Here is a 144179-nt window from a genome sequence, read left to right as displayed (position 1 = left end):
ACCCTCCCACTCTGTCTGCCGAATTCTTTCTCTTTGCTCTTGTTTTCCTTAATAGGATGTCGGTGGGCGGAGCCGGGAGGGTAGTCAGCGACATGGGACACACCTGGGCCCGGGTGTGTCCCAGGATAAATGCACCTCTTCCCCATTCATTGGGGAGACTCTCTCCATGCAGACACCTTTATAGATTTTGTTGTGGTATTTTTGCGGCCTTTTGGTTGTTTGCTTTGGCACCTTTCAACACCCTGCATTATCACATTTATGCATGCAAAACACTAAATTACACTACTGATTACACATACCATTGTTAATTGTATTTAGTTCACTTTATTTAATAAATATGTTTAGTTTTTCCTTGTCTCCATGTTGTCTCCCTTTTGTTATGAACTTCAAGCCGGTTCGTGACAAAGTAAGGATACCTTAATAGAAAATCACTAAAGTGAAAGTAACCCAGTGAACTATTACTTGAGTCAAAGTATTTGGTATTAAATATACTTAAGTGTCAAAAGTAAAAGTGTAAATAATTTCAAAATAAGCCAATGAGACGGCACCATTTTCTTTTTTCTTTTGTTTAAGGATAGATCTCCAATACTCAGGCATCATTTGCAAATGAAGCATGTGTGTTTAGTGAGTTCGCCAGATCAGAGGCAGTAGGGATGACCACTGATTTTGTCTTGATATGTGGGTGAATTGGACCATTTCCTGTCCTGCTAAGCATTCAAAATGTAACGAGTAGTTTTGGGTGACAGGGAAATGTATGGAGTAAAAAGTACATTGTTTTCTTTAGGAATGTAGTGAAGTAAAACAAACATTTGTCAAACTATAAATAGTTAAGTACAGATGCCCCCAAAAAACAACTTAAGTAGTACTGTTTTTAGTTAAGTACTTTACATCACTGGCATAATATGGTTCAATCAAGCCACGTCAACAAACCTTTTCCCTTGTCAGCGCATTTTCACAACACATTGGACAAAATCATTGCATATGGCCATGCAAAATGTCAGAATTACCACAGCAAAATCTGTTCGACCACAAATATCACAAAAAAATCCTTGAGGGACTGATAAACTATATGTAACATGAAGTCCCTCTTTAGTGTCAAATGTTTTAGTACTATTGGTAGGGTGTAGGCTTAGGTTTCTGTGTGTGGAGAAAATACAACAGTGGTGTGTGAATTTCCAGGAATGGTGAATACATTTAGAGAACAATTGCAATGCCCCTGGCTTCTCTGCTAGGACAGAATCATAATCAGATTGTTCATGTATTAACCATTAGGAATGAACAATGAATCAATGTTGATAAGCATCATACAGAGGTTTTACTGTATCAAGTCTAAACAGAGGTTATCTGGCCTGGCTGAAAGGACTGTCTGCAGTCTGGGATAGACTTCATCATGATCAGACACTAACAGGTGTGAGGCAGGACAATTCCCTTCGGAGGAAAAAGATAACACGTATGTTATGGTTGATAACAATAACATAACTGTACAATTCATGATCAATCACCCTAACATTCAGGTGAAGTGAATACATTAAGAGGTTACTTGGACAGAGACGGTATAATGGTGTAGGTCTAAAGCTGTCCTGTCAGTCTGGTGTGTCTCATGATAGCATGGAAGCCTTCTAAGGATCTGGATAGTTTACAACAGCTGCATATTCACAGTGATAGAGAAAAGCCCTGTCTGGAAAGTACATCTATCTGACTGACTGTTAGCAGGACTCTGGTTCACTATGGACGACAGAGTGCCAAGAGCTTACAAGGCTCAGTACATAACAAGGCTGCTGACCAAGTGGCAGTCTCAGTTCCTATTTCTCTTGGTCTTACATAGTGCCACAGAACACACACACATACACCAATGATGCCCAATCAGATCTGTGTGTTATACATATAGGAGCAGGCCTAAAAACATCATCCAAAAAGCTATGTTTATTGGTTAAACAACATATATTTAGATTTCTGTGTGGTTCTGGGGATAGATAAGGATGTTACAGTAAATGATATGGAACAAACCTGAGCTTAACCTCCAACAGCAGAGCCAAGGCAACTTGGAGCGGCGGTGGTAAAATGTAAATGTCCCTATCCCAGTTCATGTAATCTCTGTGTAGACAGACATGGGGCAATGTGAATCCTTGTGGTTGTGTAACTCAGGTAGACTCACAGTGAAATATTCATGGCAGATGATAAATTCATGTGGAGAAAGAACAGGCTGAGAACAGCGACCCTCAGAGCTCTGCTAAACCTGCCAGTCAGAGAACAGGAATCCTATAGGCTATTCCCTACTGACGGGTAGGCTTACTGTATAGTATATCACTTTACTGGAATGTATTGAATCATAGAGTGAAGGTCTATATGTGTTTTAGTTTACTAATCCTGCAGAGTAAGGGTGGGACTTCCACCAGGGATTTAGTGGCTAGAATGTTAAACGCTGGTTTAGATAACTGGCAGAGAGTAATGTAAACTCTAATGCTACCAATGCTAATTTAGCTTAAGCGTTTGTAACAGGTTCATAAACAGCATTTATGTGTTTTATGCTCCATTACATCCCAGTCTGCATGGACAGATAGGGTGGATAGGGTGGGGCTAAATGGATGTCGAGGACAGAACACTGTCCCTAGTTTTTGTTTTATAAATACTACATGGACTAATCTGTCTATTTAATACACGACTTTCAGATCCAGAGCCATGGTATTTCTGCCCATTCACCACCCCCAAAGCTTCCGTTTCATCGTGATAGGCAACTCAATATCCGTGGAAATGGGAGAGACTGTGTCTCTATTTCATATGTGTCACGCCCTGATCTGTTTCACCTGTCTTTGTGATTGTCTCCACCCCCATCCAGGTGTCGCCCATCTTCCCCATTATCCCCTGTGTATTTACACCTGTGTTCGCTGTTTGTCTGTTGCCAGTTCGTCTTGTTTGTCAAGTCAACCAGCGTTGTTGTGTCTCAGCTCCTGCTTTTCCCAGTCTCTCTTTTTTCAGACTCCAGACTTTGACCCTTGCCTGTCCTGACTCTGAGCCCACCTGCCTGACCACTCTGCCTGACCCTGACACTGCCTGCCGACCTGTACCGTTGCCCCACCTCTGGTTTACTGACCCCTGCCTGCCTTGACCTGTCTATTGCCTGCCACTGTTGGATTATTAAACCATTGTTAATACGACGTTGTCTGCATCTGGGTCTTACCTTCATACCTGATAGTACGAACTGCCCATGACTGACCCAGCAGACCAGGGCCAGCTGCGCAACGCCATCTCCTTCCAAGGAGCCTCCATTGGTAGGCACGAGGAACTTATTTGTGGTCTTATGGAGGGGGTCCAAAGTTTGTGGAACCAGGAAGCACTGTTCGACATGTTCCTGCATGGCATCTCAGAGGAGGTTAAGGACGAGCTTGCTGCTCGGGAGTTACACATGGATCTTGACTCCCTCATCGCTTTGACCATCCGCAACGATGGGTAATTGCGGGAACGACGGATGAAGAGGAAATTTGCTATTGCTCGCACGTCCAGGGATTCCACCTCACCTTCGTGTCATCCCAGAAGTCCCCGGCGGTCCCGTTGGCAAGAGCACACAAGGGTTCCTGACCTTCCTCGAGAGTCACCGAAGACGGCCGAGGCACTGTTTCCCGAGCCTATGCAACTAGGCAGAGCTGGCCTGTCGGCCAGTGGAACGGCAACACAGGATCCACACAAGGAGCTGTCTGTATTGCGGGACTTTTTGTCATTTTGTGTCCTCTTGCCCGGTAAAAGACCAGGCTCACCGGTAGGAGCGAGTACTCTGGTGGGCCATATGGAGAAGTTCTCTGCTTCCCTTTCTCACACACCTTTTCATGTTATTCTGCTGTGGGGAAACAAGTCCAAATGTCTTTGGGTCCTTATTGACTCAGGGGTCGATGAGAGCTTTTTGGACACCACACTGGCTTCCGAGCTGAACATACCCACTCAGCCCCTCTCCATTCCCATGGATATTAGCGTGCTGGATGGGCGCTTTATAGGTCGGGCCACCCATAACACCACTCCCATCAACCTACGTGTGTCAGGGAATCACAGCGAGACTATTCAATTCCTGCTCATCAAGTCCACCCAGATTCCCATGGTTTTGAGATTCTCCTGGCTCCAGCGATACAATCCCCTCAACAACTGGTCTACGGGTGCTATCATGGGTTGGAGTCCGTTCTGCCATGCCCATTGTCTGAAGTCGGTGCAACCTGTCCCGGGACATCTTTATGGGGCTCGGAAGTTGCCCCGGACCTCTCTGCCATTCCCGCAGAGTACCAGGACCTCCAGGAGGTGTTCAGCAATTCGCTTCCGCCGCACCACCACTATGACTGCGGGATTGCCTTTCTCCCTAGCACCACGCTGCCCCGGGGACATCTGTACTCTCTGTCTGGACCAGAAACCAAGGCTATGGAGACCTACATTGGTGACTCTCTAGCTACAGGATTTATCTGCCCCTCTTCCTCTCTCGCTGGCGCAGGTTTCTCCTTGTGGAGAAAAAGGACAAGACCATGCATTGACTATCGGGGACTCAATGACATTACTGTGAAGAACCGTTATCCGCTACCACTCATTTCCTCGTCTTTCGAGCCGCTCCATGCGGCCACTGTTTTCTCCAAGTTGGATCTACAAAATGCCTACCACCTGGTGCGGATACGAGAAGGGGGCGAGTGAAAGAACGCCTTCAAAATGGCCAGCGGTCACTACGAATATCTGGTCATGCCCTTTGGCCTCAACAATGCCCTTGCCGTGTTCCAGGCTCTGGTGAATGATGTTCTCCACGACATGCTGACCGGTTTGTCTTTGTCTACATTGATGACATCCTCGTCTTCTCCCGCTACCCCGATGAACACGTGCTCCACGTCTGACAGGTTTTGCAATGCCTTCTGGATAACAAGTTGTTTGTTAAGGCAGAAAAGTGTGAGTTCCATTGCTCCACCATTCCCTTTCTGGGCCACATCACCTCTGCTGGGAGTGTCCAGATTGATCTCGAGAAGGTGAGAGCGGTGGTGGATTGGCCTCAGCCTACGTCCAGGGTTAAGCTGCATCCCTGCGCCTTCTTCTCCCACCGCCTCAGCACCACGGAGAGGAACTACGATGTTGGGAATCAAGTGCTTCTCACGGTGAAGATGGCGTTGTAGGAATGGAGGCACTGGCTAGAAGTGGCGTAACATACATTCATTGTGTGGACCGACCACAAAATCCTGGAGTATCTCCCCAGCACCAAGCTCCTCAACTCCAGGTAAGCGAGATGGGCCCTGCTGTTTACCCAGTTCAACTTTTCCCTCTCCTACCGGTCGGTGTCCAAGAACGTCAAGCCGGATGCCCTATCTCGCCGCTACAACCCCACGGTTACCACCCCGGACACCGAGACCAACCTTCCCACCTCATGCCTGGTGAAGGCACTCAGCTGGGGTATAAGGAAACAGGTCTGGGAGGCGCAGCGGTCACAGCCAAACCCTAGCGGGGCCCAGATAACCGAATGTTTGTGCCTGTCACTGTCTGCTCTGTGGTCCTGGAGTGGCCCGTTCCTCCAGACTTGCCTGTCACCCGGGCTCTCGTCAGACCCTGGCCTTCGTGCGACAACACTTTTGGTGGCCTACTATGCTTCCGGATGTTGCCATGTTTCTCGTCGCATGTACGGTCTGCGCACAGAACAAGACTCCTCGGCAAGCTCTGGTCTTTCCCAACCACTGCCTGTTCCTCACCATCCCTGGTCCCATATATCCCTGCATTTCATCACGGGTCTCCCCCCATCTGAGGGCAACACTGCCATCCTGACTGTGGTTGACCGGTTTTCGAAAGCCGCCCAGTTCATTTCTCTCCCCAAACTACCCTCGGCTAAGGAGATGGCCCAGTTTACGGTGCAGCACGTCTTCCGGATCCACGGGCTCCCGGTGGACATGGTCTCCGACCGGGGTCCGCAGTTCTCGTCCCGGTTCTGGAAGGTGTTCCGCACGCTCATTGGGTCATCAGCCAGCCTGTCCTGCGGATTCCACCCCCAGTCCAACGGCCAGTCAGAGCAAGCCAACCAGGACTTAGACACGACTCTTCGCTGCCTAGTCTCCGCCAACCCTACCACCTGGAGTCAGCAACTGGTATGGGTTGAGTACGCTCGCAACACCCTTCCTTGCTCTGCCACGTGTTTCTCGCCCTTTGAGTGTTCCCTGATATAACAGCCTCCGCTCTTTCCCCAAGCAAGAATATGAAGTCAGCAATCCCTCCGCCCAGATGTCCTTCCGCCGCTGTCGCCATACCTGGAAGAGAGCCTGGGCCGCTCTGTTGAAGACCACTTCCAGGTATAGGCGACAAGCGGATCGCCACCGTACCCCTGCTCTACGCTATCGGCTCGGGCAGAAGATATGGCTCTCCACCCGGGACCTGCCCCTCCACGTGAAGTCCCGTAAACTTTTCCCCCATTTCATCGGCCTGTTCCCCGTCTCTAGAGTCATTCGCCCCACTGCTGTTTGTCCTCCGTATTCTTCCTACTTTCCATGTGTCTGGGATTAAGCCTGTGTCTCACAGCCCTTTGTCTTCTGTTTCCAGGCCCAGCCCTCCTGCCTGTGTCATCGATGGCCATCTGGCGTACATGGTGAGACACCTCCTGAGTGTTCGACCACGGGGCAGCAGTTTCCAGTGCCTGGTTGCCTGGGAGGGTTTTGGCCCGGAGGATATCCCCGCTAGAGAGCTGTTGAATTATTAATACATTGTTACCTTACCTTCATACCTGATAATATGTTTCTTCTCAGGTATATCACACACACACACACACACACACACACACATATACACACACACAATCTCATCTCCAATCAAATGTTATTCAGATGTATTTCAATTAATTCAAGGATCTGTCATTAATTCTGCTAAACCTGCCAGTTAGACAACAGGAATCCGGTAGACATCAGAAACGGAAGGCTTCCCTGACAAATCACAGATGAATCCACGGGTTCAATCTCATTGCTAGGCACTCATTTTTATTATTTTGGTTTTAACACTATCCCAAACCTTTAACCAATTGGAATTAATGTCAAACTGAGATTTGACATTGAAATTACTAAATCCAAATTGAAACTGTGTAAAAATGACCTACAGTATATTTATAGTCTCTTCACTCTGTCCAGCTTGCTGACAGTGATAAAAATGAATGCTACACAGTCAGGGAGCATCGAAAAGTAGAAAATGGATGGATATGGGACTATGTTATTAAACATTTTGACGGCAAGGAAATATAATACATTTTAAGTGCACCACACCAGACCTCCATGAAAACCGAATGCGGGGCAAAATTTGTTTGACATCCTTGGCCTAAACTTAACCTTTGAGTTGTTTCTGTTTTAACTCTATCCCAAACCTTAACCCTTAAGTTAACCAATCGGAATGAATGCCTAAAACTCAATGTTTATCCACCCTGGACAAACGTGTATATTGAAGTCAGACCGTGTCAGGCCATGAGATCTTGTTGCCCACCCCTGTGGAGTGGAGAGAGAACAGAGGGAGGGGAGAGAGAGTGGAGCGGAGGAAAAAGAAGAGTGGAAGAGAGGAGAGAAAGGGTGAGGTAAGGGGGGAAAGCCTATTCTGAGTCAGATGGGGTAACAGGGCAGGTCTGGATGGGGGTCAGGTCTTAAGTGGAGTGGGGGAAGAGAGATCTGAGAGTTAGGAATGCATGTGTGGACATGAGGTGGGGCGATGGAGGTGGTATTGTTTGAAAAGGCCTGAGTGAGCTCTGATGGGGTTATCCGGACTCCCAGTGGGTATCAACAGAACCTCTCCACTAACACCCAATCCCTAACAATACCACAATCACTCCACTGCATAATAAACTCAAACCCTTCCCCCTCTCACTCCAGAAATATGAGTTTTAAGCTCTTCAGTCCTTTGAGGTCGTCAGACCACTTCAAGTCCTCTCTGAATTAACACCATTATTTAGTGGATGTGACAGATTATATTTTGCCTCATTGAAACAGAGTAGCTCTCTGATATCCCACAAACCCACAGGATACTGTCTGAATACCGAAAGACAAACTGGACTAATCTAATCCAGTGTGTTTCTGAACAGTGGAGGAGCTAAAATGAAAGGCAGAGAAGGCTAATATTCTGGGGTTTACAAGGCTGTAAAGATGAAATCAGACACTGTGACCGAGAGAAGGAGAGAGCGAAGGAGAGAGGGGAGAGAGAGTGAAAATTTGTGTCAGATTCAGCAGAGGAATGGAGAGAAAAGTGAAGAGAGGGGTAATGGAACAGGATAGAGAGAGGGAGATCGAGAGGAGTGGAGGGGTGATGGGTGGGTGAGGAGTAGAGAGAGGGTGAAAGATACGAGGGGGAGAGTTAAGACATGAGGACGAGAGGTGTAGAAAAGGGATGAAATGAGATGAGTGGAGATATGGTTTGAGAGATGGAGAAGAGTTGAAGAGGTGACGAGAGTGGGAGAGTGAGGAGTGGAGGACTCTTAAGTTGTGCTAAATACATTCCCTAACAGGATGGAATGGTCAATGATAGCAGGGAAGGATTTCAAACACAACCATTTTTTCCCCTCTGTAGCTTTCTGAAGCTCATTTATCACGCTATCACCCATCACTACTTTTCTAACAAACTGATAAACTTCCATTAGATGGAATTACATTTCAATCCCACTTTGTCAATCTCAAGTGGGCATCTACCTCAACAATAGTACTGTCTGGCTTCATAACCTGGTCTCAGAGCATTTCATATTATTATGTAAGTAAATTCGCAACTCTCCATTTAGTATGATATGCTACTTTTTGTGTAGTATGTATTAATTTGTAGATGTCCATCACCAATTTCATGTGATATGTTATGAATTACAATTTTTTATATATGTTATGAATTTGTAAAACGTGCAATGTTACGAATTTCCAAAACGTACTATATGTTACAAACTTGCAAAACGTATGATAGGTTACAAATTATATCTAGGTGGGTATGTGGCTAACGTTAGCTAACTGGCTAATGTTATCTAGGCTAGGGGTTAGGGGCTAGAGGTTAGGGTTAAGTTAAGGAGTTAGGTTAAAGGGTTAGGGGAAGGGTTAGCTAAAAGGGTTAGGGTTAGGGGATGGGTTAGCTAACATGCAAAGTAGTTAATATGTAATAAGTAGTTCAAAAGTTGCTAATGAGCTAAAATTCTAAAGTTGTTGTGATGAGATTCGAACTTCAATCCTCAGGTTGTTTTTGTCATAAATAATCAATAATATTTCAACCGGACAAAAGCTTCGTCAATAGAAAAGGAGAAACAAGAAAGGCGCGCTCCCGATCACACGCTTGGCTCATGTTTGGAAATGTCCACTGTCCACTCATTGAACGTGGTGTATCTCCCTCATTTTTCAGATTAAAGGCCTGAAACAATGCCTAAAGATTGGCGACATGTAGAGGAAGCCATGGATATCGTGAACCGAAGTCTTTGTATGGTGGATAGGCTTTCAATGGAAAAACAGCCTTTCAAAATAATACTACCTCCTGGTTGGATTTTCCTCAGGTTTTTGCCTGCCATATCAGTTATGTTATACTCACAGACATTATTTTAACAGTTTTGAAAACGTTAGAGTGTTTTCTATCCACATCTACTAATTATATGCATATCCTAGCTTATGGGCCTGAGTAGCAGGCAGTTTAATTTGGGCACGCTTTTCATCCGGAGGTGAAAATACTGCCCCCTACCCAAGAGAGGTTTTAAGGCTTTAATCTTTGAATTGTGATAATATCAAATTGATTGTGTCTGGTAGCTTTTGGTATGGAATATGTATATCTCATGTAACCGTTATAGCAGTGTACATGGACCAAACAGTGATTCTGTCCATTTGACCTGGGTTCAAAAGGTCATGTGAACAGCTCAGTGAGCTCTTATAACAACAACAGTGTTCTAGATGACGTCTTTGAACGTCCTAGTGTGACTGTGAGTGTGGGAATATATGTCAGACAGAGAGAGATATGGAGAGCATGGTATATTTCTCTATGTGATCAGGCGCCAAGTGTCTGAGGAGTATACCCTACTGTAGTGGAAACTTTCCCAGAAATTCATTTCATATGTACTGTATACACCTATTACATTTTTCATTGTGATGGAGCCAATCACTCACACAATATACACATACAGTATGTGTCTGTCTAAGCATGAACCATGATTCATCAATTTCATAATGTTGTTTAAACCTGTGATCTTTGATGTCCTGATAAGCACAATGAAACACACAAATAGCACAGTTGAGGAGTAGGACATTGCGCATTGATGACTTGCTGGATATAAAATCTCCTATGAAACCTGGATAGGAGAGTCCTTCAACACCCCCCCGAGTTCTCAGAAAAACACCGAACGTAAGTTTAGTTGTCACACAGTCAGCTGACTGCTTTGGGCACCGATGAGATTGTGTAACCACGATGCCACCGAGTCTTGATGAAAGATAGGTTATTAGATATTCATGTCGGCTTGAATGCAAAGTAAACATTATGTTGCTCTAGCCAGAACGTGCACCGTTTGACCTGCGCTGAACTCAAGAGAAACTGAGAAATCTACAAAGAAATGTCTGGTACTTCAAAGCAGTCAACCACACACATAATAATTTCCTGGTAGCATAAAGGTCCTTAATTTAAGTAATATCAGGGTAAGTTAGAGTTTAATGCTGCATTTATGAAAATATATTATTTGTCAAGAACATACATATCTATCATTGTGTGACACTCTAGGTTCTAGGTACCACAAATACAAAAACTTCACAGCAGTGGATCACGGTGCTTAGTAATTTATCACCATCTCAAACCAACTCTACAATCATATACCAGTACTTGTACATTTATAACAGCTTGAACTTTTACCTTAAGATTTCATTTTTTTGTCAAAATAAAGTTTTAACTAACCATTACAGATTGACTCTAGGTACAGTACAGTAAGCATTGGCAGCAGATTATAGCAAGCCCTGCCAAGTGATCTCAGTATGATTAATATCAATTATAATGTCTGACTGTAGGGAGAGGGACCTCGCAGAGATGGAGAGAGAGAAACCGATTTAGAACTGCTGCAGGGAGAAATGTGAAAAGGTGGAAGAGGGGGGGATAGGGATCGAGAGGTGGAAGAGAAAAGACTGACAACCGCTGATGGAGGGAAGGGAGGAGGGAGAAAGGAAGGAGGGAGGATGAGATAGAGGGAGGGAGAGATAGAGGAATGACAGGTGAAGGGTTTAGAGATGGAAAGGAAAGTAGAGGTGTGAGACAGGTCAGAACAGATGTGGACACATTAGACATGTCAGGACCCGCTGACCCTATAGAGTGACTCTAGAGCTGGTTTCACAAGTCAAAAAGTTTCTCATTGGATTTAGCTTAACATTATTTGATTTTGTCTTCTTTCTAGTGTCTCTCTGTTTATAATTATTGTACATAGATCTAGAAGGTATACTGTACATAAAAATGGGTAAATAGTGGATAGATCACATGTTAGTTGGGATATTGAGCAATGATCAGTGGTGTAATGTACTGAAGTAAAAATACTTCAAAGTACTACTTAAGTAGTTGTTTTGGGTATCTGTACTTTACTATTTATATTTTTGACAAATTTTACTTTTACTTTACTACATTCCAAAAGGAAATAATGTTATTTTTAATCTATACATTATCCCTGACACCCAAAAGTACTCATTACATTTCGAATGCTTATCAGGGCAGGAAAATGTTCCTATTCATAAACTTCTCAAAGAACATCCCTGGTCATCCCTACTGCCTCTGATCTGGTGGACTGACTAAACACAAATGCTTTGATTGTAAATCAGTTTTGGAGTGTGCCCCTGGGTATCCGTAAATTTAAAAAACAAGAAAATTGTGGTGTCTGGTTTGCTTAATGTAAGGAATGTGAAATAATATATACTTTTACTTTTGATACATAAGTATATTTTAGCAATTACATTTACTTTTGATACCTAAGTATATTTAAAGCCAAATACTTTCAACGTTTACTCACGTAGTATTTTACTGGGTGACTTTCACTTTTACTTGAGTAATTTCCTATTAAGGTGTCTTTACTTTTACTCAAGTATGATGATCGGGTAATTTTTCCACCACTGGCTATGATCGACCAGGTCAGATTAGAAGACTGGCGTAGGGGCGTGGCTTTCATCCGTGAGAGTAATTGTCATTCCGTTTAATTTGTTCTGATGTATTGCCAAACAAATAAAGTTTAAGCACTGACATGTTTTTAGCTTATTGAGGTTTCCTTCCACCTGTATTTGTGGACTTTCCCCCATTCTTCCCTGCAGATCCTCTAAAGCTCTGTCAGGCTGTATGGGGAGCGTCGCTGCACAGCTATTTTCAGGACTCTCCAGAGATTTTTAAATTACGGGCTAGGGCTGGGCCACTCAAGGACAATCAGAGAATTGTCCCGAGGCCACTCCTGCGTTGTCTTGGCTGTGTGCGTAGGGTTGTTGTCCTGTTGGAAGGTGAACATTCGCTCTGGAGCAGGTTTTCATCAAGGATCTCTCTGTACTTTGCTCTGTTCATCTTTCCTTTGATCCTGCCGCTGAAAAACATCCCCACAACATGATGCTAACACCACCATGCTTCACCGTAGGGATGGTGCCAGGTTTACTCCGGACGTGATGCCTGGCATTCAGGCCAAAGAGTTCAATCTTGGTTTCATCAGACCAGAGAGTTTTGTTTCTCATGGTCTGAGAGTCCTTTAGGTCCATTTTGGCAAAATCCAATTGGACTGTCATGTGCCTTATACTGAGGAGTGGCTTCCGTCAGGCCACTCAACCACAAAGGCCTGATTGGTGGAGTACTGCAGAGATGGTTGTCCTTCTGGAAGTTTCTCCCATCTCCACAGAGGAGCTCTGGAGCTCTGTCAGAGTGACCATCGGGATCTTGGTCACCTCCCTGACCAAGGCCCTTCTCCCCCTATTGCTCAGTTTGGTCGGGCGACCAGTTCTAGGAAGTCTTGGTGGTTCCAAACTTCTTCCATTTAAGAATGATGAACGCCACCATGTTCTTGGAGACTTTCAATGCTGCAGAACTGTTTTGGTACCCTTCTCCAGATCTGTGCCTCAACGTAATCCTGTCTCGGAGCTCCATGGGCAATTCCTTCAACCTCATGGATTGATTTTGCTCTGACATGCACTGTCAACTGTGTGACCTTATATAGACAGGTGTGTGCCTTTCAACATGATGTCCAATCAATAGATTCTACCACAGGTGAACTCCAATCAAGCTGTAGAAACATCTCAAGGATGATTAATGGAAACAGGCTGCACCTGAGCTCAATTTCGAGTCTCATAGCAAAGGGGCTGAAAATGTTTTTATAAAAAAATAATATTTTCACTGTCATTATGGAGTAGATTGATGAGGGGGAAAAAATAGGTAAATCCATTTTAGAATAAGGCTGTAACGTAACAAAATGTGGACAACGGGAAGGGGTCTGAATACTTTCCAAATGAGCTGTATATCACTATATGAAGTTACCCATTGACAGTACTGCTTTGTAATATCAATAAACAAATCCTACACACAACAAAGAGTAAAACGTAAATAAGTAGAAATATTTGTATCCCCTAATCTGAAACATGTTTTAAGGGATAAATGGTTGATTAAAGCCAGATAAGGCCTGAGCTTTATTCTAATGGTAATGTTTTCACAGGACAGTAATCTAATGCTGAGTCCATTCTCCGAGCTTCTGGCCTACAGCCCACTGCAACTACCGTAGCAATCTGTCCTTATTACAATAGCATTAGCTACCTCTCTCGCTCTTTCAGGGACAGTGAAGTCCTTGGCCCTGTTTTGCAAGGCTGACCAGTAAATTGTGTGTTTGGCTGTGAAACAGTAACAGTGGTGTGTCCAGCTAGCCAGGCCTGTAGAGGCTGTATGGGACTCATTCAGGTGGTTATTGTGGAGCATTGAGACTGTTGACTGATCTGGAAAGGACATGTCTACTATTCATTATACCAGTGACCTAATGTCCTGGTAGTGGTACTGATAGAGTCCTGCTGTCAAAGATATATCAAGATAGGGTAGGTCTCCCCAGGTAGAACCGAGCATTGGGAGAAGGAGAGTAGCAGAGGTCAAGCGTAGAGGAATAGAGCAATCTGAGGTTAAACAGTAGAGCTCATTGTAGAAAATAAACAGTCACAACCTCTCTGTTACAGCATTCAATTACAGCACAGCATTCAATTTAAGCACTTCTCTCTACCATTCTCTATGCTTTCCTGCTCCTCTCTACTATTCTCTATGCTTTCCATCTCCTCTCTTACTCAATCTGCCCTCCTTCTTTCCCTCTCTCTTTCTCTCTCCCTCCTCTCTCTTTCACTCTCGCATTTATCTCGCTCTCTCACACTTTCCCGTGCTCTACCCGCCTCCCCCCTCTGGCTGTGCTGGCTCCCTCAGCTGCTTTCAGTTGCCCTGTGTGCAGTGTGCAGTGTGGACAGGGCTAGGCTGAGTTGGGCTGTGTTGAGGACATATAGTGGATCTGTGTAGTGAATTTGTGAGAACTACAGAAGGAGTGTCTCAGTACAGACTCTGTTTCCCAAACTAATTGGATTAGGACTGGAACATACTGGACCTGTTTTTCTACACTAACTTAAGACAGAGCTTTAAGCGAGGGGAGGCTGGAAGAGAGAAAATAGAAAACCATACAAGGGGTCAACACTGGAGAACTGCTGGAGCAGAGACCCACGCCCACGTCAAGGCTGATCTCTAGCCCAGCTCCCCTCACTCTCCCTGGGATCGGTATGGTGGGATTCCTCCTGCCTCTGACCTCCAACACTGGGGTGATGTGAGTCTGCTGTGTGGTTCCTGTTAAGCTCAGTTCAGTCCCAGTTAGTTAAGTTTGGCTCAGTTCTGTTTGACTTCCTTAGGCTGGCCCTTTATGACACTGACCCATACCCCTGCTCCATTTGCAGGTTCTGTGTCTCTGGAACCCCTGACCCCTAACCCCTGAACCTAGGACAGATTCTGGTAAGGTTTTGTGAATTACTGTCTTCTGGAGGACTGGTGCTTCAGGGACCTGTCTGGCCTCTTTCTCACTTGGATCATGGCCTCTCTCTGTGGCACGGTGGTGCTGCTGTGTGGGGTGGTTTCTCTCTTTGGAGCCCAGCAGAAAAAGAGCAATGTTCCACGGCTAAAACTCTCTTACAAAGGTCAGTCCACCTTACTCTGACATGTACTATACCATGTTCCTTTCCTATTTCTACTATTACTCTACAAGAATAATCCTCTATGCTTACTGTCTTCTCACCAACTGCTCTCTACGTTTACTTGTCTGTATGCATGTCTGGCAGGGACAACAGTTTCTGTGGCTGTTTGTATTAAGAAAGAGCAGAAGCAGAATTGATATGATGTTGTTGTTTCTATTTGAGACCTATGTAGGCTATAGGTTGAAATATAGCAGGACTCATGTCTAATATGTGTGTCAAGATAAAGTGCAACCCTTATTTCAGTGATGTTGTTTGGTTGCTTTTAGATAGTGTATAGTAGTGGCTTTATAAAGCACATTTTGAGCACAACCATTATCTAGTTGCAATAACTTAATTTTTTCCTAAAAATGAGAGATGCATGTTTGGTATGATCATTGGATTGAATAGAACATTCCATGTATAGCCTATGCACTCTGCACCATATGTATGTATGTATCTCCCAGCTCTGCCGTGATATCCACCTCTAGAAAACGTTTCCACTGTGTGGTATAAGTCAGGTGGAACTGAAAGATCTATTTCATAGAATACTTTATCAGAGCATCCACATAATCAGCTATGTGTATGAGTGTACAGTACTATCTTCTCTCTATTGTTGTCAGTTTGTTAATAATCAGAGATGATAGAGTCTGACTTGACAGTGGTTCAGTGAAGTATCACTCATCTATCTATCCTTCTCTCCCTCTTGTTTTCGTGGTTGTCGTTTTTCTGCTCTGTCGTTCCCTGCATGGTAATTATGGTGAGGACGAACGGTGTAAGTCTGTCTCAACAGATGGCTCTCCCAAACAGAGACGTTTCTCTCTCAGCACCACCACACTCATAATTACGCATACTCACTCACTCACACACACACACACACACACACACACACACACACACACACACACACACACACACACACACACACACACACACACACACACACACACACAGAGAGAGATACACACACTCACACATACATTCATACTCTCTCTCTCTCTCTCTCTCTCTCTCTCTCTCTCTCTCTCGCTCTCTCTCTCTCTCTCTCTCGCTCTCTCTCTCACATACACACACGTACAAACACACATGCATGCGCGCTCACATGCACCTTGGCCATCTGTAGATAATGATACCTGTGTGTGTATGTATCAGTCATCTCTAAATCACATGCCTTCTGGGATTTCTCTATTATACCACAGCACTGCACAGAACTACACAAACACAACATGGCGAGATTTTGCAGAGCCACATACGCACAGCAGCACAGACCTGCACAGAGTTCAGGGTAGAATGTCAGTCTTTGATATGGTTCCGTTCATACTGACTGTTTAATTATGATTATAGGATTAAACGCTGCTGTGGATTAAAGCTAAATTACTTTATTTTGCTAAACATTTGTGGGGTGAGATGTGAGGTGTGTATGTCTGTAAATGTGGCTTCTGAGTGTGTGTGTGTGTGTGTGTGTGTGTGTGTGTGTGTGTGTGTGTGTGTGTGTGTGTGTGTGTGTGTGTGTGTGTGTGTGTGTGTGTGTGTGTGTGTGTGTGTGTGTGTGTGTGTGTGTGTGTGTGTGTGTGTGTGTGTGTGTGTGTGTGTGTGATTGGTCTTCTCTGTGAACCACAGGTTCCGGGGCGTGTAGAAACCCTGACCCCTACAGGTGGCACTCAGCACACACACACACACACACACACACACACACACACACACACACACACACACACACACACACACACACACACACACACACACACACACACACACACACACACACCACACCACACCCCCAACCTTAACTCTAACTGCAGAGGGCAATAGGACAGGGGGTCAGCGAAGGTGCGAGAAGCATGGTGGAAGTATAGCAATAGCCTCCGTACCTTCACATGATCCTACCAGGTCCAACTGTAACAACAGCAGGCCAGCAGGACTATAAGACTGCAGGGCAGCAGAGGGACAGGGTAGAGAAAGATATATCACCGGTCGCCTAAGGCGAGGTTTTAATGGATTTCTGTACAGTGGCAGGGACATAGGAACTTAAGCTTAGCTGTACAGTATGTCATACATGTGTCCTAGCCAGGATAAGTGGAGGGCATATTGTTAAGTGTCTGGGAAATAGAGGAAGACAAAAGGAGAGTTTGAAGGAGAAGAAATGCGAGGGAAGGAGAGTGAAAGAGAGGGTACTTTAGTTTCATGGCCAGTGAGGGGACTTCCAGGAGCTCTGTCTCTGTCAGACCTATCCACCCCTTTGATACCCACAGCCAAGACACACGCAGATACACAGACACACACACACACACACACACACACACACACACACACACACACACACACACACACACACATACACACACACACACACACACACACACACACACACACACACACACACTAAAACTCTCTCTCCCGTCCCCTTTCTCCCATGTTTCTCTATCCTTCTCTCTCTCCTCCTGAGGTCATGTACATCTTAGTAGTAATTTTATCCACTGGTTTGTCTGGGTCTGAATAGACTTTTAATCACAGCATGGAATGAGGGAGGTTCATTTCAAATGTTTAATATATAAGTATGTTTATTTGTCTATGCTTTACCCATCAGCATCCCACAGAGACAGATGACCGCTGGAATATGCTTGTGTGAAGCCTGGTATTATGGACACTGACTAGGAACATACAGAGAAGGAACTGCCAGATGAGTCATAATAGCCTGGAAGTAAAGCAGCATTGAGAGCCAAATTTGAAATGGAATACATTGAATACATGGAGCATTAAAACATGATTTAAATGTATTTACGAAAGGGCTGTGGTCACCATTCATGTAATACATTAAATCTATACATCTCTTCGTAGTCGGGAGCTATTTTATAGTTTTCTCAAGGATATATTATTTTCACATTTTAATTGTATAGCAACCCTATGCTTGACGTGACTGTTAAGGGAAGAGTAGACCATACGATATGCCTAATTATATGAAAGCTGTAATAAATATGTAAGAGGACCAGTGCTTCTATATTGATACTAATCTCACATCAGTGTAGTCTGCCAGCGATGTTGTTAGGCTACATTGTATCGTTGTTTCCTCTTCAGATGATACATTTTACATGTACATTTGATTGTTTTCGCAGACGCCCTTATCCAGAGCGACTTACAGTTAGTGCATTCATCTTAAAATAGCTAGGTGCTACTCATTTTGCTTGGCCGTGAGAATCACGCGTTCTTTCAAGTTTTGCATTGTATGTTCTGAAAGTTTGCATTAAAATAAAGTGTATAGGTTATTAAACATCAGTGGAGGAGCCTATAGGCCTACTGTAAAAAACATCTAAGTGAACTGATTGGATCCCCCTCACCTACTGAACGAACGTAGTATACAGCACAATACACGCCACATGATCTCCAGTCCAGACCATCAGGTCAGAGAAAACAGACAATTAAATGGAGGACATTCATCCCAGGGGCTATCACTATTATGAACAATTCCCCATGTGGGCAGGTGTGGGGTGGGGTAGGAGGGTAGAAGGGTAGGAAAGGGATCTGCCTGACTGTTCCTATTGTTTGTTTCCTGTTGTGTTTTCTATATGTGTTGTTAAGGCCTATGTGATGTGTTAGAGGTGGTATGATTTCCTCTTGTAGGACAAAAGTGAATCTGAATCGGAATTGGTTTTACTTTTCCATCACATGAACGTCATGATGCAAATGCATTGATAAAGTTTTATTCAATCAATGAATCAAAGTTTAATGCTGGAAAGAGGTTCTCCTTCATGGCATGAGGAGTGATAGCTCATGAACTGAAGAGAATTTAGGCCTATTCCATAAGATTGATTGCCTTCCTTCTCTCGTTGATACATTTCACACCTTCCCAATTCAGACCCAAACACACATTTGAGTTACACACACGGGGACTTCATTAACATAATGTGGGATGTGATGGGGATATGGTCTTTAAAGTTAGGAAACAAGACTCTCAACCTACAGTGGGCAAATGCTTTGGCATAAATATAAATAAGCACCAACAGCTTTATAAAAAGTGTATAACGTGCATGTGAAGATGAATTACAATATTAGTGGGAATATGTCCATGATAAAGACAATGGGATATAATTAAATAAATTATAAAAAATATTATTTGAGATGCAGCCACAATTTGACTGTGGGTCGCTATTTCTAAAATCAATATGGACAGCGCCCGGTGCTGAAAGTTGAGTAGACAAATTAGCAAGAGAGTTTTGTTGGATCACTAAGAAATAAGAGGTATAGGCTTAGCTGTTTGACAGAATATTACGCAATTATGTTATCCATATATATGTCGATATAGCTATTTCCTCCAATACTGTCACCATGCACTCCTTAAAGAGGCCTACCTCCTTTCTGCCTCGGACTCGGGCCTCATGTCTGCGGTGGTAAAATTACGATGCTTAGATTCATAATGACATCTCAGATGTAATTATTTGCGCACAGATACAGTAGATTTGCAAACAAGACACACTGGTTTGGCATTGGAAAAATAAGGCAAGATTAATATATTTTAATAGAGTAAGTAGGCCTATTCATGAATACATAGGTGGTTTTAACAATGTAATCAGATCAAAATTAATATGTTATTGTCAATGAATTGATTAGCCCACTAACCACGTGTTAAATGTGTAGTGTAGTGCTTTGAATTGGGCAGCTAGTAGGCTATTTGTTAATAGGTTAATTATGTTCTGGCGCACCGACTAGCTACAAACTCAGGAACAAATTGGCTGGAGGCCAAACCTAGTTGCCATCCCCGTTATATATTTAAGTAAAGGGCACGAGGTGGTGTGGTATATGGCCAATACACCACAGCTAAGGGCTGTTCTTATGCATGACACTACGCGGAGTACTTTTGTACAGCCGTTAGCCAAGGTATATTGGCCATATACCACAAACCTTTGAGGTGCCTTAATGCTATTATAAACTTATTATTAAAAAATCTAATCAAATCAAACTTTATTTGTCACATGCGCCGAATACAATAAGTGTAGACCTTACCGTGAAATGCTTACTTACAAGCCCTTAACCAACAGAAAATATTGACCAAATAAACAAAAGTAAAAAAAATATAAAAAGTAATAATAACAAGGCTATATACAGGGGGTACCGGTACCGAGTCAGTGTGCGGGGGTACAGGTTAGTTGAGGTAATTTGTACATGTAGGTAGGGGTGAAATGACTATGCATAGATAATAAACAGCGAGTAGCAGCAGTTTACAAAACAACTTGGGGCAGGTCAATGTTATTAGTCTGGTGGCCATTTGATTAATTGCTCAGGAGTCTTATGGCTTGGGGGTAGAAGCTGTTAAGGAGCCTTTTGGTCCTAGACTTGGCGCTCCGGTACCGTTTTCTGTGTGGTAGCAGAGAAACAGTCTATTACTGGGTGACTGGAGTCTATGAGAATTTGATGGACTTTCCTCTGACACAGCCAATTATATAGGTCCAGGATGGCAGGAAGCTTGGCCCCAGTGATGTACTGGGCCGTACGCACTACCCTCTGTAGCGCCTTACGGTCAGATGCCGAGCAGTTTCCATACCAGGCGGTGATGCAACCGATCAGGATGCTCTCGATGGTGCAGCTGTAGAACTTTTGATCTGGGGACCCATGCCAAATCTTTTCAGTCTCCTGAGGGGGAAAAGGTTTTGTCGTGCCCTCCTCATGACTGTCTTGGTGTGTTTAAACCATAATAATTTGTTGGCGATGTGGACACCAAGGAACTTGAAACTCTCGACCCGCTCAACTACAGCCCTGTTGATGTTAATGGGGGCCTGTTCGGCCTGCCTTTTCCTGTAGTCCACGATCAGCTCCTTTGTCTTGCTCACATTGCGGGAGAGGTTGTTGTCCTGGCACCACATGGACAGTTCTCGGACCTCCTCCCTATAGCCTGTCTCATCGTTGTCGGTGATCAGGCCTACAACTGTTGTGTCATCAGCAAACTTAATGATGGTGTTGGAGTCGTGTTTGGCCACGCAGTCGTGGGTGAACAGGGAGTACAGGAGGGGAGTAAGTACACAACCTTGAGGGGCCACCATGTTGAAGATCAGCGAGGCAAACGTGTTGCTGCCTTTCCTTACCACCTGAGGGCGGCCCGCCAGGAAGTCCAGGGTCCAGTTGCAAAGGGAGGTGTTTAGTCCCAGGGTCCTGAGCTTAATGATGAGCTTCATGGGCACTATGGTGTTGAATGCTGAGCTGTAGTCAATGAAAAGCATTCTCACATAGGTGTTCCTTTTGTCCAGGTGGGAAAGGGCGGTGTGGTGTGCGATTGAGATTGTGTCATCTGTGGATCTGTTGGAGCGGTATGCAAATGAGAGTGGGTCAAGGGTATCCGGGAGGATGCTGTTGATGTGAGCCATGACCTGCGTTTCAAAGCACTTGGTTATTGACGCGAGTGCTACGGGGCGGTAATCCATTACCTTTGCTTCCTTGGGCACAGGGACTACAGTATGGTGGTCTGCTTGAAACATGTAGGTATTACAGACTCGGCCAGGGAGAGGTTGAACATTTCAGTGAAGAAACTTGCCAGTTGTTCCATGCAAGCTTTTTGTACACATCCTGGTAATCCGTCTGGCCCCACGGCTTTGTGAATGTTGCCCTGTTTAAAGTTCTTGCTCACAGCCTCGCCACATCCGATGAGTGTCAACGCCAGTGTAGTAGGATTCAATCTTAATCCTGTGTTGACGCTTTGCTTGTTTGATGGTTCGTCTGAGGGCATAGCAGGATTTCTAATCAGTGTTGGAATTAGTGTCCCGCTACTTGAAAACGGCAGCTCTAGCCTTTAGCTCGATGCAGATGTTGCCTGTAATCCATGGCTTCTGGTTGGGATATGTACGTACGGTTACTGTGGGGACGACGACGTCAATGCACTTATTGATGAAGCCGATGACTGAGATGGCATAGTCCTCAATGCCATTGGATGAATCCCAGAACATATTCCAGTCTGTGCTATCAAAACAGTCCTGTAGCGTAGCATCCGCGTCATCTGACCACTTCCGTATTGTGGGAGTCACTGGTACTTCCTGTTTTAGTTTTTGCTTGTAAGCAGGAATCAGGAGGATAGAATTATGGTCAGATTTGCCAAATGCAGGGCGGGGGAAAGCTTTGTATGCATCTCTGTGTGTGGAGCAAAGATGGTAAAGAGTTTTTCCCATCTGGTTGCACATGTGACATGCTGGTAAAAATTATGGTATAACTGATTTAAGGTTCCCTGCATTAAAGTCCCCGGCCACTAGGAGTGCCGGTTCTGGACGAGCATTTTCTTGTTTGCTTAAAGGCCTTATAGAGTTGGTTGAGTGCGGTCTTAGTGCCAGCATTTGTCTGTGGTGGTAAATGGACGGCTACGAATAATATATATGATAACTCTCTTGGTAGGTAGTGTGGTCTACAGCTTATCATAAGGTACCTCAGGTGAGCAATACCTTGAGACATTGGTAAATAGCTTCTTCTCTGTTCTGCCGGTGCATGGAAAATCCCGCTAGCTCTATTTTATCCGTGTCATCGTTCAGCCACGACTCAGTGAAACGTAAGATTTTAAACATTTTAAGGCACTAAGGCACTGCATCTCAGTGCTAGAGGCATCACTACAGACCCTGGTTCAATTCCAGGCTGTGTCACATCCGGCCGTGATTGGGAGTCCCATCTGGCTGTGCACAGTTGGCCCAGCGTTGTCCGGGTTAGGCTTTGGAGTCTCTGTGTTGACATGATCAGGAGATGCTTTATCTGCTGTTACCGAGCAGACATGGGCCGGGTTAGGCTTTGGAGTCTCTGTGTTGACATGATCAGGAGATGCTTTATCTGCTGTTACCGAGCAGACACACACTGCCAGCCATGTGGATGTCAGCTGATCTATAACAACAAGGCCTTGAGATATAGGGCACCATACCATACAATACTGGCTTATATGTTTTATTGCTTAGATGTGCTTCTGATATTTTCTATCGCAGCACTTAACTCTCCATATGCCCTCCAGCCCAGAGACAAACAAAGAAAGAGAGAGACAGAGAGAGAGAATAAGAGAATGTAGGATCAAATAATTAATTTATATAGGCCTCACAAAATAAAGCTGTGTCTTAACTGAGAGTGTGAGACAGAGAGGGAGGAAGGTGGAGGATGAAAAGAGAGGTGAAGAGAAGTGACTGGAGAACAGAAAGGCAGAGATGGAAAGAGAGAAAAGAGAGAGGCAAAAATAGATAGTTTGGGTGAGGGGTGACATGGAGAGTGCATTGAAATAAAATAGAGTGGGGAGGGTGGAGCATATTGCATCTGAGAGAGGGGGAAAGTTGAATGGAGAGTGTGGGAAAGGAGGAAACATGAAGAGTGGGGATAGGGAAAGGTTAACAGCTGACATCTTGTGACCCCACTTCCCATGTAATTGTCTGTCTGGCCACCTGTTGTCCACCTGTCCGTCTGTCTTTCCAAATGGGCCCCTATGCAGAACGCAAATGAGTAGTAGGGCTAGGAGTTGTTTCTGACCAGGAGGATACAGATAAGAGTTGTTGTGTGGATCCACATATTCTTTATCATGCATGTGTGTGTCTGTATGTCAGCAGTTGTCCCTGTTACTTTTTTTATAATCTCACTATACTCTGGTGAATGGTTTTCATGGATGCTAGTCCTACACAAACACACCCACTCACCTGAGCTGTGTGTGGTGTGTGTTAAAATGGTGATTCCCGGACTGGCTCTCTACATGTCTGACACGCCACTGTTTATACAACAAGCAGGCTGGGATCAATGCAATTAGCTGCTTACTTTTCACACAGTGGATAGCATATACAGTAGGATTACAGTAACTCACACCTCTGTATCTTTGTTTGGTCAAGTGTGTATATATATGTGTGTGTGTGTGTGTGTGTGTGTGTGTGTGTGTGTGTGTGTGTGTGTGTGTGTGTGTGTGTGTGTGTGTGTGTGTGTGTGTGTGTGTGTGTGTGTGTGTGTGTGTGTGTGTGTGTGTGTGTTTGGGGGGGGGTGGGGTAATGCTGGGGTGTGTGTAGGAGAGGAGTGCTTTCAATGAAAAGGGATGTGTGTTTGTGACAGAGCAGATGAAGGGCACTTGAGGGAATATGTTTCTACCTAGAAGCAGGCGGTCTCTCTCTCCCCTTTCTCTTTATCTCTCACCCTCCCTCTTATTCTGTCACTCTCGTCTTTCTACTTCCTTTGCACATTTTCCTTTACATTGCCTTTTTCTTAAACTGCATGCATATCCATCTCTCTCTTCTTTTACTTTGTCCACTTCTCTCCTCTTTCCCATGTCCTTTCCCTTCTCCCCTCTCGCTCCTTCCTCTCAGGGGTTCTGACATATAAACACACTTCAGATAGGGGGCATTCTCCCTGCTGAAACATTCATGATGTACACATTTATTTATTCCCAGAGACAGAGAGACAGAGAGACAGGGAGAAAGATAAAGATATAGATACTGCCCTGCCAATAGTTGAAGTTTCAATAGTTTCTGAAAATTCCACTTCCTGAGGTACATTTTCAAATATGTAAAACGAAATACAGCCTGTGACAATCAGAACCGAGTCACTAATAAAAGTTTCAATGTATTACAAAGCAATACACCCTCAGCTAACAACCAACTGCACAATAAGGTGTTGATTCAGCATATAGCACTCTGAAACCTATCATCAGCTAAAGTGTTCATTATCACACATAGTAATACATCTACTACCATACATCTACTACCAATCCCACATTTAGAATATGATCTAGCAACTGGCTGTAGAGGGCTTTCAGGTGGGTCGTAGAGAGGTTTCATGTTGGTTATAGATCATTGGTTGGTGTAACACAGAGCTGAAAACATACACAGTGTAATGTGTGACTGTGGTGTGACCTGGACTACGACAACAGGACATTCCCATTAGTCTAGCGAGCTATGCCTCTACCCACACATAGTGATATTAAACACATGGCCATAATGAACATTACTAATGTTTCTCAAGAGAACACTCACAAATGGCTGTCACTATTTCAGGAAAAACACTACTTGACGAAAACATTTCAGGGAAAATACTCTTGTTCTACCAAGCTCAGGAGTCCAATCCTCTGGAGAGCTGTCCAACCATCTTATGTATTCTGATAGATGAGACCAATGGTAATACATGGTAGCTAGGTAGCTAGTAGTTCATATGTGTTAAGAAATGTGCTTCTAAGATGAGACACAGATCTTGAACCAACAGATATTCCACCTAGCTTTCTAGCCATAAGTGAGGAGGGAGTATGCCACTACTGCCTACGTCAAACCACATTGGTCTGTGGGGAGACAGAGAGAGAGGGAGAGAGAGAGAGAAGAGAAATATAAATGGAAGAGTGTAGGGACTAAGGCGCCCAGAATTACAGGGTGTTACAGACACTCATCTCAACAGTTCCTCAGAGACTTTACGCTGTGGTTACTTCATTATTGCCACTTATCTCACACACACACACACCCAATCTCTTCCCCTCTCTCTCTGTCCTTCACTCTCTCCCTGTCTCTTCCCCTCTCTCCCTGTCCCTCCCTCTCTCCCTGTCTCTTCCCCTCTCTCCCTGTCCTTCACTCTCTCCCTGTCTCTTCCCCTCTCTCCCTGTCTCTTCCCCTCTCTCCCTGTCCTTCACTCTCTCCCTGTCTCTTCCCCTCTCTCCCTGTCTCTTCCCCTCTCTCCCTGTCCTTCACTCTCTCCCTGTCTCTTCCCCTCTCTCCCTGTCCTTCACTATCTCCCTGTCTCTTCCCCTCTCTCCCTGTCCCTCCCTCTCTCTCTCTCCTCCTGACTTTCGCTTATTCACAAGATTCACAATACCTCTCCATCATTTTATATTTTTCCTCCCTTCTCTCTTTCCCTCTCTCCCTCCCACACACAAATGTATGGGTGGTCAGCTGGTGTGGGCGATGGGTGTTGGTGGGTTCATTGGGTGAGGAGAGAGTGTGAGAAGGAATGGTGTGTGCATACGTGGGTGGGTACGTGTGTGTGTGTGTGTGTGTGTGTGTGTGTGTGTGTGTGTGTGTGTGTGTGTGTGTGTGTGTGTGTGTGTGTGTGTGTGTGTGTGTGTGTGTGTGTGTGTGTGTGTGTGTGTGTGTGTGTGTGTGTGTGTGTGTGTGTGTGTGTGTGCGTGGTGTTAGAGATGGAGTGTGAGAGAGGTTTAGGTGTGAGAACATTTTGGCAGCGGGTAAAGGTTACAGTTTCATCTTGAAAGGCGATCAAAATAACACCCCTCAGGTTGCAAATATTGTATTGTACAATACTGGGCTGTTTTTGACACTGACCTAATGGTTGTTGTGGTTTGAAGTGGTTCACCAGAGCCTACAGGAAGACTAAAACTAAAATTGTTTCCCAGATCATTCGTTAGGTCACTGCAAATGTTCTCATAAAACAAAACCTGTCCAGTCGTGGTGATGATTATGGAACGTTTGTATAAAACATTCACCTGATATTGCAAGAAAGTTCCTAGAATACATTTAATCTGTTCTTTTAAAAATCCCAGAATATTTCATTAGGTTGTGGGAACGTTGTGTGAGATTCCAAAAAGAGTTTCCAAACACAACTGTCCAGTTGTGCTAATTACTGCAATCTTTCTATTAGGTTGCAAAAAACTGTTGCCTGATGTTGCAAGAAAATTCCCAGAACACGTTTTATTTTCTTAAAAATGTCCTAACACATTTATTTACATTGTGGGGATATGACAAGATACATATTAGCGAGAAATATTATTGTGTGGACAGTTTTGTGTGGAATCAGGTGAATATTTTTTGCACCCTAAAAAAAACATTGTAGACTCATCCGTACAATTGGATTTTGGGAACATATATTTTGTGATGTCCCCACAATGTTCTCACCAGACTGTTCCCACATCCTAATGAAATATTCTGGGAACCTTAAATAATAGATTAAGGAATCTATGCAATCTGTAATGATTCAGCTTTACAGATTCCGCAATATAAATTTAAAGGTAACATCCGATTGAGCCGACATATGCAGCCTTTACCGTGAATGCAGTCTCTGCTAAAGCGGGAACATTGCCTTTAAATTTCATTCGTAACGCTGAACTTCCCTAAATGTTTTATTTTGTAGGAAAGTTCCTGCAACATCCGCCGATTGTTTTATACAAACATTCTATAATCATCACCACAAATGGACAGTTCTTGTGTTATGAGAAAATTTGCAGCGACCTAACGAATGTTCTGGGAACGTTCACTGAACCAATGATGGTTTGCTGGGAAAACATTACTGGTACATATACATTGTGTTATTAGATTAGCTGGAAACCTAATGAGAACTTTTGTGGAATGTTCAATGGTGGTTGTTACAGATGTTGTGCACATTTTCATACAACAATTTGCAGTCATTTCGCCAGTGTCTACTCTGAGACAGGCTGGTAATTCTGTATGGAGAATTGTCTGTTTTCTGCTGTGAGTTTGTTCTGTGGTCCAGTTCTGCTTGGCTGGCCAGTCAAGGTCAGTTCCCCCAGCCAGACCATTTGGTCATTGCCTCCATTTGGTCATTGCATCTGATTCATAGAATACATTTTTTTGGACACAAACTAGTGTGGGGATGAGGGTGTGAGGGAAAATGTGTGATTGGGCAAGAGAGAACACACTACCATTTTTTTAATTAAATCTCAGCCAAAGCACCCTCTCTTTCTGGTACCTCCCTAGGCTTTTGGAGCTGAGATCCTGTCCCTGCTGCTCTTAGGAAAATGGTTCCAAAAGGGTTATTCAGCTGTCCCCATAGGATAACCCTTTTTGGTTCCAATTAGATACCTTTTTTGTTGCAGGTAGAACCCTGTGGAACATTACATTTTTTTACAGGAACCAAAAAGGGTTCTTCAAAGGGTTCTGCTATGGGGAGAGTGTAGGATGTGTCTTCACGTGGGGATGGGATGTTTCCCCTCTGACATTATGACTATACTGAGGAGACAGGTCAACATGTGTTCTATAAGATGCTGTTCTATTAGATGCTGTATGCTAAGACTTCACTAATTCCCTTTTTCAAACTATCTATATTTCTCTCTAGTCTAATATTACCTGAGTATATCAGATACCATAGGAAGTAATGTTACTAATTGTTAATGCTCTCTCTCTCTCGCTCTCTCTGTTCTCCTCTCCAGAGATGTTGGAGTCCAATAACTTGGTGACGTTTGAGGGCCAGGTGAATAGCTCTGCCTACCACACGTTCCTATTGGACGAGGAGAAGGGTCGTCTGGTGGTGGGAGCCAAGGACCACATCTTCTCCTTCAACCTAGTCAACATCAGCAGAGATATGGCACAGGTAACAGTTACAATACACTTATAACGCATTATAATCAATACACTTGCATATATACACCATAGTCTGCTTGTAGTCTGTCTGACTATACAGATGTAGGATCTTCATTCGAGCCAGTTTGCTACAGAAGGAAAATAATCCTGCAGCAAAAGGAAATGTGAATTATAATGTGGATTATAGTTAATGAACAATTTTGTAGGGGTTGATACATTTTTCGTAAGGGAAAATCATGTCTGAAATTTCAAAGTGGAAATTACAAACTTCAGAAACCTTTTAAAACCTCAAATACACTACAAGTTTAACATTTCCTGCATTTCAGGAAAATTATCCTGCAACAGGGTGATCAAATTAAGATCTTACATCTGTAGCTACCTCACCCCTGTCAGTCTTAGCCAGTTTCAGCCAGGGACTCTGTTTCTACCATAGAGACAGATAGAGGACTCATCTTTGTATCTGTGCCATTATAACGTCTGTGACAGCATAGGCAGTGCTATTGAGGCAATCTCCATTTTTAAGAATTACATTTTCTTCTTTACAATTGGCTGATCCTTCCTGATGACCCATTTGAAGATGACTCTAACAGGGTCACCAGGAGGGATAGGCCAATAACGTTGGAAGTCCCACCAAGGTGACTACATTAAAATGGTGGAAGCTCTCAATGGCGCTGCCCATGCTAATACAGCCTTTTGGCACATAGATGCCTCTATCATTCTCCATGGTTTCTACAGAGAAGTGGCTGATGATTAATTCAGATCTGAGCTGTCGTGCAGGATCTCACACTGGCATGTTAGCCACGCCACGCACACCTGGATGAATAATGCGTAATCGAAAACAAAGTGGAGAACAAATCGCATTGGGACTCCACTACCCCCACCACACACATATACACATGTGAACATACACAGGCTCGCAAGCAGACACATACACATCAATGAAATCTCATAAAATATGAGCTTCCTCCTACAAAAGTACATTTTGCAGTAACATTGCTGGCAGAACCACCTCAGCTAAATTAAGGCCTGTTAGCTGACCAGCTGCTTGGGTGAGGGTTTAGGGTTAGGGACTGGTTGAAGTTAGGATTGCTCGTGGCTGATTAAGGTTATTGTATCTATGTGTATTGTGTAGTGAAGTATCCTTATCTCTCTGTGTCTGTGTAGATCCCGTGGCCTGCCTCCACCTCCAGAAGAGACGAGTGTAAATGGGCAGGAAAGGACCTAATGGTGAGTAGTTACCTCATCTCACACTATCTCTCCCTCCCGAAGTATTACTTTTTACACTACAGTGGGTTTATGTCATCTGTGTGTTGACACATGAACAGGAAGCTCGGAATCTGATCATAATCTCCTTGCCAAGATAGAGACATTACATGAACTTAATCAACTAGAGTCCAATCAACTGAAGTCACCCTATTGTTTCCTATGAGAATGCCCAGTGGCACATTTGAAGATCAGGAAGTGTCATATCAACATGTCACCATCTTGCTACATGTTTTTGGAAATATTGCATGAAGAGTGTGAGCTACTCTACGAAGTGACGTTGCAGGCTAGCTCAGTGTATCTTAAGTTAAAAGCCGACTGGGGTACTGCAGACTACCAATAGCAACTAAATGATCCTTTGTCTGTGTGTGATTTTAAAGTAATCAGTTCAAGGACATACATCAGGTGAAATAGAAACAATTGTTGGTACCATGATTGTATTGAATTTTTATATATATAGCCACCAATATTGACCACAAAGATTGTCATTTTCCGATTCACTATAATGGGGTATCCTGTGTTCTGGAAACAATGCCTGCAGTACTGCAGTCAGCCTTCAACTTGAAATTCTCAATGCGAGGGGACAGTCGTTCTCCCCTGGTCTAACAATAGAACAGTTGGCCTAACCACTGGGATACGGGGCTAACAGTGGACAGCCAATGGGCTTACAATCACTGCTTTCAACACAGGAGCAGTGTCCTACTGTAACATCAGCTATGGCTGTGTAGAGACATGGGTATTTGTTATATAGAGCATGGTCTCTGTCTACACAGTCATATGGCATTAGAAATTCCCACTGCTATATTAAGATCATTTAGGTGTGTGTTTTCCTCAGTCTAAGAAGAGTGATGTCGATACCAGCAGCACCTCTATGCTACATATGTCCTCCTTGCATGACTAGCTCAGTCGTGTATATTTGTCCTGTATATCTGTCTGAATGCAAGCAGTACATTGTGTAAAGACTCAGAGAGAGAGTTCCATCTCTCTCCTTCTGACTTCCCTCTCAGACACAGCCTGGGGCCATGTGTTGCCTGCAACATAAAATCATAGCTCCGCTGCGTCTGCCTCACTGAGTTCACAGGCACAAGGTCAAGCTATGCTGAGTTTGTATGGGGTTGATTTGAAGGGCCATCAGGTCTTTTGTGTGTGTGTTTTCTGTAAACATTCTGGAAGGGATGAGCGGGGAGCCCTGAAGGATGGTCTTTGTGTGTGAAGGGCAGAGGAGACAGGGAGGAGAGGAAGAAAAAGAGGGCAGAGGGGAGAAGGAGAGAGGTAGCAGGACTACAGATGCCCTTTGATGAACTTGAACAAAGGCACTTGTGAACATGCCGCAGGGAAGACCGTGAAAGAGAGATGAGAGAGAGAAAATAATAGAAGCAGACATTTCTAATTTACTCTACATCTATGAAGAAAGGAGGGTGATACACAGAGCCAGGGACAAAATAATGAAATCTGCACATCTGCACAACCAGCTAAATCACCCTGAAATGTCAGACAGCTCTTTGGAGGACAACAAAGGCATACCCAATCAACAGAGCTGCTTCCTGTTGATAAAGTCAGATCAATTTAGTCATGCATTATTTGTGGTTCTGTTTTCTCTTTTTTCCCATCAGTGTGATGACATTAATTTTCATTTGAGGTCAGGCCTGTTGCCTGCTCAGGCATGTGCTGACAGATCACGGGAAACAGGCTTTACAGCATGGAGACAGACACCCTACACTCACTACACTAAACAGTAAACTTAGATGAGGTTACAGTATGTAATGCTCATAACATTTTATTGTTGTGGGAAGGTTGCTGGTGCGTTGCAGGCTAGTTGCAGGGACGTTTCTGCATTAAAAAGTCTCACTGTTGATGTCCATCATAAAATCCCAGCTGTTTCAATACTCATCACATGTCCCTGAGCCTTTCTGATCAGGAGTCAGGATAGGAGAGAGGTCATTCAGTGTATATGGGGAGGGGGAGATGGAGATAGAAATATAGGAAAGAGATATAGAGATCATTAAATAAAGAGAGAAAAACTGAGAATTACAGATTACTGGCCTCAATCTGAACAGCGAGTTGTTGCGTTATTACACAGCACAACAGTCTGGATTATCTCTGAAACAGCAGAAACAGCACTCACTCAGCTGGCCTGGGCATGATGTCATTGGTACAGTATAACCAATCAGGGCTGTTCCTTTCCCCAACATTGTTATTCACATGTAGTTGAAGTAGTTCCCTGCATATTCTTGTAATATTATTAACTTCTTTGGGCTGCAAGCCCGAAGCCGGGCACAATATGACAACAGCCACTTCAAGTGCAGGGCGCGAAATTCAAAATATATTTTTTTGAAATATTTAACTTTCACACATTAACAAGTCCAATACAGCATATGAAAGATAAACATCTTGTGAATCCAGCCAACATGTGCGATTTTTTAAATGTTTTACAGCGAAAACACCACATATATTTATGTTAGCTCACCACCAAATACAAAAAAGGACAGACATTTTTCACAGCACAGGTAGCATGCACAAAGCCAACCTAACTAACCAAGAACCAACCAAACTAACCAAGAAACAACTTCATCAGATGACAGTCTTATAACATGTTATACAATAAATCTATGATTTGTTTGAAAAATGTGCATATTTGAGGTATAAATCAGTTTTACATTGCAGCTACCATCACAGCTACCGTCACAAATAGGACCGAAGCAGCCAGAGTAATTACAGACACCAACGTCAAATACCTAAACACTCATCATAAAACAGCGAAAACACAATATAGCATTATATTAGCTTACTACAATAGCCTACCCCACTACCGCATTCATTCATCAAGGCACGTTAGCGATAGCAATAGGCACTTTAGCGATAGCGAATAAACCAGCAAAAGATATATAATTTTTGACTAACCTTGATAAGCTTCATCAGATGACAGTCCTATAACATCAGGTTATACATACACTTATGTTTTGTTCGAAAATGTGCATATTTAGAGCTGAAATCAGTGGTTATACATTGTGCTAACGTAGCATCTTTTTCCCAGAATGTGCAGAATTTTTTATGGCACTAAACTATTCTGACCAAATAACTATACATAAACGTTACTAAAAAATACATGTTGTATAGGAAATGATAGATACACTAGTTCTTAATGCAATCGATGTGTTAGAATTCTAAAAATAACTTCATTACGACATCCAGCTTAGGTATAGCGAGAGAGTACCCAAAATCTGGTCGCAAACAACTATTTCACATGTTCGACAGATATATGAAATAGCATCATAAAATGGGTACTACTTTTGACGATCTTTCATCAGAATGTTGTACAATGGGTCCTTTGTCGGGAACAATCGTTGTTTGGATTTAGAATGTCCTCTTCTCCGGTCAATTAGCACGGAAAGCTAGCAAAGTGGCGCGAAGCTCTCCTTCCTGAACAAAGGCACACAACCCAACACGCCTAACGTCCCGCAACAATTTCAATAATCTAATAAAACTATATTGAAAAACATACTTTACGATGATATTGTCACATGTATCAAATAAAATCAAAGCTGGAGATATTAGTCGTCTATAACGACAGCTGTACAGAAGGCAAAACCAGGTCCCTTCACGCGCTCTCCAGAAAACAGGAAACTGGTGACACGACATACAAAGAGCTTTTGTTCGACCCCAGATCAAGTTACACACTTCATTTCTCCTCTCACTGCCTGTCGACATCTAGTGGAAAACGTATGAAGTGCATGTATACTGATATATATCAAGTACATTTATAGGCAGGCCCTAGAACAGAGCATCGATTTCAGATTTTCCACTTCCTGTCAGGAAGTTTGCTGCAAAATGAGTTCTGTTTTACTCACAGATATAATTCAAACGGTTTTAGAAACTAGAGAGTTTTTTCTATCCAATAGTAATAATAATATGCATATTGTATGAGCAAGACTTGAGTACGAGGCCGTTTGAAATGGGCACCTTTTATCCGGCTACTCAATACTGCCCCTGCAGCCCAAACAGGTTAATAGATTATTCAGACAGGACAACCCTTTCATTCTGATATCAGATGCCCTTTATTCCCTCAACCTAAATCTTTGTTTTCCAGCATAGCTCTACTGTATGTGATGTTGTGTTAAGTCCAGAGAGGGTTAACACTTTTCTCTGTCCAGTGGATCAGCTCTGGATAGGAGTGCTTACTTCTGATGGACAAACTGGGTTTTGACCCAAATCAACAGGACATGATTTTTCCCCAACAGCTTCAGAAAGCTTTATTCTCTGTGTATGATAGTTGTTTTCATAGTCTGTTTATCTCCTGCGTACCCATGATATGCAGTGGTGCAGCGGTCTAAGGCACTGCATCTCAGTGCAAGAGGCATCACTAAAGTCCCTTGTTTGAACCCAGGCTGAATCACATCCGGCCGTGATTGGGAGTTCAATAGGGCGGCGCACAATTGGCCCGGCGTCTGGCCGGTGTAGGCCGTCATTGTCAATAAGAATTTGTTCTTAACTGAATTGCCTAGTGAAATGAAGGTTAAAAAATATATACAAAATATCTCTCTTTTTCTATCTCCAGAGTGAATGCTCTAATTTCATCAAGGTGTTACAGCCATTTAACCAGACCCATCTGTATGTATGTGGAACCGGAGCCTTCCACCCTGTCTGTGCCTACCTGGAGGTGGGGAAGAAACTAGAGGTATACCAACCTGCATTGTAACTATTCACACATGTTTTCATCTTTCTGCCCACCCATCAGTCTGCTTACTCTCTAGTATTCGACTATTTACTGACCATTATGACAACACAAGCCATGGAAGAGGGAATGTCATGGTTTTTGCTGTCTGATTCAAGCATTATATGAGCTGCAGCCAGATTACAGTATTAACAAAAACTCTACACTATAATGTGTGATTATGGTTTTGGCTTTCGATTTAAAATCATAAACCGTGGCGGTATTCTCTGAATCATAATGATTCACTGATGGCCTGAAGAAAAATGGTTTTATTCGTTAAGTAAATGAGGTGGAAAATTCCATCGTCCAAAACATCCTCAATTCATTACTTTACAAATGAAACGCTGTGTGTTTGCGTGTGTTCTATGTCTCCTCTTCGTAATGTCAGTGAGTCAGGCTTATAAATGTGTTTCCTATTCATTAGACTGCAGAGAATTAGAGAGGGAGAATGTCTCTGAGAATAGTCGTCCCCGCTCTTAACTGCCCGGCTGGGCCCACTTGTTAAAGTGACTCTATGACAGGGGTGACCAACCCTGTTCCTGGAGAGCTAACTTCCTGTATGTTTTCAGTCAAACCTCAGTTGTAACTAACCTGGTTCAGCTTATCAACCAGCTAATTATTAGAACCAGGTGTGCTAGATTGGGGTTGGAGTGAAAACCTACAGGATGGTAGCTCTCCAGGAACAGAGTTGGAGAGCCCAGCTCTATGAGAATGTAAAATATCAAAATCTGCAAAAATAGAGATTTTCCAAGACGCCAACATCATGCATTGATGTCAATCGGACTTTGCGGTAAAATCAGAGTTCTAAATGCTCTATATTTGGAACTATTTCTTATGTAAACAGGACAGTGTGTTCAGGCTGGAGCCCCAGATAGAGAACGGTCGAGGGAAGAGCCCTTATGACCCCAAGCTGCTCACAGCATCCATGCTCATTGGTGAGTGACCCAAAACAAACTCACACACTCAACTTTCTTTATCAAGGCACCAATTTACCCCAGAACTTTTCACACACATAAAGAGGAGGATAAACTTCTTCTCTCATCGCCACTCATTCATTATGCATATTTACAGTTAAGAGGAAGTGGATAAATGACAGGGCTGGATATATGCAGTATAGCAGGGCTGCCCAACCCTTTTCCTGGAGATCTACCGTCCTGTGGGTTTTCAGTCCAACCCTAATTTAACACACCTGATTCTACTAATTAGCTGCTCAACAAGACCTTAACTAGCTGAATCAGATATGCTAAATTAGGGATGGACTGAAAACCTACAGGACAGTAGATCTCCAGGAAGAGGGTTGGGCAGCCCTGCAGTATAGTGTTCATCATTCGTAGTGCTCTACAGTGGACACACTCTAATTTCCAAGCCTGTAAGAGTGGTAGATGTGTATGTGCAAACCTGTGTGTGTCAGCTTTATTTCTTCACCATGTTCATCACCAGAACCAGTTATACTATATGACATCACATCACCCCAACCAAAAGATGGTCATTTGCCAGCTCATGAACCCTTTGTTGCTCTCTCCTCTTTCTTCTCTCACCCGTCTCCCTCCTTTTCTCTCTCTCCTTTCTCCTCTCACCCCTGTCTCCCTCCTCCTCTCTCTCTCCTCGTTCTCCTCACCCCTGTCTCCCTCCTTCTCTCTTTCTCTCTCCTCTTTCCTCTCTCCTTCTCTCACTCGCTCCTCTTTCTCGTGTCTCCCCTCCTCTCTCTCTCCCCCCTCCCTCCTTTCATGCAGCCAGCTACCTGGCCCTGAGTCTCTTCCTCGTTCTGGTTCGTTATCTGGTAGATTAAAGTGTTCCTTGTGACAACACATTCTACCTGTATTGTTAAGCCTGCAGGCACCATAATGTACCTGCCAGACTAATACAGACACTTGACACCTGTACATGAAAGGTTATGAGACACACACACACATCTGATATTGTCATCCTCCTCTGTCCTTCAGATGGCGAACTCTATTCTGGGACGTCAGCTGACTTCATGGGGAGAGACTTTGCCATTTTTCGTACGCTGGGACAGCATCACCCAATCAGAACAGAGCAACACGACTCTCGCTGGCTGAATGGTGAGATGGAGATAAAGAACATTCTCAGTTCTGATGTTCTCAGTTCATTGAACTATGCTTGCCTGATGAGTTACCTTGCTTGATTCTTGAAGACTTGTGTTAGCTCCCCAAGCGGATGCCTAGGCTTTAGCTCAGCTAGCTAACATTCTGTTGGCATGCAGACGAGACGGATTAAAACCATCTTAATTTGAGGTAGAAAGTGTCTCAATGACAGAATCTAAAAAGACAAACAGACAGAAGCTGAGACAGAAAGTTGTTCTCAGAGTAAGATAACAGAGAAGACAGTGGAGAGCGAGTGTTAAATCCTCTGTGTTATTGACATGACTGCAGAGAGGGAGTGGTAGCAGACACAGTATGTTAAAGTTTTTACTGGGGAAGAAGTCATGGATTCCCTATTTCATTATTTGTTAAATTATATATATTTTTGTGTAGACCCCAGGTTTGTGAGTGTCCACATGATACCAGAGAGTGACAACCAAGAGGATGACAAGATCTACCTGTTCTTCAGAGAGAATGCTATGGATGGGGAACACGCAGGGAAGGCTACTCAAGCACGCATCGGACAGCTCTGCAAGGTACACACACAAACACACTCAGACACCTCAGACTTCAACAGCTTCCTCTATCTCTAACAGAGTAAATGAGTGACAGCGTGTTTTCCGTAACGGATGCTTTCATAACCAGGTATTTCTCTCCTCTCAGGTTATGTTTAGCTGTGAAGTGTGTTGTGTTTGGTGTGGCTCTCTTCTTACTGAGGGAAACCTGAGAGGGAAAGGTGGTTAATACATGACACTGGAGCCAGAGAGACTACAGAGAGACTACGTAACAATGGTGGTACTGTTAGGATAATGGCTAGTATTGGCACAGACTAGTGTCTCCTCAGCCACCGAGTAGCGTGCACAACCTCCCAGCCTGATTTCTCAGTATGTGAGAAATCTGCTCTTCTCTACTCAACACAATCCATTCATTATACAGCGTGTCAGCCTTAATAGAGCGTAATAAATCACTGTGGATCTGGGTGTGGATGTGTTTCTTTTCTCACACTGGGAGCCTGTATTGTGTCGACGTGTGCAGAAAAACAAACACGCAAACGCAGACTCAAGACACTTTTGTCTTGATAAAGTAATAGAAGAATCTGTAAGACTGCATTAAGCCGTTGTTGTCTGTTCGGGTGTCAATCATAGTTCTAAAATGCAGCATTGTAGTGTTGTTTTATAGGCGGGATGTAGTAAATGTTTGAGAGGTTCATTCTGGACTCTGGTGTGTTTCCCTCTATCAGAATGACTTTGGAGGCCACAGGAGTCTAGTGAATAAGTGGACCACGTTCCTGAAGGCCAGACTGGTCTGTTCTGTACCTGGACTCAACGGCATAGACACTCACTTTGACGAACTACGTGAGTGTTTAACTACCACTGCACATGTGTTGTGTTCTATGTCATGTGTCTGTGCCTGTGTGGGTATGAAGAGGGGCTGTAGTGTGTGTGGATATGTTATGGGGAAACAAAATCATCTGCAGTATATTTCTAATGCTACTGTCTTGTGATTTGTTCTCGATACTAACACTTCAACGTTGCTTTTGTTCTCAGAGGATGCGTTTCTGATGAGCTCTAAGGATCCCAAGAACCCCATTATCTATGCAGTGTTCACTACATCCAGGTACATACACCTGTCAGTCACTTGTTTAAACTCCCATTGGAGGTGTATGGATCCTGTTGAAGATTTTTGCTGGAGCTGTGTGTATCTAACCTCTCTCCCTCTCTCTCTCTCTCTCTCTCTCTCTGTCTACCTCAGTAACATCTTCAAGGGTTCAGCAGTGTGTCTGTACAGCATGGCAGACATCAGAAGGGTGTTTCTAGGTCCCTATGCCCACAGAGACGGCCCTAATTACCAGTGGGTTCCCTTCCAGGGACGGGTACCATACCCACGGCCCGGAACGGTAAGGGCGTGACGGGGCCTTTGGGTGGGGGAGGGGCACACTTTACTTGAAGGAGCTATACATAAAGCATTTACAGCACTTTTAGAAGTGTTACCATATACAGTATTGTAAACTAGTGAATGAAATGGGACATGAAAGTAAGGATTCACATTGTAATGGGTGTATTTGAATCCACAGTGCCCCAGCAAGACGTTCGGTGGATTTGATTCGACTAAGGACTTGCCCGATGATGTCATAACATTTGCCAGAGGTCACCCGGCGATGTTTAACCCCGTCTACCCCATCAACAACCGACCAATCATAGTCAAGACAGACACAGACTACCAGTTCACACAGATAGTGGTGGACCGTGTAGAGGCAGAGGATGGACAGTATGACGTCATGTTCATAGGCACAGGTACACACACACACACACACACACACACACACACACACACACACACACACACACACACACACACACACACACACACACACACACACACACATACACACATACACACATACACACATACACACGCACTCACACACAAACAGACACTGAGTAATGTAATGTGTGTACGTTGTGTGTGTTGTAGATATAGGGACAGTGCTGAAGGTGGTGTCCATCCCCAGAGGGTCCTGGCATGACCTGGAGGAGATTCTACTGGAGGAGATGACTGTGTTCAGGGTAGCTTACATCCACTTATATAGTATACAGCTAAAAGGACATGTACACTACATTAGTACATACATATTACTCATACAGCTAAGGTACGATGATAACACAAACGTATCACAATTGGCTTATGTGTTTGTACAATTGTTCATGTATTTTCTCCCAGGAACAAGCTGCTATTACAGTGATGAAACTCTCTACAAAGCAGGTAACTAACTCTGATCATATCCCTCATGACATGAGCAGGACAGACAAGGAATGGATGTCACAATAAACATTTATACGGGAAAACAAACGAGGCATTCCTACGTTACAGAACCATGGCCTTTGTGAAGCTACAAATCAAATGGTATTGCTTCATAAACGACAGGTGTACAGATCCAGCCTCTAAATAGGGATACATCATCTTTCTGACATACAGAATCAGCTACATTCATATGTAATGAAGGAGGAGTGTTTCTCACTAGTAGTCAGCTTTCATCAACGCCAACTAGGGTTCAACACGCCAACTCACACACTGAGCTGCAGAGGAGAGGGACACTACCATAGAAGAAGAATTTAACTGAATGAAAGCTATGCTATTCATAGAATTGCATTGTATTCCTAATACAGACTTGATGTGTCCTGTCAATGTCATGGGTGACACACCTAGCCTGAGGGCTTTATAGAGAGAAAAGAGACACTCATTATAAGAGTTTAACACGATGCTGACTAAGACAGAAGTCCATTGTTAGGATGTCAATCAACTGGTTTCTAATACGTGGGAAGGAAGAAAACTGTATTAGTGTGCTATAGAAGGTGCCGAACACCAATATTAATATGATGTGGCCTTTCTGTTACTGTAAAAACACTACGGGGCTCTGAGAAAATGTATAAACCATTATGCGTAATATATAAATAATGCATCAATTTGATCAGGTATCTTGAATATTTTCTCTCTGTTTCCACAGCAACAGTTGTACCTCGGCTCAGAGCTGGGTGTATCCCAGATGCCTTTGCATCGCTGTGAGGTGTACGGGAAGGCCTGTGCTGAGTGCTGTCTGGCTAGAGACCCTTACTGTGCCTGGGACGGGACCGAGTGCTCACGATACTTTCCCATGGCCAAGAGGTATGCTCACACGCACACACACTCATTGCATAGTTAACTTTCAAGCAGTGTTATTCTCATTCAAAGACTGCACATAGTGGGTACACTATGAAGAAGAGAAAATCAGATCGGAGGGATTGTTCATGTCCACAGATTAAGGATATACAGTATGTCAGCTAGCTGTGTTTCTGTTATCGTGGGTCTGATGATGAATAGAGCAGACCTTGTGTTGGAGCCAGAAAGCCCTGAAGGTAGCCAGGTCACATTTCTCACTGAGTCACAGAAGAATAACCTGAACTGTGTTTACTGGCAATGAGAACCAGTGTCAGTCGTACCTGCAGGCAGAATGTCTGGGTGAACGCAGGGTGAAATAAAGTGTTAACAGTTCTAGCTGTGTATAGGAGGAGGGTGTGTATGTATGTATGTATGTATGTGTGTGTGTGTGTGTGTGTGTGTGTGTGTGTGTGTGTGTGTGTGTGTGTGTGTGTGTGTGTGTGTGTGTGTGTGTGTGTGTGTGTGTGTGTGAGTGAGTTCTGCACTGTAGCCTTCCACCCACTCAAAGTCTCCACTGGGTTATTGATTTGAGATTTAGCCTGAAGGTCTCATATTTCTACATCTTTTAGACTCTGAATACTCTCATACTCTCTGAGAAAACAGCCCTGTAGGGAAGAGATTATATGTGAGAGAAGACACTAGTTCTTTCTCAATTAATAAATCTCTGTTTTGTTTTTCACTCTGGATATTCCGTTGTTTGTTCCGTCATTATTTACAATACGTGTGTGTGTGTGTGTGTGTTTGGAATCCAACCCCTCTGTATCCGTGACTGAGTGTGACTGTGATTCAGTCTGTGTAGCAGTTAGAGTGAGTGATTGATTAATTAGGTCTGAATTCCTCAGTCTCAACTACCCTGTAATTATAACCAAGCCTGTGGTCTACAGTGGTATGAAGCTCACTGGTGTTAGTTTATCAGCCTGGCTCACAACCACCAGCACAGCACATCCAGAACCACACACATGCACGTGCACATTCACAAACTCACAGTTGACATGTGTTTTTGCAGGAGGACAAGGAGACAGGACATCAGGAACGGAGACCCTTTAACCCAGTGTTCAGATCTGCAGCATCAAGGTATGTATTTACAAACAAACCTCCTCATGCAGTATTCCTCTATTCACATTATAATGGTGCTGAGTTCATGTAGTGTTCACACTACTATTTGTGTGTGTCTGTAGATAACCTGAATGGACAGCCCACGGTGCTGGATAAGACGGTGTATGGAGTGGAGAACAGCAGTACGTTCCTAGAGTGTAGCGCCAAGTCCCAGAGAGCACTCACCTACTGGCAGTACCAACAAGCCAATGACGACCGAAGACAAGACGTATGAAACCTGCTTTCACGAAATCTTCGACATACTGTACAACTCCAGATAGCATTTCAATCATGATGTCCATAAATTAATGAAATACTGATTCCAGCACATCATACAGATTTCTGTATTACTATAGATACTAGATACTGTACTGTAAAAAATACTCAAAATAATGGATATCAAATGTAGTACTGTTTATCTTAGTATGTAAAGTAAAATCAAGTCAAGTGAAGTAATCATTGTATTATTCCTTTCTGTGCAGATCAAATCAGAGGATCGTTTTGTACGTACGGAGCAGGGCTTGCTGATCCGCACATTGGACAAGAAGGATTCTGGGATGTATGTGTGCCAGGCAGTAGAACACGGCTTCATGCAGACGCTCCTAAAGGTCACCCTGGAGGTCATCGACACTGAACGCCTCGACGATCTCATTCATCGTGATGACGAAGACACCGCACACACAGCTACCACACACACCACCGCCCGGGACACGTCCACAGCCCGGGAATCGCCCAATCAGAAGGTTTGGTACCGTGACTTCCTGTCGTTAGTGAACCACCCGACCCTGAATAGCGTGGATGAGTTCTGTGAGCAGGTGTGGAAGAGGGAGAGGAAGCAGAGGAGGCAGAAAGCACACCTATCCCAACAGGTCCAGCTACACCAGCAGCAGCAGCAGGGCCTCGTGCACACCCACGTGCACGCCCACGGCCTGGCGGCCAAATGGAAACACCTGCAGGAGAGGCAGAAGGGCCGCAACCGCCGGACCCACGAACTGGAGAGAGCCCCCCGCAGCGTCTGACCTCTCACCCACTGAATCCCATGACCCTCCAACCCCCAACCCACGTACCCTTTCCTCGTCCCCGAACACCCTCCGAACCTCCTCCCCTGCCTCCTCTGCCCCATACAGAGATAAAGACTCGTTCCACACTGACTTTGTACAGAGAATCTCAACTGGAAACAAAGGCAATATCCCGCCCTGGTCGATGTGTAGGCTGCGTGGGCACCCATGTTTACAGTGACACGGCACAGAGACACAGGATGATACAGTACTATTATATTCTATTATCTCAGCTGGCCTCTGTGGCCCCAGCACCATGGAGGGACAGTGTCAGCCAACATGAGGACTGGACTTCATGTAATTACATGCTCTCTCTACTATTGAATAACCTATTGAAAACATGGCTCTGTCTCTGCAGTAGTATGGCTTTGTACAGCTCATCGTTGTTGTCCACCCAGATTTAGTGGCTATCTTCTATTAACCACTACTATCTTGGAACAAGGGATGATAGTGTTTGATGACATACATGACTGAGCAGGGATGTACCTTATGTGTGTATCACAAGGACAATTATAATATACAGGTCATGTAAAGCACAACGGTTTGATGTTGAGAAGATTCTATGAGATATGAAGAGTTCTGAGGAGAGAGGAGGATGCCCGAGCACTGCAAGAAAATAAATCCATGGCTACTGAAAATTCAGTAGTCATGGATTTATAACTAAAGATGTTATTCTAACTTAAATCAGACATGTAAATATGCTTTGAAACATTCTTGTACAAAAGGGAATGGTTTGCGGGTTTCTTGTTACATGATGCTGTTTCACCATAAACAATTGAATTAAGCAGTAGGTTAAAAAAGTATCCAACAAGATTCTGAAAGTGATTGTGTTCAGTGTATAGATAATCTCTCCCTTCCAAGACACAAATGTTTTGATGTTTTGATGTTAATCTTTTTCATTAGTTCAGAGTTCTGTATAAAATATGTTACATCGTTGAAGTTGACTTTATTTCAATATATTTTCTTCAATTTATGTTTCAGTCAAACCCCTGCATCCCAGTTTAACTATTCAATCTGTGTCGCGGAGCGTTAAAGTTGGCGTGATAGAAATGTAAAAGTAATTCATGATTGAGATGACATATGCAGCGTTTACCGTGAATGCAGTCTCCGCCAACGCGGGAACATTGCCTTTGAATTTCAATCATGCTGTAACACTGAACGTCCTCGATTCGGATAGAATAGAACCCTAAAACTTTGTTGTCTCTGCATCGACTCTGTCACATGTTGTTTAAATGAATAAATTACTACATTTGCAAACAAAACTTGTTTCCAACACACACATGTTTATAGATATGTATATGTACATTGTGAAAAAAATATTTGATAGAAGTTGATCTATTTCAGAAAACATTTTGTAACATCTATTTTTTATTGTTTTATATCATTATAACCCTGTTGTTACTTTATGATAACACCTACATGTACAGTGCATTCGGAAAGTATTCAGACCCCTTGACTTTTTCCACATTTTGTTATGCATTATTCTAAAATTGTTTCAATTGTTTTTTTTCCTCATCAATCTACACACAATACCCCATAATGACAAAGCAAAAACTGAAATATAACAAGTATTGGTATTACGCAGCTCTTTCAGAGTGACCATCGGGTTCATGGTCACCTCCCTGATCAAGGCTCTTCTCCCCCAATTGCTCATTTTGACCGGGCGGCCAGCTCTAGGAAGAGTCTTGCTGGTTCCAAACTTCTTCCATTTAAGATTGATGGAGACCACTGTGTTTTTAGGGACCTTCAATGCTACAGACATTTTTTGGTACCCATTCCGAGATCTGTGCCTCGACACAATCATGTCTTGAAGCTCTACGGAGAATTCCTTTGACTTCATGCATTATTTTAGCTTTGTCATTATGGGGTACTGTGTGTAGATTGATGAGGGAAAAAATTAACACATTTTAGAATAAGGCTGTTACGTAACAAAATGTGGAAAAAGTCAAGGGATCTGAATACTTTCCGAATGCAATGCAACATGTACATGCTGGCAAACAGGACCAACTAACAGAGCAAATACTTTCCACTCATTAAAAAAACACCACTGGTGTTTTATGGAACATGCAGGCTTCTATTACAATAGTTAGCATACCACTAATGTAACGTATATGTCCATTTGTCCATGTCAGACTGCAAATGTACTACATACCGTACCATACTCTTCCAGCAAAATACAGATATTGTGTTATTTTCCAGGAGCATAGTGTATCTGTCCTTCTATGTATTTTCAGCAGAATCACTACAGTATGTACTTTACATGTGTTTTCTATGTACTTCAGGATGTGTGTTTCATTTTGGAATATCTCAACAGAGACAGACACAGAGAACCTGGAATGTAGTTGTGAACATAACATACACATTGAAGAGTAAATCCTATGGTCCAACAGTATGACACTGTGCTAATTGCATGTGAATGCCATTCTAGTGTACCTTTGTTAATATAACTGTGTAATGTTTCATGTTGTTTCTGATGGTATGCTCTTAGCTTAGAGGCAGTACATGTTAACTTAACCTGTTACTGAGGTGTAAATACTCTATTTTCAGTAGGAAATATAAGGCACACAATCGATTACTGGAAGTACTGACATACTTTGAAGAACACTAAAATACTGCATAACTGAAGTACTCAGACTTTAATTTTACCGTACCAGAGTTCCTATTTTAGAACCGGTATTCTTCAGTATAAAAGGTGCTGGTTCTCTGTACCGGTCATCTCCAGCCAACTTCAACCACTAGCAGGACTGCTGAGTGTAAATGAGGGAGTAAACCGGTCATCTCCAGCCAACTTCAACTACTAGCAGGACTGCTGAGTGTAAATGAGGGAGTAAACCGGTCATCTCCAGCCAACTTCAACCACTAGCAGGACTGCTGAGTGTAAATGAGGGAGTAAACCGATGCTGCTGTATTTTTTTTTTTTTTTTTTTATTTAACCTTTATTTAACCAGGTAGGCAAATTGAGAACACGTTCTCATTTACAATTGCGACCTGGCCAAGATAAAGCAAAGCAGTTCGACACATACAACAACACATAGTTACACATGGAGTAAAAACAAACATATAATACAGTGAAAAAGATAAAAAAATAAGTCTATATACAATGTGAGCAAGTGAGGTGAGATAAGGGAGGTGAAGGCAAACAGATATATGTATAAATAAATAAAAATATAAAAAGGCCATGGAGGCGAAGTGAGTACAACACAGCAGGTAAAATAAAAACTAAAAAAAAAAACACTGGAATGGTTGGTTTGCATTGGAAGAAAGTGCAAAGTAGAGACAGAAATAATGGGGTGCAAAGGAGCAAAATAAATTAATAAATAAATACAGTAGGTAAAGAGGTAGTTGTTTGGGCTAAATTGTAGATGGGTTATGTACAGGTGCAGTAATCTATGAGCTGCTCTGACAGCTGGTGCTTAAAGCTAGTGAGGGAGATAGGTGTTTCCAGTTTCAGAGATTTTTGTAGTTCGTTCCAGTCATTGGCAGCAGAGAACTGGAAGGAGAGGCGTCCAAAGGAAGAATTGGTTTTGGGGGCGACTAGAGAGATATACCTGCTGGAGCGCGTGCTACGGGTAGGTGCTGCTATGGTGACCAGCGAGCTGAGATAAGGGGGGACTTTACCTAGCAGGGTCTTGTAGATGACCTGGAACCAATGGGTTTGGCGACGAGTATGAAGCGAGGGCCAGCCAACGAGAGTGTACAGGTCGCAGTGGTGGGTAGTATATGGGGCTTTGGTGACAAAACGGATGGCACTGTGATAGACTGCATCCAATTTATTGAGTAGGGTTTTGGAGGCTATTTTGTAAATGACATCACCGAAGTCGAGGATTGGTAGGATGGTCAGTTTTACAAGGGTATGTTTGGCAGCATGAGTAAAGGATGCTTTGTTGCGGAATAGGAAGCCAATTCTAGATTTGACTTTGGATTGGAGATGTTTGATGTGGGTCTGGAAGGAGAGTTTACAGTCTAACCAGACACCTAGGTATTTGTAGTTGTCCACATATTCTAAGTCAGAGCCGTCCAAAGTAGTGATGTTGGACAGGCGGGCAGGAGCAGGCAGCGATCGGTTGAAGAGCATGCATTTGGTTTTACTTGTATTTAAGAGCAGTTGGAGGCCACGGAAGGAGAGTTGTATGGCATTGAAGCTCGCCTGGAGGGTTGTTAACACAGTGTCAAAAGAAGGGCCAGAAGTATACAGAATAGTGTCGTCTGCGTAGAGGTGGATCAGAGAATCACCAGCAGCAAGAGCGACATCATTGATGTAAACAGAGAAGAGAGTCGGTCCAAGAATTGAACCCTGTGGCACCCCCATAGAGACTGCCAGAGGCCCGGACAACAGACCCTCCGATTTGACACACTGAACTCTATCAGAGAAGTAGTTGGTGAACCAGGCGAGGCAATCATTAGAGAAACCAAGGCTGTCGAGTCTGCCAATGAGGATGTGGTGATTGACAGAGTCAAAAGCCTTGGCCAGGTCAATGAATACGGCTGCACAGTATTGTTTCCTATCGATGGCGGTTACGATATCGTTTATGACCTTGAGCGTGGCTGAGGTGCACCCATGACCAGCTCTGAAACCAGATTGCATAGCGGAGAAGGTGTGGTGTGATTCGAAATGGTCGGTAATCTGTTTGTTGACTTGGCTTTCGAAGACCTTAGAAAGGCAGGGTAGGATAGATATAGGTCTGTAGCAGTTAGGGTCAAGGGTGTCCCCCCCTTTGAAGAGGGGGATAACCGCAGCTGCTTTCCAATCTTTGGGGATCTCAGACGACACGAAAGAGAGGTTGAAGAGGCTAGTAATAGGGGTGGCAACAATTTCAGCAGATAGTTTTAGAAAGAAAGGGTCCAGATTATCTAGCCCGGCTGATTTGTAAGGGTCCAGATTTTGCAGCTCATTAAGAACATCAGCTGACTGAATTTGGGAGAAAGAGAAATGGGGAAGGCTTGGGCGAGTAGCAGAGGGGAGGGCAGTGCTGTTGTCCGGGGTAGGGGTAGCCAGGTGGAAAGCATGGCCAGCCGTAGAAAAATGCTTATTGAAATTCTCAATTATAGTGGATTTGTCGGTGGTGACAGTGTTTCCTATCTTCAGAGCGGTTGGAAGCTGGGAGGAGGTGATCTTATTCTCCATGGACTTTACGGTGTCCCAGAACTTTTTTGAATTTGTGTTGCAGGAAGCAAATTTCTGCTTGAAAAAGCTAGCCTTGGCTGTTCTAACTGCCTGTGTATATTGGTTTCTGGCTTCCCTGAAAAGTTGCATATCACGGGGGCTGTTCGATGCTAATGCAGAACGCCATAGGATGTTTTTCTGTTGGTTAAGGGCAGTCAGGTCAGGAGAGAACCAAGGGCTATATCTGTTCCTGGTTCTAAATTTCTTGAATGGGGCATGCTTATTCAAGATGGTGAGGAAGGCATTTTTAAAAAATGACCAGGCATCCTCTACTGACGGGATGAGATCAATATCCTTCCAGGATACCCCGGCCAGGTCAATTAGGAAGGCCTGCTCGCTGAAGTGTTTCAGGGAGCGTTTGACAGTGATGAGTGGAGGTCGTTTGACCGCTGACCCATTACGGATGCAGGCAATGAGGCAGTGATCGCTGAGATCTTGGTTAAAAACAGCAGAGGTGTATTTGGAGGGCAAGTTTGTTAGGATGATATCTATGAGGGTACCCGTGTTTACGGAATTGGGGTGGTACCTGGTAGGTTCATTAATAATTTGTGTGAGATTGAGGGCATCAAGCTTAGATTGTAGGGTGGCTGGGGTGTTGAGCATGTTCAAATTTAGGTCGCCTAGCAGCACGAGCTCTGAAGATAGATGGGGGGCAATCAGTTCACATATAGTGTCCAGAGCACAGCTGGGGGCAGAGGGTGGTCTATAGCAGGCGGCAACGGTGAGAGACTTGTTTTTAGAGAGGTGGATTTTTAAAAGTAGAAGTTCAAATTGTTTGGGAACAGACCTGGATAGTATAACAGAACTCTGCAGGCAGTCTTTGCAGTAGATTGCAACACCGCCCCCTTTGGCCGTTCTATCTTGTCTGAAAATATTGTAATTGGGGATAAAAATGTCTGAATTTTTGGTGGTCTTTCTAAGCCAGGATTCAGACACGGCTAATACATCCGGGTTGGTAGAGTGTGCTAAAGCAGTGAACAAAACAAACTTAGGGAGGAGGCTCCTAATGTTAACATGCATGAAGCCAAGGCTATTACGGTTACAGAAGTCATCAAAAGAGAGCGCCTGGGGAATAGGAGTGGAGCCAGGTACTGCAGGGCCTGGATTCACCTCTACATCACCAGAGGAACAGAGGAGAAGTAGGATAATAGTACGGCTAAAAGCTATGAGAATTGGTCGCCTAGAGCTACCAGAGCAGAGAGTAAAAGGAAGTTTCTGGGGGCGATAAAATAGTTTAAAGGAATAATGTACAGACAAAGGTATGGTAGGATGTGAATACAGTGGAGGTAAACCTAGGTATTGAGTGATGATGAGAGAGATCTTGTCTCTAGAAACATCATTGAAACCAGGTATTGACTGTGTTTGGCATGATGATGATGATGATGATGATGATGTACTCTACTGTTCTAATAAAAATCTCTTCCTAAAGCCTCGTTTTACTGACCCTGTCTTGTTATTTGTTATATTTGAGACTGTTACTCTACCACACTACCACAATGCTACTATGTCATGGGCAATGCAATTGGTACATAAATTGTTGCACTTTAAATTAATGATGCAGTATATACCCTTTGATTCTAGAATAATATAACTTCTAAATGCCTAATGACCTTAGTTCAACTGCTGTACCACATCATAACCCAAAATAAGCTTGTTTTACTCAATTGTTTGTAAATAATGTAATTGTAAACAAATACTGTATAATCTCAAAACTTGGACTGGGATTCAATCTGATTGGCTTTGTCCGCAATACACGTTTTAAAGTCAAGGTTCCTGTGTTTGCGGTGACAACATTCACCGTAAATGTTGTAAATGTTGTAAATGTTGTAAATGTTGTAAATGTCAGCTCAATAGGAAATTACCTTTAAATAGCGCATTTTACAATTCCGCGATCTAATTGAATATCGGCCTTTGTTAAAACTATAACATTAATCTCACGCTTGTTCAGTCCTTGTATCCATAGTTGTCTATGAATTAGAATGTCCTCCCCCAGCCCTCAGATTTCTATTAAAACTGTGGCGGGATTACCGTTTCGTTGTTGTTTGAACTGCAGATGTCCCTTTTAAAACTAAAATCCACGGTGGGCTTGGTCATGTTAATCTATTTAAAATATCAACACATTGAGATGAGACATTTGATTGTTGAGGGTGTCGTTACAGATTTTCTCTTTTGTTAGCATGAGCCAATAGTTGTAATACAATTGCAGTATTTTAATGATGATATTCCATACACTAAAGCTATAGACCTAGCTAACAGCACACAGCCCATTTACCACCAGTATTTAATAAGTATTATAAATTACAGGCACTGAAAGTATAATTCATGCTCGATGATTCATCATCTCGTCCTATGATAAAAACAAAAAAACAAACAGAAATCTCTGCAGATGAATGATATTATGGTTTGACATAGCTGACATGCCTTTGCTTTGAAACATCACTGTCTGTCTTGTGGTACGTGACTGCCCCCCTCTGGCAGAGTGGACCTTTGTCATCATAGTTACAACTATCCTCATGTCCCTCACCACCAGGGACCACCACAACTCTCACAAAGGACTGCTATATCCAAAGGACCTTACACGAGGGACAGAATGAGAGAGATACACTTCCCCTTTCACAATGAAACATGCCTCTCCTTAAGAAAGTCACTTTAGTAAGAAATCACTAAATCAATTCCCAATGTCCAAATACAACAAAAATAATAGTAATTGAAAATACTCATGTCACTATGACCTATCCAATACAGTCCTCCTCCTCTCTCTCTCCTTCCTCTCCTTTACAGCGACTGAGGGGCAGAGGCGAAATGGTACAGAGATACAGTTGTTTAAAGACACTGGGGAATAGGGGAATAGGGTTCTACTGGAGGGCATGAATCACACACACACACACACACACACACACACACACACACACACACACACACACACACACACACACACACACACACACACACACACACACAAAGACACACAGGTACACACAGCTGGCAAGTGTCTTCACTGACATTTTCAACCTCTCCCTGACCCAGTCTGCAAGAAAAAGCATGTGAACCCTTTGGAATTACCTGGATTTCTGCAGAAATGGGTCAGAAAATTTGATCTGATCTTACAGTAGAGTGCATACATTTTTTATTACATACTGAGACAAGGATATCCCTACCGGCCAATCCCTCCCTAACCCCTAACCCGGACGACACTATGCCAATTGTGCGTCGCCCCACGGACCTCCCGGTTGCAACAGAGCCTGGGCGTGAACCCAGAGACTCTGGTGGCACAGCTAGCACTGCGATGCAGTGCCCTAGACCACTGCGCCACCCGGGAGGTACTATTCACAGTGTAGGGTGGAAAAGTATGTGAACCCTTTGATTTAATAACTGGTTGACCCTCCTTTGGCAGCAATAAACTCAACCAAATGTTTTCTGTAGTTGCAGATCAGACCTGCACAATGGTCAGGAAGAATTTTGGACCATTCATCTTATCAAAACTATTTCAGTTCAACAATATTCTTAAGATGTCTGGCGTGTACCGCTCTCGAGGTCATGCCACAGCATTTTAAATCGGGTTGAAGTCAGGACTCTGACTGGGCCACTCCAGTAGGCTTATTTTCTTCGGTTGAAGCCATTCTATTGTTGTTGATTTACTTCTTTGTTTTTGGGTTGTTGTCCTGTTGCATCACCTAACTTCTGTTTAGCTTAAATTTTTCCATCAATGATAGAAAGCTGTCATTGAAAACCACCATAGTCCCTGTGCCCAAGAACGCCAAGGTAACCTGTCTAAATGACTATCTTTCCGTAGCACTCACATCAGTAACCATGAAAGGCTGGTCATTGCACACATCAACACCATCCTCCCAGACACCCAGGACCCACTCCAATTTGCATACCGCCCCTACAGAGTCACAGATGACGCAATCTCTATTGCACTCCACACTGCCCGCTCCTACCTGAACAAGAGGAAAACCTTCGTGACAATGCTGTTCATTGACTATATCTTAGCATTCAACACCATAGTGCCCTCCAAGCTCATAACTAAGCTCAGGACCCTGGGACTGAACACCTCCCTCTGAAACTGGATCCTGGACCATCTGAAGTCCTCTACCAGGTGGTGAGGGTAGACAACAACACATCCGCCATGCTGACCCTCAACACGGGAGCCCCTCAGGGGTGTGTGCTTAGTCTCCTCCTGTACTCCCTGTTCACCCACGACTGCGTGGACGCGCACAATGGTGGTTGGCCTGATCACCGACTACCTATTGTCCCAGAGGTCTTCATCTATATTCCTAAACCCTTTGGTGGACCACTACAAATGCAGATGCCAGCTGCAGTTGACTTTAGATTCCATGAATAGGCCATATGCATAGTCATAAGGTTTACTTGCAACCAAAGGTTAGAAAAGTTAGAAGGATGTAGTGCCTACTTTCTCACACACTCTCCCCTGAACCTCAACATGTCTGTCATTTATCCACCTGGGGAAGGACCTCTCAGCACATTCATCACATTACTAAACTACACTTCGTCGTTATTTCACATAGACCTTACATGTGGCAATGGTACTGTCTTTTTGTCTGATCTGTCGCTCATCAAAGACTTGTAGGGTTATATCTCTGCCCTGTCTGTTCTCATTGAGTGACGGAACTGAAGTGATTTTCTGGAAAATCTAATTCTGCAGACCAGTGTATTGACTTGATAAAGAGTAATGCCTCGGACTGGAGCAATCCTAATGCTCTCCAAATAGGTGGGCTAAGTACTCTGTTATTTTGAACCTCCTGAGTTGGCAGCGTGCTCAGAGTGTCAGCACATCCCTAGTCCGGGTAGAGGAGAGAGGAGAGTAGCCTATTTGAGTATTAGCACTAACAGTGATGTTGTGTTTTAGCCTTGGCAGTAGCAGTAACGTTGTGTTTTAGCCTTGGCAGTAGCAGTAATGTTGTGTTTTAGCCTTGGCAGTAGCAGTGATGTTGTGTTTTAGCCTTGGCAATAGCAGTGATGTTGTGTTTTAGCCTTGGCAGTAGCAGTAACGTTGTGTTTAAGCCTTGGCAGTAGCAGTGATGTTGTGTTTTAGCCTTGGCAGTAGCAGTAATGTTGTGTTTTAGCCTTGGCAGTAGCAGTGATGTTGTGTTTTAGCCTTGGCAGGGGCAGTAATGTTGTGTTTTAGCCTTGGCAGTAGCAGTGATGTTGTGTTTAAGCCTTGGCAGTAGCAGTGATGTTGTGTTTTAGCCTTGGCAGTAGCAGTGATGTTGTGTTATAGCCTTGGCAGTAGCAGTGATGTTGTGTTTTAGCCTTGGCAGTAGCAGTGATGTTGTGTTATAGCCTTGGCAGTAGCAGTGATGTTGTGTTTTAGCCTTGGCAGTAGCAGTGATGTTGTGTTTTAGCCTTGGCAGTAGCAGTAATGTTGTGTTTTAGCCTTGGCAGTAGCAGTGACGTTGTGTTTTAGCCTTGGCAGTAGCAGTGATGTTGTGTTTAAGCCTTGGCAGTAGCAGTGATGTTGTGTTTTAGCCTTGGCAGTAGCAGTGATGTTGTGTTTAAGCCTTGGCAGTAGCAGTGATGTTGTGTTTTAGCCTTGGCAGTAGCAGTGATGTTGTGTTTTAGCCTTGGCAGTAGCAGTAACGTTGTGTTTTAGCTTTGGCAGTAGCAGTGATGTTGTGTTTTAGCCTTGGCAGTAGCAGTAACATTGTGTTTTAGCCTTGGCAGTAGCAGTAATGTTGTGTTTTAGCCTTGGCAGTAGCAGTGATGTTGTGTTTAAGCCTTGGCAGTAGCAGTAATGTTGTGTTTAAGCCTTGGCAGGGGCAGTAATGTTGTGTTTTAGCCTTGGCAGTAGCAGTGATGTTGTGTTTTGGCCTTGGCAGTAGCAGTGATGTTGTGTTTTAGCCTTGGCAGTAGCAGTGATGTTGTGTTTTAGCCTTGGCAGTAGCAGTAACCTTGTGTTTTAGCCTTGGCAGTAGCAGTAATGTTGTGTTTTAGCCTTGGCAGTAGCAGTAATGTTGTGTTTTAGCCTTGGCAGTAGCAGTGATGTTGTGTTTTAGCCTTGGCAATAGCAGTGATGTTGTGTTTTAGCCTTGGCAGTAGCAGTAACGTTGTGTTTAAGCCTTGGCAGTAGCAGTGATGTTGTGTTTTAGCCTTGGCAGTAGCAGTAATGTTGTGTTTTAGCCTTGGCAGTAGCAGTGATGTTGTGTTTTAGCCTTGGCAGGGGCAGTAATGTTGTGTTTTAGCCTTGGCAGTAGCAGTGATGTTGTGTTTTAGCCTTGGCAGTAGCAGTGATGTTGTGTTTTAGCCTTGGCAGTAGCAGTGATGTTGTGTTATAGCCTTGGCAGTAGCAGTGATGTTGTGTTTTAGCCTTGGCAGTAGCAGTGATGTTGTGTTATAGCCTTGGCAGTAGCAGTGATGTTGTGTTTTAGCCTTGGCAGTAGCAGTAACGTTGTGTTTTAGCCTTGGCAGTAGCAGTAATGTTGTGTTTTAGCCTTGGCAGTAGCAGTGACGTTGTGTTTTAGCCTTGGCAGTAGCAGTGATGTTGTGTTTAAGCCTTGACAGTAGCAGTGATGTTGTGTTTTAGCCTTGGCAGTAGCAGTGATGTTGTGTTTTAGCCTTGGCAGTAGCAGTAACGTTGTGTTTTAGCCTTGGCAGTAGCAGTAACGTTGTGTTTTAGCCTTGGCAGTAGCAGTGATGTTGTGTTTCAGCCTTGGCAGTAGCAGTAACGTTGTGTTTTAGCCTTGGCAGTAGCAGTGATGTTGTGTTTTAGCCTTGGCAGTAGCAGTGATGTTGTGTTTTAGCCTTGGCAGTAGCAGTGATGTTGTGTTTAAGCCTTGGCAGTAGCAGTGATGTTGTGTTTAAGCCTTGGCAGTAGCAGTGATGTTGTGTTTTAGCCTTGGCAGTAGCAGTAACGTTGTGTTTTAGCCTTGGCAGTAGCAGTGATGTTGTGTTTTAGCCTTGGCAGTAGCAGTAACGTTGTGTTTTAGCTTTGGCAGTAGCAGTGATGTTGTGTTTTAGCCTTGGCAGTAGCAGTAACGTTGTGTTTTAGCCTTGGCAGTAGCAGTAATGTTGTGTTTTAGCCTTGGCAGTAGCAGTGATGTTGTGTTTAAGCCTTGGCAGTAGCAGTAATGTTGTGTTTAAGCCTTGGCAGGGGCAGTAATGTTGTGTTTTAGCCTTGGCAGTAGCAGTGATGTTGTGTTTTGGCCTTGGCAGTAGCAGTGATGTTGTGTTTTAGCCTTGGCAGTAGCAGTGATGTTGTGTTTTAGCCTTGGTAGTAGCAGTGATGTTGTGTTTTAGCCTTGGCAGTAGCAGCAGGCTTTGCTACTGGAACAGTTTACTGGGCTCTGCTACTGGAACAGTTTACTGTGTTCTGCCACTGGAACAGTTTACTGGGCTCTGCTACCAACCAGACGGGTAAGTGCAGGAAAGAGACAGGTGTGCTAACTCAAAGCTGGTGCTAAAATGTAATTAGAATGAATTAAAAAAAAAAAAAAAAAAAACAGTACCCAGAACACTGTGCAGTTTTAACAGCAGAAAATACACAGGGAGATGGAGCTCCATCTTGTTTTTAACTTGCATAGTCATTCTGTCTGTAAAATGTTGTTACGCTAGACAGAGAAACAACATTCTATTGTGGCTACCTACTGATTTTGAGGCAAAACACAAATACATACAGTATGTCAAATACAGAACAGAACCTCAAACTGACATAAAAACGTACAATGTATGCATGTCCCCCAAAAATGTGTTCCATTTTGACAAATAGTTTTCGACTTGGCATAAACAGCACATTTACTATAATTGTGAGTGAAAACCAGATGATTTTTCAGGGCTCTACTCACACAGCCAGATTGGATGTTTGATATAATTGTTGGAGTGGTTTTCTGCGTCGGTCTTTCCACTAATTACTGATCAGAGCCCTAGTCGCCAGACAAACACAGAGAAAAACAATGACTGGAGTTTTACAGACTTAAAGAAAACACAAGAAAAGAAAAAAATCAAACAGTCCCATAGTCAAAGATATGCTAGACCCTACTATAAACTGGTCAGACAATGGTGTCTGTCTTAAACCTAGCTGAAAACTTTATTTGAAATACCAACAATCCTAATGAAGAGGACTTATGTTAGAGGTCTCACAGATGCTGGCACCCGTTAGACCATACAGGAGTAATGTAGAATACATTAACTGCAGCAGAAATTTGGACTATAAGGTTCTATCTGACATTTTGGTCAAAAATAAATTATTCACATTTAGTTGCTCAATCTACAATGCAAATAATAATAATTGAAAGTTCTATCTGCGCAAACACTTTCAACATGATGCTATAAGATTATAACTGCAATCCAATCACACAATGCTGGGTTGTCAACAAAACATCATTGTATGTACATTGATATATTTATTGGGTCATGAAAGAGGAAGACATCACAAAAGAGTTCTGAGATATGAACTTAAAAAATTCTAATTATCTCAAGAACCTCATAGTCCCAAGTCCTTGATTATTCATATAATAGGTTCTGGTCCTCTTTTGACATTTTTTCCACTTTTTAAGAAGAATGGCCATAACTTAAGTTCTTCAAATCAAATCAAATTTTATTGGTCACATATACATTTTTATCAGATATTATTGCGGGTGTAGTGAAATGCTAGCTCCAGCAGTGCAATAGTATCTAACAATTCACAACAATACACACATATGTAAAAGTAAATTAATGGAATTAAGAAATATATAAATATTAGAACGAGCAATGTCGGAGTGGCATTGACTAAAATACAGTAAAATAGAATAGAGTATATACATACGAGATGAGAAAAGCAGTTTATAAACATTACTATAACATTATTATACCCCCTTAAAAATATATGATTTACAAATGTCTCAGGATTTTGATACCCTGCACTTACGGTACTTTAAGGTGAGGACCTTAATAGGTTCTGAAAGAATATTTCACTACAAAACAGAGATGTGGGATGTGAAAACGTTGATTCCCAATAACTCAGAACTTTGCTTTGTGCATATATAACCTCATACTGTAGTCGCAAGGTCACGAGTTGTAAAGGTTATCAATGTGTCATTCATCTCTGTCCAGTGTCTTGTGCTGTCTGTGGTTCTGTTTAGAGGTGACTCAGGTCAGTCACGCTGCAGTGAGTCAAAAGGTCACAGGTTATCAATTAGAGATAAAGGAAATGTAAACTGAACACAGGCTTTTAACAAGGTAATGAGAAGTGTCAGCGAACACACACACACACACACACACACACACACACACACACACACACACACACACACACACACACACACACACACACACACACACACACACACACACACACACACACACACACACACACACACACTTCTAAGTGGCGCAGTGGTCTAAGGCACTGCATCTCAGCTAGAGGCGTAACTACAGACAACCTGGTTTGAATCCAGACTGTATCACAACCGGCTGTGATTTGGAGTCCCATTGGGCGACGCACAATTAGCCCAGCGTCGTCTGAGTTTGGCCGGTGTAGGCAGTCACTGTAAATAAGAATTTGTTTTTAACTGACTTGCCAAGTTAAATAAAGGTTAAATCAAATAAAAACACACACAGCACCACAATCCAGTCTACAGGGTATTGTTAAACAGTCTTACAGGGTGTCACATAGATTACCTGTTATCTCTAAAGGACGAGGCCAACATTTCCACCCTAACATATACTATCAGACACTCAACTTCTGGGAGTGATTCAGACATCAATATGGCTTAAACTGAAGTCATGCTTCCCACCTCTCTGACACCCTCTCCTATTCTTTCAACACCTCATACAGGTTAAGCACTTGTCCTGGTGGACCACAGTTTTATCTGAGCCTGAGGATTCTCTGGAGCTGACGACTAAACGGAGTTAAACAGGACCCTAACCCAACTCCTGCTCCTCCACACAGGAAACAGTTGACATGATCAAAAGGTGTTGATGGGGAGCATGTCTGTGATTTGTAGCAGAGACACAACCAGGAGCAGCCTGGATGAAATTACTCACAAATCACTGCTGAAGGGGATACTGTGTGTGTGTGTGTGTCTTTGAGTTTGTGCATGCATGCGTTAGCGTGTACATGTGTGTGTATGCTTGCGTGAGCTTGTCCATCGCAGACTGTGTGCCTGTGGTTTGGGGATAGTCTTATTGCCTCTATGCCACTTCAGAGGGACTGCGGCTACATGGAGTCTGATAGAAAGTGACAGGACATTTCCTTTGTTTCCCCTGTAGCTCTGTTTATGGTGGTCCTGTCCTGGAGCAGGGTGGCAGCTCTCTGATTCAGTTTAAATACACCACCATTCTTGCACACACACACACACACACACACACACACACACACACACACACACACACACACACACACACACACACACACACACACACACACACACACACACACACACACACACAGCTCTCCACAGAGGTCTTAGTAATTCACAACATCCCTCATATACAGCTCTTTCTCTCTTTCAGATCCAATTTCACATTCTTCTGTTCCATTAGAGTTTAATAGAGATAATACGTTCTCTCTGTAACACCCAGAGGATAGCTATATACTCTGCACTGCACGACAATGCCTTGTCATTTGTCATAAACTCATATAAATGAGTGGGGGGTTGAAGCTTGTTGTAATGACAGCCATTGACCGGTGTCATGCCAACCCTCATGAGCGTAATTTGTCAGTATGTTAGCTCCACAAATCAAACCAGAACAGGAGCACTCCATAAACAAAAAATTCAACCAAAGCAGAGGTCAGAAGTCTGAAAGAGAGAGAGAGAGAGAGAGAGAGAGAGAGAGAGAGAGAGAGAGAGAGAGAGAGAGAGACGTGGTCTCCACAGACATGCAGTCAACTGTGTCATAGAGCTTTTCAAATTGTTTTTCAATCCACTCCTCCTTTCTGTTCTCCTGCACACCATCTTCACACCCATAAAACACGTCACCAGGCCTAGCATGACGGATGACAATACACAGGAGGCTGGATGGGCACTTCCACCTGTCTCACACATACACACAAACACACGCACACACACACACACATACAGATCAATATATGTCAGAGTGGTCAGTATGATGGATGGTAATACAGGTTTGACAGTCCCATCCACATATCATTCTAGCCCAGCCTTCCACTGAACTATCTGTGACTGGGCATGCCTTTCCAATTACTGGCACCGTACACAGGGAAACTGTCTGTCCAGGGAGCCCGAGCACAGGACAGGCTCTGAGAAAACATGCTGGCCACATAGCTTCCATAGCTTTATCTAATGTCTGACCAGGTTAGCTGCTCAGAAGTTGTCTCTGATGTCTGAAAATGTGGTGGGGGAAGAGAGGAGAAGGGGGAAAGGGGTAAGAAAGAGGGGAAAGGGAATGGGATTTAGGGCGCTATACACCTTAAGAAGTTGACGAGCGGCAGAAGTTATATTTTTTACTTACAGTATGTGTGTCTGTGGAGTGTGTTCAATGGGTTGTGAGAGTGAGGGTGATGGGCTGTACACACTAAGGTACTGGACAGCCCAGATACAGTGCATTCTGAAATTATTCAGACCCCTTGACTTTTTCCACATTTTGTTAAGTTATTCTAAAATGGATTCAAATTTCTTTTTCCTCATCAATCTACACAAAATACCCCATAATGACAAAGCAAAAACAGGTTTTTAGAAAATGTAGCAAATTTATTAAAAATATATCACATTTACATAAGTATTCAGACCCTTTACTCTGTACTTTGTCGAAGCACCTTTGGCAGCGATTACAGCCTTAAGTCTTCTTGGGTATGAAGCTACAATCTTGGCACACCTGTATTTGGGGAGTTTCTCCCATTCTTCTCTGCAGATCCTCTCAAGCTCTGTCAGGTTGGATGGGGAGCGTCGCTGCACAGCTATTTTCTGGTCTCTCCAGAGATGTTCGATTGGGTTCAAGTCCGGGCTCTGGCTGGGCCACTCAAGGACATTCGGAGACTTGTCCAAAAGCCACTCCTGCGTTGTCTTGGCATAGTGATTAGGGTCGTTGTCCTTTTGGAAGGTGAACCTACTTTCCAGTCTGAGATCCTGAGCGCTCTGGAGCAGGTTTTCATATGGAGCAGGTTTTCATCAAGGATCTCTCTGTACTTTGCTCTGTTCATCTTTCCCTCTATCCAGACTAGTCTCCCAGTCTCTGCCGCTGAAAAACAACCCCACAGCATGATGCTGTGATTTCCTCCAGATGTGACGCTTCACATTCGGGCCAAAGATTTCAATCTTGGTTTCATCAGACCAGATCATGTTGTTTCTCATGGTTTGAGAGTCTTTAAGGGCCTTTTGGCAAACTCCAAGCGGGCTGTCATGTGCCTTTTACTGAGGAGTGGCTTCCATTTTGCCACTCTACCATAAAGGCCTGATTGGAGGAGTGCTTCAGAGATGTTTGTCCTTCTGGAAGTTTCTCCCATCTCCACAGAGGAACTTTGGAGCTCTGTCAGAGGGACCATCGGGTTATTGGTCACCTCCCTGACCAAGTTCCTTCTCCCCTGATTGCTAAATTTGACCGGGCGGCCAGCTCTAGGAAGAGTCATGGTGGTTCCAAACTTCTTCCATTTAAGAATGATGGAGGCCACTGTGTTCTTGGGGATCTTCAATGATGCAGAAATGTTTTGTTACTCTTCCCCAGAACTGTGCCTCGACACAATCCTGTCTCAGAACCCTACGGACAATTCCTTGGACCTCATGCCTTGGTTTTTGCTCTGACATGCACTGTCAGATTGTGGGACCTTATATAGACAGGTGTGTGCCTTTCCAAATCATGTCCAATCAATTGAATTTACCACAGGTTGACTCCAATCAAGTTGTAGAAACATCTCAAGGATGATCAAATGAAAGAGGATGCACCTGGGGTCAATTTTGAGTCTCATGGCAAAGGGTCTGAATACTTATGGTAAGGTATTTCAATTTTATATTCATTTTTTATTTAATCCATTTTAGAATAAGGCTGTAATGCAACAAAATGTGGAAAAAGTCGTAATACTTTCCGAATGGACTCTTTGTGATCTACGTGTTCCAGGGTAACGTAATTGTGCTGAGATGCAGATTTTTCACTTAGAATGTATGCCAAACAAAAACAATTTGATTTCAGAGTTTAACAAACCATACAACTCTGTGCACAAGGAGTACTTTACAAAAACACATTTACTGGAAGTACTATGCAGATGCAACATTTGGTAAAATAATTTCGGTAAAATCTCCCTCTGTTTTTTGTCTCCACGTTTTACAAAAACTCAGAAACATATGAGTCAGAAACATTATTTCTATTGTCAACATAGACTGCAAAGTTTAAATTGGATAATTGTTGTGATAAAGTCAGTCTCATCTAAAATAGAGTTTGGAACCTTTGTGCGTCACAACGAGTAAATTAATGTTGCTTTTGGATTACAATTATGTCAACAAATCATGCACCCTTTTGCCAAACTCCACGTGCAAATCGCCCCTAGGCCCACTTGCTTCCCTTCATTGAATGTGGTTTCATTGTTTCATATCCCCCAACCAATGTATTCAAAGCATCACAGCCTTTTTTTGACTGAAAAACGCTATACGGATTGACCATGCAATGCATGTTTCCAACAGGATACACAGCCAACCACTATGGTTTACATGCCCTTCTGAAGGACCCTATTGCATATACAGTAAGTGGTTGGAGTTCATTGGTCCCCATTGGTGGTGAGTATACTGGTAGCTAAACCATAGACTGCTGGTTAAGTATTTGGTTGTGCATATTTTGATCATCATTATTACTATCATCGCTTGCATAGCTGACTTTAGCTAACTACCAAATAGCTAGCTAGCTAGCTACCTAACTAGCTAACTCAATACAACTCAAATTTGGCTTGGAAACACAATAACATTTGAAAAGAAGGCAAAATAATTAGTAGGAAACCCTTCTTTCACGATTGTGATTTCACCAGACTGACTTTAGATACAGTTTACATTTAGCTATCTAACTTAGGTTGAGGGGAACACCGCATTTTAGCTAGCTAACGTTAGCATTGCTAGCTATTTTTGACGAACTTTGCTAGAAAAAGTAATGGCAAACTCATGTCTGACTACAACAGTGCACTAACTAGCAGCAACAAACTCAACCCAGGACCATTGCAAAACATGTCACAGTTGGTTGCATAGTGTAATGGCATCACCGGCCTGAATCTAATCCAATCTGGAGCCAGTCGGTCTACATATGTAAAGCATAGGATTAGTTTCCAAATGAGATTACGTTATTTCTTGTGCAAGGTTTATAATTGAGGTATGATGACTATTGTTGATCCTGTTTGTCTGTTAGACAAAGTGCACAGTTGGGTGCCAGACTGATCCCCTGCTCATGAGCGAGACCTACCAGAAGGAGCAAATGTGGGTATCATAACATGTCCAGCAATGTGATTGTTATGGTTTAGCGACCTCTAAAAATCATTTAAATCACTGTTCACTTGCTCTTTTCACAGCTTGTCAGGGAAGATCGCAGAATAAAAGTGTGTCATGTGACACAAGTACCGTTGTGACACCTCCTCTGTTAACCCAGAGTCTCCCTCGACTGCCCTGATAACATAGATGGCTTCATCAACAACGAAATGTGAAAAGTTGTATTCAGTAATACCCGGCTTGATAAAATATTAAGCTAATTCTCCAGCCAAGCAGATACAACTTGTAGAGTAATTTTGGTTATGAAGTGCATTAGCAAATTTTTTGGTCCTTTCTTTAGAACAAAATGAAATTTACCACTTGGCTGTGTATTATATCACACTGTCTCAGGCCCTCCCAGTCAGCACCACCTTATAAGATTGCCTGCTGCAGTTCGAGAGATGTCCAGTTTGCAGCAGAACATGCAGCATAGAAAAGACCAGCAAGTGGGCCCTCATCAGCACCTCGCTGTGAGCATTCTTATGAACAGCAAGTATGCGGCTAGCAACATTTACCTGTAAGTGGTAACAACTTTCACAGGCTCATTATTTGTACAAATACAAAGGTAACCCACATCCTTACTTTGATACATGTGATAAACCCATTATGAAAGATAATTTATGTAAACTGACATTGTTTGTTGCTTATTTTCTTCGATGCATATAATGTGCAGGGCAAAACCTAACCGGGTGGAACCAGCCTGGTCGCTGTGTTCACCATTCTATTTCACTTCACTTTGTATGATATCTGAATTGAAATAGAAAGTTTGTTCCAGCAGACTAATTATAACTGTGTGTGTGTGTGTGTGTGTGTGTGTGTGTGTGTGTGTGTGTGTGTGTGTGTGTGTGTGTGTGTGTGTGTGTGTGTGTGTGTGTGTGTGTGTGACCGACCAGTATCTTTGATGAGGGGCCAGGAGCTGATCTACGCTGCTATGCCAATGGGGCTCTGGCAAATACCTAACCTCCAGGCTTACGTCTTGCCTGCTCACCAATGGTTGTCGATGGGCAGAACAGAATTAGGTAGGTTTAGTCTGAGTTGTTCTGCACCAGGATTCTGCACCAGGATCAGGGAACTCCTGTTGTATACAGGACACCACACAAGAAGGTATGACCACTCTAAAATGTTTACAAAGGCATCCCTATTACCACCAGACAAAATGTGACTTGTGTGTGACTTGTTTCAGGAAACTAGGCATATGAGAGGCATTTGAATGTAAACATACACCTCTTTAAGGAATACCTAGGATAGGATAAAGCAATCCTTCTGACCCCCCCCCCCCCCCCCCCCCCTTAAAAGATCTTGATGCACTATTGTAAAGTGGCTGTTCCACTGGATGTCATAAGGTGAATGCACCAATTTGTAAGTCGCTCTGGATAAGAGCGTCTGCTAAATGACTTAAATGTAAATGTAAATGTTTTATCAAAATCCATTTTTTGGCAGAAATGCCTTCTGGAACATTGTTGTATTCCATCCGTGAATACGAATAAAATTGTTAAATTACGAGCCTAGTTGGTTTAGCCACGGAAAAAGGCAGGAACCCTCCCGCTAGCCAGGATTTGCTGAGATAATGGATGGGCTGGACATGCCGTGAGACGAGTTTAGATTGGTCTGCCATATAGATCAGTCGTTTTTATTGCAAGTTACAAGTTATACTGTTAGTTAGCTAGCTAATGTTACATGTATGATCTGTGTAGTAATATTATTTGAATCAGAAATCCATTTGCATGGCTAATTATAGCCTAATGTTAACTAGCTAACATTGAACCTAGTTTGTTAGGTTTAGCTACCTGCAGATTCATACTACAACTATGACAATGTTTGTATTGGTAGTAGTATGAGTTGAGATCATTCCGGTTCATTGTTTAGCTAGCTAGCTAAACAAAAGACTCCACTTCGGCCAGATGATTACATGACCCATCATGTTAGCCAGGTGTGTCTGGGGGTGATTAAGGCCATCTATTGTATTTCATGGACATGTGTACACATCTAGACAGTAGTGACCCATCCACTTAACTAGATGTGGCTGGGAGGTTGATTATAGCATTTCCTTCACATGACCCATCAATTTAGACAAGTGTAAGCGTAATCTAATAATTGTAAAATATTTATGAAATATCTGGACACTTTGTTTTTGATTTTGCTACTACACAAGTAACCATTTCAGTGTACCGTTTACACCTTTGTATCCTAAGCATGTGACAAATAAACTTAGATTTTACTTGATATAGTGCGTGTTCACCACATGGTCTCAAATGTGAATACTTAAAGAGATGGGTGGGGCTAAGGCTTAAGAGGGTGTGAACGATGCAGAATGGGTGTAGACAAAGAGCTCTCCAGTAGGTGTACCAAAACATTCAAGGCCATTTTTTAAAGAGTGCGGTTACAAGTTTATCAACTTTCAAAGCAGAATTACTTTTCCACTGTTCCTCAACTGCAGTTTATAAAATACCATTTTCTAGCTCCTTGTCTCTACTTTTATCCAATGTAAAAAGAAACATTTGAAATGTTGCTACATAAGACCAAATCGAGACAGTCGCTCACGAAGGTCAACAGGCACAATATCTGTATCGGCTTGGAATGACAATGAAAAAGGAAAGGTGCACATTATTATATTAGCAGAACACGGCTTCTATGGTATTATATTATGGGCTGTTTATTCTACCTGTTACTACATTTGAAAGTTAGAAAAACACTTAGTTTAGAATATCTACGTAAATTTAGCAATTCTTCTCATATTACTCTGCAGGCTACTGACCTATTTAAAGCTTCCTCTGGCCTCTGGACACCATCTGCCTGTAGTTATTGATCTCATCCTTGGTTTGTTTTGAATGAGCGGGGGGAAACAGCTGTGGGCAAGGTTCTGACAGATGGGTGTGTCTTGGTGGTGGCAAGGACACACCCATATCAAACCACACCCCCAAGCTAACTCGCGTTTGGCTTCTGTCAGGAGCAAGCCAAAAAACAAGGACCAACTCAGCAGGTGCCGTTCCCCTTTAAGACTCAACTATGTCTGCAGAAAGAATGGGGTGTCACCTATGACATGACACATTGACTGAAAAAAAATCTATTTTGGTTATTGAACTATAGTAAGTGAAGTAGATTTACACTTTATAACGGAATTGTGGTAACACAATTTCATCAAGGGTCCCGGATCTGTACTACACATGAATGCATAATTATGGATATGAATGGCATTCTCTTCATGGTGATGTATACTAAAACCTTACACAAATGTATAAATATGCAATATCCTCCTTTGCATATTTGGGTATTATTCTACACACTGGCTATTATTTTAATGAGCTCTACCCCCAAACAAGACCAAATTTGGTTGGTCCGGGCTGGACCAAATCTGAAACAATCACAGACGTCTATGTTTCACAAGTAAGGACATCAAAGTACAGCACAGTAGAACTCAATAAAATACAGTAGAGTTCCATAGAGTACAGTTATGTATAGTTCAGTAGAGTTCAGTACAGTACAATACATTACAGTAGAGTAAAGTAATGTATAGTTCAGTACAGTACAGCATAGTATAGTACAGTAGAGTTTAGTAACATAGTACATTATAGTGTACTCAACTCTAGTGTACTCTACTGTGTACTGTACTGAACTCTACTCTGCTGTACTGTAAAGTACTGTACTGAACTATACTTTTCTTTACTGTTCTGAACTATTCTCTGCTTCTCCTTCATGTACTGTACTCTACTGTGCTGTTCAAACTTGTGAACCCAACTGTGGTTTATGACTACTATGATTTCCCATTTTAGCCAATTCAATTGCAGAATTTCCATTACCGTTAATGATTTGGTAACATCATTTTAATCACTTAATACATTTGATCAGTAAAAACAACTAATTGGTAAGGTCTACCTTTACTTGTTACTTCTGTGAACGTTCATTATCCTCCATCCTCAAGAGGGAGATCAATTTGAAAATATCTCAAAGATATGTGGGTTTTTGGTAATGGAATTTCAAGGCACAGGACAATGTTTCTTAAACTTAAAGAATGCAGAAAAAATTCTCAAAGGAAATATAAGTGTTGATATTACTGTAGTTGGCAGGGGGTTTTAACATTATTGTGTTTGGATGAAATTCTAATACTTTTGAATACTTTTTCTGGTATATGTTTTCGAAGACCCATTTTCCATCTGTTTGACCAGAAATTAAAGCTTTTGCTTATTCCACATTTTTAGGAAATGGTTGAAGAATGTATATATAAGTGGAGACTGGTGACTTAAAAATTAAGGAGGATGGGAGACCCACGGTATAGGCACTGAACGCACAGAGATCTCAAAGTGTGTTTCAAAAATCAGCAAAAGAGTAATGATTTTAACCTAAAGCATTAATAAAGACATTTATAGTACAATATTATGGGGAATGGGAATGAGAGGGCTACTTACACAGTGTTTGGAAGGGATCACAGCAGTGATTGAATGAGGGTATGAGGCAAGAGTTGAGGTGTTCAGAGGCTTGACTTCAGTGCAGGACAGGAAGACAAAAAACAATAACACAACACACCACACAGTTAGACCAAATAGCTAAGACCTCGTTCAGCTAGGGGGGCAGAATTTTTCTGTTCGGAAAAATAACGTTCCCAAGGTAAACGGACTATTTCTCAGGTCCAGATGCTAGAATATGCATATAATTGACAGATTAGGATAGAAAACACTCTAAAGTTTCCAAAACTGTCAAAATATTGTCTGTGAGGTATAACAGAACTGATTTTGCAGGCGAAAACCTGAGGAAATCCAACCCGGAAGTGCCTTTTATTTGGGAAGATTCCTGTTCCGTTGCCTGCCCCTCTTCCCTTTAAAGGGGTATCAACCAGATTCCCTTTCAAATGGCTTCCTCAGGCTGCGACCAGGCTTTAGACATAGTTTCAAGCTTTTATTTAGAAAAATGAGCGAGAGTCTTCCAAACGCATCAGATGTCCTTTGATTAGTTCCTGCGCCCGAGAATTGTAGCTCAACATTTTCTTTCTCTGTAGTATTGAATAGTTTACCGTCCGGTTGAAATATTATCGATTATGTATGTTAAAAACAACCTGAGGATTGATTATAAAAACCTTTGACATGTTTCTACAAACATTACGGATACTTTTGGGAATTTTCGTCTGCCTTTCAGGACTGGAACAAGCCTGTGGTTTTCTGAACATAACGTGCAAACCAAATGGCGGTTTTTGGTTATAAAACTAATCTGTATGAACAAAAATAACATTTATTGTGTAACTGGGAGTCTCGTGAGTGCAAACATCCGAAGATTATCAAAGGTAAACGATTAATTTTATTCCTTTTCTGACTTTCGTGACCAAGCTAATTTGAGCCTAGCTGTTCCTACTGTTTCGTCTAGTGATTGATAAACTCACAAACGCTTGGATTGCTTTCGCTGTAAAGCATATTTTCAAAATCTGACACGATAGGTGGATTAACAACAAGCTAAGCTGTGTTTTGGTTTATTTCACTTGTGATTTCATGATTATAAATATTTTTAGTATTATTTTTGAATTTGGCGCTCTGCAATTCAGTGCTTGTTTACGAAAATGATCCCGCTAAAGGGATCCGTGCGGCAAGAAGCTAAGAATGAGTTAGTCCAAGCAAGTAGTAAAATCATTGATGTGAAATAATGTAATTGTGTTTGTGTATGTGATTAACTCTACATAGACTAATGAGAGAAGTTTGATAGAGTTACTCAGTGCTTGAAGAGGAAACATTCAATGTGCCAGTGGATGAGTGGGCACTGAGACGTGGCTTCAGTTCATGTCAGTACAGAGTTGACAATGGTAGTAGAGTGGACTGACTGGTCATCACCTTTTAATCAGTGAATAGGAGGGGACTTAGCTGGAAATACAAATAGCAGATACATTCTATTACAGCTGTGCCATCGTAGGTTTGAACAAGTTTCTCTGTGAAGTTAAACACAGAGTTCACATCTCGCCCACTTGACACATCAAAGTAGCCCAAGAAACATTCCTGAATAACGCCCTGATCATCCACATACCTGACGATAACTGACAACTGCAAGCATACTGGTGGCACCATAGGTCCCAGAGCAGGGAGGCAATTTTTACCCCCTGGGGCCCAGAGTTTTTCCTTATCTTTTAACCTAACCAGGAAAACTCTGGACCCTTTAATAAGGTATGACAGTGATTAGTAAGTTGTAAAAAGGTTTTATCAGGTGACATGGTTTTAACTCCTGGCCCTGGGGGGGTGAAAACCCTGTCAAACTGCAGCAACCTTATACTTGTTCTTATTCATTAGATTTAGACTAGATTAGAAGGGGGTTTCCTCTACCCAGACGCAGAGACAACAACTGATAGACAATAGAACTCACAGGGCTGAGCTTGCTTTATGAACGTTTGCATCATGCAGTTCTATGCAACTGTAGGCTTTATAAAAAAAATGAACTTACATCTGTCATCACTATTATGTTGATTGATTTATTCCAGTTAATAATTTTGGATTGAAAACGTATTGGCAGCCTAGCCAGCACAAATTTGAAGGAAAAAAAACACATTTGATCACATTCACATTTTCTCCTGACACACAAATGGACTATAAATACTTAACGTTACCAATTAGTTTAACCTGACCAAATGGAAAACCTCCTTCCATCAGCAAGGGCATTGAAGATGAAACGTGGCTGGGTCTTTCAGCATGACAATGATCCCAAACACACCGCCCGGGCAACGAAGGAGTGGCTTCGTAAGAAGCATTTCAAGGTCCTGGAGTGGCCTAGCCAGTCTCCAGATCTCAACCCCATAGAAAATCTTTGGAGGGAGTTGAAAGTCCGTGTTGCCCAGCAACAGCCCCAAAACATCACTGCTCTAGAGGAGATCTGCATGGAGGAATGGGCCAAAATACCAGCAACAGTGTGTGAAAACCTTGTGAAGACTTAAAGAAAACGTTTGACCTCTGTCATTGCCAACAAAGGGTATATAACAAAGTATTGAGATAAACTTTTGTTATTGACCAAATACCTATTTTGCACCATAATTTGCAAATAAATTCATTAAAAATCCTACAATGTGATTTTCTGGATTTTTTTTCTCATTTTGTCTGTCATAGTTGAAGTGTACCTATGATGAAAATTACAGGCCTCTCTCATCTTTTTAAGTGGGAGAACTTGCACAATTGGTGGCTGACTAAATACTTTTTTTGCCCCACTGTATGCCTTAAAATATAGACTCTTAGCTTTCATTTGACATGCTCCTATGAACTTCACATGTTGGTGTCATGGGTCCTTGTACATTTAGCGTCCCATCCGAAAGACAGCACCCTACACAGGGCAATGTCCCCAATCAGTGCCCTGGGACATTGGGATATTTTTTTAGACCAGAAGAAAAAATGCCTCCTACTGCCCCTCCAACACCATTTCCAGCAACATCTGGTCTCTCATCCAGGGACCGACCAGGATCAACCCTGCTTAACTTTAGAGGCAAGCCAGCAGTGGGATGCAGAGTGACATGCTGCAGGCATATGATGTGCGCCTGTGTTAACAGGCCTGGTATCTAGTGGCTCTGTAGAACAGTTGATTCTCTCTGCTTCTGAACACTGCTGGAGGAGAGTAGTGGCCAACCCTGATCCTTGCCTGACCTCTGAGCATGGAGTATGCTCCATTCACACTACACACTCTCTGCTCCTGCTGTGCATTGTGGTGTGGGTCTGTGTGTACATGCGTGCGTGCCTGTGGGCATGTGTGCGTTTCAACATTTGCATGTGTGTGTGCAGGAAGAGTTGCTGAACAGAGGCGGATATTGACACAGCATTAACATGAGTGAAAATATTTAGACTGTGTGGAAACCTTGGGAGGAACTGCTGGACATGGCATAGTAAAACAAACCTCTGACATCAACACTCAATCACACTATCGCTGACCCTCCCAGACATTTTGCTACGGGTTAGGTGTTTGTCTAAGAAGAAGCATAGTGGGGCTTCTTTGTTACAGGCTAGGTGGGTAACAGTGAAATGTTTGGTCATGAATGGAAAACAGCCAAATATGTCAAGATCAGATGTTTTAAAAATTTCCAGACTTCAGATAACCTATATCGAAATATGTCCAAACCCACCTCCTTGCCAACTTTTGCCTGAGTCCTGATCCTAGGTATATAAATCTAGAATTAGCTTCCTATTTCGCAACAAAGCATCCTTCACTCATGCTGCCAAACATGCCCTCGTAAAACTGACCATCCTTCCGATCCTTCCGCTCTCGTTGGCTGGCCCTCGCTTCATACTCGTCGCCAAACCCACTTGTTCCAGGTCATCTACAAGACCCTGCTAGGTAAAGCCCCGCCCTTATCTCAGCTCGCTGGTCACCATAGCAGTACCCACCTGTAGTACGCGCTCCAGCAGGTATATCTCTCTGGTCACCCCCAAAACCAATTCCTCCTTTGGCGGCCTCTCCTTCCAGTTCTCTGCTGCCAATGACTGGAACGAACTACAAAAATCTCTGAAACTGGAAACACTTATCTCCCTCACTAGCTTTGTTAAGCACCAGCTGTCAGAGCAGCTCACAGATTACTGCACCTGTACATAGTCCATCTATAATTAGCCCAAACAACTACCGCTTCCCCTACTGTATTTATTTATTTTGCTCCTTTGCACCCCATTATTTCTATTTCTACTTTGCACATTCTTCCACTGCAAATCTACCATTCCAGTGTTTTACTTGCTCTATTGTATTTACTTCTCCACCATGGCCTTTTTTTGCCTTTACCTCCCTTATCTCACCTCATTTGCTCACATTGTATATAGACTTATTTTTCTACTGCATTATTGACTGTATGTTTGTTTTACTCCATGTGTAACTCGGTGTTGTTGTATGTGTCGAACTGCTTTGCTTTATCTTGGCCAGGTCGCAATTGTAAATGAGAACTTGTACTCAACTTGCCTACCTGGTGAAATAAAGATAAAATAAAGGAATGTTGGAAAACAACGCTGCCTACAGTATAATCACACAGACTCCTCACTCCCCTCAGTCCCCTGTGAGAAAGAGAAACAGGGAAAGAGACAGGGGTAAGGAGATCATTCATGAGAGATCGAGGGCAGACAGCTGGTAGAGAAAGAGGAAGAAAGAAAAGGGGTGTATACTATGAATGCCAACGTTAGATATCTGAATGGCAGATATCTGAATGATCACTACTGAGGAGTATAATAAGAAGATTCACAGCAAAGTGATTTCAAATGTGGACAATAATCTGGTGGCCATTCCACTCACCTCCACAACAGATGATGATTTACAACATTGTAATTAGTGATAGTGATTAAGCAGACACTCTTATTCAGAGCAATTTATAGGCGCAAGTAGGGTTAAGTGCCTTGCTCAAGGGCACATCAACAGATTTTTCACTTAGTCGGCTCTAGGATTCATGTGTGTGTGTGTGTAATGAGAGCTCTATTGTGTTCTGCCAGTTAACAGGTGCAGCGTGGGAGGTAGAGTCATCAGACCTCTGGGAGGACAGCTGCCTCTATGGACCATGATCCTCTCTGTCTGTCCCTAAAGTAAACATCCAAAGAAGCTGTCACATGCTGATGGATACTCAATATCTGTCTTTTACACTTACCCTGCACATAATGTGTAATGAAATCAACATACCTATGTGTGAAGGGCTATAATTAGAGTATGACATCAATGGTCATGAGTAGGGCTGTGTTGGTCATGAAATTTTGCCAGCCGGTGATTGTCAAGCAAATAACTGTCGGTTTCATGGTAATTGACCGTTAATGATCATAAACACATTTAGTATTTCCTGGCTTCCATACATAGCCTTAAAGCCATTTTAAAAAGTATAATAAATCCATGTAAAATAGCCTACACCTTCACAATAAATCCATTATTTATTTCAGACAAGTCTAAAGAAGCATGATATGAAGAAAATATAGTCTATTTCAGTAGAAAACAATAGCATTACTCTTGAGTTGTCCTTACTGTATGTTAAGTCCTGATGTGGCTATGCCAAATGCCTGTGGGCTACACTAGTTCATTGAGCAGACAAGATTTGCTTATACTTACGTTATTTTATATTATTTAATAGTACGAAGAAAACAACTGAACAAAGCAGAATAAAATTTAAATATTTTCTCCCAACGATTTGAGGGAGTGCGCACATGCGGCAATTCTGTGGAGAGATTAAGAAAGAAATAGGTACTCCTATATGCGTAATTTAGAGTTATTAATGTAACTTTAGTTGTTCTACAACCGTCGGGCTATATGTTTGTATTTTTAAGGCATTGTAAGGCTGCATGATGATAGTCTAATGATGATTTGTAAATAGTCGCTTGAAAGGCATGAGCTCTACTTTGTTTTTTGCGCAGGCTGTACACACTCCAATAGTCTCTCATTCACAATGTTACAAGCACTTGTGGCCGTAATGCACCCTAAAAAAAAACATGCCTTTTGCGGCCCAGAGTGCTGCTTTGAACCCTTCTTCCTGAGTGTGCTGCAGTCCAAAGCGTCTCTGACTCACATGGCTCTCTGTCAGATGATCGGATCTTTCTCACAGGCTACAAGTCAGACACATAGGTGATGCAACTGCGCGCGCCCTAATCTAATTCTGAGCTGCATATTGAACATATTGGAAGAACTGTCCACATTTACTTTTCGTCAGCCAACAAGATGAGTAGGCCTAACGAACAGCAAAAGTACTAGCCTTTAAGTACAAAAGTCGACCTATTCTGTGCGAGAAATAAATATTACAAACATAGTCTGGGACAGTTATGTGATGCGATAGATCCCAAATTAATACAACCACAACCACTAGCATTAAAAAAAACGTTGGTTTCCCAAGTGGCACCGCGGTCTAAGTGGCACTGCATCTCAGCACAAGAGGTGTCACTACAGTCCTTGGTTCAAATCCAGGCTGAATCACATCTGGCTGTGATTGGGAGTCCTATAGGGCGGCACACACTTGGCCCAGCGTCATCTGGATTTGGCCGGGTTAGGCCGTCATTGTAACTAAGAATATGTTCTTAACTGACTTGCCTATTTTTTTTAAATGAAGGTTAAATTAAAATGACGCAACAGATTGGAATGTTTAACTTAAAATGTTGATACACTATTAGGATATTTCTTCAAATTTTAAGCGCAGTGTAACGTTGATGCTGGGAGTCGGGAAGCAAGTGCAGGTGGTTAGTTTAATAATAACCGGACCAAACCAAGAACCAAGGTTAGCGTACAGAAACGAAACACATAGTCAATACTGCTTGGGGAATAGAACTAAGGGAGTCACAGATATAGGGAAGGTAATCAGTGACGTGATGGAGTGAGCCTAATGATGAAGCGCAGGTGCGCGTAATGATGAATGCCAGGAGGGGGGGTTAGTAAACCTGCGACATCAAACACCGGAGGGGAGGAGTGGTAGTAGACGTGACACACAGCAATGCGTACATGGTAGTAGGGTATAAGTGCCAATGTTCCATTATTGGAAAACACCATTGTCAAAAGTGACAGCAAATGCAATCATGAATGTAATGCTTTTATTATAAAGGTGATACAAACTTTATTAAAACATATAGGCCTATGGACTGGGCTACATGAGGTGTGCAACTATGATTCGAAAAAGTAGTAAAAAAAGGCTTTGGTTCTTATGCTGGGCATCATTCACAAGTGATAATATCAATCAATCAAATGTATTTATAAAGCCCTTCTTACATCAGCTGATGACACAAAGTTCTGTTCAGAAACGCAGCCTAAAACCCCAAACAGCATATGTAATTCACAAGTAATATTGTCACCCATCAGACGATTCTTGATTTAATCTTGTCTTTACATATACTAAATAATATATGTGTGACGTTTGTTTTGATTTAGAATGGACCATTATCATGCACCTGTATTGAAACAGGGGCAGTGGAAAAAATACATGTGATCTATGCACTTAAATAGCGAATGGAGGATGCTATTCCCGTGGTTTATTTTCTTGCCAGCCAGGTAGACTATGCTCCTGTTTTAAATATAAGCAATGTGCTTAATATTAGGAAAGTTGAGAAAAATATATAGTAGGCCTAGCCAATAGAAAGCTGATGGGATGCTCCTCTTTTTAATAGAGACCATCGCTCTGTTTTCTCCCGCAATTACATAGCATATAGAAATGTTGCGCAACATGAGCTCATGGGCTCTCATGAAGTGTTTGATTAGATTGTCTAATACATTTGCATTGATGTCAGAGTGATTAGAGAGACAATAGATTGCTAAGTACCAGGCAGTTAGCACGTTTGGTAGGCTACTAATGACCAGCAGTGGCATCAGAGCTTGGAGAAGCCTAAATACCTTGACTAAACGGTCATGTGGAATTTGACTGCCTTCATGACTCGTGACCGCCGGTGTGGCGGTAATACGGTCACCGCAACAGCACTAATCATGAGGTTACAAACATATTTCCAACATCAGAGAAACATCATATAACAACTTTACACTCTGCTAAGCCTGAGCAGTATCAGATTTTGTCTAAATTGCATACCAATCACACAGCTTGAGAATAATAATAATGTTGTCAGAGTGACATTTTCATTACAGACACAGACCCCCCCCACACACAGGGCTCAGTCATGGACATTTTCACTGACATTCATGGCTGTTATTTTGTAGAAGTTATTTTGTAGCTGTTATGTGAAACAATAACATAGGCTTCTGACTGTGGTGTCTGTTTTCTGTCTGTCTGCACTGCTATTATTGTTGCCTCCTTGTTGATTTGTCTGTTCAGTAGTGCTATGTCTCTGTTATTGTGGTCTGCCATGTTTTGCATTGTTGCAGTGGGTCTCCCATTATGTAGCGTTGGGATATACCTTCTCGTCATGATGTGCTTTGTTTCTTCCTACTTTGTCCCTTGTGCTGTTGTCTGCCCTTATTAATGCTTGTGCCATGTTGTGTTGTTGCCATAGGTCTCCCTTCATGTAGTGTGGTGCTGTCTCTCTTGTCTTGTTGTGCTTTGTTCCCAATGTCTGTCAGCTGAACAGCTTTTACCCCCAAGCCATAATACTGCTAGTTAGTTAGTCCAGATAGTTAAATAGTCAACCAAATACCTATCTGCACAGACCCTTTTTTGACTCATCACATTTGCTGCTGCTACTGGTTATTATCTGTCCTGTTGACTATTCACTTTATCCCTACTTATATCTACATATCTACCTCAATTAGCCAAGTTATTGCTACTGATTGTGTATTTATTAATACTTGTATTATTGCGTGTTATTACTTTTCTATTGTTTCTCTCTTTTTTTTCTCTGCATTTGTTTCTCTCTTTTTTTTCTCTGCATTGTTGGGAAAGGCCCATACGCATTTCACTGTTAACCTACACCTGTTGTTTATAAAGCATGCGGCAAATACAATTTGATTAGATTTTTGATTTGATGTATCTGTGCTGTTGCCGAGTCTGTTCTGTCTAGGGTATCTGTCTAACTTTCATCACATGCACAAAATGCAGTGAGCAAAATAACCGGAACATTTAAAAAAGATGGGCATTCTATTCCGTCCATGTAACTGAAGATAATCAGAGAAAATAATGTCTCTTTGAAGAAAATGGAAAGAGAGAAAAACAAACTGGAGAAAAGTGGACTCCAAAGAGCTATAGCTTTGTTCAATGTTACAGTTTTATAAACATACTAAGGAGTGTTGACAATATCTGTTACAGGCTGCACACACACACACACACACACACACACACTGGAGAAAGAACAGACTGTAACAGCAGGATCTTCTGGAGAAGAGTACACACTAATAACAGGGCCTCAGACAGATGAGAGAGAAGAGGGAGAGAGAAAGGGAGGGAATGAGAGAGGAAGGGAAATACAAGAGATACAATGGAGATAGCAGGAGAGAAGGGAGAGAGAAAGGGAGGGAATGAGAGAGGAAGGGAAATACAAGAGATACAATGTAGATAGCAGGAGAGAAGGAAAGTGGCAAGTGAGAGTACAATTTTTTATATCAAGAAAATGAAGAGTGAGAAATATGGGACATAGAGGACAAAAGAAAGGGAGAGAAAATAAAAGGAAGAAACTTAAAAGGCTGGATAAACTTTGTCTCTGGTCCATGTTAATGCTGCAGGAGAAGGGTGGTAGAGGATTGAGTAAGGAGGGGAGGAGGAGAGGAAGAGAGGGGTTGACAGCAGCGCTGTTTGGTGCTCTGCGGAGTGGAGAAGGGCCGTATTTCTTGGAGTGTGTGGGGGAGAGGCTGACCCTTAGAGACACACAGCAGACTGCACTTCAGCTGTCAGAGAGAGAGGGGGGAGGGGGGTGGTTAGTTAATGGTAGAGAGATATTTCTTCTCATTAGCCAGGGTCAAAAGTCAGCCATGAGCAGGAGAAGGAATGAATGACACACACACACATTCTGGTATGTATCCTTTGTTCTGAGCAGTGGAAACAGTTCACACTAGTAAGCACAGTTGTTTGGATATCCCTGCCTGTTCAGTGAGGAGAGAGAGAGAGAGAACGAAAGAGAGAAAACGAGAAAGAGAGAGAGAACATGAGGGAGACCATCTCCTCCCTCTCAGAGCAGAGACCACACGTCCGGCACGAGTCTCCCTTTCCTCTCTGCCTCTACTGCGTCTCCTGGGCTAGCAGCCAGAAAGACACTGCCTCCGTTGGATCCTGAAAGAAAACAAGCTCAGGATACCGCAGTGCTGCCTTAGACAGAAGGACAAAATTTACGGCAACACTTTGGAAGGATTAGCAGCAGTATACGTTTTCCTTCATTTGCTCAGACAGAAAGAAGATACAACATCCCCATCACAAGAAGGACAGAGATACTGTACAGACAGAGTCGGACAGACAGATGGAGAACAGCAGTGGTCATGCAGCCTGACTGTAACAGCTGGAGTGCTCTCTCCCTCGCCTGAAACAGTTGGTTTTAAGAGCTGCATTCCTCACACCCTCTCATTCAGAAACTGGTAGTCGTATAGGATCTTCCCTCATAAAGAGTGACACAAGACTGCAGTAGTCCCTACAGACTGACACAGAACAGTACCGGCTTTAGGAGTGCAGTTGAAGGACACAGTGGATTGTGAGTTACCTGTGGTCAGAGACTGGATTACTGCCTTTTCCTACAGAGGATAGTTGGAGGCTGATTCAGCATATCTGATTCAATATAACATACCCTGGTCATAGAACCTGGACTCCCCCCGGTTGGATATTTCCTACTCTTTCCTTGGACTTAAGTGTTGATTCACTCTGGATTGGCTTACTCCCTGCTTAGCGACCGTGTGTGTGTGTGTGATTGATTGTGAGTATGTGTATCAGGATGGAGTGTGTGAGGAGTGTGTTTCTGATGATGTGTGTTTTCCTGTGGAGCTCAGCACACTCAGCCCAGAGTGTCTACCCCAGGATACGACTCTCCCATAAAGGTAGGCATCAGGCACTGGAGTGAGTGTAGACATTGGCTAAGCATCAGCATTAATGACATATCCATGCAATGTACGCTAAATTCCTAACTAGTCAAAGCATGCTTTATGGAAACAAACATTCTTGTTCCAGCTACGTTATAGTACATTGAGAATCAGACAGGTGTGTCAGTGAAAAGATGACATGTAGACACCTCTACACAACCCCTGAACTTTCCGACAGAGTCCTTTTCCAATTGCTCCATGACATCCATTTGCCGTGGGGACGAGCTGATCAATAGTGCATATTGATTGGAACAAATTATAGAGAGTGGGAAAACATGATGCAACCTGCAGAAATATGGTATTGCTCTCCTCAATTGCTCATGTGTGCCCCTGTACAGTAACAGTCAAAAGTTTTGACACACCTACTCATTCAAGGGCTTTTCTTCATTTTTACTATTTTCTACATTCTAGAATAATAGTGAAGACATCAAAACTATGAAATAACACATATGGAATCATGTAGTAACCAAAAAACTGTTAAACAAATCAAAATATATTTTATATTTGAGATTCTTCAAAGTAGCCACCCTTTGCCTTGATGACAGCTTTGCACACTCTTGGCATTCTCTCAACCAGTTTCACCTGGAATGCTTTTCAAACAGTCTTGAAGGAGTTCCCACATATGCTGAGCACTTGTTGGCTGCTTTTTCTTCACTCTGCAGTCCAACTCATCCCAAACCTTCTCAATTGGGTTGAGGTCAGGTGATTGTGGAGGCCAGGTCATCTGATGGAGCACTCCATCACTCTCCTTCTTGGTCAAATAGCCCTTACACAACCTGGAGGTGTGTTGGGTCATTGTCCTGTTGAAAACAAATGATAGTCCCACTAAGTGCAAACCAGATGGGATGGCGTATCGCTGCAGAATGCTGTGGTAGCCATGATGGTTAAGTGTGCCTTGAATTCTAAATAAATCACTGACAGTGTCACCAGCAAAGCACCGTCACACCATCACACCTCCTCCTTCATGCTTCATAGTGGGAAGCACATTTGCCGAGATCATCCTTTCACCTACTCCGCATCTCACAAAGACACAGCGGTTGGTACCAAAAATCTCAAATTTGGACTCATCAGACCAAAGGAGAAATTTCCACCGGTCTAATGTTCATTGCTCGTGTTTCTTGGCCCAAGCAAGTCTTTTCTTATTATTGGTGTCCTTTAGTAGTGGTTTCTTTGCAGCAATTCAACCATGAGGACCTGGTTCACGCAGTCTACTCTGAACAGTTGATGTTGAGATGTGTCTGTTGTGAAGTATATTTTTGGGCTGCAATTTCTGAGGATGGTAACTCTAATTTATCGTATCCTCTGCAGCAGAGGTAACTCTGTGTCTTCCTTTCCTGTGGCGGTCCTCATGAGAGCCAGTTTTATCATTGCACTTGATGGTTTTCGCGACTGCACTTGAAGTAACTTCAAAAAATCTTGAAATATTCCTCATTGACTGACCTTCATTTCTTAAAGTAATGATTGACTGTCTAGTCTCTTTGCTTATTTGAGCTCTTCTTGCCATACTATGGACTTGGTCTTTTAACAAATAGGGCTATCTTCTGTATACCACCCCTACCTTTTCACAACACAACTGATTGGCTCAAACGCATTAAGAAGGAAAGAAAATCCACAAATTAACTTTTAACAAGGCACATCTGTTATTTTAAATGCATTCCAGGTGACTACCTCATGAAGCTGGTTGAGAGAATGCCAAGAGTGTGCAATGCTGTCATCAAGGCAAAGGGTGTCTATTTTAAATATTCTCAAATATAAAATGGATTTTTATTTGTTGAACACTTTTTTAGTTACTACATGATTCCATGTGTTATTTCATAGTTTTGATGTCTTCACTATTATTCTACAATGTAGAAAATAGTCTAAATAAAGAAAAACCCTTGAATGAGTAAGTGTGTCCAAACTTTTGACTGATACTATGTGTAGAGTATCGTTATCTACTGTTATCTAAGACCTACACAGTCTATGCTGTGAGAAACTGTCAATGAGTATAAAGATGACTCAATGTCAGAGTTTTTATCCTCAGATATGGCATAGTGAAGTTTGTTTAGTGAAGTGTGTGTTTTATCCCTGACTGTCTTGGGTTCATGTTAGAGTATTTTTTTTGTTCTTCCTGTTGTTGAATAGAGGATCGTTATTTTCCTCAGACCACAGTGGTTGGCATTCCACAATGTGGCTTTCTCTACTGTTATACCGGTGGGTTGAGAGAGGGGAATACTCCTGAGGGTATAGTGGTGTGTATTCACTGGTGCGTGTGTTTGCATGTGTGTGTCCATTGTGTGTGTGTGTTGTCTCGTCTGTTTATTTAAATAGTATATTTTAGGGATTATGAGGCTCTGACTTTGTAGATAACAGCCTGTAGTAAACATCTCTTCTCTCTCCACGGTTTCTTTAAATTCTATAGCAACAATAACACAGATAATTCCACATAAAAAAGGTGTCGGCCATGGTTGAGAGTACGTGTGGAATTTTTATGGTCAATAAATTGTATATGTGTATGGGGCAGAGGCATAGAACAGGAATGAACAGCGTGGTGTATCCACACGGCACCCTGCTATGAGGGCTCACTGTGCCTGGCTGTGCCTTGTCTTTAACAGCAAGATTTCCCCTCATCACCACGCTGGTTTAGATAAAATCTCACATTGAATTACCTTATTATATAGATGGAGGCAGGAGAAGGAAAGAGAATGGAGAGAGGAGGAAATGAGAGGTAGTAAGTTCATGAATAATTGAAAAAGTGAGGAAAAAATAAGAGGAAGGGAAGGAAGGAAGAGAGAGATGAGGCTGGGAGGCAGGGAAGGAAAGAGAGAAGAAATTGAGAGAAAAGGGGAGAAAGGAGAACAACAGGGAGGGAGAGAGTAGAGTTTGTTTGGTTAGTGGAGCATGATAGGCGGGTATATTGACAGAGACCCTTGCTGTGTGTTGGGCTTTGCTGATGTATTCAATCATAAATGCCACAGCAATAACAGTAATAACCCACTGGGTATATCATGTCATTTGAACGTGTAAATGTGGGTAATATTTGGTTGAGATGTTGATCAATGAGATTTCAACCTTTATTCACCCACTCAAAAAGACAGCCTACGGTTATTTTATTCTGGTACTATAGTTGATTATTATACTTGAGGAATAATCAACTACATTTAAATATTGGTGTGAGGTTAAGAACACATTATGATCTGATTTACCCAAAACACACCATGAATTCAACGGGGATTAACACCAATCCATGAAGTGTGTTAAGTAGATGTTTAGAAGTAGTTGCCATTGTGATGTAGGCTTCTTTACATGAAATAAGGATAATAGCCTGAGTCAAGAATATGAAAACAAACTGTATCAACCAGAATGCTCTTGAAAAGCACCCCGATACATTTCTACTCATGCTGCAAAATGTATCTTCCAGATTTAGGGTTTATACTACTGTTGGCTATTGTCATTCTGTGTAACACAATTAGAGCAGTAACTTGGAACAACATTGGGTAAACCTTTGTCCATGTAAAAACTGTGTCGAGGTCAAGAATGGTTGAAATAAAAAATGTATTGCATCACAAAATAAATTTACAATGCAAAAACATAAATAAAAAAGCCCCAAAATTGATTTCTGTCACAGGCTTCGGAACAGGCTTTCATGCTTTTAATTGTCATCCCATTACTCATTGGCCCTCCCACTGCCCCCCTTGCGGTCGGGTGTATATTTCAGGCAGGCTGACATCGGCTGTAGTATTCCTGCCTCTGTAGTCTTTGATTCGCCAAGACTCACATCTGCTTGGAAAGGGGGAAAACAAATATTATCTCGAAAAGATATTCAAATGTCGTAAAATGTCATGATTTGGATTCCGCTGTACCTACAATGACGCTGCAAAGGTTGGAGTCCTCAAAGGCCCTCTTCCCTTTGTTTCCTTTGATATTCATCATTGACAGGAGGCCATTTGTCTGGTTTCAGTCTTGAACACAAAATAGGTACTTCACAAGCAACACACCATGACCTAATTTAAAAGTGTAACAAATATGTAACAGTTTACCAGTGCATAACTCTCTTCACTCAGTCCGGGATGTCTTTCCCCCCAGCTTTCAGATCAGAGATACATGTACTTTTACAAAAGGACACTAATGCATTACACATGTACAGGATTTTAACATCCAGTACTACATGGCAATATGTCATTCAATTCACACCAATGAAACATTTAATTTCTCACCATGTATTTTCAAAAATCGTTCTCCGTTAGCTGCTCTTCCATCTTTAGTAAATTTTCCTCTGTTTCGTTCAGGTTGAAGTTGAATTCCTCAACCGGACTAGGGCGACTGTCTTTAAGAGGTCACGGATCTCACAAAGGAGATATATGCCTCTTGAAAGTCTGAAACAATGTCGTTTTACATTTGTTCACTTCCAAGTATAAACAGCTTAATTTCAATATCATTAAAAATGGTTTAAAAATAAATGTGTCATACTTGCTTCTGGCGTAGGAAAAGGGTCTGATCCTTTGCAACACTTTGGTGAGGGGGATCTCTCATCTGAAGAGGCAGAAGCAGAGTCTCCCACATGACCATCCCTGGAGCATGAAAGCTCAAAATTCTCTGCAATAAAATATTGGGCATCATGGCAATTCTTGATAAAATTAGAACGCCTTCCCCAAATACATCAGTCAAGAATGAGAAATAGGAGTTGGCTTAAGTTGTGAAGGATCCTCTCAATATAATCACTTGGTGGCTTGTGTGGCGTTTTAGTTTGCCATTTCCCCTCATCACCAATACTTTGTGGCTTGCAGGGGGTTTTAGCCTTTTGCTTCTTAGTGGCACTGGCTTTCTGGTACGTCGGAGCAGATTTTAGTTGGGGCGTGGGTTGGCCTACAAAAATAAGACATGCAAGTGTAACACAACGTCCAGCATCTTTCTACACAACTTTGTTAGGCAAACTAAACACAATCTAATTTTACCAAACTTGCATCTGTCACAGGAAAAGGGTCTGATCCTTTGCAGCGATTTGGTGAGGGGGATTCCACAATTAAGAAGTCAGAAGGAGACCAAGCCCTCATGCTCCAGGGTCATGCTCCAAGCCATGTGAGAGAGAAAGAGAATTCTCTGTAAGAAAAGGTTGGACAACATCACACCAATTGTTTTTAAAATTAGAATAGCTTTCAGAGACAATATTATCAAGAGTAAGGAGTTGGCTTAAATTGTGAAGATTGGTCCTCACCGTCATTACTTGGTGGCTTGTGCTGCGCTTTAGCCATTTGCTTATTGGTAGCAGTGGCACAAGTTCTGGTTCAGGGCAAATTTTGATGGGGCTTGGGTAGACCTTTGCATGAAAATAAACATGCAAGTGTAAAATACCATCCAGCCTTTTTCTACAAACATTTGTCATGTTTGCAAACCATGTTCCCCCCCATGTGTTCTTTTTGAAGTGGAAGACTTAAAAAGTAAACCTAAACACATTACCAAACATTAAACCAAAATTCTACAACAGAATAGGGGCTTGGTGCCTGGTGATCCAGATCCAGATGGATGTCAGCTCAGTTTCACGTTTGTTTCACTACACTAACAATGGTGAAAAATGGAGTGATTCTGTCTGGGTTGAGGCTCCCTTCACACACGCTTGTAGATTTGAAAGAATCAGTTAAAGTAATGCGGTAAAATGTCTCCCAGTCATTCAAAAGGCAAGACGGTTGTTCAGTGGCTGGGGTTTGGGGACAAGGGGTTGATTAGTAATCAGCATTGCAGGCTACCATACTTACGTACTGTAACTTGGAGGCGGTAGTTTCTGGTGGTAGGAGAGTACATTCCTCATGGGATTCTAAACACAACAGAATAAAAAGATACAGATTAAAAAAAGATCCAGAATAAAAACCATGCCAAGCAAATTGAATTTACACAAACTGTCAATGTGTGTTAAAACATACCCATTACAAATAATTGTAATGTACTTGTCTTTCTGTTTCTCTTGGAGATCTCCACTTCACTGGCTGTGGGGATTGACATCTTCACATTGCTGTTTTGATTCTGAATGGTGGGGTGAGGTTTCGAACAATTGCAAAGTCATTTTTAACAACCAGCAGTTTTCACTTATTGCATCTTCAAGTATAATGTATCTTCCATTTACCCGATGTCAGTTTTATCCTCAGAAGCTGGAATGACTCTCATTTAAGACAGTGTGTGGACCAATCATTTATTACTTTGTCATATTTATTTGGGGGCCCCCACACAGTTTGGTCTTTGATCCAGTACTCTGCAATAACATCTACTTCCTTCTAATTTTCCATCAACACTGCTCTGGCCCACGTCCTCTGATATTAGAACCAGGGGAAATACAGACAATATAATATAAAGTACTGACACTAAAAACCATGAAAATGTATAACGCAAGGAGGCCAAGATGCAAAAACAATAGAATTAATTTAATCCATGCTTGAAATAATACAAAAAGTGCAAGGTACTATATTTAAAAAAAGGAACGGCGCATACTGTATGTTTTGGTCTCATACCTTCATCAGTGCTGTACAAACAAATTAAGAAGACAGCAGGTGTGACTTAAGTACGTGTCTTCTTAATTAGTTTGTACCGGGGTGGCCAGAAGGAAACCTCTCCTCAGCCCGCTTGAAGTTTGCCAAAACTATAAGAAACAAGACTCTCATGCCGTGCGGTAGCAAAGAGAAAAGTCTATGACTTGTGTTGCTGGAGTCTGACAATTTGTTGGCCCTTCCTCTGACACCACCTGGTATGGCAGGAAGCTCAGCCCCAGTGATGTACAGGGAAATATGCACTACCCTCTGTAGCACCTTGCGGTCGGATGCCGAGAGACCTGAAAATAGCTGTGACGCTCCCCATCCAACCTGGCAGAGCTTGAGAGGATCTTTTTATTTTTAAATAAAATTGTAAAAAATGATTTCACCTTTATTTAAGCAGGTAGGCCAGTTGAGAACAAGTTCTCAATTACAACTGGGACCTGGAAAAGATAAAGCAAAGCAGTGCGACAATAACAACAACACAGAGTTACACATAAACAAACGTACAGTCAATAACACAAAAGAAAAGCTAAATAGAAAAATCTATGTACAGTGTGTGCAAGTGTAGAAGAGTAGGGAGGTAGGCAATAAATAGGCCATAGAGGCGAAACTAATTACAATTTAGCATAATACTGGAGTGATAGATGTGCAGATGATGATGTGCAAATAGAGATACTGGGATGCAAAAGAGCAAGAGGGTAACTAATAATATGGGGTTGAGGTAGTCTGGTGTGCTATTTACAGATTGGCTGTGTACAGGTACAGTGATTGGTAAGCTGCTCAGATAGCTGATGCTTAAAGTTAAAGAGGGAGATATAAGACTCCAGCTTCAGAGATTTTTGCAATTTGTTTCTGTCATTGGCATCAGAGAACTGGACGGAAAGGCGGCCAATGGAAGTGTTGGCTTTGGGGATGACAAGTGCAATGTACCTGCTGAAGCGCGTGCTACGGGTGGGTGTTGCTATGGTGACCAGTGAGCTGAGATAAGGCGGGGCTTTACCTAGCAGAGACTTATAGATGACCTGGAGCCAGTGGGTTTGGTGACAGATATGTAGTGAGGGCCAGCCAACGAGAACATACAGGTCGCAGTGATGGGTAGTATATGGGGCTTTGGTGACAACATGATGGCACTGTGATAGACTACATCCAGTTTGCTGGGTAGAGTGTTGGGGCTATTTTGTAAATGACATCACCGAAGTCAAGGATCGGTAGGATAGTCAGTTTTACGAGGGTATGTTTGGCAGCATGAGTGAAGGAGGTTTTTTTGCGAAATAGGAAGCCGATTCTAGATTTAATTTTGGATTGGAGATGCTTAATGTGAGTCTGGAAGGAGAGTTTACAGTCTAACCAGACACCTAGGTATTTGTAGTTAGGTGTAGTGTAGTCGTGTAGTGTAGAGTAGTGATGCTAGTCGGGCGGGAGGGTGCGGGCAGCAATCGGTTGAAGAGCATGCACTTAGTTTTACTAGCATTTAAAAGCAATTGGAGGCCACGAAAAGAGTGTTGTATGGCGTTGAAGCTCGTTTGGAGGTTTGTTAGCACAGTGTCCAAAGAAGGACCAGATGTATACAGAATGATGTCGTCTGCGTAGAGGTGGATCAGAGAATCACCAACTGCTTGAGCAACTTCATTGATATATACAGAGAAAAGAGTCGGCTCGAGACTTAAACACTGTGGCACCCCCATAGAGACTGCCAGAGGTCCGGACAACAAACCCTCCGATTTGATACACTGAACTCTGAGAAGTAGTTGGTGAACCAGGCGAGGCAGACATTTGAGAAGCCAAGGCCATTGAGTCTGCTGATAACAATGCGGTGATTGACAGAGTCGAAAGCCTTGGCCAGGTCGATGAAGACGGCTGCACAGTACTGTCTTTTATCGATGGTGGTTATGATATAATTTAGGACCTTGAGCATGGCTGAGGTGCGTCCATGACCAGCTCGGAAACCAGATTGCATAGTGGAGAAGGTACGGTGGGATTCGAAATGGTCGGTGATCTGTTTATTAACTTGGCTTTCTTTTGAAGACTTTAGAAAGGCAGGGCAGGATGGATATAGGTCTATAACAGTTTGGTTCTAGAGTGTCTCCCCCTTTGAAGAGGGGTAAGCCCGCTGCAGCTTTCCAATCTTTGGGGATCTCAGGCGACACGAAAGAGAGGTTGAATAGGCTAGTAATAGGGGTTGCAACAACTTCAAGTTGCTGCAGGGGATGCTGCAGAGTGAGTTGCTGCAGGGGGTGCTGAGATGTTGGCCAGGGTAGGGGTAGCCAGGTGGAAAGCATGGCCAGCTCTGGAAAAATGCTTATTGAAAAGATCAATTATTGTAGATTTATCGGATCTCCAGAGAAGAATGGGAGGAACTCCCCAAATACAGGTTTGCCAAGCTTGTAGTGTCATACCCAAGAAGACTCGATGCTGTAATAGCTGCCAAAGGAGCTTCAACAAAGTACTGAGTACAGGGTCTGAATACTTACAGTATGTAAATGTCATAGTTCAGTTCAGTTGTAATAAATTTGAACAAAATTCTAAAAACCTTTTGTTGCTTTTTCATTATGGGGTATTGTCTGTAGATTGATGAGGGAAAATAAACAATTCAATCAATTTAAAAATAAGTCTGTAACGTAACAAAATGTAGAAAGAGTCAAAAGGTGTCGGAATACTTTCTGAATGTACTGTATGTGTGAGTGTGTGGTTAGAGTCCAGGGAGTGTACATCAGGCCTGTGTAAGAGTCAGTGCAAAAAATATATAATAAAAAGATTAAAATAAGGGGGTCAATGCAATTAGTCCAGGTTGCCATTTAATAAACTGTTCAGCTGATGTATGGCTTCGAGGTAGAAGCTGTTAAGGAGACGTTTAGTCCCAGACTTGGCAGTCCGGTACCGCGTGCCGTGCGGTAGCAGAGAGAAAAGTCTATGACTTGTGTGGCTGGAGTCTGACAATTTTTTTACCCTTCCTTTGACACTGCCTGGTATAGAGGTCCTGGATGGCAGGAAGCTCAGCCCCAGTGATGTACAGGGCCATATGCACTACCCTATCTTTAGCGCCTTGCGGTCGGATGCCGAGCAGTATCCATACCAAGTGGTGATGCAAGCCGTCAGCTCTTGATAGCGCAGCTGCATAACTTTTTGAGTATCTGAGTATCTCACATATTTTCAGCTTCCTAAGGCGGAATAGGCATTGCTGTGGCCTCTTCACAACTGTTTTGGTGTGTTTGACGATGATAGATCCAACGATCACCTCCTTTGTCTTGCTCACGCTAAGGAATAGGTTGTTGTCCTGGCACCACACTGCCAGGGCTCTGACCTCCTCCCTACAGGCTGTCTCATTGTCGTTGGTGATCAGTCCTACCACCGTTGTGTCGTCTGAAAACTTGGTGTCCATGACCACGCATTCGTGGGTGAACTGGGAGTACAGGGGGGGACTAAGCACACACCCCTGAGGATACACAGTGCTGAGGGTCAGCATGGCGGATGTGTTGTTGCCTACCCTCACCACCTGGGTGCTGCCCTTCAGGAAGTCCAGGATCCAGTTGCGGAGGGAGGTGTTCAGTCCCATGGTTCTTATATTTGTGATGAGCTTGGATCGCACTATGGTGTCGAACTCTGAGCTGTAGTCAATGAGCAGCAGGTTAAGGGCAGTGTAGAGTTTTCAACATATACATGGTTTTGATGATTACGTTGAAATTAGATTGATGTAACAACCTGTTAGTCAGGTTAAGTCATTGTATTTCAGTTTAAGTTTAACCTAATTTCAATCTTTGCAATTCTGTTTGAAATTATATAAAAATACTACTGGTTGATGACTTTTTGCAAATCCAAATGTGTTTCAAACATAGATTCAAAGTCACAATATGTTGAAACAAAGTTGATTCAACCAGTTTGTGTCCAGTGGAAACATTCATATTTCATTCAAGTCATTACTAGCCTGGGGGAGAGGAGCTGCTCAGACAGACAGACAGACAGACAGACAGACAGACGGACAGACGGACGGACGGACGGACGGACGGAGGAAGACATTCTCCGAAGGGAGAGGTGTCTCTGTGACTGACATTCACTTAACCACAGGAAAGGAGAGAGAGGAGAGGAGAGAGTAGATGGTGGGCACTGGAACAGGCTACAGTCACAGTCAACCCTGAACTTCTTCCATTCCGCCTCTCTCTCTCTCTCTCTCTCTCTCTCTCTCTCTCTCTCTCTCTCTGCTGTAGCGTGTTCTGGCTGGTAGAGCATGCTGTAGAAAGCTGCTGGCTTATCCTATCATTATGGAATGAAAAACATCTACGCTTTAATGTGTCTCATGGTCTCTGCCTGCATTTACACCCACCGACATACCCACCGACTTTTACACCACACACACACACACACACACACACACACACACACACACACACACACACACACACACACACACACACACACACACACACACACACACACACACACACACACACACACACACACAGAGCGAATAGCGGGAATGCTTTAGCGTGTGCAGGCCTTGAAAGTAGATCAGGGAGAGAGAGGTATGTGGTTAAAGTCTTTGTTATTAGCCCTAGGGAACTGAACTATCACAATATTATCATAATATCTGCTAGCCAGGAGAACAGGGTGGAGGAGAGGACTAATTCAATCTATCTGGTTGGTTTTCTCTGGATGTGGACCCAGTTTATGTCTGGTTCACAGGTGCTATACTATAGAGATCAATAGAATCTGCCCTTTAGATCTGTGGAAATATGCTCTCAAATGGACGCCCTCCAGGACTGCGTTTACAGGTCTGAATTATTTTGGGAATGTCATCAGAGCTTCCAAGGTCATCCATATGGATCCTTCAGAGCTCTGACATTGACATTCCATCTTAGTTTCTGTAAGGGTTCATATCATCACTATCTCTCTCCTCTCTTCCATTCCATTCCATTCCACTCATCTCATCCTCTTTCTTCTCCTGCAACTCTTAACTGAACATTTCACCATACATGTGTAGGATCAGTTATTTTCCAACACTGGTGATATTTTCCGTCGAACTCAATTGACTTTCAAAATAATCAGCTTAGAAAATCTCCTTTTGTATCGTGTTACAATCACAGACTGTCTCCAGTTTCCAGAGAAAACAGACCTTAAGCCCTGCATGCAGCTCCTCCAAAGACCTTAAATTCACTTTATGAGAGCCTAATACACTCTCATTGGGCATGGCTTTCCGCCAATCAAAACCTTTAATCCTAGTGCTCCATCGCCACATCTGTATGATTGTCTAAAGATGGCAGCCAGAGGGATGATCTAACCATAGAATTGTAATGACTAGAACGGACATCCTCATAAGAATAATGACAATCACTAACAGAGCCTTAGAATACATTATATGTCTGAAATTATATACGGACTTGCATTATCTGCGTATTGTATCCCTGTAATGAACTCTTCCCGGGTAAAACAAGTATTCCATTATGCTGTATGTCTAATGAGAGGTTGTTACTACTGGCATGTGTCAGAGTCATGGTGGGGTGGAGGCAGCGGGCCAAATGAAGAGGCGGAGGGAGACAAGGAGCCAAAACACGATTTATCTCTCTAATACCATCTCCATCTATCTCTGTCCTCACGCTTCGCTTGAATTCCAACACACAGTTTTATAGAGCTTCAATCTGGTTATTAGCTAAATAAATACCAGAGACTGGCAGACATTGGACTTATCTAGAGTATTGGAGGATGTTAACATTGTTGTTAATTGTGAATAACATGAATTGTCTTTGTTATAACTAGGAACCATGGCCAAACCTGTCGTGTCAATGTGAATCCAACACATCCTCCTTCCACTAGCAGTTAGCTCTCCATATTGGCATGTTCTCTAGGCATTGCGGATTGGATCCTCTGATTCATACATTCCGGCCTGGGTTTAATCCTAACTGTCACCACAGCCGCATAATGGCTACCTGTACAGAGGCTCTCCCCATTGAATGTGTTTAAAGAACATGAGTTTATGAATCACATAAAACTCTGAGCAAAAGTTGTTACAGGGACTGAAAGTGATAGGTACTCCTCTGCATCTTCTATTCACAGGGGAAATATTATTTTACCCCACAGTAATGTCCAATCCATCAGAGAATTATGAAAAACGTCTGCTCCAATTCCTCAGAAATAACATCAGACACCAAGTGTAATACAAAGAGATAGACGGACAAGACCGCTAAAATATATTTTCTTGAAATGTGTCTGATTTGATTAGCCAAGATGTATTTCTGCTGAAGACCACAGCACTGACTTAACATTTTACAAAAATTGTGTCACACCCTGGCCTTAGTTATCTTTGTTTTCTTTATTATTTTAGTTAGGTCAGGGTGTGACATGGGGGATGTAAGTGTTTTGTATTGTCTAGGGGTTTTTGTATGTTTATGGGGCAATGTTCAGTCTAGGTGTATGTATGTCTATGGTTGCCTGGATTGGTTCTCAATTAGAGACAGCTGTCTATCGTTGTCTCTGATTGGGAACCATATTTAGGCAGCCATAGTCATTAGGTAGTTTGTGGGTGATTGTCTATGTCTAAGTTGCCTGTGTCTGCACCTTTTGTTTGTATAGCTTCACGTTCGTCGGTTTGTTGTTTTGTTTAGTTTGTATAGTGTTCGTTTCGTTTTCGTCTTCGTCTTCAATAAAAAGAGGATGTATTGCTATCACGCTGCGCCTTGGTCATCCTCTCTTCCACGTTACGACGAACGTGACAAATTGGGATACTTCAAACAGTATCTCTGCCAAATTAATATTTATTTAGAAAGCATAATCATTTTGTAACATTGGTACATATTTTTTCTTAAACCTCAGATTTTCCGTGCGTGGGGAATTAAGTATCCAGACGATTATGTCATATTGTTGTCACGCCCTGGCCATAGAGAGGCTTTTGTTCTCTATTTTGGTTAGGCCAGGGTGTGACTAGGGTGGGCATTCTAGTTTCTTTATTTCTATGTTTTGTATTTCTATGTTTTGGCCGGGTATGGTTCTCAATCAGGGACAGCTGTCTATCGTTGTCTCTGATTGGGAATCATACTTAGGCAGCCTTTTTTCCTTTGTTGTTTGTGGGTAGTTGACTTTGTTAGTGGCAATATAGCCCTAGTTGTAAAGGTTTTCTTCCAGGGGTGAAGGAGAGGACCAAAGTGCAGCGCGGCTAGTGTTAAACATGTTTAATCAAGAACAAGTAAAACACTACAAGCATCAATACAAAATAACAAATGTGTAAAAACCGACACAGACCTATCTGGTGCAGACAATCACAGAGACAGGAAACAAACACCCACAAAATCCCAACACAAAACAAGCCTCCTATATATGAGTCTGAATCAGAGACAACGACTACCATCTGTCTCTGATTGAGAACCCACACTAGGCTGACATACAAACAGACAAACTAGACACACAACATAGAATTCCCACCCAGCTCACGTCCTGACCAACTAAACACATACAAAACAACAGAAAACAGGTCAGGAACGTGACAGAACCCCCCCCTCAAGGTGCGAACTCCGTGTGCACCCCTAAAACTCAAGGGGAGGGTCTGGGTGGGCATCTGTCCGCGGTGGCGGCTCCGGCGGTGGACGAGGGCACCACTCCACCATTGTCTTTGTCCACCTCCTTAGCGTCCCTTGAGTGGCGACCCTCGCCCCCGACCATGGTCCAGGAACCTTCACCAACTCCCCTCTACAATAGAGGAGACAACTCAGGACAGAGAGGTAGTTCAGGACAAAGAGGTAGCTCAGGACAGAGAGGTAGCCCAGGTCAGAGAGGTAGCTCAGGACAGAGGGACAACTCCGGACTAGTGGCAGCTCCGGACTGAGTGGCAGCTCCGGACTGAGTGGCAGCTCATGACTGGTAGGCAGCTCATGACTGGAGGGCAGCTCATGACTGGAGGGCAGCTCATGACTGGAGGGCAGCTCATGACTGGAGGGCAGCTCATGACTGAAGGGCAGCTCATGACTGAAGGGCAGCTCATGACTGAAGGGCAGCTCATGACTGGAGGGCAGCTCATGACTGAAGGGCCGCTCATGACTGAAGGGCAGCTCATGACTGAAGGGCCGCTCATGACTGAAGGGCAGCTCATGACTGAAGGGCAGCTCATGACTGAAGGGCAGCTCATGACTGGAGGGCAGCTCATGACTGGAGGGCAGCTCATGACTGGAGGGCAGCTCATGACTGGAGGGCAGCTCATGACTGTAGGGAAGCTCATGACTGGAGGGCAGCTCATGACTGGAGGGCAGCTCATGACTGGAGGGCAGCTCATGACTGGAGGGCAGCTCATGACTGTAGGGCAGCTCATGACTGCAGGGCAGCTCATGACTGTAGGGCAGCTCTGGCAGCTCCTGACTGGCTGGCGTCTCTGGCAGCTCCTGACTGGCTGGCGTCTCTGGCAGCTCCTGACTGGCTGGCGTCTCTGGCAGCTCCTGACTGGCTGGCGTCTCTGGCAGCTCCTGACTGGCTGGCGTCTCTGGCAGCTCCTGACTGGCTGGCGTCTCTGGCAGCTCCTGACTGGCTGGCGTCTCTGGCAGCTCCTGACTGGCTGGCGTCTCTGGCAGCTTCTGACTGGCTGGCGTCTCTGGCAGCTCCTGACTGGCTGGCGGCTCTGGCAGCTCCTGACTGACGGACGGCTCTAATGGCTCGGGACAGACGGGCGGCTCCAATGGCTCGTGGCAGACGGATGACTCAGATGGCGCTGGGCAGACAGATGGCTCAGACGGCGCTGGGCAGACGGATGGCTCAGACGGCGCTGGGCAGACGGATGGCTCCGACGGCGCTGGGCAGACGGATGGCTCCGACGGCGCTGGGCAGACGGATGGCTCAGACGGCGCTGGGCAGACGGATGGCTCAGACGGCGCTGGGCAGACGGATGGCTCAGACGGCGCTGGGCAGACGGATGGCTCAGACGGCGCTGGGCAGACGGACAGTTCAGGCACCGCTGGGCAGACGGGCAGTTCAGGCACCGCTGGGCAGACGGCAGACTCTGGCCGGCTGAGACGCGCTATAGGCCTGATGCGTCGTGCCGGAACTGGAGGTACCGGGCTGAGGGCACACACCTCAGGGCGAGTGCGGGGAGGAGGAACAGGGCTCTGGAGATGCACTGGAAGCCTGGTGCGTAGTGTAGGCACTGGTGGTACTGGGCTGGGGCGGGAAGGTGGCGCCGGATATACCGGACCGTGCCGGAGGACACGCGCTCTTGAGCACCGAGCCTCTCCAACCTTACCAGGTTGAATGGTCCCCGTAGCCCTGCCAGTGCGGCGAGGTGGAATAGCCCGCACTGGGCTTTGCAGGCGAACCGGGGACACCACCTGTAAGGCTGGTGCCATGTACGCCGGCCCGAGGAGACGTACTGGAGGCCAGACACGTTGGGCCGGCTTCATGACATCCAGCTCGATGCCCAACCTAGCCCTCCCAGTGCGGCAAGGTGGAATAGCCCGCACTGGGCTAAGCACGCGTACTGGGGCCACCGTGCGCTTTACCGCATAACACGGTGTCTGACCAATACGACGCCCTCTCACTCCACGGTAAGCCCAGGGAGTTGGCTCAGGTATCCAACCCGGCTTCGCCACACTCCCCTTTAGCCCCCCCCCCCCCCCCCCCCCCCCAATAAATTTTTGGGTGAGCCTCTCGGGCTTCCAGCCTCTCTTACGTGCTGCCTCCTCAATCCAGCGTTCCTGGGCTGTGGCTGCCTCCTTCTCCTTCCAAGAGTGGGGATTCTCTCCCACCTTTGCCCAGGGTCCTTTTCCGTTTATGATTTCCTCCCATGACCATTCCTCCTGGTAACGCTGCTGCTGTTGCTGCTGCCCGTTGCCATGCTGCTTGGTCCGGGTTTGGTGGGTGTTTCTGTAAAGGTTTTCTTCCAGGGGTGAAGGAGAGGACCAAAGTGCAGCGCGGCTAGTGTTAAACATGTTTAATCAAGAACAAGTAAAACACTACAAACAACAATACAAAATAACAATTGTGCAAAAACCGACACAGACCTATCTGGTGCAGACAATCACAGAGACAGGAAACAAACACCCACAAAATCCCAACACAAAACAAGCCTCCTATATATGAGTCTGAATCAGAGACAACGACTACCATCTGTCTCTGATTGAGAACCCACACTAGGCTGACATAGAAACAGACAAACTAGACACACAACATAGAATTCCCACCCAGCTCACGTCCTGACCAACTAAACACATACAAAACAACAGAAAACAGGTCAGGAACGTGACACTAGTAAGCTTCACGGTCGTTTCTTTGTTTCTTGTTTTGTTGGCGACATTCTAAATAAAAGAAAATATACACTCACCACGCTGCACCTTGGTCCGGTCATTTCCACCTAGACGACGGCTGTGACAGAACTACCTACCATAAACGGACCAAGCAGCGTGGTAAGGAGGAATGGACGTGGGAGGACATTTTGAATGGGAAAGGATCCTGGATGTGGGAGGAGGTCCTGGCGGGGAAGGATCGCCTGCCCTGGGAGCAGGTGGAAGCAGCGAGGAAAGCGGAGGCAGCTAGAAAAAGGGCCCAAGATTACACAGGGTCACGGCTGGCACTAAAGACCGGGAAACCACTCCAAAAAAAGCCAGACTACAGTTTGCAACTGCACATGGGGACAAAGATCGTACTTTTTGGAGAAATATCCTCTGGTCTGATGAAACAAAAATAGAACTGTTTGGCCATAATGACCATCGTTATGTTTGGAGGAAAAGGGGGGAGGCTTGCAAGCCGAAGAACACTATCCCAACCGTGAAGCACGGGGGTGGCAGCGTTTTTTTGTGGGGGTGCTTAGCTGCAGGAGGGATTGGTGCGCTTCACAAAAAAGATAGCATCATGAGGGAGGAAAACTTTGTGGATATATTGAAGCAACATCTCAAGACATCAGTCAGGAAGTTAAATCTTGGTCGGAAAGGGGTCTTCCAAATGGACAATGACCCCAAGCATACTTTCAAAGTTGTAGCAAAATGGCTTAATTCAACAAAGTCAAGGTATTGGAGTGGCCATCACAAAGCCCTGACCTCATCCTAGAGAAATTTGTGGGCAGAACTGAAAAAGCGTGTGCGAGCAATTTGAGCTCAGGTGAATCCTGTTCCCATTGATCATCCTTGAGATGTTTCTTCAACTTGATTGGAGTCCACCTGTGGTAAATACCAGTGATTGGACATGATTTGAAAATGCGGTCCCACAGTTGACAGTGCACATCAGAGCAAAAACCAAGTCATGAGGTCGAAGGAATTGTCCGTAGAGCTCCGAGACAGGATTGTGTCGAGGCAAAGATCTGGGGAAGGGTACCAAAATCTTTCTGTAGCATTGAAAGTCCCCAAGAACACAGTGGTCTCTATCATTCTTAAATGGAAGAAGTTTGGAACCACGAAGACTCTTCCTAGAGCTGGGCTCCCAGCCAAACTGAGCCATCGGGGGAGATGGGCCTTGGTCAGGGTGGTGACCAAGAACCCGATGCTCACTCTGACAGAGCTCTAGTGTTCCTCTGTGGAGATGGGAGAACCTTCCTGAAGTACAACCATCTCCACAGCACTCCACCAATCAGGCCTTTACTGTAGAATGGCCAGACAGAAGCCACTACTTAGTAAAATGCACATGACAGCCCACTTGGAGTTGGCCAAAATACACCTAAAGTCTCTCAGACCATAAGAAACAAGATTATCTGTTCTTATGAAAGCAAGATTGAACTCTTTGGCCCGAATGCCAAGTGTCACATCTGGAGGAAACGTGGCACCATCCCTACGGTGAAGCATGATGGTGGCAGCATCATGCTGTGGGAATGTTTTTCAGTGGCAGGGACTGGGACTCGGGGAAGGTTCACCTTCCAACAGGACAACGACCCTAAGCCCACAGCCAAGACAACTCAGGAGTGGCTTTTGGACAATTCTCTGAATGTCCTTGAATGGCCCAGCCAGAGCCCGGACTTGAATCCGATCGAACATCTCTGGAGAGACCTGAAAATAGTTGTGCAGCGATGCTCCCCATTCAACCTGACAGAGCTTGAGAGGATCTGCAGAGAAGAATGGGAGAAACTCCCCAAATACAGTTGTGCACCGGGGCCTCCCACTCCTCTTTCTATTCTGGTTAGAGATAGTTTGCGCTGTTCTGTGAAGGGAGTAGTACACGGCGTTGTATCAGATCTTCAGTTTCTTGGAAATTTCTCACATGGAATTGCCTTCATTTCTCAGAACAAGAATAGACTGACGAGTTTCAGAGAAAGGTCTTTGTTTCTGGCCATTTTGAGCCTGTAATTGAACCCACAACTGCTGATGCTCCAGATACTCAACTAGTCTAAAGAAGGACAGTTTTATTGCTTCTTTAATCAGTACAACAGTTTTCAGTTGTGCTAACATAATTGCAAAAGGTTTTTTTAATGATCAATTAGCCTTTTAAAATGATCAACTTGGATTAGCTAACACAACGTGCCATTGGAAAACAGGAGTGATGGTTGCTGATTATGGCCCTCTGTATACCTATGTAGATATTACATTAAATATCTGCTGTTTCCAGCTGCAATAGTCATTTACAACATTAACAATATCTACACTGTATTTCTGATCAATTTTATGTTATTTTAGTGGACAAAACATGTGCTTTTCTTTCAAAAACAAGGACATTTCTAAGTGACCCCGAACCTCTGCACGGTAGTGTATATATACTGTATGTGTGTTAAGCATATTTTAAACCACTTCAGAGTGCCTTCTAGAATATGGCGAGAGGACATCAGCTGTCTTTACTATAAGGTTTTACTGCGTGGAAGCATGTTAGAAATATTTAAGGTATATGTGGTTTAAGTAGTGTAGTGGTGAAGTTTGGCCGATGAAAGCTTTTAGCAGCTCACTGTTGGAGTTGTCTGAGAGGAACATTTTTCACTACAAAATGTTAGCGACAGCAGTTTATCTTAGCGAACATGTCTGACATTAGCTCTATCTAAACAATCTGATATCATCACCTGAACACTTTAAGAAATAACATATATATATATATATATATATATATATATATATATATATATATATATATATATATATATATATATATATATAGATATATATATACACTGTGCTTCAACTTTGACATAGCTATTCCCTTCCTGAGCCATTTAGAGTTTGTCCATTTTAGAGAGTTAGCACATTTTAGGCCTTTCCACCGTTTGCGTTCTGATCATTTCTGATCATCCATAGCTCTGTTCCACCCTTATGCCTTATTCCTCTGTTCAGTTGTTGATGTTCTACTGTGCAATGTGCAAGTAGTAATTACCAGTAGGGAACCCCCCTCTGAGCGGTAAAATAACCCTTCCCTCCCAGACTAGAACAGAAGAGAGCTGCTGTATATGTTTAACTGTCTTAAATGGTTTAAGCTGGAGGTGGGTTTGTGATGATGAACGAGTTGGGGAATACCAGTGTTGCATGAAGTCCTTTGTTTGTTAGGCGAAATGCTGTATCTTTTAAATTAGGGTGATTTTTCTCATTAAATATAATGTGTTAAGTGAGGAGCTGTATTAAGTCTGTTCCGCCTACTCTATAATTACTACTATTCTCCCCACTGACTGGTTCAGCTCTGGTGATAAAACAGAAATAATACAGTTTTATAAAGTCTTTATATAGTACTTAAACTACCTGGAGAGAATGTGAGAGGGCGATGTTCTGAATCACCTCAGGGGATATCTCTCTCTCTCTCTCTCTCTCTCTCTCTCTCTCTCTCTCTCTCTCTCTCTCTCTCTCTCTCTCTCTCTCGTGGAGTTTGCAGAGATTTTGGATGTAACTTTTTAGGTCCATTACTATTAAGCATTATTAATAATTATGAAACTATTGGCCAACAAAGGTACTGTTAAATTACAATCTCTCTCTCCCTCTCTCCGTGTTGAGTGTGCTCCGTGGCTCATTAATATCGTGTCCAGAAGGAGAAACAACTGGCAAGACTTTGACTTCTGCTCTGACCTTTTCACTGTACAAACACCAGGGTGAGAGAGAGGGAATGAGGGGACGCAGAAGGTGAAATGGCCATGGGGTGCAGGATCTAGGGGTGGGGTATTGAGGGTGAAAGGAAGGGGGTTAGGGATGAGGCAGCGGTGATGTGAGGTAATGCCTTTGATCAGGCAGCACATTGCAATCTGTTTGCCTATAGCTAGCAGGCCCTATATTTCCTCACTTTAAATGAACCTCAGCCTTTACTATCGCCACAGACACACCATGGAGCAGAGGGTTTAGGGTTCTAGAGAGGAATTCTGCTGGGGGGTCTACTTTACTAGCTGGGCTTTAATCTAACTCCATCATTATAGACTCTCTGTAGACTCTAAGAGACTATGTCTCTGTGTGTCTGACGTGACCAGGGCTCAAAAATATTAGTGCTCTGATGTCTGTCTCTCCTTTGGGCTACAACAAAGTTTGACACCCCATAAAACACTGCAAACTCTATTCACATCAAACTTAAAACAGAGTTGGGGTGAACCACATGAAAGTGTGTTTGTTCTGTTGTTGTTCTCTACAGGCAGTATTATGTCAGGCAATCTGGTTCTCCTGCTTTCCAGATGTACACACTCATTCAGAGATCAGAGGTCGCTTCTCCAACCTTCTCTTCTCCTTCTGTTGTCATCCCTACTCTTTTTCTCTGCTTTCCCAACTCTCTGTTTTAACTCACCACCACCTCTTCATCTACCCCTCTACCCCTGATACCCACACTGCCATTCTCGTGTCCTCTTCCCCTCTCTTCTCTCTTCTTCCCCAGCTCCTCTCTTCTACCCTAGCCCCCCCTTATCCCCCTGCCCGTCCTACTCAATGTGGCTCTTATTTTAGTCTGTGACATCGTTCCCCCATGTGTGGTGGTCCGGGAGCCCTCCCAAAACGCGGACCTGAACTGATCATTTGGGTACATGTTCAGGCATGTTTGGGGTTCTTTTGGTACTTTGGGGTTCTTGTTGGGTACCTGTTTTGGGTTGTTTGGGGTACTTTTAGGTACTTTGGGGTTCTTTTGGGTACCTTTTTGGGGATGTTAAGGGTACCTTTGGGCAGTTGTGGAAAAACTATCCAATTGTCATACTTGAGTAAAAGTAAACATGCCTTTATAGAAAATGACGTAAAAGTGAAAGGCACCCAGTAAAATATGACTTTAGTAAAAGTCTAAAAGTATTTGGTTTTCAATATATTTAAGTATCAAAGTATGTGTAATTGCAAAAATATACTTACATAGCAAAACTAGAAATAAAAGTAAATCATTTCAAATTGCTTACATTAAGCAAACTAAACTGCAAAATGTTATTGTTTTTATTTTATTTAAGAATAACCAGGGGCACACTCCAACACTCAGACATACAAAGAAGCATTTGCGTTTAGTGAGTCTGCCAGATTAAAGGCAGTAGTGATGACCACGGATGATCCCTTGATAAGCGTGTGAATTGGACCATTCCCTGTCTTGCTAAGCACTGAAATTGTAATGAGTCCTTTTGGGTGTCAGGGAAAATGTATGGAGTAAAAAGTACATCATTGTCTTTAGGAATGTAGTGAAGTAAAAGTAAAAGTAGTCAAAACTATAAATATTAAAGTATAGATACCTCAAAAAACTACTTGAGAAGTACTTTAAATTATCTTTAACTTCTTAAGTACTTTACACCACTGCTTTTGAGGACTTTTGGGTTCATTTTGGGTAACTGTTTGGGGTGATTTAGAGTACTTTCAGTTATTTTAGGTACCTGTTTGGGGTTATTTTGGGTACTTTTGGGTTCATTTTGGGTTGTTTGGAAAGATTAGTAGGACCCCTTGTGGTTAGTGCTGGCAAGACATCAACTTTTTCCAACAAATAGAATCATAGATGGGTGGGTTGTTTACAGACGAGGTTGTCATAGAATCAAAGGACACCGGCTCTAACGCTCGTCGGATGTGGCAGGGTTTGCAAACTATTACGGACTACAAAGGGAGACCCAGCCACGAGCTGTCATGGCTTACATCAACACCATCATCCCGGAAACACTGGACCCACTCCAATTCGCATACGGCCCCAACAGATCCACAGATGACGCAATCTCAATCGCACTCCAGACTGCCCTTTCCCACCTGGACAAAAGGAACACCTATGTGAGAATGCTGTTCATTGACTACAGCTCAGCGTTCAACACTATAGTGCCCACAAAGCTCATCACTAAGCTGAGGACCCTGGGACTAAGCACCTCCCTCTGCAACTAGATCCTGGACTTCCTGACGGGCAGCCCCCAGGTAGTAAGGGTAGACAACAACACATCTGCCACCCTGATCCTCAACACTGGGACCCCTCAGGGGTGCGTCCTTAGTCCCCTCCTGTACTACCTGTTCACCCATGACTGTGTGGCCAAACGTGACTCCAACACCAACATTAAGTTTGCTGACAACACAACAGATCACCAACAATGATGAGACAGCCTATAGGGAGGAGGTCAGAGACCTGGACAGTGTGGTGCCAGGACAACAACCTCTATATCAGTCAATCAATCAAATGTATTTATAAAGCCCCTTTTACATCAGCTGATGTCACATAGTGCTATCCATTAATGTGAGCAAAACAAAGGAGCTGATCATGGACTAGAGGGCTGAACAGGTCCCTATTAACATTGACGTTGCTGTAGTGGAGCAGGTCGCGAGTTTCAAGTTCCTTGGTGTCCACATCCCCAGCAAACTGTCATGGTCCAAACATACCAAGACAGTCGTGAAGGGGGCACGACAACACCTTTTCCCCCTCAGGAGACTGAAAATATTTGGCATGGGTCCCCAGATCCTCAAAAAGTTCTACAGCTGCACCATTGAGAGCATCCTCACCAGTTGCATCCATGCCTGGTATGGCAACTGTTTGGCATCTGACCGTAAGGCAATACAGAGAGTAGTGCATATGGCCCAGTACATCACCGGGGCCAAGCTTCCTGCCATCCGGAACCTATATACTAGGCGGTTTTAGAGGAAGGCCCTAAAAATTGTCAAAGACTTCCAAAGTCTTGTTGCTAGCTTTCTGGCCATCCAGAATCATAACAACACACTGCCTTCTTCCTCTGTGATGTGCGTGCATCGTTTTCGTGACGTTGTTCGGCAACCTGTCTATTGCCTTTAACTTTCCCGAGGTTCATGTTTTATAGACTCTGAGCAAGAATCTGTATTTCTCTCTAACTGTTTCCCTCGCTTCGCCACTGTTGAGTAAAATAAAGGAAGCCTTGTTTCCTCCCAGTCTGATGCACTCTGCGCTCTGCTCCAGTAGGAATACAGTTACAGAGATGCCATGGTAGGGATTTAAATAGTTTATTATGATTTAATTTCTCTAAATCTCCCCTGCAATCTCTCAGCACTTCACAGGCGGGTGATGAAAGGATTAGTCATGAGGGAGTCTCTCTTTTTTCTCTCCTTCTGTTTTCCATTTGATGTGGGAGCACAGTCTCACTCTCATTTGTTTTAGCAAAAGACACACTCCCTCGTTCACTACTTAGCTGGAGAGAGTGACAGTGAGGAGGGACACACACACACACACACACACACACACACACACACACACACACACACACACACACACACACACACACACACACACACACACACACACACACACACATACACACACACACACACACACACACACACACACACACACACACAGAGTTACACAGACGCACACAGTCACACAGTAACACACTCACACACCAACCAGCTGCAGAAGATGACAGAGAGGAGAGGAGTAGAAATTTCCTTACTGTGTCTATAGAGACGGAACAGCAGTAACTGCTTTAGATAATTATACACTGTTTGACTTTTGTTAGCTATGCATGTCTCAGCATGATCAAATGATCGTCCTATTTACTTCACTCACTTCCTGTAATCATTATCATCATCACCATCATTATCACCACCACCACCATCATTATAATGGTTGTTATCAGCATGTTCAGTGTCCTCTTCATTGTCACCTTCATCCTTATCCTTATCTTCAATCTCATTATTAAGGACTTTTGATTTGGTCCAGTGATGTGTTATCTTCATCATATCTCCAGAGTGCCCATTTTTATTTATTTATAAACTTGTATTTTCCCAATGGTGCCACGAGTACAAACATGTTCACACAAACAGGAAGATGTTCTTTTACATGACAAATAAAAGAGTTCAAATAACCACAAGGCACACCACCACAACCTCGACACCACAATTTCAACAAATAAACCACCTCAATCAATCGAACAACTGTAATCCTCATTGAATTCCTTCAACACCAGAGTCTTAAACTGTTCCAGTGGCACCAGTGAATCAATAATTATGTAGGTTATTAATACAATTTTGGGCATTAAAACTAAAGGAGGATTTACCTAAAGACCAGAGGGACCTCAAGAGTTTACCAATCATGCGAGCGGGTTTGGTAGCTCATTCTGTTATATGTTAGCAAGGAGGTTAGGTGAGTTGGAAGCTTGTGTAGTAGGGCTTTGTAAACAAAACGGGAGTAATGAAGTGATCTACGGGACTTTAACCAGTCAACCTCTTGATACAGGATGCAGTGGTGAGTATTAAAACTGTCACCTGTGATAAAGTGAAGCGCCCTATGGTAGATGGCATCCAAAGGTTTAAGTGTAGTGGCTGCTGCAATCTGATAAATAGTGTCACCATAGTTAAAGAACTGTCAGGAAAGTTGACTGTATAATCTGCTTCCTGCTACTTAGAGAGAGGCTAAATCTATTTCTAAAAAAGAAGCCCACGTTAAATCTTAGCTCTTTAACTAGCTCATCCACATGTTATTTAATTAATGAACATGAATTGTTTGTCAATTCAAATGCCCAGATACTTATAGGCCGGTACCCGATCGATGGGAGAAGCATCCAATGAGTAAATGTGTAGTTCATCTGAAACATTAGAGAACTAGAGAATTAGAGAACAACATATATTTAGTCTTGCCCAGTGAATGACACGCTCTGTCCTGCTCCACTTCACCTGTCTGTCCTTGTCAGCGTCAGCTGAATCATTACTCATTCCATATGTGTTTCATCTGGAGGTGTGTGTGTGTGAGTCCCACATACGTGTGTTTTCGCATCATGTGTCTGCTCGCGTTAGCATGCGTGCATGTGTGTGTTTGTACACGTGCACGCATTTAAGAGCTGTAACTGGCTGGATTAGATAATTACAGGAAGCGTGTCTGGGCGCTGGCATAACACTACTGCCACATCCCCTCTGTCTCTACCATAAAGATCCAAGAGCACAAAACACACACACACTGTTTGAGATCAATGATGCTACCAGAACAATCAGACTAATCTCAATCCTAACAGCACCTAGAGATCTAATACCTCTTAAAACAAACCTTAACTCTGCTTGTACCACATAGATCTCTATTGCTAGCACAACCAAGAGACTGGATCTAAAATCTGAAAAATAAACAGAAACTATCTGTCTCTACCAAGATATCTAATCCTATAAAGACACTCTGTCTCCAGATGTAATGCTACTAAAAACAGATGCTGAAATAACAAATAACAGAATCCCCATCCTGAAACACTGGCATTTAGAAAGCCCTGTAGGTGTTTGAAGTAACTTAAACCTTGACATATAACTCCATAGAAGTTGTGTCTGAGGAGATGGTGAGGGTAGCCAGGAGTATTCTCCTCCCCTCAGTGCAAGAGAAAATGGCAGCTCCAATTTGGGAAAGGGAGGAAAACAGAGGGTCTCATTTGATCATATAAACCACCTGTGTGCTAGACTGCTCTGCCTGACACTATGAAGCTTTAGGGGGTTTCCTAACACACTACAGACCCTGTCTCATCCAATTCTGTGCTTCAGGGCCCATGGGAAGTGGCCCTCTCTAGGGTGGTAGCTTCTGACTCTGGTCCTTCACCTCCAGGCCTGGGCTCTAGAGCTGTAGACATGATAGAAGGACCACCTTACGGGTTTGATTAGAGAGAAAATACACAGAGTAAACAAATGTTAAGAACACCTGCTTTTTCTATGACATAGACCAGTGTTACTCACAATTTTTTGTAAACCGGCCACTTTGGGTTGAGACAATCATTCAGAGGGCCGCACAGATCATTAATTTGGGGGGGGGGGGCACGGGCACGGGCCTTTGTGTGTGTGTGAACCATGTGTTCAGTCACTATTAAACTTCCCCACCCTAATCAAACTCATGGTCTAGAGACACACTACTTCCACTTTAAGATAAATAAATAACTAAAACTAAGAGATAAAGGCAGAAGGATAATGTTCCCCCTAGTTACTGACCTACTCCCAGTTTTGCATTATTCCAAAAATGGTTAAGGTTAGGATTTGTGGACTGTAAGCTGATACTAGATCTGTGCCCAAGGACAGCCGCTACCCAGAGTCAGATAAAGACAACACTTCCGCTTCCTGTCTGATGAAAGGAATTCCTCCCCTCAGGACAGCTGATAGGCTGGGCTGTGAGGATCAAATAACCCTTTCAGCAATCACAACATCTTTCCCAGACATCCAAGTTCTTACCAATGCTCTTCTTATGCTCTTCTGGGAGAAGCTTTGGGATGTTACTAGTGTTCTTTCTGATATATCTTTATCTAGGTCAGAAACTCTGTAATGCAAAATGTATCTTCAAGTTCATATAACATATGATACAACAAAACATTAACCATGTACGAGCTATATTAGCATTAATACCTTAGGTTCTGTCTCTGATTCATCTGGCTTGCATTACTTTCCTTTACTGTAAATGCGGTTGAAAGATGAGCTCATTACTTTAGTAACTTTCTGACCATATCAAAACTGCATGGTGACTGCAAGGGGTTGGTAGCCTACTTCATTATTAGCCTACATTGGAGCTTCAAGTTCATCGTGTTCACATCACTAAGGAATTAACTTGGTCCACACACACCCACACCGCACGACAGCTTCTCTTCCCCCTCAGGAGGATGAAAAGATTAGGCATGGGCCCTCAGATCCTCAAAAAGCTACACCATTGAGAGTATGTTGACTGGCTGCATCACCGCTTGGTACAGCAACAGCAAGGCACCCGACCGCAAGGTGCTACAGAGGGTGGGGAGTACGGCCCTATACATCACTGGGGCCGAGCTCCCTGTCATCCAGGACCTCTATGCCAGCCGGTGTCAGACAAAGGCCCAAAATATTGTCAAATACTCCAGCCAGCCAAGCCATAGATTGTTCTCTCTGCTACCGTACGGCAAGCGCTACAAGTATTTGTATTTTATTCTAGATCCCCATTAGCTGCTGTCAAGGCAGCAACTACTCTTGCTGGGGTTCAATCACAACTACAGTTTTATCTCAATCTCTTCATTCAAAGACTCAATCATGGACACTCCTACTGACAGTTGTGGCTGCTTTGCGTGATGTATTGTTGTCTCTACCTTCTTGGCCTTTGTGCTGTTGTCTGTGCCCAATAATGTTTGTACCATATTTTGTGCTGCTACCATGTTGTGTTGCTACCTTGTTGTTGTCATGTTGTGTTGCTACCATGCTGTGTTGTCATGTGTTGCTGCCTTGCTATGTTGTTGTCTTAGGTCTCTCTTTATGTAGTGTTGTGTTGTGTCTCTTGTTGTAATGTGTGTTTTGTCCTATATTTATATATATACTGTATATATTTCTATCCCAGCCCCCGTTCCCGCAGGAGGACTTTTGCCTTTAGTAGGCCGTCAATGTAAATAAGAATTTTTCTTAACTGACTTCCCTAGTTAAATAAAGGTTTAATAAAATAAAATAAATTATTTAAAAAATGACAGAAATTAAAACAATAAATAACACAACACATTATTACACACTACTCTATACAAGCATATCTACAATACAAAATCAATAATACTGCAAAATAACAATACTAAAATGTAAGTGTGTGTAGAGTCCGTGTGTTAGCACGTGTTTAAAAATGATGTGTGTGTGCCAGTGTGTGTGTGTCTCTTTACAGTCTGTGTTGTTCCATAAGGTGTAGTTTTATCTGTTTTTTCATCTGATTTTATTGCTTGACTGTGTGACATGATGTGGAATAGAGTTCAATGTAGTCATGGATCTATGTAGCACTGTGCCTTTCCTGTAGTATGTTCTGGACTTGAGGACAGTGAAGAGACCTCTAGTCTATGAGACCAGGCTGAACACCCACATCAGTGGAGGCTACTGAGGGGAGGACGGCTCATAATAATGACTGGAACAAAGCAAATGGAATGGCATCAACCACATAGAAAGCATGTGTTTGATGTTGTTGATACCGTTCCACCAATTCCGCTCCAGCCATTACCACGTGCCCAACCTCCTGTGACACACATACACACCCCAACACACACTTTTTTGCACTAACTCTCCTTCACTGACTCCATGAACACACACTGGACTCAACCCACACACTCACACATACTTACATTGACACCATAACACACACACACACACACACACTGATGCCACACACACATGCACATATACACACACACACACAATTCCACACCACATACGCTGCTGCTACTGTCTATTATCTTTCCTGTTGCCTAGTCACTTTACCCTTACCTACAGTACATTTACATTGCTACCTCAATTACCTCACACCCCTGCACATCAACTCGGTACTGGTACTCCCTGTATATAATTGTTTACTCATTGTTATTCGTTATTTACTGTGTATTTATTCCTTGTGTCACTATTCCTAATAATTTAACATTTTTGTATCTTTAACTCTTCATTGTTGGAAAACGACGTGTAAGTAAGCATTTCACTGTTAGTCTTCAATCATGTCAGGGGTTGCCGGGTAGCCCAGTGGATAAGAGCATTCAGAGATGAATCAAAAGGTTGCTGGTTTGAATCCCTGAGCCAGCTAGGTGAAAAATCTGAGCAAGGCAATTAACCCGAATTGCTCCTGTTAGTCGCTCTGGAAACCAGTGTCTGTTAAATGACTAAAATGCTTGAGTGAGCTCTTCACTGCCTCTATTAGAGGGGGACTGCCCCCTCCTATTGAAGCCACTGAAGTTGAAGGCTGACCGCAGGCCTTGTTAGTGGAAATCTCCCACATTTTTGTGAATGAAAAAATGTCAATCTTCGTGGTCAATCTTCATCTTTTTTTGAAGACAATCATGGTAACAATAATTGCTTTTAATATGTATGTCCTTGAACTGATTATTTTAAAATTGCACACAAATGAAGGATAATTTAGTTGCTAATGGCAGCCTGCAGTACCCCGGTCGGCCTTCAACTTGAGTTACACGTTGAAGCAGACTGAGCGGCACAGCGGTCTAAGGCACTGCATCGCAGTGCTAGAGGTGTCACTACAGACCTGGGTTCGATCCCGGGCTGTATCACAACCGGCAGTGATTGGGAGTGCCATAGGGTGCCATAATGCCTGCGGTCAGCCTTCAACTTCAGTGGCTTCAATAGGAGGGGGCAGTCCCCCTCTAATAGAGGCAGTGAAGAGCTCACTCAAGCATTTTAGTCATTTAACAGACACTGGTTTCCAGAGTGACTTACAGGAGCAATTCAGGTTAATTGCCTTGCACAGTCCAGTGTGTATTTTCTACATTGTAGAATAATAGTGAAGACAACAAAACTATGAAATAACACATAGGGAACTTTGTAAGGAACAATATTTTCCAGTTTACAATATTTTCCAGTTTGGGTACGTAGTGTTCAACAAATCAAAATATATTTGAGATTCTTCAAAATAGCCACCCTTTGGCTTGATGACAGCTTTACACACTCTTGGCATTCCCTCAACCAGCTCTACCTGTAATGCTTTTCCGTCAGTCTTGAAGGAGTTCCCACATATGCTGAGCACTTGTTGGTTGCTTTTCCTTCACACAGCGGTCCAACTCATCCCAAACCATTTCAATTGGGTTCAGGTTGGGTGATTGTGGAGGCCAGGTCATCTGATGCAGCACTCCATCACTCTCCTTCTTGGTCGAATAGCCCTTACACAGCCTGGAGGTGTGTTGAGTCATTGTCCTGTTGAAAAACAAATGATAGTCCCACAATCGGCAAACCAGATGGGATGGCGTATCGCTGCAAAATGCTGTGGTAGCCATGATGGTTAAGTGTGCCTTGAATTCTAAATAAATCACAGACAGTGTCACCAGCAAAGCACAGCCACACCATCACACTTCATCCTCCATGCTACACGGTTAAGTGTACCTTTATCTTGGCCAGGCCGCAGTTGTAAATGAGAACTTGTTCTCAACTAGCCTACCTGGTTAAATAATCACCCAACCTGAACCCAATTGAAATGGTTTGGGATGAGTTGGATGCGGAAATCATCTGTTCACCTACTCTGCGTCTCATAGCGATTGGAACTTTAAAAGTTCTTGAAATGTTCTGCATTGACTGACCTTCATGTCTGGTTGAAATAATGCCAAGAATGTGCAAAGCTGTCATCAAGGCAAAGGGTGGATACTTTGAAGAATCTCAAATATATTTATAGAATATAGAATCTCAAATATATTTTGATTTGTTTAACACTTTTTTGGTTACTACATGATTCCATGTGATATTTCATAGTTATATATTATTCTACAATGTAGAAAATAATAAAAAAAAATAAGAAAAATCCTTGAATGAGTAGATGTGTCCATACTTTTGACTGGTACTGTATATATATGTACAAACAAAGATATGGGGGATTGGAAATGATGTAGACAATTACATTGATGGAAGCCACAATATGTCTGCAATATTAAAGCTGATCAACCACCTACAAAACAAAACAAAACAAAAAATATATATATATATATAAAAATAAACCTCCTTGTCCTCCCGTCACCATAATCTTTGGTTGTACTCACAGAGGCTCTATGCAGCAGCAACAACAGGCTCTCTGACGTCATTTCACCTCTCGGTTAACTGTTGGCGCGCCGACCGTAGAAAAAACAGAAATACTTGAAAGGATTGTCTTTGGCAAAATGTCATCCTAAGTTCTGATATTTTTTACTTTGAAATCTGCTGGGTCTCCAATATGATTCCACTCACTTTTTAACTGGGTAGTCTATTTGTTATTCCACTCACTTGTAGCTAGCTGTATAGTCCTTTTTTTGTTGGTCTTGACTCTTGACTAGGAGGCATGTTCAATAATTTCACAGCAGAATTACCTTTCGTAAGGCTTGCTCTCTAATGTTTCGGTTTGGTTTGCTAACTAGCTAGTGCCGTCATTCAAAATGGCACACAAAGTTTGTAATAACAGAAGCTAATTAGTTATGATTGGCAGCCCTAAGGATATATAAAGTTGAGGCAAAAATATTTATCTTTTGATGATGAAAATGTAATATTCAACTTCAAGCTTTACCTGACAAACATGAGTCTTCAGATTTTATTTTAAAGACAATCCCGGAACATGCATGAACCCCATAACCTTTCCCCAGGTGAAGCATCCCAGAATCTGATTGCGCCCTCTCCTGGCAAGGATACATTTTACAGTGCCACCTTCTACATTAGACAAGGACAGTTTTTCTATTTCTCTAGTTCAACAGCAGGTAGCCTGATCATGCAGACTCAGAGGTACATATCCTCAGGCTCTGTATCACCCAGGGTCTTTATCTTGTCATTACATCATTGGTTTTATAGAGGGTTTCATTTGTGGGTATTCATTCAGCACACACACATGTAAGCAACCAGGAGACCCATGAGGCAGCAAACAATTGGCCCAGCGTTGTTCGGGTTAGGGAAAGGATTGGCAGGCCGGGATGTCCTTGTCCCATCGCACTCTAGCAACTCCTGTGATGGGCTGGGTGAATGTATGCTGACTTCAGTCACCAGTTGTACGGTGTTTCCTCCGACACATTGGTGCGGCTGGCTTCCAGGTTAAGCGAGCAGTGTGTCAAGAAGCAGTGCGGCTGGTTTAACTTTTTTTGTGGCAGCAGGTCACAAATGTTGCTGATGGTATTGCACACTGCGGTATTTCGCCTTACAGATACGGGAGTTTGTCAACATTTTATTTGAATTTTTTGCGGGTTTGGGCAAATTCTATGGTCGTACATTTGGTAGGAGGTTAGAAATTGCATCTCGGTTTCCACCTCATTTTGTCTCTCTCTCTCTCTCTCTCTCTCTCTCTCTCTACAGAACTATGGGAGTTGAACAGGACGTGGGTGTTCCAGGGACCAGGTCCCTCCCTGCAAACCCAGACCATGATGTTGGACGAGGCCCATGAGAGGCTGTATGTAGGGGCTAAAAACACCCTGTACTCCCTCAGCCTGGAGAGAGTTAACCACCAACACAGAGAGGTAGGCCTGTCTGTCTGTCTGTCTGTCTGTCTGTCTGTCTGTCTGTCTGTCTGTCTGTCTGTCTGTCTGTGTCACGTTCCTGACCTGTTTTCCTTTGTTTTGTATTCATTTTAGTTGGTCAGGGCGTGAGTTGGGTGGGTTTGTCTATGTTTGTATTTCTATGTGGGGTTTTGTGTTCGGCCTGGTATGATTCTCAATTAGAGACAGGTGTGTATTGTTTGTCTCTAATTGAGAGTCATACAAAGGCAGCCAGGGTTTCACTGGTGTTTTGTGGGTGTTTGTTCCTGTGTCCTCACAGGACAGTTGAAGGTTAGTCACGTTTGTTGTTTTGTAGTTTGTAGTGTCTTGTTTGCTGTTTGTTCATTAAAAGATGGCTTATTTCCCTCAATCCGCATCTTGGTCCTATCCATGCTCCTCCTCGTTAAAGGGGGAGAACAACATTGACTGCCTTTACAGAAACACCCACCACAACAGGACCAAGCGGATTGAGGAGAGAGAACAAGAACTAAAGCAATGGAGAGAAGAGGAATGGAGTTGGGAGCAAATTTTCAATGGAGAAGGACCCTGGGCTAAGGTGGGAGAGAATCGCCGCTCTCGGGAGGAGAAGAAGGCAGCCACAGCCCAGGAGCGCAGGTATGAGGGTACGCGGCTAGCACGGAAGCCCGAGAGGCTCACCCAAAAATTTCTTGGGGGGGGGCTAAAGGGGAGTGTGGCGAAGCCGGGTTGGATACCTGAGCCAACTCCCCGGGCTTGCCGTGGAGTAAGAGGGCGTCGTACTGGTCAGACACCGTGTTATGCGGTAAAGCGCACGGTGTCCCCAGTACGCGTGCTTAGCCCAGTGCGGGCTATTCCACCTTGCCGCACTGGGAGGGCTAGGTTGGGCATCGAGCCGGATGCCATGAAGCCGGCCCAACGTATCTGGCCTCCAGTACGTCTCCTCGGGCCGGCGTACATGGCACCAGCCTTACAGGTGGTGTCCCCGGTTCGCCTGCATAGCCCAGTGCGGGCTATTCCACCTCGCCGCACTGGCAGGGCTACGGGGACCATTCAACCTGGTAAGGTTGGAGAGGCTCGGTGCTCAAGAGCACGTGTTCTCCTTCACGGTCCGGTATATCCGGCGCCACCTTCCCACCCCAGCTCAGTACCACCAGTGCCTACACCACGCACCAGGCTTCCAGTGCATCTCCAGAGCCCTGTTCCTCTTCCACGTACTCTCCCTATGGTGCGTGTCTCCAGCCCGGTGCCTCCAGTTCCGGCACCACGCACCAAGCCTCCTGTGCGTCTCCAGAGCCCTGGACGCACTGTTCCTTCTCCCCGCACTCGCCCTGAGGTGCGTGCCCTCAGCCCGGTACCTCCAGTTCCGGTACCACGCACCAGGCCTAGAGTGCGCCACGAGAGTCCAGTGTGCCCTGTTCCTGTTCCCCGCACTCGCCCTGAGGTGCGTGCCCTCAGCCCGGTACCTCCAGTTCCGGTACCACGCACCAGGCCTATAGTGCGTCTCAGCCGGCCAGAGTCTGCCGTCTGCCCAGCGGTGCCTGAACGGCCCGTCTGCCCAGCTCCGTCTGAGCCATCTGTCTGCCCAGCGCCGTCTGAGCCATCTGTCTGCCCAGCGCCGTCTGAGCCATCTGTCTGCCCAGCGCCGTCTGAGCCATCTGTCTGCCCAGCGCCGTCTGAGCCATCTGTCTGCCCAGCGCCGTCTGAGCCATCTGTCTGCCCAGCGCCATCTGAGTCAGCCGTCTGCCACGAGCCATTAGAGCCGCCCGTCTGTCCCGAGCCAGTAGAGCCGTCCGTCAGTCAGGAGCCGCTAGAGCCGTCCGTCAGTCAGGAGCCGCTAGAGCCGTCCGTCAGTCAGGAGCTGCCAGAGACGCCCGCCAGTCAGGAGCTGCCAGAGACGCCCGCCAGTCAGGAGCTGCCAGAGACGCCCGCCAGTCAGGAGCTGCCAGAGACGCCCGCCAGTCAGGAGCTGCCAGAGACGCCCGCCAGTCAGGAGCTGCCAGAGACGCCCGCCAGTCAGGAGCTGCCCGCCAGTCAGGAGCTGCCCGCCAGTCAGGAGCTGCCCTACAGTCCGGAGCTGCCCTACAGTCCGGAGCTGCCCTACAGTCCGGAGCTGCCCTACAGTCCGGAGCTGCCCTACAGTCCGGAGCTGCCCTACAGTCCGGAGCTGCCCTACAGTCCGGAGCTGCCACTCAGCCCGGACCTGCCGGAGTCCCTCAGCCCGGACCTGCCGGAGTCCCTCAGCCCGGACCTGCCGGAGTCCCTCAGCCCGGACCTGCCGGAGTCCCTCAGCCCGGACCTGCCGGAGTCCCTCAGCCCGGACCTGCCGGAGTCCCTCAGCCCGGACCTGCCGGAGTCCCTCAGCCCGGACCTGCCGGAGTCCCTCAGCCCGGACCTGCCGGAGTCCCTCAGCCAGGACCTGCCGGAGTCCCTCAGCCAGGACCTGCCGCCCCTTATCCCGGTGCTGCCCCTTGTCCCGGTGCTGCCCCTTGTCCCGGTGCTGCCCCTTGTCCCGGTGCTGCCCCTTGTCCCGGTGCTGCCCCTTGTCCCGGTGCTGCCCCTTATCCCGGTGCTGCCCCTTATCCCGGTGCTGCCCCTTCATTTAGGTGGGGTTAGTGGGAGGGTGGTCATTGGGAGGGGGATAAAGAAGCGGGGATTGATTATGGTGGGGTGGGGACCTCGTCCACCGCCAGAGCCGCCACCGTGGACAGACGCCCACCCAGACCCTCCCCTAGACTTTGTGCTGGTGCGCCCGGAGTTCGCACCTTAAGGGGGGGGTTCTGTCACGTTCCTGACCTGTTTTCCTTTGTTTTGTATTCATTTTAGTTGGTCAGGGCGTGAGTTGGGTGGGTTTGTCTATGTTTGTATTTCTATGTGGGGTTTTGTGTTCGGCCTGGTATGATTCTCAATTAGAGACAGGTGTGTATTGTTTGTCTCTAATTGAGAGTCATACAAAGGCAGCCAGGGTTTCACTGGTGTTTTGTGGGTGTTTGTTCCTGTGTCCTCACAGGACAGTTGAAGGTTAGTCACGTTTGTTGTTTTGTAGTTTGTAGTGTCTTGTTTGCTGTTTGTTCATTAAAAGATGGCTTATTTCCCTCAATCCGCATCTTGGTCCTATCCATGCTCCTCCTCGTTAAAGGGGGAGAACAACATTGACTGCCTTTACAGTCTGTCTGTGTGTGGAGGTGATTTGAACTCTTGCACCTCCAGGTCAGTAGGTTACCCAAACAGAGTGTATATATTTGTGTGTCTTTATTATGTTACTAAAGTTAGGACACAAAGTCCTTCCATAAAGAGCACAGCTGGACACAGAGAGGAGAGAGATACTGCCATATGCCCAGTCTCAAGTCCCAACAACATCTCATAGGCTACGTGAAATTGTCTCCATAATGTATTACTAATATTTCTTCAGCACTATACACACGTGTAATAATAATTATTGGCCAATAGAATCGGTGGGACTGGCTGTCAGATCTGACTGTTTCCCTGAGGTGGATGAAGTAGTAAATAATTGTGTTATAATGAGGTGTTATGAACTTTAGTTCTGTTTAATTACGTTACACGATGACATACAGAGGAGGATAAGTTACAACTGACTATGGAACATATCTGTAATGTAGATTTATACGTGTAAAATAATGTGATTATTATTGTCCATTTCCTACTGAGTTATATGAGGTCTTATGTTTATTATTATGTTTTAATCTGTTCTCTTGAAATTACATAGTATCACTGATAATATATTTAATAATATATTTTATGATGATAGAGAGTGATTTGGTGCTGATGTTTTCCATACAAACATGTTGCTGTGTCCTAACTTGACCCTTTAGAATTACAAAGATTCACTATGTTTACTAAACTCTTAGAATTAGTGGTGGCTCCAGGAACCCTGGAGATCCTCAATGAACCCCTTGAGTTCTTCAAGGAACCATTGCTAGTAAATGGTTCATTTTTGCACCTTTGGTTAGTTGAGAGGATCTTGGAGGAACCTATTTCGTATTTGGTATTTTATTAGGATCCCCAATAGCTGTTGCAAAATCAGCAGTTACTCTACCTAGGGTCCACACAAAACATGAAACATGATACAGAACATCAATAAACAAGAACAGCTCAAGGATAGAACTACATTTTATTTTTAAGGCAAACGTAGCCTACATATCAATGCATACACACAAACTATCTAGGTCAAAGGGGGGAGAGGCGTTGTGCCTTGATGTGTTGCTTTGTCTGTTTTTTGAAACCAGGTTTGCTGTTTATGTGAGCAATATGAGATGGAAGTTCTTTGCAATAAGGGCTCTATATAATACTGTATGCTTCCTTAAATTTGTTTTGGATTTGGGGACTGTGAAAAGACCCCTGGCGGCATGTCTGGTGGGTTAGGCGTGTGTGTCAGAGCTGTGTGTAAGTTGACTACAAACAATTTGGGATTTCCAACACACGAATGTTTCTTATAAAAAGAAGAAGTTATGCAGTCAGTCTCTCCTCAACTCTTAGCCAAGAGTGACTGGCATGCATAGTACACTGCTCAAAAAAATAAAGGGAACACATTTGTGGCCTGCTGGAGGTCATTTTGCAGGGCTCTGGCAGTGCACCTCCTTGCACTAAGGCGAAGGTATCGGTCCTGCTGCTGGGTTGTTGCCCTCCTACGGCCTCCTCCACGTCTCCTGATGTACTGGCCTGTCTCCTGGTAGTGCCTGCATGCTCTGGACACTACGCTGACAGACACAGCAAACCTTTTTGCCACAGTTCGCATTGATGTGCCATCCTGGATGAACTGCACTACCTGAGCCACTTGTGTGGGTTGTAGACTCCATCTCATGCTACCACTAGAGTGAGAGCACCGCCAGCATTCAAAAGTGACCAAAACATCAGCCAGGAAGCATAGGAACTGAGAAGTGGTCTGTCGTCACCACCTGCAGAATCACTCCTGTTTTGGGGGGTGTCTTGCTAATTGCCTATAATTTCCACCTTTTGTCTATTCCATTTGCACAACAGCATGTGAAATTTATTGTCAATCAGTGTTGCTTCCTAAGTGGACAGTTTGATTTCACAGAAGTGTGATTGACTTGGAGTTACATTGTGTTGTTTAAGTGTTCCCCTTATTTTTTTGAGCAGTGTATTTATATCAGCCCTCTGATTACAATGAAGAGAAAAACGTGTCGCTCTTTTCTGGGCCAGCTGCAGTTTAACTAGGTCTTTCCTTGCAGCACTGGACCACACGACTGGACAATAATCAAGATTAGACAAAACTAGAGCCTGGAGATCTTGCTTTTTGGAGTGTGGTGTCAAAAAGCAGAGCATCTCTTTATTACGAACAGACCTCTCCCCATCTTTACAACCATTGAATCTATTTTGACCATGACAGTTTAAATGCTAAGGTAACGCCAAGTAATTTAGTCTTCTCAACTTGTTCAACAGCCACACCATTCATTACCAGATTCAGCTGAGGTCTAGAACTTAATAAGGAATGATTTGTACCAAATACAATGCTCTTATAATTATAGATGTTCAGGTCCAGTTTATTACCGGCCACCCATTCCAAAACAGACTGCAACTCTTTGTTAAGGGTTTCAGTGACTTCATTAGTTGTGGTTGCTGATGCGTATATGGTTGAATCGTCACCATACATGGACAGACATGCTTTGTTTAATGCCAGTGGCAGGTCATTGGTAAAAATAGAAAAGAGTAGAGGGCCTAGAGAGCTGCCGTGAGGTACACCACACTTTACATGTTTGACAATAGAGAAGCTTCCACTAAAGAAAACCATTTGAGTTCTATTAGATACCGTATATAGCTCTGAATCCAGAATATGGCAGAGGTTGAAAAGCCATAGCACATACGTCTTTTTCAACAACATGTTATGGTCAATAATTCCTAAGGTTGCACTGAAATCTAACTGTACCGCTTCCACATTCTTCTTATTATCAATTTCTTTCAACCAATCATCAGTCATTTGAGTCAGTGAGGTACATGTTGAGTGCCCTTCTCTATGAGCATGCTGAAAGTCTGTTGTTAATTTGTTTACAGAAAAATAGCATTGTATTTGGTCAAACACAATTTTTTCCAACAGTTTGCTAAGAGCTGGCAGCAAGCTTATAGGTCTGCTGTTAGAACCAGTAAAGGCTGCTTTACCGCTCTTGGGTAGCATAATTATTTTGGCTTCTCTCCAGGCCTGAGGACAAAGACTTTCCTCTAGGCTCAGATTAAAAATATGACAGATAGGAGTGGCTATAGAGTCAGCTACCATACTCAGTCGCTTTCCATCTAAGTTGTCAATGCCGGAGGTTTGTCATTATTGATCGATAACAATCATCTTTCCACCTCTCCCACATTAACTTTACAAAATTCAAACGTACAATGCTTTTCTTTCATTATTATTTTTTATGCATGACAACAATTGCTCACTGTTCGTTGTTGGCATTTCCTGCCTATGTTTGCCCACTTTGCCAATGAAGTAATCATTAAAAAATGTGGCAATATCATATGGTTTTGTGATGAATAAGTCATCTGATTCGATGAAAGATGGAGTTGAATTTGTCTTTCTACCCATAATTTAATTTAATTAAAGTACTCCAAAGTTTTTTCCATTATTCTTTATATCATTGATCTTGGCCTCATAATACATTTTCTTCTTCTTTTTGTTGAGTTTACTTACATAATTTCTCAATTTGCAGTAAGTCAGACAGTCTGATGTACAGCCAATCTTATAAGCCACTCCCTTTTCCCCATTTCATTCAACCATGCAGTTTTTCAATTCCTCATCAATCCATGGAGCCTTAACAGTTCTAACAGTCAGTTTCCTAAACTTCTTATGGCTGCAGGGGCAGTATTGAGTAGCTTGGATGAAAGGTGCACAGAGGTTCCCAGAGTAAACGGCCTGCTCCTCAGTCATAGTTGCTAATATTTGCATAGTATTAGTAGTATTGGATAGAAAACACTCTGAAGTTTCTAAAAACTGTTTGAATTATGTCTGTGAGTATAACAGAACTCATATGGCAGGCAAAAACCTGAGAGGTTTCACTTCCTGTTTGGATTTTTCTGGGGGTGGCAGATTTTCAACCAAGCTCTCATTGAAATTACAGCGAGATATGGATGATTTTTCACTTCCTATGGCTTCCACTAGATGTGGAAGAACTTTGTCTGATGACTCTAATGTGAAGGGGGGCCGAAGGAGACAGGAATTAGTCACCACTGCCACGAGCTGACCATGCTTTGACCACGCGCGTTCACGTGATAGGCAGCTCCGTTCCATCGCTCAACTGAAGTCAATCTAATTCCCCCGGTTGGAACGTTATTCAAGATGTATGTTAACAACATTCTAAAGATTGATTCAGTACATCGTTTGACATGTTTCTACTGACTGTTACGGAACTTTTGGACATTTCGTCACGTTATAGTGGACGCGCTTTGTGACTTTGGAAATGTTTACCAAACGCGCTAACCAAAGTAGCTAATTGGATATAAATAACGGACATTATCGAACAAATCAAGCATTTATTGTGGACCTGGGATTCCTAGGACTGCATTCTGATGAAGTTCATCAAAGGTAAGGAAACATTTATCATGTATTTTCTGGTTTCTGTTGACTCCAAAATGGCGGCTAATTTTATTATATTTCTGAGCGCCGTCTCAGATTATTGCATAGGTTGCTTTTTCCGTAAAGTGTTTTTGAAATCTGACACAGCGGTTGCATTAAGGAGAGGTATATCTATAATTCCATGTGTATAACTTGTATTATCATCTACATTTATGATGAGTATTTCTGTTGAAACGATGTGGCTATGCAAAATCACTTGATGTTTTTGGAACTAGTGAAAGTAACGCGCCAATGTAAACTCAGAGTTTTTTTATATAAATATGAACTTTATCAAACAAAACATGCATGTATTGTGTAACATGAAGTCCTATGAGTGTCATCTGATGAAGATAATCAAAGGTTAGTGATTCATTTTATCTCTATTTCTGCTTTTTGTGACTGCTAAATTTCGCTGGAAAAATGGCTGTGCTTATTGTGGTTTGGTGGTGACCTAACATAATCGTTTGTAATGCTTCCGCTGAAAAGCATATTTAAAATCGGACACTTTGGTGGGATTAACAACAAGATTACCTTTAAAATTATATAAGACACATGTATGTTTGAGGAATTTTAATTATGAGATTTCTGTTGTTTGAATTTGGCGCCCTGCACTTTCACTGGCTGTTGTCATATCGATCCCGGTAGCAGTCAATATTTAGGTCCCCAAGAACGTAGACCTCTCTGTTTACATCACATACATCATCAAGCATTTCACACATATTAGTTACATACCTAAAATAACTTCAATCTCAACTCTGAACCTCGAAGCCAGTTCCACTGCTTTTTTTCATTGTTCCCCTTTAATCAGGGACTGATTTAGATCTGTGACACCAGGTGTGTGCATTTAATTATCAGATATTAAATGAAACCAACAGGCTCCGGACACCATAGAGTAAGAGTGAAATACCCCTGCTATAATGTATTAATTAAAGGAAAATTACACCCCAAAACTATCTTTTGATACTTGTTTCATTAGTCCATTGTTGACATAGTCCCAAAATGTTTTGCTTGTCAGCAATCAAGTTTTCAAGATATGTAGTGTTCAAAATACAGATATCGTACCATGATGATGCAAAACACAGCATCATATGATGAAATTTGCATCATACATGGATGATTTCTGTAATTTGAAAGTTACATATCTTGAAAGCTTGATAGCTGACAACAAAATATTTGGGAATATGTCTATCTTTTCAGACCCAGGAAAGGTCTGAAAATAGCCCACATTAAAACAGTACCAGTCAAAAGTTTGGACAGACCTACTCATTTAAGGGTTTTTCTTTATTTTGCAGCAGGTCTGATTCACACAGTCTCCTCTGAACAGTTGATGTTGAGATGTGTCTGTTACTTGAACTCTGTGAAGCATTTATTTGGGCTGCAATTTCTGAGAATGGTAACTCTAATAAACTTATCCTCGGCGGCAGAGGTACCTCTGGGTTTTCCTTTCCTGTGGCTGTTCTCACGAGAGCCAATTTCATCATAGCGCTTGATGGTTTTTGTGACTGCACTTGAAGAAACATTCTAAATTCTTGACATTTTCCACATTGAATGACCTTCATGTCTTAAAGTAAGGATGGACTGTCGTTTCTCTATACTTATTTGAGCTGTTCTTGTCATAATATGGACTTGGTCTTTAAACTTCTGTATACCACCCCTACCTTGTCACAACACAACTGATTGACTGAAATGCATTAAAAAGGAAAGAAATTCCACAAATGAACTTTTAACAAGGCACACCTGTTAATTGAAATGCATTCCAGGTGACTACCTCATGAAGATGGTTGAGAGAATGCCAAGAGTGTGCAAAGCTGTCATAAAAAGCAAAGGGCGGCTACTTTGAAGAATCTAAAATCTAAAATCTATTTTGATTTGTTTAACACTTTTTGGGTTGTTTTTCATAGTTTAGATGTCTTCACTATTATTCTACAATGTAGAAAATAGTAAAAGTAAAGAAAAACCCTTGAATGAGTAGGTATGTCCAAACTTTTGACTGGTACTGTACATGTGACCGTTTCAGGAAACTAGGCGTATGTCGCGGGTCACTACTTCACAGGAGAGCCGTTTGAACGTAATTTTTTTTTTTTATCAAAATGCGTTTTTTGGCAGAAATGCCTTCTGGAACATGTGAACTATCACGTGCCTTAATAATAAACTTGCATACCATTTGTAAATACGAATTCAATTAAATTACAAGCCTAGTTGGTTTCGCCAAAGAAAGTAATGCAACCTTCCCGCTAGCCCTGATTGGCTGAGATAATGAGTGGGCTTGACATGCCGAGAGATGATAGCATATAGCACGCTTCTGTCTATTTGAGCTGGTCAGTACAGTGGTTGCCAACTAAACGTTTTGAGATTATGCTGCAGGATTTAGAGGTAATTTGTTGTTTAGTACAGTACCCTGCGTCACTGCTTCATTGCTCCAGACCAGCGCAAGGGAAGTTAAAGCACTGATGGTGCTTTCGGGTCCCAAGGCGCTAATGTGACTCTAACTGACAATGAATGGGCAACATAAACCAAATAGAATGATAATTGTGGACGACTTCAAAATTGCATTTCAATGAACTGAATGAGGAGGATGAAGAATGTGATTGAATTTAGAACAATAGTGTAAGAATTGCTATTCCTCTCTCCTGCATGCGCACCCCCGGAAAAATACACCTATTTTTGTTTCTACTTGTCAGTATTATTTACAAAAATTGTTGTTACACTAAGGTTTTTATTCTAAGAGAAACGAAAATGTTCAATTATATTCTATGATATTTTTAAGATATATGTGTTGACTGAATATAAGCAAGTGATGTCTGCTAAATAATCAAGTTGATGGTGCGGTCATATAGCCTCGGCACCTACATAAAGCTGAGCGACTCACTCATTCATGGCTTTGGATCAAAACAAATAAGTAATTCTTTCTGATAGTCTTTAACAAAGTAATGTTTTGGTTATCCTGACCTGGACACCATGCCCATTATGAGCTATTAGCAGGACAATAGACTCTTGCCAACTCCTCTCTGTATTTTGATACCTTGTGCAAGGCAATTGATCAGCATTAAAAACTTTGGTGCTGGAGCCTCACGAGTGGCACAGCGGTCTAAGAAACTGCATCACATTGCAAACTACGTTGCTACAGATGCTGGTTTGATGCTCATGCCGGGTGTGACCGGGATAGATAACAAACTGAATTTATTTACAAATTAGTGAGAATGTCTCACCCCATGTTCAAGAATGGCCTTTTTCCCTCGCTCACTTTATGTTATCTCCGTTTGGGTATTGTTATCTCCATTTGGGTATTGGTTAGACTACAATTAGGGTGTGGAAATGTTAGGATTATTTTGCTCTTACTGTAGTACTGTAGCCTACTCCTGACGGGTCTCGTTGTACAGCGCTATTATGGGCTATTTGCAGGACAATAGACTCTTACCAAGAGGGAGGGTAGGAGGAGAATTGTATCGACAAATGTATTTATTAGTTAGGTTGGCTGTATCACAACAGGCCGTGATTGGGAGTCCCTTTGGGCGTTGTCCAGGTTTGGCCGGTGTAGGCCATCATTGTAAATAAGAATTTATTCTTAACTAACTTGCCTAGTTGAATGAAGGTCAAATTGTAGAGCGCCATATTTTCCTGACGGAAACCCTGAGAGTTTTGTTTTTCGTCTTTCTTGGAATATTAATCAAATTAATTAAGCTACATTTCTTACAAAAAAAGGTTTTATGAGCCGACGGTGGGCTTTTAGTTTTTCTCCCTCTAAAAACAGAAATAAATAATTATAAATAACAAACTGGCTTTATTTAGAAATTAGTAAGAATGTCTCACCTCATGTTCAAGAATGGCTTTTTTCTCGCTCACTTTCATTCATTTGAAAACTAAATAATCTCCAAGATATCGTTATTTTTTAGACAAGCCATAGAAAGTTGGTAGCAATTTCAGTTTAATCCACCAGAAAAGACAGAACAAATAAAACAACAAATATTGTCGTTATATAAGTATACTAATTGATAAAAAGTGGTTATCAATTGGAACCTTTAACATGTGGAAGGGGGGAAAAAAATTATTATTATTATTATTAACTCTGTTAACACATTAACCCTGTTCACAAGTGTAGCAGGCTGTGAATTCTGCAAACAACGTTTCTAGGATGGGCTATTAGCAGGACAATATATATTGGTCATATTGTTCATGGCTCCTGAGTGGCACAGTGGCACAGGCATTGCATCTCAGTGCAAGAGGCATCACTACAGTCCCTGGTTCGAATCCAAGCTGTATCACATCCGACTGTGATTGGGAGTCCCATGGGGTGGTCCCCAATTGGCCCAGCGTCGTCCGGATAGGTTATTTGACAATGAAATAAACAAAGAGATTATTAATTAATTTAGATTTATATAAAAGCACCTTAGAAATTCTCACAGATTGGATTTGCCCTAACGGAAAATACCCCTTAAATATTAATTTAGAATCCTCCAATCCTTCTAATCTAATTATTGGCGGAGAGTCCGATATACTGTAGGCCTGCCATAGGCGACATGAGTCTCACTAGTGTTCAGTAATGCTGTGCTGTTAAAAGTGGTGTAGGTCTTATTTATTTAAAAAGCTTATTGAAGTTAGAAGCTATAGTATTTTAAGCAATAGGCCAAATCAAATCAAATGTATTTATAAAGCCCTTCCATCAGCTGATATCTCAAAGTGCTGTACAGAAACCCAGCCTAAAACACAAGCAATGCAGGTGTAGAAGCACGGTGGCTAGGAAAAACTCCCTAGAAAGGCCAGAACCAAGGAAGAAACCTAGAGAGGAACCAGGCTATGAGGCACAGCCAGTCCTCTTCTGGCTGTGCCAGGTGGATATTATAACAGAACATGGCCAAGATGTTCAAATGTTCAAAGATGACCGCAGGGTCAAATAATAATAATAAAGTCTACCCGCTGTGGTCAACTATTTCAGCACCGTTTCACACTGCTCTGATACAAGCATGTGGACTGGTCTTGATAAATCAATGATATTTTTATTTTTTTATTCCCGTTTGGGTGTCTATCTCCGTATGGGTATTGGTTAGGGTGTTGAAATGTTATGCTCTTAGTAGTGTAGCCTACTCCCAACCGTCACGTTGTACAGCGTCATATTGAAGGTTATCATATGCTTCTCAAAGATGCCCTCTGCTTGTCAAACTAGCACTAACTACCATTAATGTAACAATGGCTGACAATTAAATAACATGCCATAGAATTCTGCGGTAGCCGGCAAGGTGTGCTGCAGTATGAGAAAACCTTTAGAGGAAGAACCACTGTATGTCTAGGTAATCCTGTCTAACTCAGATTTTTTTTTAAATGCATCGTGTATTAAAACTGCATAAGTGTTGCTCTCCACTTTCTGGTTAGCTACCTGCAGATTCAGCTATAGCCTAATATTAGCTAGCCAACATTGAACCTGGTTGATTAGCTACCTGCAGATTCAGGCAGGTTAGTAACGTCATGAGTTGTGATTATGGTTCATTGTTTACCTAGCTAGGTAGCTAACGTTAGCTGGCTGGCTCGCAAGCTAACTTTACATGTATGACCTTATTATTCCTATCTCAGAGCTATTTGCTTGGCTAGCTATAGCCTAATGTTAGCTAGCTATCATTGAACCTGGTTGGTTAGGTCCCTGCAGATTCATGCAGGGTAGTAACGTCATGAGTTGTGATTATGGTTCATTGTTTACCTAACTAGCTAGCTAGCCACATGTCTTAACAAAAGACTCCACCAAACAAGTAACCATTTCGGGTGCATTTGTAAATTCAGTCTGGCCATCTACTCTGATTTCAGAGCACTCTCGTCTGAGTGTGTCAGAGAGCGCAGAATAACTGGTGAATTTACGAACGCTCAACACCGTTGAATGTGTCAGTAAACTAATCGGCCAGAGCATCCGGTTTGCGCTCTGAACTCGAAACGCTCTGAAATCACAAATGGACAATCACAAAGTCCTGTGTCACCTGACCACACGACTGAACAGTAGTCCAGGTGCGACAAAACTAGAGCCTGTAGGACCTGTCTTGTTGATTGTGCTGTTAAGAAGGTAGAGGTTTATTATGGACTGATTTCTCCCCACCTACTGTTTTATCAATATGTTTTGACCATGATAGTTTACAATCCAGGGATACTCCGAGCAGTTTAGTCACCATAACTTACTTAATTGACACATTATTTATTACAGCATATAAATGAGGTTTAGGGTTTAGTGACTTATTTGTACCAAATACAATGCTTTTAGTTTTGAAATATTTAGGACTAACTTATTCCTTGCCACCCATTCTGAAGCTAACTGCAGCTCTTTGTTAAGTGTTGCAGTCATTTCAGTAACTGTAGTAGATGATGTGTATAGTGTTGAGTCATTCGCATACATAGATACACTGGATTTACTCAAAGCCAGTGGCATGTTGATAGTAAAGGTTGAATGCACCAATTTGTAAGTCGCTCTGGATAAGAGCGTCTGCTAAATGACTTAAATGTAAATGTAAAGGTTGAAAAAAGTAAGGGGCCTAAACAGCTGCCCTTGGGAATTCTTAATTTTACCTGTATTATGTTGGAGAGGCTTCTATTAAAGAACACCCTTTGTGTTCTGTTAGATAGGTAACTCTCGATCCACAATATAGCAGGGGATGTAAAGACATAACACATACTTTTTTCCAGCTGCAGACTATGATCGATAAAGTCAAAAGCTGCACTGAAGTCTAACAAAACAGCTCCCACAATCTTTTTATCATCAATTTGTGTAAGTGCTGTGCTTGTTGAATGCCCTTCCCTATAAGCATGCTGAAAGTATGTTGTCAATTTGTTTTCTGTAAAATAGCATTGTGTCTGGTCAAACACAATTTTTTCCAAAACTTTACTAAGGGTTGGTAAAACGCTGATTGGTCGGCAATTTGAGCCAGTTAAGGGGGCTTTACTAATCTTAGAAAGCGGAATGACTTTTGCTCCTCTCCAGGCCTGTGGGCACACACTTTCTAGTTGGCTTAAATTTAAGTTATGGTAAATAGGAGTGGCAATATCGTCCGCTATTATCCTCAATAATTTTCAATCTTAGTTGTCAGACCTTGGTGGCTTGCCATTATTAATAGTATGCATGCCAGTCTCTCTCGGCTGAGAGTTGAGGAAAGACTGACTGCGTCACTTCTTGTTTTTATAAGAAACATTGATGTGTAGGAAAATTCCAAATTGTTTGCATAGTAAACTTATACACCACTGACACACACTTACCCCACCAGACATGCCTCCGGGTTTTTTTAACAGTCCTCAGGTCCAGAACAAATGAATGGAAATATACAGTATTATACAGAGACACGAGTGCATGGAACTCTCTTCCATCTTATATAGTGCAAGTGAACAGCAAACCTGGTTTAAAAAAAACAGATAAAGCAACACCTCACGGCACAGCGCCTCTCCCCATGTGACCTACTGGTTGTGTGTATGTACTGACATGTGTGTCTAACTGATAGATGAGCACATACACACACATTACACGTTCATGTTTTTAAATGTATGTAAATTGTAAAGTATTTTTTTTGTCTGTAATGTATTTTTTGTTAGCTTTCACCATTGGCATTGGCTAATGGGGATCCTAATAATTCAAATCAAATCAACAATGGACTAATGAAACAAACACCAAAAGTTAGATTTCCTTTAATGTAGTAACGGGTTCCTGGAGGAACCTTGGACTGGAGGCATGGCTTAGTAGGGTCCTGGCTTTTAGATATCTTTTTTTGTGCCACCCTTTCAAGTAAATGTCATTCCTGTTCATCTGTTCTGTTCTATTGTCATCACATGTTAAGGTTGAACACTGATAGTTTTGTAGCTTCACTGAGACTTACAGAGGGGAATGAGTTCCTCAAGAGCCTATGCAAATCCCAAAGTTGAAATAGTTACCACTTTATTACTATATGTAATCAGCATTGTTTATATAGGGAAATTGACATTTGCAGTGTACGAACTTAACATGATGAACAAGAAAGAGTAAATGTCAAACGGGTGCTCAAAAATAACTATCTGAAAACGCCGCCTCCAGTAAGCCACGCTGCCACCTCTGCAATATATTATTAAAAAGGTACTAAATTGAACCCCTCCCATCCCATAAAGGTTCCTCAAAGAGTTCCTTGAAGACTCTTTTCAGAAGGGTTCCTCGAGGAACCTTTTTGAGCAGTTTTTAGAACCCTAAAGGCAGGGTAGCTTTAATTCTAAGAGTGTAGTTCAGACACTTTATAATGGTTATGGAGACCTTTTGTGGTTCAGTCCACCCATAAACAAACATTAATTACAGGATGTTATTACACAATCTCACTAGTTAAACAGACAGAAAGTGTGCATGTGTGAGTGTGTGTTTGCATGTCCGTATGCATGTGTTAGTGTCTTATTTATTGTCATCTCTCATCAGATTGACTGGGCCAGCTCTGAGTCGCAGGTAGAAGATTGTTTGATGAAGGGTAAAGAGAAGGTAACAGAATCTGCTCATTCTCATCTACATCTGTCATAGTTTACCCTACATATATGCAGTGTCCGATATCTGTCTTGCCTACTACTTACTGATACTACATACTGTGTGCTATTCATACTACATACTATTTAGAACATACTGTTTTGCAAAAATGTATGCAGTAACAATAAATATCAAAATACTCGGCTCACCCATACTGAGAATGCCACATCTAATGAGCATTTGCGTTGTTTCCCGCCATTTGCGCATTTTGGTACAGCATAGCCTCATGATTATCAGGTGATTATCAGCTGTGTTAAACACATGGTTCTGAAAGACAATTATCTTCCTCAATAGCGTGAAAGGAATTTGTACCACATAAAATCCCGAAATTAGTAGGATATCTTGACATTTAAAGCATACTCATAAAAAATATATATATAATGACATACTGTACTATAAAATGTTCTATTTTCGGATACCTAATCAGCCTACAATTTAAAATGCAAGTACAGATATTCGGACACAGCCATACACTTCAAGTTACCTACCTAACCTAACATCCCCTCTGTCTCCTTCTCCCCCCTCCCCTACAGCCAGAGTGTGCTAACTACATCAAGGTGTTGCAGCAGTTTAATGCAACCCACCTGTTGGCCTGTGGAACAGGAGCATTTAACCCTCTCTGTGTCACCATCAGGGTGGGACACGCAGGACAGGTGAGCAGGGATGGGATTTTTTCCTTGGAGTTATTGCAAACAAGGTTGATATGCGAACATATAGAAGGAAGGACATGCTGCTGTCTTGGCTCAGTCTCGTCATCTGTTCTTTAGACACAGGCAGTCTTTCCTGAATGAGCTGTAAAAATCTCAACACGCCCAATGGTCAATTTATGTTTCCTCAGAGAGAGACAGGGAGTTTGTTTATTCATCTGAAGGAGATACACACAGAGACACAAGGTGTGACATTATTGATGTTTGTGTGTCCTTTGAGAGAGAAAGGGAGAGAGGAGAGAGGGGGAGAAGAGAAAGAGGAAGTTGGTACTGATAGTTAGTTTGTGTCCTCTGAGTGAGAGAGAGAGAGAGAGCGAGAGAGAGAGGGAATGTGTTTGTCTGGATTGTAAATTAGTTTAATTTATATCATCCCCTGTCTGTCTGAGAGGACCTGTGACAACAGCACCAGCAGGGAAAACAAACCAGTCTCCCACAAGACTTCAGTCAGAATAAAGAACAGAACATGCTATGGCTAAGGTCAAGCTCAGGGATGTCCGTGTGTCACTACACCAAATACCCCTGTTTCGTACTGCTAATTATCTGAAGACTCTTGTCACTTCCTTGCCATTCAGTGTCTAAAGACTTGTATCTGTGATGACTCAAAAGCAGCTTTATCTCGTGACTGTTTGATAATGGTAACACAGGGGTGTCAATAGTTAATAGAGATGAGCAATCCTGACTACCACTGTGTCCAGCCTGAGACACCCCCCCCCCCCGTTTGCTGAGAGGTGCTTCTAATAACGGTTGCTAGATGTTGGAACATATCGTGACACTCACACCTCACCATTGTCAAAGCCCCCCACTCTCTTTATTGTCCCTGCTTTATATACTGTTAATTTACTTGTTTATATGTGACTATGATTAATATATATTTTTTTACATTTGATCACACCAATACGTACTCGGAAACAGGCCATTTTACGAAGTGTGTGTGCATGTGCGAGCGAGCATGAGTGTTTGTGTTCTCACTGATACGTTTTTGTCCCCAGGCCAGACAGTTTGAGCTGGAGGAGCAGAGTGTAGAGAGTGGCCGAGGGAGATGTCCCTATGACCACAACAGCCCCGTAACCTCCACCCTGGACAGTAAGAAGACTACACACTACAAGACATTATCACTTCTGTTGTTTCACTTTCTACCTTCTTGTATGTTTCATAATATGTTATTTTCTCAATAACTCTCTGTCTCAGGCACACTTAACCCTAACCCTATTAGAAGACTGATACTCTAGTAGAATTGCTGTTATTGAGTATATTGCACAGTGCTTAGAGCAGCGTTTCCCAAACTGGGTCCTGGGGTCCCCAAGGGCTGCACGTTTCAGCTTTTGCCCTAGCACTACACAGCTGATTCAAATAATCAACTCCTCATGAAGCTTGGATTATTTGAACAACTGTGTACTAGGGCAAAAACCAAACGTGTTTGGGAAACGGTGGCTCAGAGGCAGGTTTAGTTTTAGCACAATGCTGCCACCGTGTGTAAATAACTTATTATAAATCCGTTATTTTCAGATTGCGATAAATAACCAAACAAAAAATTACCAAACATAATTTGCAATTGATTAAAATGTTGTTCTTAATTTAATTTAATGTGTGAAAAATTAGGTGTTAACGGATGAAACATCTGGTTTATTATGGTTCTCTCTGTGTGTGTGTGTGTGTGTGTGTGTGTGTGTGTGTGTGTGTGTGTGTGTGTGTGTGTGTGTGTGTGTGTGTGTGTGTGTGTGTGTGTGTGTGTGTGTGTGTGTTAGGAGGAGAGCTGTATATTGGCCTGTATACAGATTACTGGGAAAATGATGCAGCTATGTGTCGACTGAACAACCAAAGCTACACACGCACTGAGAGAGACAACAGACAACAGCTCAACGGTCAGGAATTTCTGGTTATCTCATTATTACTTTCTGTTTGATCTCTGGTACTCACCCACACTTACAGTGCCTTCAGGAAGTATTCATACCCCTTGACTTATTCCACATTTTGTTGTGTTACAGCCTGAATTCAAAAGAGTAAAAAAATAATTATAATCTCACCCATCTACACACAACCCCATAACGACATAGTGAATATATGTTTTTAGGCATTTGGTTACTCTAGTAATTAAACCTTGAGTATCTGAAGCCCGCGAATATGGATAGTCATTCTTTACCCCGGCCTTACATCTGGTGACAGCGGTGGTTCTTTCAAGACTGGAAGCTAATGAACTCCGCCGAGTTTTGGACTTTCTTAACTGCATTTGGAGCTGATTCGGAGCTTCTCCCTATCTATCTTGTCGATGTACTGGAGTTTCCCGACCTGGTTGGGGGTTCTGTGCTAAAGAGTTTCATTGTGAGTGACATCAGCAATGCTTATGACAGCAGGACTTCAACATTGGTTACTGTGACTACTTCAAGCAACATGAGACCCCTGTGCCTGTATTTTGTCTGCCAATGTTTTTATTGAACAGTATCATGTTGGACATTGTTTTGTCCATTGTCCACATGCCAGTTTTGCTAGCTAATGTTAGATGACCATCTGTGTGTCTTAGTTAGCTAGCTGGCTAGATAGTAGCTAGCTTTACCTCACAAGTTCTGGACAGGAGGAGTTTGTACATGCGGAGAACATTTTTTCTCTCTCTGTCATCTCTGCCTGTGTACATGTACATACTTATTCCCCCCATTTTGTGCTGCTGAGGCTGTGGGTGACTCAGGCACATTGTGGGACTAGCTAACTGTGGATGGTGTCATTTGGGGAAAGGAAGAGATCGAAGAGGAGACATTCGGTGGTGTACCTGTGGGGCCTTTTGCCGAGGCATTGCAGGCTTGGCCAGTGACTGGGGATGACTGCTGTGGAGCAAGAGGTGCCTAGATCACTACGGCGATGGTAGCACACTACAACATGGGCCTACCAACAACATCCAGGCCACCTGACCTACTAGTCATCATTGACTCATTGAGTGGGCATGGACCTGAAGGAACACACACATTAGCTTCAAAAAAAGAAAGAAGATCATTTCGTACTGTGCTGTTCTGCTACTTGCTGTTAATATTCTAGTCAGGCCTACATGTCATCTAAATGTTGTAGCGATATTGTTGCATGTTGCATTTAGAGAGACTACGTTTCTTTTGCAAAGGGAGTACTGTGGGACCGTAATTGGAGGATTTTCATTTTTATACCAGATGATGGGGCTCTGGGGTATAAAGCTCAGGGGTTGCTGGGGTAGCTCTAGTTTAGAGTTTGGTGCCAGCTCTTAGGTCATATTATTTATTCTTCATGTAATTTGTCCTCTGAAGTTGTTTGGTTGCTCTAATAATTAAACCTTGAGTAATATCTGAAGTTGCAGTGTCCATGGATAATCATTCTTTACACTAGTTAGCATTGGCTCACGAAACTACCTCTAACTTCCATCATACTGCACACAGAGACATAAAAATGGTATCCATACGACTTCATCTGACTCTGGGTAGGTAGAAAAATGGCTTAATTGCCAGAATCTCGTGTATCCCTTCTAACGGGATACATTAGGATTTTGACAATGAAGCCCTTTATCTACTTCCCCAGAGTCAGATGTAGACTTTACCGTGAAATGCATACTTATAAGCCCTTAACCAACAGTGCAGTTCAAGAAGAAGAAAACATTTACCAAGTAGGCTAAAATAAAAAGTAATAAGAAAAAGTAACACAATAAGAAAAACAATGACGAGGCTATATACAGGGGGCACCGGTACTGAGTCAGTGTGCAGGGGTACAGGCTAGTTGAGGTAATCTGTACATGTAGGTGGGGGCGAAGTGACTATGCATAGGTAACTGCTTGCCGTGCGGTAGCAGAGAAAACAGTCTATAACTTGGGTGACTGGAGTCTCTGACAATTATATGGGCTTTCCTCTGACACCGCCTATTATATAGGTCCTGGATGTCAGGAAGCTTGACCCCAGTGATGTACTGGGCCGTTCGCACTACCCTCTGTAGCGCCTTACGGTCAGATGCCGAGCAGTTGCCATACCAGGTGGAAAGACCCCAGGTGGTGATGCAAAGTATCTATTTAAAGTAACACAAGTATTTGCAAGAATACTAATAACAGTGCCTTTTCACATGCTATATTGTATATGCTCTCTACATAGATGTAGAATGATGTTATACATTATATGTGAAAAACTTTGCCGCCAGGATTATGCCGCCAACCTTTCCAACGGCATAATCCTGCGGTCACATTCTCTTTCTGAAACTGTTATGTTTCCTCTAGAGCCTAAGTTCATTGGGTCGGTGGTGATTCCTGATAACGATGACAGGGATGATGACAAGGTCTACTTCTTCTTCACGGAGAGAGGGATGGACGCAGAGGGGGTTAACAAGGCTGTATACACCCGGGTGGGACGGGTCTGTGCGGTGAGAATTGCACAAATTCAAGTTCTATCCTGCATGCCAGCATATCCATATACTGTATCATGTCCTCCCTTCGCCTTCTTCCAATTCTAATCCATTTCCTTCCCTCTCCCCCTCTCCTCTCCTCTCCCCTCACCCTCCATCCCCTCCCTTCAGAATGACCAAGGAGGTCAGAGGATGTTGGTGAATCGTTGGAGCTCCTTCCTAAAGACCCGTCTCATCTGCTCTGTGGCTGGATCCAACGGCATCGACACACACTTCGACAAGCTGGGTACGGCTGTGTGTTTTTGTGTGTTTCCTAGAGAAGGGGATACACCTATAGTACTTTCACTTAATGGAACCCTGAATCTCTCTCTCTTTCTCTCTCCCATGTGTGTTTCATTTCAGAGGATGTATTTGTGTTGAAGAACAAGGATGAGAAGAATCCAGAGATATTTGGCCTCTTCAGTACTACAAGGTCTGCTGAGAGAGTCACGTGTGTTTTTTCAAAAAATGTACTGGTATATTGTATTGAATATCTTCTCTCTCTATCTACACCCCTCCCCTCCTCAGTGCTGTGTTCCAGGGCTATGCAGTGTGTGTGTACCACATGAATGTTGTGCGAGCAGCGTTCAACAGCCAATTTGCACACCGGGAGAAACCAGAGCACCACTGGACCCCATACAAAGGCCGCGTCCCCTACCCACGCCCCGGATCTGTGAGTTACAACCTACAGCTACAACATACAGTAGGGCAAAAAAGTATTTAGTCAGCCACCAATTGGGCTTGTTCTCCCACCTAAAAATATGAGAGAGGCCTGTAATTTCCATCATAGGTACACTTCAACTATGACAGACAAAATTAGGGGAAAAAATCCAGAAAATCACATTGTAGGATTTTTAATAAATTTATTTGCAAATTGTGGTGGAAAATAAGTATTTGGTCACCTACAAACAAGCAAGATTTCTGGCTCTCACAGACCTGTAACTTCTTATTTAAGAGGCTCCTCTGTCCTCCACTCGTTACCTGTATTAATGGCACCTGTTTGAACTTGTTATCAGTATAAAAGACACCTGTCCACAACCTCAAACAGTAACACTCCAAACTCCACTATGGCCAAGACCAAAGAGCTGTCAAAGGACACCAGAAACAAAATTGTAGACCTGCACCAGGCTGGGAAGACTGAATCTGCCATAGGTAAGCAGCTTGGTTTGAAGAAATCAACTGTGGGAGCAATTATTAGGAAATGGAAGACATACAAGACCACTGATAATCTCCTTCGATCTGGGGCTCCACGCAAGATGTCACCCCGTGGGGTCAAAATGATCACAAGAACGTTGAGCAAAAATCCAGAACCACACGGGGGGACCTAGTGAATGACCTGCAGAGAGCTGGGACCAAAGTAACAAAGCCTACCATCAACAAGGGCATTGAAGATGAAACGTGGCTGGGTCTTTCAGCATGACAATGATCCCAAACACACCGCCCGGGCAACGAAGGAGTGGCTTCGTAAGAAGCATTTCAAGGTCCTGGAGTGGCCTAGCCAGTCTCCAGATCTCAACCCCATAGAAAATCTTTGGAGGGAGTTGAAAGTCCGTGTTGCCCAGCAACAGCCCCAAAACATCACTGCTCTAGAGGAGATCTGCATGGAGGAATGGGCCAAAATACCAGCAACAGTGTGTGAAAACCTTGTGAAGACTTACAGAAAACATTTGACCTCTGTCATTGCCAAATAAGGGTATATAACAAAGTATTGAGATAAACTTTTGTTATTGACCAAATACTTATTTTCCACCATAATTTGCAAAAAAATTCATTAAAAATCCTACAATGTGATTTTCTGGATTTTATTTTCTCAATTTGTCTGCCATAGTTGAAGTGTACCTATGATGAAAATTACAGGCCTCTCTCATCTTTTTAAGTGGGAGAACTTGCACAATTGGTGGCTGACTAAATACTTTTTTGCCCCACTGTATACTGACTTATCAATAGGCTTTACATTACCTGATTGGCTCTTCATACCCGATAACTAAGGATCCATGCACTGCATAGTTGGTGTAACACAAGAAAATGGTAGTTTAGGAATTTGCTTAAGAGTTGCACCTACATTACAGCAAACTCCATACTGTATATCCAAACAATATACTTTCAACAATGTATTTCAAAAATGTGCTATTCCAGCAGCAGCAGCATTGTACATTCACAGCACTCCCCTTAAGCCTGTGTCTGTGGCAGCTGCCCTTTGAATGTCAGAGCTACTGTAGCTGTCTCTGCAGGTCATATCAGAGACGAGGACAATCAGTGCTATCATTATACTGCAACATACAGCTTCAATATTCGAGTCTTTGACAGTGTAATGCTATTTTCTTATTCATATGTTTCTTCTCCCCCCTCTCTTCCTCTCTCTCTCTCTTTCTCCCTCTCTATCCCTTTTCCCTCTCCATCTCTTCCCCTTCTTCTCTCTCTCCAGTGTGCCAGTAAGATGAACGGTGGTGGGTTCTCAGGTTCTAAGGAGTTCCCTGATGAGGTTCTGCGTTTCGTGCGTTCCCACCCCGTCATGTCCAGCCCGGTCCTGCCCCTCCACAAGAAACCTGTCCTACTGCAGACGGAGCCAGGAGGGAGGAGACTAACCCAGATTGCTGTGGACCGCGTCCAGGCCCAGGACGGACACTACCACGTCCTGTACATAGGCAGAGGTACGCACACTGACACTACACTATGATCATCCAGTGCTGTGTATCACCAAGGTTATAACTCCCTCTACTGATCACATACAGCATTACAATCACAATCTTCAGGAAGGTAAGATAGGCCTACCAGACAGACAGGCACTGACATCCCAAAACAAAGCCTTTGACTCTCTTCTATTTGGATGTCCTGGGTGGTTGTATTGGTGATGGTGTGATATTTACATAACTTAATACTCTCTCCCGTAGACGACTCTGTTGTGTTGAAGGTTATCAGCATCTACAACAAAGACACAGACACCATAGAGGAAGTGCTACTGGAGGAACTGCAGGTGTTCAAGGTACTGTTGTTATTTAGCGCCACCATATGGCAAAAGATGGCCATTGCATCAATTACACATTCTTGGCACTCAACAATTTGATTTGTTTGTGGAAGATCAAAAATGTTTTCATGTTATTTCTTTCTAGGTCCCTGTGCCAATAACTGAGATCATCATATCTGCAAAACGAGTATGACAACTATTTATCATGTTAAAATCTTAAGTTAATAACATAGTTACTAACATTGTTTTGAAGCATGGTTGTTTAAAACTGCAGTATCTTCATCTAGCCACAAGATGACAGTGTATTGATTATCTGAATGTCGGGAAATGTAATGACAGTAGGCAAAGCGTTTTATGATGTTGACATTTACAAAAATGTGTACCTCTGTTAATTCTGGTCCCTGTGTTGTTGTTTTCATAGCAACAGCTCTATGTGGGTTCTGAGGTGGGTGTGGCTCAGGTGAGGCTCCATCAATGTGAACTGTACGGGTCAGAGTGTGCCGACTGTTGCCTAGCCAGGGATCCTTACTGTGCCTGGGACGGACTCACCTGCTCACGATACTACCCTGTTGGGGTCTACACCAAGAGGTGAGACGGAAACACACACCTCATACACAAAGACACACAGGCATGTACAGTCACACACAGACATATGAACATGTGCACAGCGGTGCAGAGGCATCACATAGCAATCATTAGCACCTCTATCCTCCCTAATCCCCTTCTTCTTTCTCATCATCCTTTCCCTTTCTTTCCTTTGATGTCACTCTGTCCTTATCTCACTTTCCCAAATGCCCATTTAACACCCTCCACCACTCCCCCTCTCTCTCTCAGCAGACGATTCAGACGACAGGATGTTCGCCATGGCAATGCTGTACAGCTATGCAATGGGCTGCAGATTGATGGTCAGTCTGTGTGTGTGTTTGTGTGTGTGGGGGGGGGTAGAAAGTAATTACTCCTTGGCCAATGGCCTTTGGCCTGGCTGAGGTATCAGAAAGGTCACTGCTGAATTGTGTGTGTGTGTGTGTGTGTGTGTGTGTGTGTGTGTGTGTGTGTGTGTGTGTGTGTGTGTGTGTGTGTGTGTGTGTGTGTGTGTGTGTGTGTGTGTGTGTGTGTGTGTAGGGGAGAACTACCAGGGTGCGGAGGAGAGGCAGGTGTATGGGGTAGAGAATAACAGTACTCTACTGGAGTGTACCCCTCGTTCTCTACAGGCCAGAGTTCTGTGGTACATACAGAGAGGTCCAGACAGAGAGAAGGTGAGACAGACATATATACATGCTGTGTATACATACACACCAATTTCCTCCTTTCTTCCTTCCTTTTCCATCTCTCCTTACCTCCCCTCCCCTTCCTCTTCTCTCCCTCCCCAGGTCAGAGGTGATGAGAGTGTAGTCATAACGACCCACGGGCTGTTGTTCCTGATTGTGCGGATTGGGGACGCTGGCATGTACGTGTGTCAGACGGTAGAACACGGTTATGTCCACACCCTACTGAGGATCACGCTACATGTGCTGGGAGGGGAGAGGGTCAGTGCCCTGATACACAGGACAGGGGAGGAAGGAGAGGAAGAAGGGGAGACCACAGCAACCTCCTGTCACCAACCAATAGATACCCCTCCAGACCTCCACACTGGTTCCAACTCTGACCCCACTTCCAGACTACCAGGAGCCCTACCAGGGTCCTCCCTAGCACCCGCTCCAGCTCCAGGCCCTACCTCTCGGCTGTGGTACAAGGAGTTCCTCCAGCTTATAGGATATCGGGATACACAGCGGCTGGAGGAGTACTGTGAGAGGGTCTGGTGCTCAGAGAAAAGACGCAGGAAGACCAAACTTAGATACACCCAGCCACTGGGAAGAGGAGAGAGGAGGGCAAGGGGGAGGGGAGAGCCTCACAGAACCCCCAGACACACCATGGACACCTGAGAGGAGGGAGGGAGAGAGGAGAGCCTCACAGAACCCCCAGACACACCATGGACACCTGAGAGGAGGGAGGGAGAGAGGAGAGCCTCACAGAACCCCCAGACACACCATGGACACCTGAGAGGAGGGAGGGAGAGAGGAGAGCCTCACAGAACCCCCAGACACACCATGGACACCTGAGAGGAGGGAGGGAGAGGGCAGAACAACCACACACACAATGGGCCAGTTTTTTGTTGTTGTAGAGAATACTACTTCCAAACAAAGCTAAAACATGACACTTTCTTTTTTTTAGACTTTACCGTAACGTCTTCTTCCTTCTTATAACCATATTATATGTTATGTTATATTGTGTTTTTATCTTTCCTTGTTTCTGGTGTAATCTTTGCCACTGGTGCAAATGCTGAGTGTCCGTCAGATGGAAGGCACGTAGAACAGTTGAACTGTTTAGAACAACGTGGCCTTAAGACCACAGTACTGACAGCAGGCTTCTCTGAACAGACATAGTACAGAAGATTCATAGCCATCCCAGCTGAACCCACAGATAACGAACATTCAAACAGATTCCTCAGAAATAAAATGTTTCTGGAGATACACTTGAGCTGCTCCCGTTCAAAACCACTGGTTAGAAAATACACAACGTTATGGTAAATACATTATTTTTCTAGGTTCCTGCTTTGAGTTTAGTAGTGGTTTAGAATTGATTAATTAAACTGGACATTGTACTGTATTATTGTTTTACTGTATAGTTGGTAAAGTTGATGATGTATGCAAGTATTTCCTACTATACTTTGTCAGTTAGTTTGGTGTGACATGGCGGAGATTGAGAAGATCTAGATGAGTTGACATCATTGAATGATTACAGTAACGCAAAACTGTGTCTGCGGATCCGAGAATACCATCCATAATAAATACCTTGGAAATTAACATTTGAAAACAATAATAATAGTTTTCATAATGTACTATTGATGATGGAACAGGGATTATATAACATTTTATAGACGTAACCCCTCAATAAATATAGATACTTGATCTGAGCCATTAGAAATCTAATTATATCCACAGTGTATCTCAACAGATGCATTTTCTCTTCAATAAATGGCCAACTTAAATGTGAACTGCAATCAACTGGTAGTTATAGAGTTGGTTGATTAGTATTCATATCAGCTGTCTCTCTCTCTGCTGTCAGTAATGATGCTACAAATGGGGGTTCATAATAACCATAGCAGAAGACAATCTACGTCGCCATATTTTCCCTCCCAAATAAGGAAGAACGCAACAGTGACCATCCAAGCATGTCATTGGCTAGACAGAGGAGCCTGTCTCATGAATATTCAAACCTATTGGAGGAAATCAACCGTTTTATATTCTGACAGCATAACATTGATCAGGTTTCCATTACAATCCCTCTTTTATATGGAGTCTTTTTTGAAGTCTCTAAATTACATTATTCCTGCACTCATCATCATCCTGAATGTTCTCTGACTAAGAGTTTTAATAAAGAACAAAATATAAATACAACATGTAAAGTGTTGGTCCCTTGTTTCATGCCCTGAAATAAAAGATTCCAGAAATGTTCCATATGCACAAAAAGGTTAATTTTCTCAAATTTTGTGCACCAATTTTTTTTACATCCCTGTTAGTGAGGATTTCTCCTTTGCCAAGATAATCCATTCACCTGACAGGTGTGGCATATCAAGAATCTGATTAGACAGCATCATCATTACATAGGTGCACCTTGTGCTGGGGACAATAAAAGGCAACTCTAAAATGTGCAAGTTTGCCACACAACACAATGCCACAGATGTCTCAAGTTTTAATGGAGTGTGCAATTGGCATGCTGACTGCAGGAATGTCCACCAGAGCTGTTGACAGAGACTTTAATGTTAATGTCTCTACCATAGGCTGCGTCCAACATTGTTTTAGAGAATTTGGCAGTACGTCCAACCGGCCTCACAACCGCAGCCCAGGAACTCCACATCCGGCATTTTCACCTGCGGAATTGTCTGAGACGAGCCTCCCGGACAGCTGATGAAACTGTGGGTTTTCACAACCGAATAATTTCTGCACAAACTGTCAGAAACCGTCTCAGGTAAACTCATCTGCGTGCTCGTTATCCTCACCAGGGTCTTGACCTGACTGCAGTTCAACGTTGTAACCGACTTCAGCGTCCAAATTCTCAACTTTGATGGCCACTGGCACGCTGGAGAAGTGTGCTCTTCATGGATGAATCCCGGTTTCAAATGTCCAGGGCAGGAACCCTTGTGGTTAGAGCGTTGGGCCAGTAACTGAAAGGTTGCTGGATTGAATCCCTGAGCTAACAAGGTAAAAATATGTTGTTCTGCCCCTGAACAAGGCAGTTAACCCACTGATCCCTGGTAGGCCGTCATTGTAAAGAAGAATTTGTTCTTAACTTCTACTTCATCACAATCCCGGATCCGGGAGCACCCCCATCAGTAAAAAAGCTGACTAGCATAGCCTAGCATAGCGTCACAAGTAAATACTAGCATCTAAATATCATTAAATCACAAGTCCAAGACACCAGATGAAAGATACACATCTTGTGAATCCAGCCATCATTTCTGATTTTTAAAATGTTTTACAGGGAAGACACAATATGTAAATCTATTAGCTAACCACGAAAGACACAACTTTTTTTTTCACCATTTTTTTGCTGCATAGGTAGCTATCACAATTTCGACCAAATAAAAATATATAAATAGCCACTAACCAAGATACAAGTCTGATAACATATTTATTGTATAGCATATGTTTTGTTAGAAAAATGTGCATATTTCAGGTATAAATCATAGTTTACCATTGCAGCCACCATCACAACTCTCACCAAAGCAACTAGAATAACTACAGAGACCATCGTGTAGTACCTAAATACTCATCATAAAACATTTCTGAAAAATACACAGCATACAGCAAATGAAAGACAAAGATCTTGTGAATCCAGCCAATATTTCAGATTTTTTAAGTGTTTTACAGCGAAAACACAATATAGCATTATATTAGCTTACTACAATAGCCAAACACACAACAGCATTGATTCAGGCCAACAATAGCGATAACGAATAAACCAGCAAAAGATATTAATTTTTTCACTAACCTTCTCAAACTTCTTCAGATGACAGTCCTATAACATCATATTACACAATACATATAGAGTTTGTTCGAAAATGTGCATATTTAGCGGCACAAATCGTGGTTATACAATGAGAAAAGTAGCCAAGCTGCCAACAATATGTCGGGAGAAATCTTGGGAGAGGCACCTAATCTAATCAGTAACTAATCCTAAACTTGACTAAAAAATACAGGTTGGACAGCAAATGAAAGATACATTAGTTCTTAATGCAATCGCTGTATTCGATTTTTAAAATTAACGTTACTACGACATACAGCGTGCGTTAAAGCGAGACCGCACCAAAATTAATGGCGGAATATGAGTTTTACATTTTTCAACAGAACACAGAATTAACATCATAAATAGTTCTTACTTTTTGATAAACTCCCATCAGAATCTTGGGCAAGTTGTCCTTTTTCCAAAAGAATCGTTGCTCGGTTGTAGATTGTCGTCTTCAACGTTGGAATTAGCAGTAAACATTAGCCATGTGGCAAAGACGTGTCCAACTCACTAAAACGCAACACTAATAAATATCCGAAAATCGCAATATACTGATATAAACTGATATAACTCGGTTTAAAATAACAACATTATGATGTCTTTAACACCTATATCGAATAAAAACAGCCGGATATATCTAAGGGCTATACCGGGAGCTTTCTAGAACGACATCCAGAGGTCCTTTCTGCGTCATGGCGAAGAGAAGAAAGGACGGACCCCACGTTGCCAGCCCATTTATAAGCTCTCAGATCTGCCTAGCAACACCATTTCCATTCTCACTATTCGCTGACATCCAGGGGAAGGCGTATGCAGTGCATCTTAACCAATAGAAGACAGGCAAATTTATAAAGGGACCTCAGAACAACAGGCAGATTTCAGCATTCTCACATCCTCATTGGAAAATTGCTCTAACTCCAGTTCTGTTTTACTCACAGATATAATTCAAACGGTTTTAGAAACTAGAGAGTGTTTTCTATCCAATAGTAATAATAATATGCATATTGTACGAGCAAGAATTGAGTACGAGGCAGTTTAATTTTTGTTACGAAATTATTACAAAGTGCCAACAGCACCCCCTATTGAGAAAAAGGTTTTAACTGACTTGCCTAGTTAAATAACTGGCAGATGTACTGCATGGTGTCGTGTGGGCGAACGGTTTACTGGTGTGAACAGAGACCCTATGGTGGCGGTGGAATTATGGTATGGGCAGGCATAAACTACATACAACAAATACAACTGCATTTTATCTATGGCAATTTGAATGCACAGAGATACCGTGACAAGGTCCTGAAGCCCATTGTCATGCCATTCATCAGCCGCCATCACTTCATGTTTCAGCATGATAATGCACTGCCCCATGTTGCAATGATCTGCACACAATTCACGGAAGCTGAAAATGTCCCAGTTCTTCCATGGCCTGCACACTCACCAGACGCGTCACCCATTGAGCATGTTTGGGATGCTCTGGATCGACGTGTATGACAGCGTGTTCCAGTTTCCGCCAATATCCAGCAACTTCGCACAGCCATTGAAGAGGAGTGTGACAACATTTCACAGGCCACAATCAACAGCCTGATCAACTCTATGCGAAGGAGATGTGTAGCGCTGCATGAGGAAAATGGTGTTCACACCAGATACTGACAGTTTTTTTGATCCACGGCCCTACCTTTATTTAACCCCCCTGGAGTCGATGCCAGCGCCCACGCGGAAATTGAAATAGCATAATAAAACATCTGTCTGCCGCACTTCCACATTTGGTGGAAGGTGAGAGAGATAGAGCGGTGTTTGTCAGACCATGAGACATCACAAAAATCTGTCTTCTTACCAAATCCCACGGACCTCACAACACTTGTCTGAAGGTTCCCCGGGTCCAAACATCATTAGAATAATTTATGGAGACTGTTTAGTGCCCAAAATAAGGGTCTAAATACATGTCAAAAAAAATAACAAAGGCATCCTGATCTTTCTAATAACGCTCAGATATAGGACAGACACTTAAGAACAAACTTCCTTTAGATTTATTTTTTTGTGACTGTCTGTTGTTCCATGTAGTGAATCTGTTATTCAATGCGTTTGTACGGGCTAATAGCAGTAAGGCCCAAAATATGTTTAATCTGATCATGTATTTTTATTTTTATGTTGATACCATATAGCTTAGTAGAATTCTCTTCTTCCACCCCCAACTCTCTCTCTCTCTCTTCCTCGCTCTCTCTCGCTCTCTCTTGCTCTCCTGTTGTCACTCTACCTCCGAATCAAGGATTGTCATCTAAGAATGCTCCCGTTTTCTTTCTCTTTGTCTCTATATCTCTCTGTCCCTCACTCGTGAGTCTTGAGGAGTGTAAGTGGGGAGGACCTCAGTGCAGCTGATGGATCATGGGTTTTTCTCACACACACAGAGTTGAGTTCACACAGCTGATCTGTTCCACTGGCTACCATAGTAACGGGCTATTAACCCGTCTCCCTCTCGCCACCTCCCTACAGCAACACAGCTACCCTTCTCTGTGTCTTAGCACAGTAGCACTGTCACTCAGGTACAAGCTTTTGCATCACAACAGTTTCAGCTTAAATGGCCTTCATCAGACCTGAAATGGTGCAGGAAAAAAGCACTCAGCAGCAGCATTTACCGTGAGGAGGTTGACACCCTTAGCACCCAGCCCAGCATATAGACCCTCTACAGCACCCGGTGTCACAGGAAGGCCAAGAAGATCCTCAAGGACCTCAGCTACTCGAGCCATGGCCCGTTCACCCCCCTAACCATCTAGAAGGCGGAGACAGTACAGTTGCATCAAAGCTGGGAAAAAGAGACTGAAAACAGCTTTTATCTCCAGAACATCAGACCATTAAACAGTCACCACTAACCAGCCTCCACCCAGTACCAAACCCTGAACTTAGTCACTGTAACTAGCTGACTACCACCCGGTACTCTACCCTGCACCTTAGAGACTGCTGCCTATGTACACAGTCATTGAATACTGATCACTTCAATTGTGTTTACATACTTCAGTATATTCTCATGTTGAGAATGGCGCTTGAATGTAAATTTGACCAACTCTGCTAAAATGCACAAAAATGGCTGTACAGCGGCTACATAACAGCGCCCTCTGTCTGTCATCTAGGGTTAATACACACAGTTGAAGTCAGAAGTTTACATACACTTATTTTAGAGTCATTAAAGCTCGTTTTCAACCACTCCACACATTTCTTGTCAACAAACTATATTTTTGGCAAGTCGGTGAGGACATCTACTTTGTGCATGACCCAAGTCATTTTTCCAACAACTGTTTACAGACAGATTATTTCACTTATAATTCACTGTATCACAATTCCAGTGGGTCAGAGGTTTACATACAGTAAGTTGACTGTGCCTTTAAACAACTTGGAAAATTCCAGAAAATTATGTCATATCTTTAGAAGATTCTGATAGGCTAATTGACAACATTTGAGTCAAATGGAGGCGTACCTGTGGATGTATTTAAAGGCCTACCTTCAAACTCAGTGCCTCTTTGCTTGATATCATGGGAAAATCAAAAGAAATCAGCCAAGACCTCAGAATAAAAATTGTAGACCTCCACAAGTCGAGTTCATCCTTGGGAGCAATTTCCAAATGCCTGAAGGTATCATGTTCATTTGTACAAACAATAGTACGCAAGTATAAACACCATGGGATCACGCAGCCATCATACCGCTCAGGAAGGAGACACGTTCTGTCTCCTAGAGATGAACGTACTTTGGTGCGAAAAGTGCAAATCAATCCCAGAACAACAGCAAAGGACCTCGTGGACGCTGGAGGAAACGGGTACAGAAGTGTCTATATCCACAGTAAAACGAGTCCTATATGGACATAACCTGAAAGGCCGCTAAGCAAGGAAGAAGCCACTGCTCCAAAACCGGCATAAAAAAGCCAGACTACGGTTTGCAACTGCACATGGGGACAAAGATTGTACTTTTTGAATAAATGTCCTCTGGTTTGATGAAACAAAAATAGAACTGTTTGGCCATAAAGACCATCATTATGTTTGGAGGAAAAAGGGGGAGGCTTGCAAGCCGAAGAACAACATCTTAATCGTGAAGAACGGCGGTGGCAGCATCATATTGTGGGGGTGCTTTGCTGCAGGAGGGACTGGTGTACTTCACAAAATCGATGGCATCATAAGGAAGGAAAATTATGTGGATATATTGAAGCAACATCTCAAGACATCAGGCAGGCAGATAAAGCTTGGTCGCAAATGGGTCTTCCAAATGGACAATGACCCCAAGCATACTTCCAAAGTGGCAAAATGGCTTAAGGACAACAAAGTCAAGGTATTGGAGTGGCCATCACAAAGCCCTGAACTCAATCCTATAGAAAAGTTGTGGGCAGAACTGAAAAAGCATGTGAAAGCAAGGAGGCCTACAAACCTGACTCAGTTACACCAGCTCTGTCAGGAGGAATGGGCCAACATTCACCCAACTTATTGTGAGAAGCTTGTGGAAGGCTACCCAAAACATTTGACCCAAGTTAAACAATTAAAGGCAATGCTACCAAATACTAATTGAGTGTATGTAAACTTCTGACCCACTGTGAATGTGATGAAAGAAATTAAAGCTGAAATAAATCATTCTCTCTACTATTATTCTGACATTTCACATTCTTAAAATAAAGTGGTGATCCTAAAATAGAGATTTTTTTTGCAAGGATTAAATGTCAGGAATTGTGAAAAACTGAGTTTAAATGTATTTGTCTAAGGTGTATGTAAACTTCCGACTTCAACTGTAAAATTGGAACTCTTTATTATATGCAAGGCTAGGTCTGAATATTTCACAAGTATGTACGTCAGGGCTTGAGGTGGGGTAAAAAAGGTGTTGGTACTATTGTGGATTTGATATAGGGGGTATTTCTATAAGAGGTACCAGTACTCAAACAGTAGAAAAGTAGAGTTTATCAGCAGCAGTCAGCACCTGTCCACGTCAAGGGCTGCCATCTTTTTTTGTTTATTTACTTTGAATTATAATTATTAAAGGATAGTTTGGGATTTTGGCAATACAATCTCGAATAAATGATGTATTAATTGTCTACAAGAGTCAGATGAACACATTCAGTGTGAAGGAAGTTAGAGGTAGCTTCATGAGCCAATGCTAACTAGAATGCTAGCTGTTCCTATAGTT

The 144179-nt window shown here is 43.1% G+C and overlaps 2 protein-coding genes across 5 annotated transcripts; both read left to right on the top strand.

The window, feature by feature from the left end:
- Nucleotides 1-14299: 14299 nt before the first annotated feature.
- LOC129867005 (semaphorin-3ab-like) lies at nucleotides 14300-48907 on the top strand. Its single transcript, XM_055940091.1, has 19 exons — nucleotides 14300-14749; nucleotides 14877-15113; nucleotides 28225-28385; nucleotides 29540-29602; nucleotides 34194-34313; nucleotides 35194-35284; nucleotides 36293-36412; nucleotides 36845-36987; nucleotides 37692-37806; nucleotides 37999-38068; nucleotides 38204-38348; nucleotides 38526-38745; nucleotides 38927-39018; nucleotides 39173-39214; nucleotides 39957-40114; nucleotides 41154-41221; nucleotides 41326-41471; nucleotides 41725-45205; nucleotides 48814-48907. Exons 2-18 carry the CDS (start codon nucleotides 15008-15010, stop codon nucleotides 42259-42261), a joined length of 2397 nt encoding a protein of 798 aa, XP_055796066.1. The 5' UTR covers nucleotides 14300-14749; nucleotides 14877-15007; the 3' UTR covers nucleotides 42262-45205; nucleotides 48814-48907.
- A 27184-nt stretch (nucleotides 48908-76091) lies between these two features.
- Nucleotides 76092-137425, top strand: LOC129867004 (semaphorin-3E-like). 4 transcript variants are annotated; one of them, XM_055940088.1, is made up of 17 exons: nucleotides 76094-77196; nucleotides 109709-109869; nucleotides 125838-125897; nucleotides 126473-126592; nucleotides 127636-127729; nucleotides 128392-128508; nucleotides 130860-131002; nucleotides 131156-131270; nucleotides 131387-131456; nucleotides 131552-131696; nucleotides 133449-133674; nucleotides 133915-134006; nucleotides 134134-134175; nucleotides 134410-134576; nucleotides 134826-134893; nucleotides 135111-135244; nucleotides 135359-137425. In XM_055940088.1, the coding sequence occupies exons 1-17, from the start codon at nucleotides 77082-77084 to the stop codon at nucleotides 135908-135910; spliced, it is 2421 nt and encodes an 806-aa protein (XP_055796063.1). In that variant the 5' UTR covers nucleotides 76094-77081; the 3' UTR covers nucleotides 135911-137425. The 4 variants fall into 4 exon arrangements, with proteins under 4 accessions (XP_055796065.1, XP_055796064.1, XP_055796063.1 ...); XM_055940087.1 differs by having other exon boundaries at nucleotides 134823-134893; XM_055940090.1 differs by lacking the exon at nucleotides 135111-135244 and having other exon boundaries at nucleotides 76092-77196; nucleotides 135359-135452.
- The last annotated feature ends 6754 nt before the right edge of the window (nucleotides 137426-144179 follow it).

This window comes from Salvelinus fontinalis, chromosome 12 (assembly GCF_029448725.1).
Source record: "Salvelinus fontinalis isolate EN_2023a chromosome 12, ASM2944872v1, whole genome shotgun sequence".
Classification (NCBI taxonomy): domain Eukaryota; kingdom Metazoa; phylum Chordata; class Actinopteri; order Salmoniformes; family Salmonidae; genus Salvelinus; species Salvelinus fontinalis.
Note: the sequence above shows the minus strand (reverse complement) of the source record. Positions and strands in the feature narration are given on the sequence as shown.

What these genes read in the sequence shown, in the direction of transcription:
- LOC129867004 (XM_055940087.1), top strand. Translation starts at nt 77,082, where the DNA reads ATGTGTATCAGGATGGAGTGTGTGAGGAGTGTGTTTCTGATGATGTGT. An exon ending in TTAACCACCAACACAGAGAG is followed by an intron (nt 109,870 to 125,837) that starts GTAGGCCTGTCT and finishes ATCTCTCATCAG; the next exon opens with ATTGACTGGGCCAGCTCTGA. An exon ending in CCTACCCACGCCCCGGATCT is followed by an intron (nt 131,697 to 133,448) that starts GTGAGTTACAAC and finishes CTCTCTCTCCAG; the next exon opens with TGTGCCAGTAAGATGAACGG.
- LOC129867005 (XM_055940091.1), top strand. Translation starts at nt 15,008, where the DNA reads ATGGCCTCTCTCTGTGGCACGGTGGTGCTGCTGTGTGGGGTGGTTTCT. An exon ending in GCTAAAACTCTCTTACAAAG is followed by an intron (nt 15,114 to 28,224) that starts GTCAGTCCACCT and finishes TCTCCTCTCCAG; the next exon opens with AGATGTTGGAGTCCAATAAC. An exon ending in GCATCGGACAGCTCTGCAAG is followed by an intron (nt 36,988 to 37,691) that starts GTACACACACAA and finishes TCCCTCTATCAG; the next exon opens with AATGACTTTGGAGGCCACAG.